This window comes from Acomys russatus, chromosome 10 (genome assembly GCF_903995435.1).
Source record: "Acomys russatus chromosome 10, mAcoRus1.1, whole genome shotgun sequence".
NCBI classification, from domain to species: Eukaryota; Metazoa; Chordata; class Mammalia; order Rodentia; family Muridae; genus Acomys; species Acomys russatus.
In genome coordinates, this window is record NC_067146.1 from 33,916,347 (window position 1) to 34,039,169 (window position 122,823).

A 122,823-nucleotide genomic window follows, 5' to 3' on the forward strand; every position below is an offset into this window, starting at 1 on the left:
TTCACCACACAATAAGGACATTTGCTCACCTATGTTCATAGCAGCTTTATTCATAATAGCCAGAATCTGGAAACAACCTAGATGTCCCTCAACCAAAGAATGGATAAAGAAACTGGTACATTTATACAATGGAATACTACTCAGTTATTAAAAACAAGGAAATCTTGAAGTTTGAAGACAAATGGATGGAACTAGAAACAATTATCCTGCATGAGGAAATCCAGATTCAGAAATACACGCATGGTATATACTCACTTATAAGTGGATATTAGCCACATAATACAGGATAACCACACTATAATACACAAACCTAAAGAAGCTAAATAACAAGGAAGACCTTATGGATGATGCTTAATTCTCATTTAGGAGGGTAAATAGAATAGACACCGGAGGCAGTTGAAGAGAAGGAACAAAAAGGGAGCCCACCAGAGAGGTCCTCTGAAAGACTCTACCCAGCAGAGGATATAAGCAGATGCTGAGAGACACAACAAAATTTCAGGATGGAGCGCAGGGAGTCTGATGGAAGAGTGGGGGAATATATTCCATTTTGTAATTTGGTCATTTGTTTTCCTCCTATCTAGATTTTAGTTCTTTATATATTTTGAATATTAGCCCACTAACTGATGGGTAGTATGTAAAAATCTTTTCCTATTCTTTAGACTCCTGCTTTTTCCAAGTCCTTTGAAATGCAGAAGCTTCTCTATTTTATGAGGTATCATTTATTAATTGTTTGATCTTTGTTGTTGTTGTTGTTGCTTTGAGACAGGATTTCTCTGTATAGCCTTGGCTATCCTGGACTCGTTATGTAGACCAGACTGGTTTCCAGCTCACAGAGATCCGCATGCCTCTGCCTCCTCCAGTGCTGAGATTTCAGGTGTGCACCACTTCGCCCAGTTTAATTAATTGTTCCTGATTCCTGTGGTAATGGTGGTCTGTTCAGAAGGTATTTTCCTGTGCCATTAAATTTAAAAATATTCCCTACTTGCTATTTGATCAGATTCGGGGTTGACGTTGAGTTTTGTGCAAGGTGATAAATATGGATCTATTTGGATTATCCTACATACAGACATCCATTTTGTCCAACACCATTTGTCAAAGGTGCTGCCCTTTTCCAGTGCTTATTTCTGGCTTCCTTATTAGAAATCAGGTATCTATATGTGTGTGGATTTATGTCTTGAGTCTTCAATTCAATTCCATATCTGGCCCATGGTTTTGTGCCAACACCATGCTGTTTTTATTACTATCTCTAGTACAAGCAGACATCAGGGATACTGATATCTGCAGCAGATTTTCTATAATTCAGGATTGTCTTAACTATCCTATTTTGTTTTGTTTTGGGGTGTGTATGTGTGTGTGTTTATATGAAGTTGAAAATTGTTTAAAGAGCTATGAAAATTTGTATTGAAATTCAGATGAGAATTGCACTGTGACTGTGATTGTTTTGGGTAGGATGGCCATTTTTACTGTGCTAATCACGCTGATTCATGAGAGTAGAAGATCTTTCTATCTTCTGATAGTTTCTTCAGTTTCTCCAGTGTCTTAAAGTTTTTAATCATACAGATCTCTCTTTCATTTGCTGGGTTAGAATTACCCCGAAGATATTTTATATTATTTGAGGCCAGTGTGAAAGGTGTTATACCCCTGACTCCTTTCTCAGTTGATTTGTCATTTTTTATAGGATGGCTGTTAATTTTTGTGAGCCACTTTATTGAAAGTGTTTATCAACTGGAAGAATCCCCTGTGAAAATCTTAGGGTCACTTATGTATACTATTCACATCATCTGCAAGTAAAGATACGTTGACTTCTTAATTTCCAATGTAACCTGCCTTTGTTGGGGGAAGGAGAACTATAATCATAATATATTGTATGAAAATCTATTTTCAATAAAAGAAAAATGGAAAAAATACCAAGGTGGAAAGGTACAGAGGGAGACACTTACGCTCTGTCTCTGGCCTCCACATGCACGCACGCACACACACACACACACACACACACACACACACACACACACATATAAGAAAGGACATAAAAAGACAGCCACCTATCTATATTAAATTGATAAAAAAAATCAATATAACGTATGCAGTAAAAAAACTAAAAACTACTCTGAGAGAAAATAAAGATGAGGTAACTCCATGGAGAGATGTATCTGTCACAAAATGGAGGCTTACAGATCAAAATACTTATTTTTTAAAGAAGTCAATTCTGTGTGCTTCAAGTTGTTGTTTAGATTCATTGCAATCCTAATCAGAATCTCAGTAGGCTTTTCACTGGTAATTGGCTGACTCACTCTACAGTTCTTACAGAAATGTGATTGAGCTAGAAGAGCCAAAACAAACTTGAGAAAGGAAGACGCAAAAGGAGAATATGTGTCTGTCTTCAACACTTGTAATGAAGCTGTAGTAATCAGGACTTTGTGTAGTCACGACAGACCAAAAGATAAAATCAATTGGTGAGAATGGAGAGTTCAGAAATAAACCCACGAGCGTATGGACAATTGATTTCTGACAAAGGTGCCAAAGAAATCCAACGGAGAAGGGGTAGTGTTTTTGGGACATGAGCTAGTATGATTGAACTTCCATGTACAAAACAGTGAAGTTCAATCACAGAAATAAAGAAAATGGATTAAGGACCTAAACTAAGCCCAGATGATAAAACTTCTAGAAGAAAAAGTGGAAGAATAACTTTGTCTTTAAGTTAGAAAAGATTTCTCAAGCATTTCAAGAAAGAGTAGCCTCTTGGTCATAGGCATGGGGACACATAAAACCATAAGCTTCTTCTCTTTCAAAGCAACTGAAAAAAATAAAAATATAGATTATAAGATGGAAAAAATAGTTGTCTATTATATATCTGATAAAGGATTTATACACAAAATAAATGAAAAACTCTCCAGTTATCATAAGGGAGAAATCATACTATCCAATAAAGAAAAATTTGGGCAAATTTTTGGTTCATTGTTTATTCACTGGAGACATGTGGATGGCAAGTATGAGATTTGCTCATAAGCACCATTCATAGGGGAATTATCAACTCAGTATTTGAAATTTCCCTACCTTTATAATAACAAAACACTTTAAATGTCTCTCTACCGCTTACTCTCTTAGAAGTGCAACAACAGAAACTCTCATCTGCTATTGGAAGGACAGCAGAAACATTGAGACAAAAAGCATTTGGCAATTTCTTTAAAGACCAAATAGATATCTGGAGTGTGCAGCAGCTTTCCCCTGATATTCAAAGGAAGAAAAGAAGGTAAGTCTACCCAAAGAGTGTAGGTGAAATAGTACTCAGCCATATCAGGAAATGAAGAGTTGATAGGCAATACATAACCTCACCTCTGATGAGTGAAGAGATTGCAACAAAGGCACACGTGCTGGGGTAGCAGGAGGTCAAACCCTCACCTTCAATGGGAGAAAGCTGGTCAGTGTCTGCTGAGGCGGTAGGAGGCATGGTAGAGAGACTTGACTATGAAATACTTTAAAAGGTTTTGGAAGGCAACAGAAATCTCTATTTTCTTTGTAGCTGTGGCATGTTTTTGTGACTATATCAAACCTGTGCTTTAAATACATATACAGTTTACTTGGTCTGTCATTAAATGTATGTTCCACAAACCTTTTCAAAAGAGCTTGGAGAGTGACTGAGAAAAGCCAAGCAATCCCTGGGGTTCTGACTCCTACTCAATGCTGAATGTTGGAGGCTTTTCTGAAAAAAAGAAAAATCAGAGGTTTCCTTTTGCGTGGTGTAACAGGATATTTTAGGTGCAGAGCAAAGCAGTGAGCATGCTTTAACAAAACAGTGACAGATGTAGATTTTCTGAGAGATTGAAGTTGAGAATGAAACTTGGGGAGATTGGAAGACCAGCTGCAACGTTACAGAGTTGTGTTGTTTGTTTGTTTGTTTGTTTTCATGAAGCATGTGAGACACCTCAGAAGAGATACTTGAAGGTAGCCCAACACCTGTTAAAATTATCCAGTGAAGAACTGTTCAGTTTGTGAGGCGAGTGTCCCCAAACTTACAGCAGAACTTGAAAAAGACAGGCAAAGAATGCTACTGTCATGGAGGGTGAGGATTTTGAAGGTTATGGTGTGTGAGATGATGGACCATTGTGCATTGAGGATGGCTAGTGGAAAGAGAGGGATACAGGACTCGTTCCTATATTTCCATCACTGCCTGGGGATGACTCTCCTGATGTTTGTACCTGGAGATGAAGAGTAGAGGCAAAGGTTTGGATTGCTCTTTTATTCTCTTGTGATCCACGTGCAGGATGGCTGTGTTGGTTGCTGGCAAGCCTGGTCACCTCAGTCTCCACAGGTGACAGTAACATTTGGGGATCCAGGATTCCTCATATAAGAGTTTGTAGAGAGTCATTGCAGGATGGAGAGCAGACTGGTGCCTCGCCATATGCCCAAGGACTCTCAGAGATGCAAAGGAGGAGGGGGAAATGGTGATGAAGCTTTTACACTCAGAAAAATGAAAAAAATATGCAGTGTAGAGACAAGTGCTAGGCAGTATAATCCCAAACGAGGAATGGAGAAAGGGAAGTGGACTGCATGCGCTGCTTAGAGTCAAGAGGAGAGCTTCTTAGAAGGAAAAAGAATCTGTAGCAGCTTTTAAAGAAATTTAGATTCTAAGAGAGAAAGATATGAGCAGAAAGAACAGAACATGTTAAGCACCATTCCAGGGTATTCCTATGAGCTTAGGTACATATTTATATGGAACCCCACACATGGTAGTCTTCATGGAGATAGAGAGAGATGATCAGGTTATGATGAAGCTTATTGCAGAGAAAAGTAAGTTAAGCTAAGATAGAAAAGTCGGTGATAACCAAGGGTCTAGAAGAGCATAAGAGTGACCTGACACACAGTAAAGAACCAGTATTGATTATCATTAAGAAGCTGAATGATCCAAGGAGTGTTTTAGAAAAATTAGAAATACAGTTATGAGCCTGCTAGGCTGGAGAGGAAGCAGGCAGGTTCACAGCTCTGTGCAAGCACGCTAAAAAGCCAAAACATTTTTTTTAAATGCCTGTGATTGAAGAAGTCCCTACAAAGCATCATTTTCCTCTTTCCTCTCAAAAGAACATTAATGTGATAGATAAAATGATTTCAGTATGCCTTTCCACTCTCTCAAAGAGTGTGGAAGAATCATTCCGCCGTTTTAATCTGAGGAACACAGGGCTTTGGGGTTTCTATATAAAGACTGGATAGCACTTATTTTCAGCTGATGGCTTAAAAAATCATTTCCATTTTTTTTATGACTTAAGTTTTAGCATGGAGAAGTTGAGGCAGCATCATTTACCAAGAAGTCAAATGGGTGAGAGTTGAAAGCCAAGACCTTTACGATTAGAGGAGCTCATGTTACTCAGTGCAGACAGAGGAATGACTTAAAATCTTTCCCCCAGGACATCGCCTTACCTCAGAATTATCTTGCCATGGAGTTTTTCTCCCTAACAGAGGTGATGCATAAGTGAACATGTCATCACAGTAAAAAATATATTCTCTTTCCAAGCCTCTCCCTGCACTACACACATAGTTTTGATCTGTGATTTCAAGGGGTGCCCCTCCAAAATAATTGTTTTACTTTAGGTGGTATACTGAGGCAGCTTATTATAAAATAGAATTCCATTTCCCAAAAGCATTTTTTCCTAAGTCTATGAAGGTACAATTCGAGTTTAGGTGATTCTTAGCCAGGTCCTACAGAGGAAAGCTGAGGTCTAGGGAATGTTGGATTATAAATTTAGGTTTTATTATTTTTACTTTAATTGACAATTAAAAATTATATATAGAATGAATAATATATGCATATATGAATGCTGTGAAATAATTAAATTATCACACCCATTGTCTAACTTATTCTTTCTGGTGGAAAGTTTTAAAACTGTCCTCTTAGCAGATAGCAGGCATGCAACACATCATTACAATAGTTGCTAAGCTGGAGAGAACTCCAGAACCTCTCCTGTCCAAAGGAAACTTCACTGTCTGAACAACATCTCCCCATGCTCTGCCCCATCCTGACACTGAGAACTCACTGTTCTATTTATTGCTACTCTGTGTGCATCTGTTTTAGATTCCACATGTGCTGTGCAATCACGTACTATCTGTGCTGTCTGTGCTTGGCTTTTCCCACTTTGCGCAGTGTGTTATTTGTCTGTATTGCTGCAAAGCGTAGACCTGGTTGGTGTCCTTTCTATAGAAGAATTGTGTTCTGTAGTGTATCCACATTATATTTTCTTCCATTTATCCATTGATCACTTGTCAGGAAATTCCGTAATTTGTCTTTCTGAGTAATGCTTCAATTCCTGTTGAAGTGAAAATATCTCCTCAGCAGTCTGATTTCATTTTCTTTGACCACATTGTTGGAAGGAGAATTGCTGGTTCAGATGGTAGTTCTTTGTTCATTTTTTTGAGGATCTTCTAATAGGGTTTTCCATAATGAGTTTCCTAATTTACATTTTTACCAACCATGTTTATACAAGAGTTCACTTTTATCTATATCCTTGGAGCATTCGTAATCTTTTTGATAAAAGTCATTCTTAAAGGTGTGATGTCTGATTGTGATTTTAATTTTACTTTTTGATGATTAGTAGCACAGCCACATGTAATTTGTGTAATTACGGACATGTGGCATGCATCTCTCAGCTAGAGGGATGTCCACTTGGCTCATCTCTAACTGGGTGGTTTATTTTCTTACTGATTTGAATACTTCATGTACTATAGATGTCTATTTCGTGTCTGACACACACTTTCCATCTTTGCTGGGCCTCTGGGTGGGCTCTCTTGACTCTGTTTCTTTGCTGTTGTTTGTTGTGTCTGGGCTGAAGCTTTTTAGTTTGTTATAATCTCATTTGTCTATTTTTCTCTGTGAGTGTGTGTGAGCATGCATGCATCATGCCACTTCCAAATAATTTTTGCTAAGACATGCTTCTATATGTTTTCTTCTGGCAGGTTCACAGTTTCCGGTCTTATGTTTAGCTCTTTAACCCACTTTTAGTTGATTTTTGCTCATGGACTAAAATGACTACCTTGTGTACACTTAAGGAGCTTTGCCACCACCAATCACTGAGATGATTTTCCTTTATTTACCCTGTCATCTTGTGACTTCTGTTGAAGACCAGCTGACGAAAATAGACGAGTTTATCTCTGGACCTCCTCTTCAGTTCCATTAGTCCGCTTGTTCACTTTCTTTTTCTGCCATGCCATTCTATTTTGTCAACCCTAGCTTTGTAGTGTATTTTGAAGTTAAATTGTCTGGTGCCCCCAACTTTGTTATTTTGGCTCAGGGCTGCTTATTCTTCAGGATCTTTGTATTTCTATACAGATTCTCAGATTACCTTTTCTGTTTCTGAAAAAAAAAAAAAAAAGTCAAAGAAACTGCCATTTCTTTGAGGGTATAGATTGCTTTAAGTGATGGAGCCATTTTTACAATATGCCTATTGATTTTCACACTTAAGACACAGAGTGTACCATGGAGTGACTGACAGTCTGATGAGGCACACATCAGGGACTCACTCTGCTGCATGAGCCAAGGACAGAAGGCAGGACCCACATCAAGGAGAAGGCAGTTTTAAAACTGAGTAGCAGGGCATGGTGCATGCCTTTAATCCCAGCACTCGGGAGTCAGAGGCAGGGGAATCATTGTAAATTCTTGGCCAGCCTGGTCTATGAAGTGAGTCCAGGACAGCCAGGACTATCACACAGAGAAACCCTGTCTACAAAAACAAAAATTTGAGTAGCAGTTGAACTTTGTCATTCAGGTTTGTCTCCTCGTTCAGTATTCCCCACTGAACTGACTCTTAAAAGGTAAATGGCTTTTAAAATATCCTTCTGTTTTCAGCATGGAAGTAGTTATATGGCTTTTAAATTGCCTGTGAGGGTCTTCCTCCACTGTGCCAATGGCCAGGAGAACCCCAAAAAGCAGTGCGCAAGGGGCTGGAGAGATGGCTCAGTGGTTAAGAGCACCACCTGCTCCTCCAAAGGTCCTGAGTTCAATTCCCAGCAACTACATGGTGGCTCACAACCATCTATAATATGATCTGATACCTTCTTCTGCAGATAAAGCACTCATATACAATAAATAAATAAATTTTTATAAAGCAATGCACAAATTAAGGTGCTTAAATATCAGAAAGACGCAGCCTCAAGTTCCTTAAAGTTGAGGTCCCAAATGAAGCACCAGAAAACTTGATTCCTTCCGAGCTGTAGGGAGAAACCATTCCAGGCCTCTCAGTCTCACCTTGGCAGTGCTCCTAGGCTCCAGGCCTTTCCACTTCCAAAGATGCTGTGCTCCTCCACTCCAGGCAAAGATGCTGTGCTCCTCCACTCCAGGCAAAGATGCTGTGCTCCTCCACTCCAGGCTTCCACTGCCCCTGTTTTCACTCCGTCTTCTCCTTCTAGCTCTAGGTCCAAAACTCCCCTCTCTAAGGACACAGTAATGTTAGAATTAATGACCTTATCTTAACGTGATCATGAACAAAGACCTAATTGGAAAGAAGGTGACAATCACAGCAACAGCTGGGTGTGACAGGACCTCAATTTCTTTGAGAGGAACACAATTGAATGCAAAATATCAACCTTGACCAAGCTTGCCACTCATCCTGGCCCCAAAAATGTTTTGTGCTCTAGGGTGGAACAAGCCAATTTGAAAGCACGAAAAATGCAGAATGGGGAGAAATACAACTCATCTTTTAAAAAGACATGGCATGGGGCACACGAAGCCCTTTGTTCAGAGCCATCACCCCCTCCACAAAATACACTGGCTGGATCGAGCCAGGTTGACAGTGGAGTACTAGACCCCCTCACTGGAAGAGTCTGCATAAAGCTGCTGGACCAAAAATCTGTCTATAAGAAATTCTGTTGCTTCACTAGTGATGATCCCACTTTCCTCCCAAGCCCCAGATGTGGCTTTCCTTTGACATCTTGAGTTGAAGAGAGATGGCTCTGGGTAAGGTATTTGCTATAAAGGCCTGAGGGCCTGAGTTAGGGTCTCCAGCACCCACATAAAAAAGATAGGCTCACTGCATTGCCTTTTCCTCCTGCACTGAGGTGGTGATGGGGAAATAAAACGAACCCTGGGGTTCCATGAACATCAAATATAACCAGTGAACCAACTGGTGAGCTTTAGCTTCAGAGAGAGACTCCATCTCAGGGAAAAGAAAAAAAAAAAGATGCAGGCCCATAGAAATGGCTCAGCGGCCAAGATGGCACATGATGATCCAGAGGACCTGAGTGTGTTTCACAGGCATGTATCACTTCATCTCTGGGGACAGTGAGAAGGTGACCCAAAGCCTCTGTCCCCCATGTGCTCCTGCATCCACATTCACATGTCCATACTCAGTCGCATATTGTTCACAGACTAGAAACAACCAAAGCAAACCTAAAAAAAAAAAAAAAAAAAAATAACACAAAGTATGTCAGAAGAAGACACCTGATGTTGACCTCTGACCTCTGTTTGCACAAATACATACTTAGAGGAGTACTCACATGCACATGTGCTCACACAAGTGGTACATATACCTGGCTTGTCCTTGGTTTTGACACTTCCTCCTTTCAAGCAGGGCACTCATACCACCAGGCATACTGCTAGAGTTGAGGGTAAAAGAAGAGCTCAGGAGCCAGCAAGCCCTATTCTTTCATCCCTGTGTTTTTTAAGCAAGACTTTACATAAGCCCAGTTAATCCATTTTTGGTCAAATTTCACACACACACACACACACACACACACACACACACACACACACACAAATTATAAACAAGAAACACTGAATATATGGCAAAAGGAAATGAGTATGGGCCATGGCCTAAAAGATTCCATTATGCTGTACTTGAGACAGCAAACTGCTTCAAACTAAGCCATATTGTTAGAATTATTTCAACATGAAGTTTACCATGTGTAGTTTTAAAGGGTTTGATTATTTAACTACTTATGCAATTAATCATTCTTGATTTTTCATGAGAAAAATCAATATCTATATACTACTAATGGGTCATCTTGAGTAACTGGTGACCAGAATCATGACCTTTGCTTTTTCATGCAACTTTAGTCACAGCCAAATAAGAGTGCTAAGTGGGCTTTCCCTATTAACAATATTATTAGTGGAGAAATTGCCATCTGTATTGTAAACACAAATGTCCCCTAAGGACAGAGCACCCTTTAAATATTTAAGTGGGTTTCCACATATCTTTTATTTATTTACTTGTATGTTTCTGTATGCATCATCTAACACTCTAGCGATCCTCCCCAACTCCTGAGAAGCAAAGGGCAGACGCCCTCACTCACACCACGGCAGCAACACTCATCTCCAGGGAATGCGGAAAACCACAGTTTGTTAACAGAACAAATCTGAGAAGCTGGAGAAGGCAAGATGCCAATGGGGAGACTGTTGGCCCTGGGGACAGTCATAATGGTGACCCTTTCCTCATCCAGTGACCTGACCTTAGTCACACGGCTTCTCACTTGTTTCTTGCCCTCTTATCCCCTCCCCTGTGTATCTCCCTCTGGGCAGGGGCTCCACATAGCAGCATGTGTGCCTAAGGATGACTTAAGGTTCCTTTCCCAGGAGTACAGACTAAGACAACACTTCTGCATAGGTCATTCCTTCCACACCAGGTGTTCCTTCTGGACCAGCCCATAACCAGCTTGTCTCAGAGCAGCCCTCTCTCTCTGTAGCAGCCTGGCTCCCCTGTCATTGAGTAACTTACCACACTCAGGCTTTGGTTTCCTGCATAATTTTGTGACTCTATTCACTTACACTACTCTTATATTGTTTTGCACAAAAGTAATTTCTCCCCTTCCTCAAGGCTAGGTAAGACTAGGTTTATTGTTAACACTGCTAATTTAATCCCCACCCCCCAGTGTGTGTGTGTGGAGACCTATGAGCCATTTAGAGGTCAAAGGACAATGTTCTGGAATCAGCTCTCACCTTCCACCCTGTTGAAGCAAGCTTTCTTTTGTTTTTGTTATTTTTCTAGGTACTCCAGGCTACCCGGCCTTTAAGCTTCTAGGTGATTCTCTGGTTTCTGCCTCCAACCATGCCCTATGAATCATGAGACAATTGGCTTTTTGTGTGAATTCCAGGAATCAAGTTTGGGTCTTCAAGTGTGCTCAGCCTCCTAAGCCATCTCTGAGAGTCGTGTTTTGTGGTTGTGGTGTTTGGTTGGTTTTGCTTTGCTTCTCTTTGGCTTATGAAATGTTTTCTCAGCTGCCCTTCATATAGGGCTCTCAAATAAAACAATGCCCACTGTGGGTGCAGTGTCGGAGGTCAAGGCCAAGTCTACTCTCTGGCCCTAGTCTTGGCTCAACCAGCATTTCTCCCAAACCCATCCTGCCTTCCTGAGGCATCCCAATCAATCAATCCATCCGCCTCCCTCCCTGGATCCTGCCTCCCAGTTGCAATAGCCCTTCCCCTTACGTGAAGATTTCCTTCCTCTGTCCCTACCTAAAAAAGAAAAGCACAAGGCATGGGCATGGGAAGCTTTTCTTGAGTCCATTCATATCTATTTGGCGGACTAGTGGCTTAGACCACGTTATCGGGGAACAGCAGGAGAGCATCTACCCATCCAAAATAGCCCATAAGTATTTGCCTTAAACCAAAGTTGGCTTTACTCTTAAAATCAATTAAACAACCATAATAGTTAATAGAGGGAAACTTGCTGAGCAAAATGGGCTTAGTGATTGCAGCCTCAATTTCCAGCCAACTGGAACGCCAATATTCTTGCTGTTGTTACCTACTCTTTCAAAAGCCACTGCCCCACCCCCAGTCCAACACCATTATTTCAGTATTTAAAGAACTTGTGGTCTGAATTATTTAGAGAATTGCTGCTAGGTAGCCATACTTTGAGAAGGGCCCAGAAAGTTAAATCCAACATTAAACCTAGGCCTCAGGAATCTCTCATAGACTCAATGCTGGTAAGTTGAGAAAACTGAGCCACTAACCCAGATCCCACAGCAGGGACCCACCGACACCCGGGTTCTGTGTTCCATGAATATATAAGTAGATCTTTCCTGAAAGAGAGGTACAGAGAACAAGGACTCAGCCTCAGGACAAGGCTTCTTTCCAATTCAGTCAGGTTGACAGTGAAGTCAAGCCTCATTTAGAGATAGAAACTCCTTATCTGCCTGATGGATTTGTTTTGTTTGTTTGAACAAAGGACCCGATTCAGAGGAGCTGCTGAGTGCTCAGCATCTAGCCAGTTGACCGCTGAGCCTTAAGCAACAAAAGCTCCAGCTGCCAATAAAAACACAGAGGCCTGTAACAAAAATACAAGATTTTCCAAGGCTATTCTATTCTCTGACAAACAGATAACAGTTTTGTAAATAAGGATCCAGAAGTCGATGTTAGGATTTAGGGTTTCCGAGTTCTTACATGTAAACTTTTTCTGGTGCTTGGATTTATCCCCAAACTCAGCTCACTGTTAAAAGGCAACATTATGTATTTCTCCATTCCTAGGCTCATACTTAAAAATCTAAGCATTTAGTTTATTTCCAGGTCCTGGGTTGATTTTCTTGACTTTATATAAGATTTGTTTTATATGTTTATTCTTATTGCTTGTTCTCATAGTAATTAAAATCAGAATGAGTGTAACACCTACAGTTTTGAAACCTTGCATTCAATGCTAGATGTTCAAACACCATCCACTCCTCCTTTTCTCAAGCTCTTCAGCGTTTTCCTTAACCAGGTAGGAAGTGATGCTGGATGCCCTGTGTGGTCCCTCTATCCCTCAAGAACAGGGAGGTCAAAGAACGAAACTATCTAGAGCAGCAGGAGGAATGCTGGGAACCCTGGAGTAAAGCATCCCCCTTCACAAGGTGAAATGAAAACTCAGGGAGAGCATTTTACACTTTCCCCTAAACCAAATCAACAAGTAGAGCATCTTTCTTCACCTCAGTAAAGACTATATGTATATTGTCTAATAATCTATCCTCTTTGGGTGTCTAGTGATAGCATCCGACACTGGCACGCCTAGCCTGTTTGCCAAACTCTCTTCAGTCTTTTGCAGCTTATTGGATTCTGTTCCCTTAATGGTTTTCAGACCTGCTGGGATTTTATTTGCCTCTAATCCCAGTCTTAATGAATTCCACAGAATCTCTCCTTACCAAGATTCTTTGGCACATCCAGCAGGTCTCAGCTCCATGGTCTTTGGGATTGTAAAGATATAATTCTAGAGCCCTCAGCTTTAGTTTTTGAGCCAGTATAAAGGTCTACCGCCCACACTGGGCCCAGTGACAGGAATGGGAAGCTTCTCTGGACACCCCATCCCCCATTCCCTTTGTTTTCTGTTTCTCTTTCTCTGTGGAGGTCATGGACAGAAGACATATATAAGGGTATGATGTGTTTTGCTTACCAGTGGTTGGTATGCCCTCAGTCCTTGGCCAGTTGGGCTTCCAAATGCTGCATCTCCTGGGAGACTCCCGGTGATCCTCTGCCTCTTCACTGTATGGCCACCCAGCATAGAACTTCAATCCCGAGTGCCTCTCACAACCTCCCTTAGTGCCCATTCCGATGTAGTCTAGCCTGAAGATGGCTGCTGCTGGCTGGGTCTCTGCTCTTGGTGACTCTTGGGGAGGATCTGCTTCCGCCATTCTGGTTCAAGTTTAGTACCCTCCGTGGCATCCACTTGCCCTACAGATGACTCTTGTGCCATTTTTCTGCCAGACAGGACAATGAGCTGCCTTCTCTGGCTGTCCGTTTTCTACACCCCAAGTTTGCTTCTTAAATTTCTTTCCCACTGCTCAAGGAGGCAAAAAGAACAAAAGCTAGATTCCAGACTCAACTTCTTACACACAATCGTAATCTCCACAGAACTTCCTCTTGGACCTTGTCGTTGGCTTCTTGTTGGAAGGAGCTGAAGAAGAAGACACACAACTCTTTCTGCAGCTGTGACTTACAGTTCAACAGGTCTTTCAAGATTATGGTCAGAGCGTGATGGCTGGAGTAGAGTGGACTTGCCTTTTGGTAAAGCCCAGTTGTGGTCCTGTCCTCCACGTCTCTTATTTGTGACTAACTTTAGAACCAAGTGGCCAAATCTTAAGCAATAGGAAAAATCTCCACACACACAATGAATTTTTCTATAGAAAATCGGGGACTTGCAAAATGGCTCAACAGGTAAAGACTGACAAAACTTGACAACCTGAGTTCAATCCCTGGGAACCACATGGGAAATGGAGAGACCCAACTCCCACAAGTTGTCTTCTGACCTCCATACACATGATGTGTCACATAGGCAACCACACATACATATACATACACACATGTACATATGTACATATATAGAATTAATGTAATAGAAATCTAAAGAAATGTTGGTATTTATAGTAACATGGGAAGGACATTTACTCAATGAAATAAACCAGGCACAGGAAAAAAAACTGCTACCATCCTCACAGTCATGTGTGGCCTCGAAAACAATGGCACTAGAAAAGGAGTCTAGAAAAGTGTTTTGTGGGGACTTTCTTATTTATTCATTCCATGTGCCTACATGTTATCATCTCACTTTACATATAACATGAACAGAGAGTCAAGAAAGCTACAGTGGAGCCTGCACTACAGGAATGAGTACAGACACCATACGAAGGCAGGGCAATTCCATAACCCCTCATCATGTTTGGTATGTGGCCGAGCTCATAATTATGTCTTTTTTGCTCATAACTATTTATTAGATAACCCAACTATGGAAATGAATAGCTCAAGGTCATGCTTAGGAAATGGTGAGCTGGAATTTAAATTCATTGCCTTCGTGTGGTCAGTGAAATCCTCACACTAAAGCTGATGATTCCATTATCCACCAGTTATACCTGTCAGAGCAGCACCTCATTTATCTCCCCGTATTGGAATCTAGCCACATGATGGCTGCCTTCCCACACATGTGAAAGCAATTAGCAGGTCCCAGGCCCAGCATGAGTGTGTCCTGCCCGGGCTTGGCTTTCCGTATTTTGCATTTTTCTCTCTTGCCTGAGTCACTTATGTTCACCAGCATCGTTCTCTCCTAAGCATTTCCATTTACAGTTGTTTGATAAGTGATAAGTATATATGACCATTTTCATTTTATAATTGCCATAGATTTTTACATGATTTCTTCCTCCATCATATAAGAGGTAGTCTGTCATACTCAGCTGCTAAACACATAGAATATACTTGATACTATGGATGGATAGATGATGGATGGATGGATAAATAAAAAGATGGATGTAAATGAGATGAATTTTTAACCTCAAATAGTTGACACCATGTAGATGCATCTTGGTTAATGATAGTTTTAAAAATTTTTTTAAAAAGTGACTGAGTCTTAGAAACTCCGTTTAACGACTATGAAACAAGGAGCTATGTCTTACATAAGCACAAGCAACATATGAAAGGCTCGTTTTACAAATATTTCTTTTAAAAGTAAAAGGAAACAGTGCTGGATTTTATGTGCCCCAATTTAAAGCAATCAATGCGGATAGATTGGGATTGTAGCTGAGCCAAAGTGATGCCCTGAGAAAACCGGGTTCTCAGGGAAGGGGAGGAGGTGTGTGCAGAGTCTGACATCAAAGCCAGCTTTTCCTCAGCTTTGCTGATACTGGCTGAGTTGGGTGTCCTTTGCCTTCTTTTCCACCGCTAGACCAAAGAGTCTTGGCTGCGCGGACTCTCCATTTTCACTCATGGCAGGGGTGGGAGGGAGGGAGAGGTGATCAATGGTTCGTCTACCCTGGCTTCACTCCAAAGTTCCACGGTCTGAGTTTCTGAGACACAAACTAAAAGAAAGTAGCAAGAACCTACTGACTTGTGGCCCTGGAGAGCAAGAGTACAGTTACCCAGAGGTTTACTGGCCTCCAGTAGTCATTGGAAGATGAACCAAGGATTGCGAAGTGTAGAAGAGCTGTGGACACAGTTAGTGTGGGAGGCCAGAGGAGAAAAGAGGGGCGTGGCCTCCCAGCACCACACAATGTCCCTGTCTGAGCAGAAAGCAGCCCGGGTGTTTGTTCTCGGCATTGATCTAACGCTCTCATGAGTTCCTGGCTACTTCCCAGACAGAACAACATGTTCCCTGTGTGGAGTGCCTAAAGGACTTACAAATATGTTTGCTTGTGCAACCAGCAAACGAAGTTGCTCCTTGTCACAAACTACCTCTCTGCGGTGTCAGGAGGAGGCCTCTTGCTTAAGTCCCACCCATCTCCTTACCCAAGGCACATCAGTGGTATGGTCGTGACATTCAATATAATTTGGGCAAAAATAAAATTTTACGGAGTCTAAATGTTCCTGTAAAACGTGGTTCAGAAATACTCATTTGCAAGGAGTAAATATAGATATGGTCTCAGCTAGCCTCCTGTGCCCTCACAGAGGCAGCTTTTAGAGGCTTGCACCTGTTTTCCCCTGAGCTCCCCTGGCTGGGCGTGATTACTCACCCTGTGGGAGCTAAGATAACACAGATTAACACCAGTTTGCCGATGCCAGCATGTGGGCACTGGCTCAACATCTCATTCTTCCTTGTCTGGAGGGTGAATTTCCAGCAGAGATGAGAGTTGGGGGTGGGAGTGAAGGCTGGGGATGTTAATCAGCCAGCCTGAGCGGGGGTTCTGGATGGGTCTCACAAACCTAGCTCCCAGTGAACAGAAAAGTGGTCATTGGGATTACTGTTTACCCAGGCCCACTGGGTAAACAACCTAGGTTCATGTACTTGAATTCTAAGAACAAACAAGCAGCCACAGTATTGTAGAGTATTTTAGAGAGAGACCACTGGACACTGCACCACACACCATCCACCCCACCCCACCCCACTTCTTATGAACAAGGGGAACCAGAAAAAGTGGAGTCACCAATAGAACTTTCTTTCCTCAAAGCTGGCTGTTTCCCAACTTCCCAATACATGCCACACATTGTAGATTTTTTTTTCAGGGTGAAAGAAAGTTTTCTTTCTTGCCCTGTGGAGATTGACTGTGCACCCTTTCTATAACTGCTCTTCTGACATGCAATTTTTCTCCTAAGTGTCATAGCTCTACTGGAAATTTTCATCCTTATCCACAAACCCCTCCACAGTATTATCATAAGGTTGGAGTAAAAAGAAGTCTGACAAACCATATGTTCTGTCAGCATCAATATGCCTATTTATTTATAGCTTAAAAAGGAAGTAACAGATGATCCAGTATTTAATTCATTGACCTACTAACACATAGAACCCGAAGCATACAACAAAGGATTTGAGAATTCCGGATGTGACCAGCACACTAGACATTATGACTCAAGGATCTTGATAAAGTCTAGAAATGACAGGGAAGCAACACCCATGAAATTTCAATACTATAGCTGCCTAAACACAACTTTGACAATGATAGCATCAGTGGATGTGCCAGCCTGTATTTGAAAAATCTCATGGAGCCCTAAGCCTAGATGAAGAGCTAAAGCAATTAAGAACTCCAGGAAGAGGGAGAACTTCCTCAAGGATGAGCTTCTTAACTGGTTCTCCAATGCCAAGCAGTCACCTCTGAAATCATGTACACAAAAGCAACAGTAAGCCAGCTCAATAAACTCTCTTATTTCCAAGAAAAAAAAAAAAATAAAAGCATGCCCACAAAATCACATAAGCAAGAATATTTAGATCAGATTTATCCACTGTATTCAGTCAAGACTTTCTAGATAAATATCCAATGGGCTGGATATATAGCTGTGTTGCTTAATGCGGGAGATATGCTCTAGTGACTATAGTCATTGTGTGAACATGATGGTGTTTGCTTACAGAAACCTACATGGCACAGCCCTGTATTAGTCATGTTTCTGCTACCGTGATAAAATACCATGACTAGAAACAATTTAAGGAGGAAAGGGTTTATTTCAGAGGGATGTGGTCCATCATTGTAGAAGGCTTGGCATGGCAACGGGGAAAGGAAGATGTCTGATCTGATCACATCTTTATTCTTTCAGAGGAAGCAGAGAGGGGGTGAAGGAGAGAGACAGACAGAGAAAAACAGGGTGGAAAGTGAGGCTATAAACCTACATCTTGTAATGAACTTCCTCCAGCAAGGCTTCCAGTCCCAAACACATGAGCTTATTGGAGACATTTCTCATTCAAACCTCTACAACCCCCAGCTTTTTATCCTGTAGGTCACAACCCCATATGGGAACATGTTGTAGAATGTGGAAGTGGTGACAATTTTGCAACAGTAAAACTTTTCTGAACAAAAACAACGACAACAAGAACCACCACAACTCATTCAAAATGAAGCATACGGTGAATCTGCAGTGTCTAAGTAGCTCCCATCTCTGGTGTAGCACATGTCTTCACTGCAGCCCAGGTTCTGAACAGACATATGTACCTTTCTCTGTATGTGCCAACCCCAGGTAACCCCCTCCCCACGCAAGCCCACTATTGTGTGTTAGAAATTCCTCTGGTTTTACTATACAAAGCTTTCTTCTCTTGTAGACATATATACATTTAAATATTTTTAAAAAACTTGATGTTTTCCTGAGCCTATATATATCTTGAGTTGTGTGTTTGAGAATGGTCTATATTTAAATATTTTAGTTTGGGTTGTTAAGTTTTCATTTTAAAAAATTAAATGAATTTTGACCTGGCTGTAGGACAAACTTTCTAACAAATTCTTATATGCTTCTTATGATCCATAGAGACCCACAATGCTGTAACTATTGTCCTAGCGCACTTCCAAGGCCTTCTAGGTTTGTAATACTGACCATGAGCCTCAGAGAGCATCGAACCTAGAACCCAGAAATGATGAATCTATTTCATCTTGCCCATCAATTCCAAGCAAATAGGAGAGGGGGCCTAGATACGGCATGAGGAGGCTTCTGCAGTTAGGTCAAGACTCAATAAGACAGAGAGATTGTCCACGGTCAACACTGCCTGCAGTGCTTCGCATAATGTGTGCTATGCCTTTGCCGCCTCAGAGCAGCGTGAGTTTAAGCAGCACATAATACTCAAGTAAGTAAGGCAAACTGTGAGGAAGTACATGTTGAGTGAATTAGATAGCTCTGTTTCAATGCAGGAAAAAAAAAAAAAGATATAAAGATTGGCTGAAAAACTGGCTCAAATATCGGCATGTTGAGGGGGGCCCCCTTCTGAGCTGATGGAACTATGTTGCCTGTCTCCCCTCTGCTACCAGGCAGGTTTCCTTCCTGCCAACTGCTGGGTGTGGAGTAACCTCACAGACACAGTCAAGCATTCCACTCACTTATGGTTGTTACATAAGTGTTTCTAGCCCTTGATGACTTGCTTGTTGGCTACACATCATCTGCTTATATACAATTAGCAGAAAAAAAAACAAGTATAAATAATAATTGTAATTCCTCAAAAAGTTGGGCTGGTGGTGTAATTCAGTGTTTGTGGTAGAATATTTTCTTGGCATGCTTGAGGCCTTGGATCAGGCAGGAGGAGTTAGAGAAAAAAGAGAATGATAACTGGGTACCGCAGCGCACGCCTGTAATCCCAGCACTTGGGAGGCAGAGGCAGATGGATCTCTATGAGTTCGAGGTTAGCCTGGTCTACAAAGCAAGTCCAGGACAGTCAGGGCTACACAGGAAAACTGTGTGTGTGTGTGTGTGTGTGTGTGTGTGTGTGTGTGTGTGTGTGTGTGAGAGAGAGAGAGACAGAGACAGAGACAGAGACAGAGACAAACAGAGAGACAGACAGAGACAGAGAGAATGAAGAGGAAAAGAAGAATGGAGAAGAAGGGGGAGAAGGAGGAAGAGAAACGGATTTTGTTTCACTGTCCCATCAACTACCATGAAAGACAAACACTCTTAGTGCCCAAAGGTAGACACTGCCTCTGAGCTAGGCAGTGGCCAGCTGTTTTGATGTCGCTGGGAAATAATTAGTTTGTGATTCCCCAACGAAAGCACTTTTATGACCTTTACGCCTGCCCGTGATGAGCTTCTCCGACACCGTGAGCACCAACATATAAGGTAGGATGACGCAGATCAGATACTTGGTCCTCTTCTCTGACGTCATAGGGAAACAGGCGGAAACCTGAAGGCCATTTAGGAAGCCTTTCTTGCAAGATATCTGATAGTTTTTGTTTTTAGCTTGGCCAAAACCACTCAATCTGTTGCTAGAAAGAAAAGATCTTTTCTACATTTGGGGCTTCCAATTTGGGATCAAAGATACAGAATTAAGGACCGGGGGGGGGGGGGGGGTGGGGAGGGGCAATTTTTCTACTTTGTGCATGGCTTAAGGATAAACTAAATGCATCCCATAACTTACAGAATACACTAATCACTTGTTAAGGAGATCACAATATGCTTTCTAGATGCCCACACTGAAATCCTACCCCGGAGGTGGCAAGAAGCTTAGCTCAGAAAGCAGATGAAAGACAGAAGGAGGGAAAAGGGGGAAGAGAAAGAGGGAGGAAGAAAGGGAGAGAGGGAGGGAGGAGAGGAGGGAGGGAGAGAGGAAGGAAAAGACAGAAAGCTAAATTAACAGAACTATGTGAGTGGAATTGCCTATTTCTGGGCTGCACACAGAAACACTAACCCTATGTGAGCTCTTGTTATAGAACTGGTTGCTGCCTACTTCAGCCCAGTTCAGAAGTACGGCAGAAGGAAGTTCTCCCACAGTGCCCCCTTCAGACAACACTTCCAAAAGCCAAGAGCCATTAGTAGGTCAGCTCTGGCTGCTGCACCATGGAGGGTTACTAGGCAATGTGGGAAATAGTTGCATGGAAGAGCAATAAGCTGGTCAGAAGTTGTGTCTCAGCCTCACAAGCCCTGGCATGCCATCCAGCACTACAGTGTAGGTGTCTCCAAATAGTGGGACACCTTCCAGCATTGATAGGAGATTAAGGACATCCACGAGCCTTACATGTATGGTGTGTGTCATTTCATTTCATTCCCCAAAGGGTCATGTGTAAAGGGTATTTAATCGCGATTATCCAAATTTAAAAAAAAAATGAGATCTGGGTTTGTGGCTGCATGGGCCAGTGCCTTCCTAGTCCTTGTAACGACTTGGGTTTTAAGTCCCAGCACTGCAAAAATAAATAAGTGAAAGGAGGGAGGGAGGAGAGAGGGAGGGAAGGAGGGAGGGAGGGAGGGAGGGAGGGAGGGAGGGAGGGAGGGGGATCCACACTTCAGATAAGAAGTTGACTGAACTCATGTAGATAATTATTGGGACCGTCCTCTACCATCTTGGGGAGTTAAACAGTGCTCCCTTTCAAAAGGAATGTATTGGAGGGGTGAGAAGTTCACAACACCCTCACCTGAATATCTAGCTGCTCCCCTCCACCTTGCCTTAATTGCACATGGCCTATGGAGGAGCTGGAGTGTGCAGACCAGGGAAAGACCAGGGCGAGGTTATATGCTACAAAGACAGCCCTCATCCCTGCTAGGCAAAGGCTTTCTAGGTGTAGCTTGCTGCAGGATGGGAGCACTCATAGGCCCATAGGTAACCTTTGACCTGTGTTCTGTAAGGAAGCTCAGTAAACCCACTGGCTCTCCAGAGTGGACTTTGGTGGGATCCTGCCTCAGTTTCAGGGGGACCTTCAGAGAAGGGGTAGCTATTCTTCACATCTCCCTCTGAGAAAGAATCTTTTTTATTAATTTATTCATATTACATCTCAATTGTTATCCCATCCCTTGTACCCTCCCATTCCTCCCTCCCTCCCTCCTGCTTTCCCCCTACTCCCCTCCCCTCTGTCTGTGACTGAGGGGGACCTCCTCCCCCATATATGCTCATAGGGTACCGATTCTCTTCTTGGTGACCTGTTATCCTTCCTCTGAGTGCCACCAAGCCTCCCTATCAAGGAGACGTGGTCAGAAATGGGGCACCAGAGTTTGTATGAAAGTCAGATCTCACTCTCCACTCAGTGGTGGAGAATGTCCTGTCCATCGGCTAGATCTGGGTAGGGGTTCGAAGTTTACTGCCTATATTTTCCTTGGCTGGTGCCATACTTTGATCAGGACCCCAGGATCCAGATCTGCCCATCATAATGTTCTTCTTGTAGGTTTCCAGGACCCTCTGGATCCTTCTATTTCCCCATTCTCCCATGCTTCTCTCACCTAAAGTCCCAATAGGATGTCCTCCCCTCTGACCCACTTTCCTGGTAAGTAAAGTCAAGAAAGAATCTTAGTAATGGTACTAAATGGCACCATCAAGGTACTTGTCTTATACCTTAGTACAGTCCTAGCTTGGGGTGAACATTTCATTTCTGGATGACTTCACTGCATAGTGAACAGCAATTACTTAAGACACAATTTGCTGACACCTAATTTTTCCCTCCTGGGTTGTCCCCAGAGCATCTCATGGTCCATCCAACATTGGTCCTGAGATGTCCCTGACCTGAAAGACTGTAATCATCCTCTGCCTCTGTAAACAGTCTAACCATGAGTCCTGCTGTGCTGCGAATGGCAGGAACCCTGAAGCTCCACAGACTGCATCCAGTCTTCCAGGTCACTTTCCTTCATAGACCTTTTAAGTAGTTGTGTTTAAATATTTTAATATGTAAGAATACTTTAAAATGTAATCCCTCTCCTATTCAGGAATAAATCAGGCTGTAAGACTGGAGTATTTTATAGGAAAAGAGAAAGCATTACTGTCTTGAATGCATAATTTTTCAACACTGTGTATTTATCATTTGATTGTTAGTTTGAAGAATTAAGGGCAGTGGAGAGCTGGAGAGGATGGTGATAACATGATTCTCCAGGACCTTTTTTGTGATTCAAGATATTTTATCAAGTGACTCTAGCAATTTCTGTCTTCCTTCTGCCCTTTTGTGGAAAATGGTCATCTCTCCCTCCAATCGTGACTATAAGTTTGGTGTTGGTGACTATCAATTTCAGTGCCAACCATTTCTCTAATCTTAATGGCTCCCCAACACTCTTCTTAGCTCAATCCCAAACTGTCTTGCATCATAAATCTAGTCCACCTGTCTGTTGTCTGCCTTCCCTGGCCACAGTGACCTCCTGGTCACCACAAATACCAAGGCTACCCCATGCTTTCATCGCCCAGGCAATGCTTTATGTTTTTGCACCTATCAGGATCCCTAGAGGACCTGAAAGGAAGACTGAAGAGAGTTTAGTCAAAGCTCATTCACATGGAAAAAAGCAAGGCACCCTGAAATGCCCCTGGTAATGGCAGTTTAGTGGAAGCTTTGCCTTCTCCTAGGGCTGAAGGAACAAGGGGAATGAGTGTTGGGGGATGGTCTGATGTATTTTGATGTTAATTACTGCTTTCTATCTGTGACCTACCTTTTGTTTAATAAAAAGCCATCCCACCTAGAGCAGAGGAGATCGGTGGGACTTAGAGACAGAGGAATTCTGGGAAGAAGAAGGAGACAACCTGAAGTGAAAAGAGAATAGCTGCCATGGGTTAGCTGGAGAAGCACGTGGCCTGCAGCGTGGATGGAGAATCCAGCCCAGATGAAGAACATGAACAAGTATTTGGGATTATGGACAAGAGGTAGCCTGATAGAAGTTATTAGAAGTAGAGGGCATGGGATTGAGACAGGGATCCCATGCCTGTCCCACTATGGGAGGCAACTTAGAGGATTGATATCTGCCCTGCCCCAGGTTAACTAAGGCTATCTTAAAATATAGCAAGTGTCTGTGTCTTGGTTGATTGCCAGCCGGGCCTACAGATAATACTGATAATACAGATATAATTTAAAAACAATAGGGAGCAAGCCAATCCAATAACCCAGGGAGAGTGGAAATGTAGGAGGAAAGTCTCTCCCAGGAGGCGTGGCCATGTCAAGAAGCCCATCCCCTAGCAAGCATCTCAGCAAGAGGGAGCCAGGTCTTCCCATTGACCGGACACAAGGAGCAGGGATTCCAGTTGAGGCTAGCCTGGAAGACAGAAGCAGAGGGACAGCCTCTCTGCCCACATGGCAAAGGTTCAGGTGACCGGCTGACCAACCAGATAGTAAAAGGAGCCATTGCCTCCCATGTAGACGTACTCATAAAAGAGCAATGCTTCAGAAAGGTGTCCTTTTGCCTGTTGGCTAAGATCCCACAGCAATGCTTTTTCCTCTCCCATCCTTCACCCCAGAGAGCCCAAGGAGTTCCCAGACCTGATCTGCCTTGTCCTCATTGGTCCCCCATCCCCAAAGAAACTTGCCTCCCAAGTGAACAGGAATCTCCTAAGCTTCTGCTACAGTGATAGTTTTACTCAAAGGATACCTCACCCCACTGGTAAAAACCTACTTTTACACCACAGAGACTATAGTAGCATCATTGATGGTGACTATAATAAAATGCCTACTGTGTGCCATGTTCTGTATTGATTTAACGCTCAAAGTAATCCTGTAAAACTTTTGTGAGGTAACATGCTTAGTCCCGTGTTGCAGATGTGGAAATTAAGGCAGGGAGCAGATATAATATCACTTTTCACAGATTTGTGGTGAGATGAGGGTGAAAAACAGTATATGAACAATACATCTGCCTAGCATCCTATTGAAATAGCTGTCGAGTCTTTCTTGGGTCATAGCTATGATGCTTGTGTTTCAAACAGAACTAATGAATGGCTATGACTATCTTTAAAAGTTTTGAAAAATGTTTGAATTTGTTACAATCAACCAGACGAGGAACCAAGATTGATGGTGCAATGCATTGCAAGTGGTTTGTTGCTTTTCTTATCCCCCGCCTCTGCACCCATCTTCTTCTGACTACTGTATTGTTATCAGAACCTACTGGGCTCCAAATGGAAGGACAAGTGGGGATGTAACATTGGGCTATTAAAAACTAGAACACGGGTCTGTGTGGATGCAGAGAAGGACAGAAGGCTGGAGAGGAGGGCTCTTCCTCTCATCAAAGCTGCCACCTCTCATGGAACATTATGAAGAGGGCTGTTTTTTCTCTGGAACATTAGATGTCTGTTTACAGAAAGCTTTCGCAGAAAGCAGAAAAGCATTATGGGGGTACAATTTCCTCTGTTGCTTTGTCCAGGGTTAAGTAAATAGTGAGAATTAAGGAAAATGAAAAGCCCAGGATGCCAGAGATGGCAAGAAGTGGACCAGAAGCATTCAGTTCAATTTTCTACTTATCATTAAAGTACACTTACTAAAACTGCAATGGCCTCCATTTTATTTTGTTCCGGCCACATTCTCCCCTTTACTTTCTCCTGACAGCATAGTTTGCTGACAGGCACAATTCTTCATTCCAGCACTCTTCCTTAATGCTGAAGAAAGCAGTGAAACAAGTTTTGTTGTTGTTTTTTGTTTGTTTGTTTGTTTGTTTGTTTGTTTTGTTGTTTTTTTTTTTGGTCTGTGTCTCTATGCAAGAGTCAATATTGTGTGAGGAAGATGAGTCTTGTTGATAAGTAACTCACAACGACTAGTGGGAACACCACAGCTTTATTGAAGATCTCTATTTGAGCTTTATTAAAGGTTAAAGTACAGAAGAAATCACGTTAAGTCCGCATGCAAGTGATGCAAACAAGTAGCCATGTGTTCTCTGCGAGACAGAGGCAAGCATTCCGACCCACCAACACCGTGACGAGCGCTCCTATCTCCCTATGTGAGGAACACCATTTCCGCTGGTTCTCAGTCCCTCTTAACCTGTTATAAGTCAACCTATCACAGACTTTTCTGCCAGAATGTTCCTGATGAAGGAGAGAAGCTCCCAACCCTTTGAATATTCTATGTGCTAAATAACGTTCGGCTACACAAACTATTTTGTATGTGTAATCTGTACAAATTCAACATGCTGTCCCATGATAGAGATGTTGTTTTTAACACAGAATCTGCTTTTTCTGAAGTTAGTTGAGCTAAATACTTCAAAAACACGATCACGTCCACCTAAACAACACTGGGAGTTGGGGAGGGGGGGTTGAAAACACAGCTAAAGGGAGGGGGGAACTACTGGAATATTTGACATCATCTCTAGACAACACAACAGGGAAGTGTCCAACAGCAAACAAGAAGCAAGACCACACACACACACACTGAAGAAGTCTGCTGACTACAACAAGTACACTGTCTACACTTCACTGCTGCTTTAACTACCACAAACACTGTGCCCAGAGGTGACTAGCTAGCCCAATAATGATTAGTGAGAGCCAAATTAGCAAAGCAAAGTTCTCCAGGAGGCCTTCCAGCATGGTTCCACTAACAGACACTAAATAAGTCTTATAACATACTTCATTCAATGCTTCCCAGGTTTTCATCACTTCCATGTCTGTCATTGAGTCTGAAGGGAGCCACTGATAAAACGCAGGCTCCTTACCTATCAGCTAAAATGCTCTAAACTATCAATGCGTTCCATGAGAAGACCAAGCAAATCAACTAAGTTCTTCCCTTTACAACTGCTTTTGCCCACGTCCCTAAACTTCCTTCCTTCCTTCTCATAGAGTGTAGCCTATTTTTCTCGGATCTATGACAAAACATAACATGATCTGGATTGTTTGAAGAAACTCAAAGACACTTACTCTCCTAGTAGCAGGTCCCTCTACACAATTATGCATGATTTGTCTTTATGTTTAAAAAAAAAAAAAATCACACGCTTCCAGTCAGAAGCACACTTCGGAGAGGTAAGCACCAAACATGAGTCTGCTCCTATACCCTCACCCCATTGCTTCATACGGCAGTCGTCTGCTTGCATGTCTGGATCCTCTGGAGGACAGCCGTCCTCACTGACCTCATCCATGGTCTCCAGTGTCTGGCTCAGTGAGCGTGTTGAAATGTCTAATCCTGGACTCCTAAATGAACTGCTCTCTCCTTCTTGTTTCTATCTTGACCACTCAAAGATCTTGTTCCCACTGCACTCCACACATTGATCACCAAAATGAATGGATGACGTTGGTTTGGGGAGGAGGCACTTCTAAAGCTAGTAAGGGAAGTCTGCTCAATAGTCACAGGCGGGGAGACACCAAGCTTAGGAGGCCGCTCACAAAACCTGCTACCTTGCGAGCTAAACAGTCATGTAAACTTATTACTGATAATATGGAGAGATGAGATTGGTTGTAAGAAATGTGGGTCCCTTTTCAGATGAAATCGTATGTGAAAGTTTTACAAAATACCTCAGGTAACTAATAAAAGATGTCACTATTTGAGCTACTACTGCTGTGTCAGTGTCTGCCTTCTAAATGCACTCGTGGCTTTCAAAATTCTTTTAACTTTACTTGCTTGTTGCCCCTCACCGTGCTACTCTAAGATTAATGATATGGTGTTTGCAAAGCGTTTTTGAAATCCCCAAAGTGTTATAATCAACCCAAGTATCATTTTATATACGCAAACTTCGTCTACCCAGCGAGCCCACTGAAATATCTAGCACTGGGAACTGCTGTCTCCTAAGACTTAATAAATGATTCCCTCTGGCTCCAAAAGCAAGTACTTCTTCAATGACAATGGGAGGGACAGCAGAGGGATCGCTTTGTGGCATCTGTTGTGTAACGCTTTGCGAATGGCACACCTCGACAAGTGCATGAGGGTCCTGGGAGTGTTGCAGCACACCTTGAAGAGAGAGTGGTAAAAATCCCAGTGTTTCTGGAAAGCAAGACAAGACAGGTTAATTGGAGGGAGGCTCCACAGTTTGCACAGATAAAATCTACCCTGATGCATTTATCCCTACTTTACATATAAGGAGAGCTTTGTGGCGTCACTGATAGTGAACAATTTTGAGCACAAAATTAAAGTGGGAAGGTCAGGAAGTGGAGCATGAAAAGACTGAGAAGAGAAGACAAGAAGCACATTCACAATCCAGGACATGATATAACCTACCATGCCTGAACTGCCTGGACCAGTTCAACCTAAAACGGCAATTTTAATTTAACTCAGAATTGCAGTGTGCTCTTTATGCACCTGGTAAAATGTGCTTGCAGTGGCCAGCAGGCAAGTAACTTTAAAAGGTAAAAGAGCTAATGATTAGCAGGATAAATCTAGTTGTAGTTGTCTAATCATACAACTACACCAGTGGCCTCTGAAGCCCAGGGGACCTGGTGCCTGGTACCTCTCATATATTAGACACACCCTTGACTCTGAAATCAAGAACAGGCGGCTCTGTGGGTAGGGCTGGCTTACAGGTGGAGCAAAGTCTTTAAGCTCGCAAGTGAGGGCACGCATGGCTCTACTATGAGCTTTGGGTATGGTTCACTGAAGACGTTAAAATAGCAGAAGGTAGACAGATAGCTAGACAGACAGACAGACAGACAGACAGACAGATAGAGAGAGATATATGGTTAGTCATAAGCATTCAGAGATAGTTAAAAGCAAGTGAAATAGCTACATACACTTTTCCGGGAAAAAATGCTGAGTGAGCAGTCCCAGATATTATCACTTAATGCATGTAAATGGAAGGAAAATAAAACTGCCACCTTCATGTATTTACTCAAACTTCTATCACAGAAATCCCTCAAGAGATTCCCTAATATCTCATCTTTGACAGACAGACATAGAGTTTTACACTCTCATATTTGTATTGTATAGTCCTTTGTTTCATTTTATTTGAAAAGGCTTTGAAAGTATCCTCAAAACCAATGTTTTAAATGAGAAGGCTGAGTACTCATATGGAGGTCTGGGGGCCCTCACTAGGGAAAACCATAACGAATGAATTATTTACCTCCAGGTCATCGTCGGGAATAGCTCTTCTCCACTTGATGTTCCATCTGATGTGCTCATAGGCGTTGACCACCACTTCAATCGCTTTGGGGCAAGCATGGCAAGCCTGGATCACCTGCAGAGCAAACAGAGAGCTCCGTCACTTTGGTGTGTGTGCCCGTGATTCACAATTCTCACAGACACCAAGAATCCCTAGGCACAGTTAGGTGTGGCTTCATGCACCTGGAGTCCCCCCTGTTCAATATGCTTTGGGATCACTGGGACTCTGGTCCGAGACCCACTCAGGCAGTACACCCTAACCACACCTCTAGGAAGAATTCCCATGCCTGTTATACTATCTGGAGCACTAAGCTTACATGGCAAAGCCAACCTGGGACCCAGAGTGTACCCTGTCCCACAAATATGCCAAAATGAAAACTTTAAAAAATAACACTGAAAAAAGTTAAACATAAAAAGTATATTATTCCAAGCCAGAGAGCTGTATAGACTGGGCCTAGTCAGCACAGATCTCTTGAAGAAGCAGAGGTCAGCTCTCAGTGCTGGACAGTAGAAAGGGATTTTAGGCCCCATAAGTACTATTTCCTTATGAATAAAGATCATATTAAAAATAAGATGAGAATAACAAGCAGTTGGAGGTCAGAAAGCCTTAGTTACTGTGGGAAACTCATTACATATCCTGTTTAACTACCGGTCATGCACAACTTCTGAAATTCTACTGTGAAGTGAATTCTCTGCCCTCTGACTCCAGGTCTTTCTCTAGGAGCCAAGCTTGTTTCCAGAGCTTGCCACTTTAAAGAGCAAAGAACTCACGCATTCTCCAAGGCCAAGGTTCCATAAGCTAACCCAGTCCCCCTCCAACTCTTAGTCAGCTGAGTGGAATAGCAAACTCATTCGCTAGGGGCTGAGGTGGTATTTTACCAGAATTTGCCTCATGAAAACATGAGACAATGGGCATGAGAGTCCTCTGCTAAATAGCTTGCAATGAAGCCTTGTAGGCTCAATTTTCTTAACAAATATATTTTATTATGAACTTATTAACCGAGAGTACCTCACTTATAACCCAACTAACCAAAACAATAGGAAAAGAGGATTAAAGAATACAATAATGGAACCATAAGGATATAAGTTCCGAGGAACTATTCTCCCAGCAGAATCAGCGGGATTTCTTCTGCTGGAACCTGGAGTAACCAGAACCTGGAACCTCAGCAGGAGCCCGGAGCCCCAAAGCCTTCCCTGAGCAGTTCCCTCTAGAAGCATCTCAAAGTGGAGCAATGAACAGCCAAAACTATCCCAAGTCTCCAAAGACCCCGCCTCTTGTTTTTGGCTCACATTTATACCTCCTCTCAGAATTTGTTCAAGAATGTTTTTCAGCTGGTTAGCAACCAATCTCCTCCACATGGTGGGTGGTTCGACTTCTAAGGGGATAAATATCACCTGTTCTCTCATAAGTCTTTTTCTCAACCCACATTTGTGATCTAAACAAAAAACATGTTTATCTCTCCTTCAAAGCCTCGCTTCAGTGAGTTAAGGGCCAAGGAGACACTGTCAGATGGAGTAGGGCCATGTGTAATAGTACAGAAAGGAGAGGCAGGCTAGAAGGTAGTCACATCTATTATATCTTCCCTGTTGTCCCTGTATAGCCTGAACAAGCCCCGGTTGAAGTGTCTATACCACAGAAGTCAGCACATGCTATGGCTGTATCAAGAAAACATTTTTCCTACATCTAGATACCAATGAGGCAGTAAATCGATGTCTGCTTAGTATTATACAGTCTATACCACGCACACACACACACACACACATGCACACATGCACACATGCGCGAGCACGCACGTGCACGCGATAAAACAAATGAGTAAAAAATAAAGAGAAAAAATTAACAAGTAATGTAATTTAAATGTCTGCTTTGGTTTTAGTGTACTTTATCTGTCCTGAGCTTACATGATTTGGTATTTTATGAAGACTGCATTTAATCAGTACTCAATGTTGTTGATGATGTCACACTCTGGTCCTGTGGGCTACTGTGAGCTGATTTGGCACAAAACTGCTCTCAGTTTTCAGTATTTAAGAAGCAATGTTGCAAGCTACTACATATTAAATGAATATATTAAGCTCCAAATCAAGGAACGAAGGATTAGAACTAGTCTGTTCATTGGCTAGATGTCAATGAGCATTGACCCAAATGCATATTTAGTAATAGGATCCACTTATGGAAACATTCTAGCTACTCTCACAAAGTTTCTCAGCTTGCTCTATAAAAGCAAAGAGCAACCCTGGCCTACTGGCCTACAGTGGGGTAAGCAAGCAACTGGAGCCAGTCACCAGTCACCTGGTGCTGATGGGACTTCTCAAGAGGCAAAGATTCTTGTTTGTTTTTCAAGGCAGGGTTTCTCTGCATAGCCCTGGCTGTCCCAGAGCTTGCTCTATAGACCAGGCTGGCCTCGAACTCACAGAGATCCACCTCTGCATCCTGAGTGCTGGGATTAAAGGTGTGCCTGCACCACCAGCAAGTTAAAGATTCTGAACCTTGAAAAAATAACTTTCACTAGGGTTGTGGCTGTTAGGTTGGGGTTCTATCCCAACACTGAGAAAATAGATCTTTATTAAGTCTCAAACTAGACGGCCTCGTCATGGGAGACAAGCTGGTTATGCTAAAATGGGAGGTGTCCATACAGTAACCCAGCTCATTCATCTCTGGGTCTTCCTCACCCACCTCCTTGTGAAGGCTGAGAAAGTGGGAATGGAGGCAAGATGAAGTTGCCTTATAAATTATTCTTCTCATACTACACATTGCTGACTTACTGGAGTTGCCAGTCTTCATAATATGGTGTCATGGTTAAGGATGAATTTTCGTATAGACTTTTCATATAGTTCCCAAATATTGCTTGAAAGGGGCTTATACTAAAGTTTGCTTGTTATTTATCCTATTCATAGACCCTCTTCAGAAAAGGCTCAAGCAAAGATGTGCATACAGGAGTGTAGTTATAAATGGTTTGAAGCCAAACATTATACATCTGGTGCTATTTGCACGTGACATCTTCCGGTGTATAACAAAACGATGACATCTCAGCATTCGTTAGGGTGAAAATTGGGTGGTTCCAAATCCTGACCTTCTGCCATCTTCAGATGCCACAGGCCCAATGCCTCCACTGGTGGCATTAGTTTTGCTGACATTCTATCTTAGGGTTTCTATTGCTCTAAAGAGACACCATGACCACAGCAACTCTTATAAAGAAAAACGTGTAATTGGGGCTGGCTACAGTGTCAAAGGCTTAGCCCATTATGATCGGGGCACTGTGCCTGCAGACATGGCGCTACAGAAGGAGCAGTCTGCATCTTGATAGGAAAGTAGCAGAAGGGACCTGACCCACTAAGCCTAGCTTGATCATATGAGACCTTTAAGCCCAGCTCCACAGTGACACACTTCCTCCAACGAGGCCACACCTCCTAATAGTGCCACTCCCTGTGGGCCAAGCATTCAACACACAACAGTGTATGGGGTCATTTTTATTCAAAACACCATACACTCTCTGCTGACAGAACACTTGATTCTCAAACCATGAAAGGCTTCTTTTTAGCCTGAAAGCTTCCTAGCTATTATTACAGGCACTTCAGGCTTCAGGAGCTAATACAACTGGACTCATTTTCTAAGCCCTCAGTAACTATTTCACCCAGGCAGTAACTAGATAGATAGATGATGATTGATGGATACAGAGATAGACAGATAGGTAGATAGATAGATGATAAACAGATTAGTAGATAAATAATAAATAGATACATAGATAGATGATAGATTAGTAGATAAATGAATAGATACATATATACATAGATAGATTATAGATAAATCATACATAGGTATATAAATAGATGATAGATAGATAGATAGATAGACAGACAGACAGACAGACAGACAGATAGATAGATAGTAGATAGATACAGAGAGAGAGAGAGATATGGATTAAAGACATCCCCCCAGCTTTTTCCAAAAGCTACCTGGAACCTTACATAGTGTTATATTTTTGTACACACACAGACACACACACACACACACACACACACACTTATTATCAAGGGAACTGCTTGAGCAATGGGCTTCACCCACTGCATTGTTCAACGGCAGAAATACCTCTGGCCTCCCCCAAATTCTCACATTATCATTCCCGTACCTAGAAAAAAAATGCCTTTCTTGCCCTACAAGAAATCTCGATTTTGTCTCCCCAGGGTGTCGCTTCCTTCTGAATTATGCTAGCAGAGGAAAAAAAAAAAATCAAATGTCCTTCAGTACCCTGGAAAGCAATTGTGGACCCTTTCTTTCTCCTCAACACCATCTTGCTTTATGTAATTTATACATTGGATCTCTGTGAAGTGCAGCGCCTCCCCATTCGCTCTGCATTGTGAAGACAGCGTCCGCAGCTCTGACCTTGGTCCTTGCAAATAAGGAAACTGAATTCCCCATCCAGGAGAGAGCAAATCACTTTATCTTCTGGATAAATGAGTCAGTCATTTGCCTGTTGTAAGGCCGAGGTTCTCTTAGCGAAGTCGGCCTGGGGAGCAGCTGCTCCCAATCACTTTGAAGCATCTGCATGGCAAATTGAAGGTTTTCTCCTGCTTTCCCACTCTCACACACTTCTGAGAGGCAGCACCAATACTGTTGACAGTAGCAGGCCGGCACCAGTAGCCATGTCTGTGCTAAATCTCCTTAGCAATCAGCCAAACCACAGGTAGTTAAAGGAACAAACAAAACCAAGTAGGAAAACACTGCTGTGCCTTGGGACACAAGACAGGTGTGCTTATGTTAAAGGCTATTGGAGCACTGAGCAGCCTCCCCAGACCAGTGGGCACGCCACACCCACTCTCACTTTATATGCACCCAACATGGGTGCTGGGAACTGAGCCTGAGTCCTCTACAAGAGCAGTAAGTGCTCTTCACTGCTCCCTAGCCCAGCAAATTAATACCTTCTAAAGTGAGTTGTGCTAAGCAGACAGCTTGCTTGACTTTTGGAGTTCCACTGTAAATCATAAGGAGAGCCTGGTAAGATGGGAGTGGAATATAAGGAGGGAGAGAAACAGGCAACCGGAGAAATGTGTACAGAAGCAAAATGACAGTGAGGCTAAGAAATGCCGGGCCAGCCTGCAGGCACTGAAAGTACCTTAAGAAAAAGTGTAAGAAATGTGTGGTCCCATCCTCTAAGTATGTGTTTGATACACTATGAACAGGCATAACTTCCTCCTCATGAAGGGCTGTGCTCACATACTGATGCCAAAGGGTCTAAGCCAAGAATACCCATTTCACAGGTGGGGAAAACCGAGGCCTAGAGAAGCTAGTTGTTCATTGAATCACTCCCTTATGGAAATAGAGGAGCAAAAGTTGATCTCAAGTTCCTCTTTCTGTATTATTTTGTTCCAGTTATGAATAGAAAATCTAAGTCTAAGATGAATTATAGATGACAAAGTAGAGATTAAAATTAAAAGCAAGAAAGGAGAAGTTTGCAGGATGTATATGCGCTATCGTGGCCCATCCATTAGAAGTAGGTGGTCCTCTTTGTGTAAATGACACAGGTAGTGCTCAGAGACAATTACCCAAGCAAAAGAGTGCCATGCGCTCAGCCATCATAGAAGGTTACAATTAGGACCAGACTCTTTTTTTTTTTCCCCCCCCACCCCCCCCACTTATTTTTGCTCTTATTTCTGGAGAGTGAAAGCCAGAAACCCAGATTCTCCTCCTTCGGGCATCTCTCCCTTTGACTGTGTGAGACAAAGTGGAAGAGGCAGCTGGGGCTTTTCCTGCTCTTGGGGTCCTGAGGCAGACTTCAGTGGGGAGGTAGCACACAATCACCGAGGAGCCACTTGCTACTGACCATGAAAATGTTATTCTGGGGTGCCCTCGGCTTTAACACATAAGTTTAAGGGAAGAAAATTAATCCTCGGTTAAGACACGGGCAAGCAAGTGTAAAGTCCCTGCTGAGTTCAGTGCCGCTTGCTCTGGGCCTGTCGTAACTGAAGAACTGAACGCTCTTTGGATTTTTACCTGTGGTTTTTCCTCATTGAACTAATTATTCCACTTTTTCTTTAGCTTTTTTTGTTTTTTGTTTGTTTCGTTGTTTGTTTGTTTGTTTGTTTGTTTAACTTGAATTTTGTGAGACAATGACTTAATTAATAGCCCAGGCTGGCCTCAAACTTACGATTCTCTTCCCTCTACTTTTCAATGCTGGACCAGGACCAACAGGAGCACATCCACCACCACTTGTGACTTTTGACTGCCTTCCCATCTTTAGAACTTTCCCCTAAGTTGTCTTAGGGGAACTGCATATACACATATAGATGAAATTATATTATGAAGCGTGATCACCGTCCAATTAAATGGACTAGTCTCCAACTTTCTCAGCTTCTTTAAGGTTTTAGAATTGCAATGTCATCTGGCTTGCTTTAATTATGAAATGCATTTTGACTACCAAATTAATGATATCATTAACCTGATGCTTGCACCTCCTGCATCCCTCTACTTCATCATGTACTGTGCATATTAAAAGGACCTCTCTGCGTGATTTCCTTTCCCAATAGACTCCAAGCTACTTGAATAGGTACCATGTCTTGGTCATACCAACATCATTAGCATCTGCTCCCTGCCAGTCCATTACAGATTATTAATTAGTATTGTTCAGAAAAGAGACTGTGTCATATGATATTATGTGAATAAATTCTTGAATCAAATTATGTGAGGTCGGGTCCTAATCCCACCACTGCAGGAGCTCAGACGTGACTACATGCCACAGTTTCCTCTGCTTGCAGATCAGGGACAATACATCCTCCATAGACCTCTTGAAGGCATCGAGTTAGCAAATACAAAATGTTTACAACAATGTGCTGAATTCATTACAAGTCATTACTGGTCCCCGTGTGTTAGCTGACATTGTTGCTAGCTTTTGTTAAATTGGAAACATGCGTAGCTCTTCCCTGGCTGAAAGCTAGCTCATTCCAAAACAGGTTCTGTGGTCTTTAGATCAGACATGGGGTAGGAGCAATTGCCTGGTCCCTCGTGCACTGACTTTCTAACTCTCGCCCAAAGTTCTAACGTACAGAGGATGGGGAGGTCTAATGGAGGTCAGACATAGTTAACTCGTGCTCAAATCTTGAACAAGTTGGGATCACCGGGAGACTGGAGGGCACATCTCCCTTTGAGCTAAGATGTGGGACTGCAGCCTCACCTTGTGGAACTGTGGGGGGTAGATGCGCGCAGCCCCGTGGTTCAGCAGCAGCTGGTAGCAGACCTCAGGCTGTGCGGCGGGACGCACGGAGGTGACCTTCAACACGTACTGGATGGCTGCGCAGCCGTTGATATCCATGAGGTTGGCCTCAGCGCCCGCCTCCAGCATCATGTGCATAAGCACCTGGTCGCAATTCCAGGCAGCCTTGTGCAGAGGGGACTTGAAGTCATCATCACGGGCGTTGACCTCAGCGTTGTTGTCCAGCAGCATGCGGCAGATGAGGTGGTGTTCCCTGCTGTATTCCTGCTCCTTGAAGCGCAGGGCCCAGTACGTGGCAATGGCCAGTGGGGTCTCCATGTGGGCATTCATGCTGTCTACGATGGCCCCGTGCTGCACGTAGAAGGCCGCTAGCTCAGAGAGGCCGAAGTGGGCAGCAGTGTGCAGGGGCGTCTCCTCATCCTGGTTGTTGGTTTTCATGTTCACATTTGCACCTACGAAGGGAAATGGAAGCAGACAGATAAACATGTGTCTATATTTATGGTTCCTTCATATGTATGACTTGCCTCGTAAGGGTCACTGGGCAAAACTCTTCCTCTTGGGTTCTTTTTAACCTCTGCCTGCCATGCATGACTCCCATCAAGCCACAAAGGGTCATTTCTGGCCCCAGTGTAAATCACTCCTTAAGGACTGCTAATAAATGCACTCCAGAAGAGGAGCTGACGGTCTCTCCCAAACTTGGTCACTGCTCTTCATTCTCAGGTGGGTTCCAAAGTAAGTGATGTTTCATTTTTGTTTTTCTTTTTAATGGTTTATAGCATGAAAATGCCAAACATATTTTTAAAACATAATTGTGTGTGTGTGTGTTGTGTGTGTGTGTGTGTGTGTGTGTGTGTGTGTGTGTGTAATGTTAAAGGTTGGAACTAGATAAAAGAGCTTGCCACCAAAGCCTGTCTACTTGAGTTTGCTATCTGGGATGCACATGGTAGAATGGGAGAACCAACTTCCACACAGGTGGTCCTGTGAGTTCCATGCATATATGCACACACACACACACACACACACACACACACACACACACACACAGGAATAGACAAATAAATATAATTTTAAATCAAAAGTAATGATTATATTAAAACAACTGTAGCTTGTGCAAGAGGCTTTAACATTTGTAGGCTTCTTAGTTTAAATGTTTACTTATTTGTGTGTGTGTGTGTGTGTGTGTGTGTGTGTGTGTACATGCTTCTGTCTATGTGCACCATATGCATGCAGATGCCCCTTGAACTAGAGTTACACGTGGTTGTGAGCAATCCAGTGTGCGTTCAGGGTGCTGAACACATGTCCTCTGCAAAAGTGGCAAGTGTTCTTAGCCACTGAACCATCTCTGAAGGCCCTGAAAATAGTTATAAGTGTTTTATGAACTAGTGTCTTTGTTCTCTTTCAAAGCAGGTGGATCAAAAGTTTGTTGCAAACAAGATTATGATGACATGAAAATCTCCCACTACTTTGGCTGAAGTCATAGCATCATGGGAGCTAAATCTTGGTCAAATGATGAACACACAGACACATGCACACACAGACACATACACACACACACACACACACACACACACACACACACACACACACACAAATGTTCTATCACCAAAACAGCCTAAAAGTCATAGATGGCATTGAAATGTGTAGAAGTTAGTATTATAGAAATAGTCACCAAAGGAAAGGAAACAGATTAGTTGAGGAAAAGATTTGCTAGACGATTGTCTGTGTTCGGATAGTGCCTTAGGAATGATTTTTCTGAAACCTACTTACTCAACAGACCATGAAACCAGTGTGAGTTTTATTTTATGATAAGAAATGTTAAGTATTAGAATGATCAACCTGAGAAGCTAGAAATTTCCTTCTCTGCCTAAGTTAAAGGGGTGAACTAAGTGCCCCTCAAAGCACCAGTATCATAAGCAATTTTACTGAAATGTTTCACAGGTACTTCAAATATGAGTCCAAGGAGACTGTTTCTATTGCTACTGTTAGCACGATCAGTGGCAGTAGTATTATTGTTATTGCTATAACTAATATTAATTTTAAACTCAACCATGTGCAGCATTTTACTCTTATTTTTCAGCTGGGGAAAGTCATCCTTGGATCAACAATTTGCAAAAAGGACACCAAGCTAGTGAGCTTGCAAGCAGAAATTTGCAATCAGACAGGCTGGTTTGAAAAATCCCTTATTATTATGCTATTTGACCTCATTATTATTTTTTTTCTGCAGGAAACTTTATATTTCTTGTTATATGAAAACCAGATGTAGCAGAAATGCCATTGCATTTTATAAATTTAAAAATAGCTTTCCCGCATGGATAGCTCCTTCTCAGCCTTATTTACAGCATCCCCTGATTATTCAGAACATGTTTAAAAAAGAAAACTCTCCCATAAGAAGTGTCCGATTAAGAAATCAACTTCCAGTGATATTTCTCCAAACTATGGCCTCTTCTCACTTGCAGGAGACAGAACTATAGTCAACTCATCCGGTTCATGAGTATTCTGACCCAGAAGGACTCTGGCCCGGAAGGGCTCTGACCCAGAAGGGTTCTAAGTGAGATCTGTTTCTAGTCAAATCTTTGCTCCTGGATAAAATGGAATGAATGTAAACATCTTCCAGAAGCCCTGTGCAGGGTCACTTCAGCACCTGGAGAATTTCCAGTAAGAAAGAGAATCAAAGAGTCAGGATGAATTTTTAAAAGCCAACTAAAGAGCAAACCACAGCCTTTGGCTTTGTTTGTTTGTTTGTTTTGTTTTGTTTTGTTTTTGTTTTGTTTTGTTTTTAATGGACTTGGATGTTTACTTTTGGTCTTTGACCTCTTAGGATAGCTAAATGCATGGTAGAGTCACCTTTTCTTAGCTGGAACTTCTCATTTTTATACTTGAATTGTGTCTATGGCAAGAAGTTTCAAAAATATATATATAATGCTTTTTTATTTTAGATTCTTGTGATTTCATCAAGAAATGTTGGGGGAACTTTTACAACTACTTTTTAACAGGAAGGTACAAAGTATTAGTTTTCAGTTACTTCCATAATAAAACTTAAAACAAGAGAAGGAAATATGCCTGTAGGAATGGAGATGACATTCTGAAATCAGGGGGTCTGCAAGGCTAGTTTTCACTGGAGGCTCTAAAAGAGAATCCATCTTAGCTTCTGGTGCTGGCTGGTGAGCCTTGATGGCCTTTTGCCTGTAGTAGTGTCACGTCAGTCTTGGCCTCTGCCTCCGCATGGCATTTGTGTGTGTGTGTGTGTGTGTGTGTGTGTGTGTGTGTGTGTGTGTGTGTTCATGAGGAAGAACACTACACATAGAGCAACAGGCTCACCCCACTCCAGAATGGCTTCATTGTTATCCCAGTGGTGCTATGTGTGGTAACTCTGTTTCCAAGCACATTCACAGGCTGACATGTTAAAAATCGGGGCTTCTACACACCCCTTTTTAAAATTTGGGGTGTAAAGGAGGAATGTAACTCAAGCTCATAAAATAACAAATGTGACATGATACACAAAAATATAATCACACAGATTCAACGTTATTGTAATCATATCACGGTTTAACAAGGCAAACACCCCTCCCTCCTCCTCCTCCTTTCTCTCTCTCTCTCTCTCTCTCTCTCTCTCTCTCTCTCTCTCTCTCTCTCTCTTTCTCTCTCTCTCTCCCCCTTATCCAGGGTATCACTAATATAGCCCATCTTGCCTCTAACTCACAAAGAACAGCCTATCTCTCCGTCCTGGGTACTGGGATTAAAGGCAAGCATTACCATGCCCTGATATGAAAAGAAAACATTTTTTTTCTTGATGTAAAATTGCTCCCTGCCCTCCTACTCTCTTCCCAATTAGAAGCTCATTCAGCCATAGGTAACTCTAGCTGCTTCATAAACCTGTTCAGATAGGCAAGTCTTTTCATTTTTCAGTCTTGCCACTTGTGTGCAGAACTCTGAACCAGACAGTTTGGTCTCCTAAGTATGAACAGAAGAGCCATAAGAAAATGTTGCTTCGTTTTACTTCCTTCCCTAAACATTTGACTATGATGTTTGCTGCTCTGTTCTTTTGTCTGACTCTGGCTCTCAGTAAAGTATTCACAGTTTGTCCTCTCTATCAGTGATATGCATTTCCCATGCAATGTCTACCTCAAGGGATTCCCAGCTTTCCTAAGCACTGCTGCTCCTGACATCCTTGCATGTTCTTGCACACCAGTGATCATGTGCCGGAGTTTTGTGTAAGATAGAGTTTTACAAAAACACCCAACTGAGCTCTCTTTTCCTTTTCTTTGTTTACTGAGATAGCTTTCATTCTAAAGTTGATGGTGTTTTAATCATTTTTACTATTACCTTTGATTGAATTATCATTCAATGAAATAAAATTATTTTAATTTATTTCTATGAGCTTACATGTTTTCCCTGCTCTAAACAGTTACCATATTCAAAGCAGCCAAGGCAATCCCCAGGAGGGCAGAAGCATCCTATCTTCTGCCTTTCTCTCCCACCGCCCTGTGGCTTTGTGAATGGAGGATGGCCAAAGGGCAGAGATTGTGCAGCCCTCTCTATGGAATAAGCTTCTGGTGGAAAGCAAATAAGCCACAGCCAGGAAGAGAGAAGGAGAGGAGTCCAATTTTAAATCAAAGTTGAGTTCTTAATCAGCCGTGGATATCCAACTTTTGAATTGCAACTGAAATTTTTTCTTATATGGGCAACTTTTTGTTATCCAAGATTTAGCGGAAAGGTCAGGAATTTGCCTCAGCTTTCATTCCAGAACAGGGAAGAAATTAGATCTCCTAGATAATTACTAATTTAAGGAGACAGCAGAATAAAAACCAGAAATATTTCATGACAATTTTACATGTATCACGTATGACCTAATTATAGTTGCCCATACCCAGTAAAATGTTTAAGTAGGATATCTCCTGGCACATATTTTAAGAATTCAAGACTCTGTGGACATGTATTTGTTAGCTTCATATATTTAAAATAGCAGTTAAAGGTGAACCTAGTGGCATAGCCTATAACAGCAACTCTTCAGAGCCTGAGGCAAGATTAAGGTTAGCTTGAGTGACAGGGTGAATTCAAGTCCAGATTGGGCAGCTTGGGCCTTAATATAAAATAAATAAAGTAAAAAGACTGCCCAGAATGCATGTGGTCCTAGTCTCAACTCCATAGAGGTCTGCATTTATTAAGCTTTTTAAATTTCTGAATATTATAGAAAAATGGAAGTACACCAGGTTTTGTTCCTTAACAAATAATCCACTTTTTACTTGTTCAGTTGTTTTATGATTTACTATTTTTATTGTTGAAACTTCTTATATTATAAAGGTATGACTACATTTATATTTTTCATTAATTTTTCTAAGGACAAAACCTGTCCATGTCATCTCTAAATGAATTTGTGTTTTAATACTCTATCCTTTTATAATAATGGTCATAGTTTTAAATAAAATATTCACCTATATGTTGGCAACTATAAAACCTTCCTTTTAAAAAAGTTCTTATTATTGTGTTGGGTAATTTGACACAAAATAGGGTTATGTTGGAAGAGGGAACCTCAATTGAGAAAATACCCCCACAAGATTGACCTGTGGGAGAGCCTGTGGTACATTTTCTTCATTGCTATGGATGAGTCCAGCCTACTGTGGGCAGTGTCATTGTGCCTATTTGTCCTGGGTAGAAAACAGGCAGAGTAAGCCATGGGAGCAAGCCAGTGAGCCACACTCCTCCATGACCTCTGCTTTAGTTCCTGCCTGCAGGTTCCTGCCTCGAGTTCCTGTTCTCACTTCCCTCAGCAGTGGAGTGGGATTCCTAAGCTGAAACAAACCTTTCCTCCTAAAGTTGCTTTTGGTCATATTTCAACACAGCAATAGGATCCCTAACTCAGATGCTATCTATTCATCATCAAGATACCAGCATTGATTTTTTTTTTTTAAATCCCTTCTCACCGCTTTTTAGCTGCAATCTTCAAGAATACAAATGAAAACATGGCAATTTGTCATGACTTCCTCTTCACATCATCATGAAAAGCTATACTTTTCTTAGAAAAGGTAACTGGGATGGAACATTTATGGTGTCATGGATTACAGTGACTTGTGACATATGTGAATACAAAGGAAATATTAAAACATATGGGTAGTAAAGATATCTGGAAGAAATTGATTGAATTTACTAACTTCAGGAAGAAGTTGAGTTCTCAGTCAGCTGTCTGCTTTACTGGAGTTGTTTCATCTTTCTTCTTCCCTTTCGGTCTCACTGGCTTGAACTACACCTGCCTTGGTGTGAAGGGTGGCAGTAGACTTCTATGCAGGTAAATCACAGCACGTTTGTTCAGTGCTCCCTTACAAACATATTAATAAAATCTATTTTGGAGCATTCTGCAGGAGTTTTGCATACTGTGTCTCACTTATTAACACTAGTATTATCTTCAAGACATCTATTACTCAAAGGTTAGACCTAGTATTTTTCCTGTTCAGAGCACTTCATTGTCCATGAGTTCTGTGATTATTTCCCAAATCTGCTTCTTTGTCAAGGATGTAATTTTGCACAGTGTCAAGTTTGTTATTAACTGTCACGAAAGCACATTTTCAGTTGCCTGCTTTTTTCTTGTTTCAATTTTGTCCTTTCCGTCTACTGTCTAGAGCAAATGTATTTCCTTGTAGCTTCCGTAGTCTTGTCTTAAGTGAAATCTCAAATGGAAGGCCATTGTCCTTAAGGTCCCATTCCTCTGGAACTTGCATGGCCCGTGGTATCAGCAGAACCAGCCCCTGTAGGTTGGCCTTTAAAGTTTATGTCACAAAGTCAGGATTTTTTTTTTTTTTATTCTTGCTTTCAGTAATCTCACCAACCCTAATGACTCCTCTATTTTCATGGAAGATGGATGTTTCTGGTTCATCCTCTCTTTTCTCTTTATCCTGACACCGGTCTGCAATTATGTGTGCGTAGACCATCCAGCATCCTCACAGTCACAGTTCTTTATTCTTCTGGGGATAATTTCATCACCATTATCAAATACCTGGGTGGACCTGCCTGTTGTGGATTCTCTGATAAATGCTTACCCCTGTCGACACTGTTAGGCTTACTTTGAGTCCCTGGTTTAAGTTTTCCAGGTGCCCTTGGCTAAGTCAGTCAGCCTTTCCTTAATTCCAACATATGCTAATTTTTCCTCAGGATACAATTTAATCAGTGTAAGTTAAGTGTGCTTCTGTGAGAATATTCCAATGCCTGAAGCTTAGAGCAATGGAAGGCCTTCACTCATAGCCCCTGGGTACTAGATGCAGGTGGCAAACCTGAGAATCAAATGCCCTCTATTTGCTCCCTTAGAAAGCCCAGTCTAACCAGTGTGGTGGCTTTTTCATCAGGATATGGAGGATCCTCAACCGAGTGGCACATGGTTATTTCTCAGATAGAAAAAAAACTTGAAATCCCCATATGAATTTTTCACTGCACAATGCCGAGAGCGCCTCTGTCTCTTCCATACAATGGAATACCTTTCTTTGACAAAAAAGACAATGAGCTGTTGATGTATTCTTGCTTCGTCCCATTGTTTCAAGAAACATCATGCTGAGTGAAAGAAGCCAGTTACAGAGGATCACTGACTGTGAGTCTGTTCATATGTCAAGTCCAAAGTGGACAAGAAAGTAGAGACAGAAAGCAGGTCAGTGGTTGCCTATGAGAAGAAACCTGGGGGAAATTGAGGGTGATTGCTGAGGAATACTGCATGGGTTTCTGGTTGGGTGATGATGACGTGTTCCAAAATTGACCATGGTCATGGCTACACAACTGCGCACAAGTTCCAGCTCTAGCTTCTGTGAATACATTTTACTATAGTAAATAAGAAAGACTTCATTGAGTTGTTATGTTAAGGAAGAAATGGCCTAAATGTTTACTGTACTCGGTATGACAAAAAAAAAAGAATAAAACTGAGTAAGTGATGGCGAGAGTAGTGAGGAGGGCAATGGTAGGTGGTTTTGTTATTGTTGTTGTTTTGTTTTGTTTTGTTTTCTGTCATGGGTATCTGGGGATGTGTCATGGTGGGGAAGAGAAAATGTAAGTTCATGGCAAAAGGCACTGCAGACAGAGGAAGCCGCAAAGCTGAAGATTCTGAGTTGGAACAAGGTTTTCGTGTCCACAGAACATAAAGAAGGCCAGCACTGAAGAGACAAGTAAAGGGAGAGTAGAAAGTAGCAGGAGGGAAAGTGGTCAAGAACCAGGAAACACACAGAGATGAACCAACCACAAACACCTCTGTCACTGCTTGGCCAGGTGGAGGGGACCATGAAAGCAAAGACATTCCTGGAGCTCTAAGATCACCGTCAGGAATAACCACTGTTCTTGGAGTCAGCTGGCCATGACGGGTGTAACCTGAAGTGGTCCTTGTGGGGAGAGATTTTGGCGGCACTGGCAGGGGTAATTGTGGGATGTAAGACACAGTAAAAGCTGGCAAACAAAGATGTCTACCACCTTTTCCCTGTGACAACTGCAAGAAGAGGACTGTTATTTACTGAGACAGGGTAGCTGCGGGGGCGGGAACAGCTCCTTTCTTGGTGTTAACTTGGACGTTATTATTAATTCTCCTGGGGCGATGAGTTTTACAGAGTGGCATAGAGGGTTCTGGATGTCCGGCAAGAGGGCCAGGCTGGAAAATCTCAAGTGAACACTATTGCATGATATTGAAGCCCCAGGACTGGGTGCGATGGGCTCAGCCATATTTGAGTTTGGACAGGAAAACTTGTAGAGGCACCCAACACGTCACTGCAGAAAAAACGAGTTGAAGACAGCGCCCAAGGAAACTGCAAATCAGCTCAATGCTGTCCACGTAACTGAGCGCGCTCTTCATTTGCCTATTCTCAAAGAAGGCTCCTACCGAAGGCTCACTGCTGTGTGGTCTCTTTAGCCATACCGGAAACAGAAAGCGGAGATGACAAATTCATTTCCTGCATCCACCGGAAGCAAATCTTTTTCACATCAAGGCTTATCTGCCAACTCCCCGTGCTACTGCTTCTCATCCCCGTGGGGGCAGATGCTTTTCAAACAGCCCGTGTTTTTGTTTGTTTGTTTGTTTTGTTTTGTTTTGTTTTGTTTTTGTTTTTGTTTTTGTTTATTTTAAAGTTACCGAACCTGAAAGGATAGATATCTTTCTAGCTGCACGGCTGGAAAACAAGACGCGGGCACTGACTGCATTCAGCCATCTTATGTTTACTTCATTTTCATTTATCTTTTTTAATTTGAAAATTTGCTGATTAAAATGTAGCAAAGTAACCACAGATAAGGGTAAATAGCACAGACTTCATGGAGAATGGACTGTTAGTATACAGTCTTGCAGGACATGTGAAGTGAGACCATATCCTGCAAAAGACAAAAGAATAAAGCCTTCTTCCATTACCCAGGGACACAATCCTGCTCTGTTTGCTTTCAGAGTAAGAGGAGGCCTGGTCCAGTTCCAGAGACAGAGGTGAGTGGCCATGTCTGCACTGATATGGGGCAGGGTCCTGATAGGTGAGGGGCATCACGTGACAAGGAATCGGCTGAGTGACCATGGATTTCCTTCTCAGGGGCAGCAACAGAAGTAAAATCCTGGATGAAACTTCTGTCTCTGGTGGAGCCAATGTCCTTGACAATGAACAAGGGGTCCATTAGTCCAAAGGCAGTAAGTGATGGTGTCCTTCGGCAACCAGGGCCTTACAGAAAATCTGCTTATCAAGTCTCTTGGGGGGATGAAGGGCAAGAAAGGAGCCCATGTCTGTCCAGATCTCTCTCTCTCTCTCTCTCTCTCTCTCTCTCTCTCTCTCTCTCTCTCTCTCTCTCTCTCTCTCTGTGTGTGTGTGTGTGTGTGTGTGTGTGTGTGTGTGTGTGTGTTTTACTGGAGCTGAACCTAGGGTATCATGCTAGCAACCCTTTTTTTTTACCTTTTATTTTGAGACAAGGTTTTGCTGTGTTGCCCCAACTGAGCTTAAATTCATGATCATGAATTTGCAGCCCTCCTGCTCCAGCCTGCTAGCTGGGATTACAGGCATGTGACACCAGGCTCAACTAAGAAGGGGACCTTGGAGAAAGACCTTCTACTAATACAGTTTGGGTGGTCACCACCTGTTATGTCCAGGGCTCCCTATGTGTCATGGGGAAAAACTGAGACTGATAACCAAGTCCTCAGAAAAAGCCGATGGGGCAGGGGTGATTCTTAGGCAAAATAGTTGGTGGTAGTTAGCTTCCTATTACTGTTGTAGCACACTATCACAAATGAAGTGGCTTGTCAAGGCACAAGTACAGTTCCAAAGGCCAGAGATTGGACACAGCAGAAGTGGTAGTTAATTTTATCTATCAACTTGTCTGGACCATATGGCCAAATATTTTATTGGATAGTTCTCTAGATGTTTCTGTGAAGGTGTTTGGTTTTTATTGTTAATTTGTTTAGTTATGATATAAAATACTGGATTTCATTATAATGCATATATATGTATGCATATACACACACACACACACACACACACTTATACACGTTGATCCACTTGCTCCCTCACTAAACAGTCCCCCTTCTGCTTTCATTTCCTGTACATATATGAAACACATGCATATATTTTAAACACATGAAAAAAGGTCAACATTTTGTCTTGCTCCCTGCCCTCACGGCTCCCTTGTTTCCATTTGTGGAAGTGAGTTTTGGGTGAAATTCTTGCTTGAATCAGTAGACTCTAAATAAAGGCAGATTGTCTTTCCAACCTGCAAGAAAGATCCTGGTCACTGGCCGCTGCTCTTCCCTGGGCCTGCCTCGGATGGGAAGCAGGAAGGCAGACTGACTTATGCAAGGCCTCATAGGCTCACTGCACTCAATGTGAGTTTCTTTTCTAGCTACGAGGATCATTATTCCAGACTAGTATTTCACAAATTCTATTCTGTGACATATTAGTACTGGGTGGCATGTTTTAAAAAAAACAAAAAACCTCTATGATTAGGTGTGTGTGTGTGTGTGTGTGTGTGTGTGTGTGTGTGTGTGTGTGTATTCTGTGCAGCTTTGTATGGGTATAGCCCATGTTAGCATGCACAAAATCTGAGGGAAGCTGTCTTCTTTAACAAGAGCTCCCCCAGGATTATTTCATCAGCGAGCCTTCTGTACCACACCTGTTAACCATGTAAAACTGTGGCCTTCGGTGAATGAGTTCCTAGGCAGAAGCAAAGATACTACACAGATCCAACATGAAAGGACTTGATGCAGGTATGGGGGCCTCGGGGTCTTGTTTGGTTTAACCATTACCCCAAATGCTGAGTCACTTGGCCTATTCACAGTGTCTCCATTTAGTAGGTGAGAGATAAGATTCATTCTGGCTCTGTTCTACAAAAGTAGTGAATAAAAGCCAGGACTTCAACTCAGGAAACGTTACAGCAAAACTGATACTCTTAGGAATGACTTTTGAATTTACTTTTTTCACAAGCAAGACAGATGTGTGCCCAATCCCCGCCGTGATCCGACCTATAATGTTAGCAAAGAAGGAAGTGCTATAAAACTGTGATTTTTCCCTTAACAGAAGCACCAGAGAATTCAGGTTCACTGGCTGATGTTCAGGTTATAGTGGAGACAAACTTTATCTGAACAGGGCAACAGGAAAGAAAGTCCAGGACGGTCCCAGGACTTACCTTACCAGTAACTCTCACTAGCAAAGATGAGACAGCACCACCTGGTGGGCAGCTTGGGTACTCTGTATTGAGGTCAGTTTATAGCTACAAGCTGGATTTACTAGTTAAACCCTTTGCCCACCGCTCTGTTTTAAGTTTGTAAATGGAGATGATATAGCTAACCTCATGAGATAGTCATGAAAGTTAAGGAGAGCATGGATAAAATTTCAGATGTGTAATAAATCACTGTGCATGCATTTTTTTATTCCTTTTCCCTCCCAAAACTGGAATCTATAGCTCAGCCTGCATAGAATTTGCCATCCTCATGCCTCAGTCCCCCATACCTGCAGTGCCATCATACCTGGAGTTTTTACAATTATTATTACGTCCATCCTTCCTTTTTCCCGAGCTTCTTTTGACCTCATCTACATTAATTCAACTTTGCTTACAAAGAACAAATTCACTTCTACCATGCCACTTCTTAGCTGAGTCTGGTCCTGTTCACTGGGGAAAGGTTTAAGGTGCTACCAAACTCCTAAAACCTTAGTGAACAAGGGCCAGGGATGCCGTGTGTCTTCGGGGTGTCTCTCAGTATATTAGCGAAGACTTCTTCTCTCTTCTGGGGCGGTGTTTTGTCTCAGAAAAGACAAGTGTCTGCTGTTCTCCAGTTCCCACAGGCTTTCCAATGACTGGAGATATACTAGGAGCTGGCATTTGCCTGACACTTTTGCCATTTTCCCGCATTGTGAGTTTTCTCACTTAGATTAATAGAAGGCTGAGATGAGAGCCTCAGGATCTTGTTGATTTAACCATTGCCTCCAAATATGAGCCCTTGATCCTCTGATGAAATTGTTTAGATTATCTTCTGTAAGTTATTGCTTACAAAGAAAACACTGCCTTTCAGTTTCCTAATCTGATGTCTTTTTTTTTTTCTAAATGGTGTTTAAAATGTTCACAGGATAATGAGATCAGGCTCTTCTAAGCAAGGAAGATATTATAGAAGTGTTGTTGGGGAAAAAAATAAAGTAGTTCAGGCCCAAGGAAATGTCATCCTTTAATTTCTGGTTCTAGGTGCTTTGAAAGGAAGCTGCAATGGCTCCTGAAGGGGGGACTTAAAGCTGACAAAGCTGACTGGGGAAGGGAACTGAATGTGCCCACAGAAGGATTCTAAAAATGCTGGATGCTGGGGCCTCCTGTGAACAGCAACGTCTCACAATTCTGTGTTTGAGAAAAATAGATTGCAATAGTGTTGTGGGTAAGGACAAAGTAATTGGTGATTAGATTTTTAAAGAATTAAAACTTTAAAAAACAGCAAGGTGGTCACAGGTGCGTTTAGGGGCAGAAGGTTTACGTTGCACCAGGCTGTTTCTGTTATCTGGTGTCTTGCAGCATCTCCTTGCAGAAGGCCAGAGCTTTGCATTGCACCCAGCCAGCTGCTTCTGTTACTTAATTTCTTGCAATTCTCTTCTGGAGGCCAAAATTTAGAAATTGATGGAAGTGGTGCTTTTAATTGCAGGGTTTAATCTTAAGAAAAAATGAGTGGATTTTTAATATAACTTCTTCAATCACTCACCTCCACTTACCGTATCGTTACAGCAAATCAGAAAACCCAGTGAAGTCATCATCGTCCTATTCGAAAGGACAGAATTGTTCTCCCTTCTGAGTTTGCTTATAAAACTAGACCTTCTGCATGCTGGGAAATGATGCAGTGAAGACAAATGACCGTTCATAGGCAGGAGCCAAAGAAGTATCAACTATTTTTCATGTCTTTTAGTTAAGCATACTTACTATGCCCAGCTGCCTCCTCAAACTCTAGAAAAGCATTCCAAACACCTCGTGGTGGTTGACTTTTTTCAAGCTCATGGAACTTTGATATTTTCAAGCTAATGGGACAGTTAAGCGTCTCAGATCATGTCAAGAAAGCACAAAGCTTTTGTTGAATTCTTTAATTAGTCCACTCTCTCAGAAGGGAGCACAGTGTACAGTTTGCAGCAAGACCCAGTAGGACCCGCAAGGACTCCATGCAAACTGCACTGAGCCTGACACAAGCTGGACGAGCCTCCTTTAACTTCCCCAAGTTTCTGACTTCTCGTCTGTGAAATGAGGAAAATGATGTTCACTTCACACGCTTGTCAAAAGGATTGAACGAGACATTTTATTCTAAAGCACCTGACATGCCCAGACTGTACATGCCTTAATATACGCTATTTTCCTTTCCATTTTCCCCTTCGTGTGCATATATGCTGGAGACATCAATTTCTTTTATGCATAGAGCTGATGCTGTTAACTTTATTAAGCAAGCTTTTTCCATTAAGCATTTATCCTTATTCATTAGCTTGGAGGACTGGAGCACAAAGATATTAAATTATTTACTCAAGTTTAATGAATGAAATTGAAAACCTTTTTCCCCTGCTTAACATGAATGTGCCCTTTTCAGTATGCAGAGCCTTGTTGCATTTATTCAGAAGCTATTGCTAAGTGCTTAGTTTGGAACACAGGATTAATGAGCCCGGAGACATAGTGTTGGTCACCATGGCGACCAAACTAGCTTTCCTCTCCTCCGAGCTCAAACAACGGATGTAGGATGCTTAGCTCTGGCCTGCACTGTATAGCTGGGTGGTTTTTCATATATCTGACTCCCTGTTGCTGCTTCCAATTATTCCCTAATTCCCTTGGAAAAATAAATAAAAAGAACATCCCCGGTTCTTTGGGGGCTTTGCTTCTTCTGCTACTCCACCTATCCTCCTCCCTGAGGTCATTTATTTCCCCATCAGTTCTGTAGATTCGACACCTGAATCACATTTTCCTTCAGTCCGTAAATGCTTGCCATTCTTTTGGTTGTCTATCAAATTCACAGGCAGCTGACCCGATGCCCTTGTCTCTCAGATTCTGGATCTCATTCCTTCAGGTGACTTTCCCTCCCCCGTGACCCCCTACTCACAGTCAAGCCTGGACTGAGCCGTGGCTGACGTTAGTTGGTCTCTGACAGTCACTAACTCACACATCCAGTTCTCTGACAGACCTTCTAGCTTTACATCTCGCTTGCTTGCTATTCGCTGCAGACACTCTGGGGGACTTGTCCTTTCTTCCCTACAATCTCTTTGCCCATTAGGAGTTCCTTACTTTTGTCCCATGCCCTCCAGATAGTTCTATGTCCTACCAGTCCTCTCCCGCCAAAACTTGAAATTCTCTCCATTTCACCGCAGCAGCCACTTATGCTCAGATTGACAGTGAACCCTGAGGGACCGAGGCCCAGTGTCAGTGCCTGCTTCCAAACAGCTGGATGGCATGTGGCGAGAACCGCACCATTGCTGTCGTAGCTTCAGAAACACAACTGGCATCATCACGAAGGTCAGCAGAGAAGTTTAGCTGCCCCCTCCAGGCAGCCCAGCATTTGTCTTCCTAACTTACTCCCTGTGCCCTGTAATCATCATGCCAAATGTCTTTCTGCCAGTCTTTAAGCCTTGCCCTTCTCAGGACTCCTTATGACTTGATTTACTTAGAAAATACAATGCAAAAAAGAAAAAAAGAAAAAAGAAAAGAAAAGAAAAGAAAAAGAAAATACAATGCAAATGGAGACTTCTTCAAACCCTGATAGCCTGCCCTTAGTGCCCCAAGTCTTGATAGAAGTGGGGTTTTCCCCTCCAAGGGCAAATTTATTGCCTCCTGTGGACCTCATTCGCCACACTTCTCAGAAACCTCATACCATAAATTATTCCTCCTCTCTTCCTTGTCTTCAAACTTTGCACACAGAGTACAATTTCCATCACTTTGTATGTTCAGGTGATGTGATACACACACACACACACACACACACACACACACACACACACATCCTTCTTGCCTTCTCTGCACAATACTTTTAAAAGGTTTTGTCCACACTCATGGACAACCTCACTGTAGTCGTCAATATCCTCAGTTCTGTTTCTGTCTCTCAGATTCTAACAGCATCCATGACACCTGAGCAACAGAAATCTTTTAATCCCCAACTTACTATATGTCACAGGAACACTAAATATGTCTGAGTTCTCTCTTCTGGCAAGTTAATTCACATGGGAAAGGAGAAATGAATGCAATAACCCAAAGCTGAATACAGTTTTTCCGGTAGTGGTGATGGATGGCGGTAGCTCTTGTTCCGGGTTGAAGATTTAATATAGATTCAACAGTCAGCCAGCAAAATGTACTTTCATTTAGCTATGCTGGAAGAAAAGAGTGTCTGTCCCCATGACACTCACAAGTAGACATTAGTCAAGGAGTAAGGACCATAGATGTATATAACCATGATAAAAGGAAAAAGCACAGCGTCCAGCAAGAATATAGCAATGTCCTATGGAAATAGAGAGCGCAGCCTGCATTTTTAATGATGCTTGTGGGAAACGGACTTCAGAGTGGACAGCTATTTTCAAGACGCGAGTGGGAGCTTATTTTAGCTCTGCTAGAAGGAGAGGGTGATATGCCAGAGTGTAGGTTCGTGTGCTGTGTTTGCACTGCCTGCAGCCCACCAGCTAGGGTACTGGCAATTCGACCTTGAGTCTCTAGGGAGAGGCCAGTTAAATGTTTCCTTTAGAGAATCTAACCAGAAAAAAAAAAAAAAAAAAAAAAAAAGATCTCAATGACTAATCTAGCCAAATCCCCCAATGAGTGAGGCTAATAATTTACCACTTCACTTGGATTTCAGTCATTCCATCTTAGATGAAGGCAGACAGCTAACAATTGTAAGACAACCCAGACACTGTCTGTAGCAATCCTATCAGAAAGCGAGCATAAAGGTAAAACTGTGTAACACAGGAAAGTAGCCACAGGAGCAAAGCCAGGGGACTAATATTCAAATAATAGCAAAACATGAAGAAAAACATTCCAGAATATTTCTCAAAATGGGCAGAGAAGTATTGCAGGGGTTGGAAGAACCCAGGAAAGTAGATAAAAACAAATGCATCAAAGCAGACCCTTGTGAAATTTCAGAACAGGAGTGGAGGGCAGGGGGAGAGAAACCCCTAAACTCTCCAGGAACGAATATCATAGGTCATAAGCAAAGGCTGAAAAAGTAAATGGCTTCAGATTTTTCTGGCTGCATCTGGAAAGCCGAGGCTGTGGGGGAATGCTTTTATCGTGATAGAAGGAAGTGATTATGAAGCTGGGCTTCTCTGTCAATCAAGGAAGAGCAAACGCACAGCGGTGTTTATCATAAGCAGTACGGATTTTTCCAAGCTCTTGTTAAGGATATGGTCAGCTCAAAAAGCAACAAAGTAAGATTTCAAAAAGGCATGAGGTGGGGAGGGGACAATCTGACCTAAGGAAAGGAGAGAGGCTGGGATGGCAAGGAAAGGTCCCGGGGGTGGCAGTGGTTCCCAGAGCTGACAGGAACAAGAATGAAGGCTCTGCAAGGGGCTTTTCCCTCCCAGAAAATGAAGTTGGTCAAAATATTCCCTGAAGTTAAATATCTTTAAATGAAAGGTATAGGAAAAAAAAGGCTAAAATACCAATGAATACATGGAAATCTAAGCAAAAATATGATAAAATGATGATGATGAGGTAGGAACCATCCCGCCCCCGAATTTATGTCCATGCTCTCATTCAGTATAGGAGACAAGGTAAAGGAAAGCAGCACTCGGAAGACAAGGCAATTTAGAGATGTCCTCTGTCATCCTAACAGAGGTGGCCACAAATGGCATTGTCTATAATTTACTGTTTCTGTTTCTCTCTTTGTGCAATGAGAGATTTTTCCCTTTGGTTTTTATTTTTAATAGTGATATGTAATTTCCTTTTGAAGTGATTTTAACAAACCATGTCAACTTAAAGGAAAAAAATTAAATTCAAATTGCCTAGGTATACTCAAAATATGACCGAAGTGGTAAGCATCTTTGAAGTGGCCTGCAAATGAATGAAGTGGCCAGATTTGTGCTGTCACAGTGAACAGCGCAAGGGATGGGAAGGTGGACAGCAGTGAGGTGAGGAGGGACACATCTGTCCAGCAGGTGTCTGGCTGCTTCCTTATTAAAACGAAGGCATCATTGGTCAGAGACTTTCCTGAGTAGGTGGCTTGTGTTACTGTGGCACTCAGGAGCAGGGGGCAATTTTTTTAAGGCAGGGTCTTCTTTACATTGCCCCTCATGCTACATTTTGTTAGAAGCCATTTGAATTTTTATAGCCTTCCTCAGGTAACAAATTTTCCTCCTACTATCGGGATTTGCTTCATGCGTCGCAAAGCAAGCAGCATTCATTTTCCTCTTAGGAAAGGGGATGGATAGAAATAATGTAGTGCTTAGGAGCCAGCCAAACCTGACCTGACTCTCTTTATTCATAGGGAAATGCAGGAAGCAAAGAACAGACATTTTCGTGGAGGTAAATAAGCCCTCTCAACTGATGAACACCATTATACTAATACCAAAGGAAACAAAGGCCAGAAGATGGCGGCATTAAGTAGAAAGGCAAACAGAAAAATAGCAGGCAAAATCCAGCCTGGGACAAAGCCGGCTCTGCAACAGTGAAAAACAGGACAAAATCCTTCAAGAGAAAATTGCATGCAATTTTTTGGACTCAATTAGCCTTTTCCACAAAGAGCACTTTCCACAAAGAGCCCATTAAATAGCAAATGAAATTACGTCGGTTTTCAGTTGCCATGGCACTGGTCCCTTCCTCTAATGGACTTCTCTGGTCCCGGGTTTCATGTTAGCCTGGCTTATTTTCCTTGCCTGTGCACTGTCTCAATTCCCTCTGCCCTGCCATGAAGACATGTATGTGACTTCTTCCCCAAAACGCTTATCTCCGACATAATCCCGGGAAGACAGCTGAATTCCCTAGAGGCTGAGGGTGTGAAACCAAGCAGAATCTCCCTGTCATGAGCGGTGAACACGACAGTTTGCACTAATTTATGATAGAAGGTGCAGCCATGTACTCAGGGCTCCTGGAGCTGTCCGCTGACCAAGGACTGTTTAGCAAATGCTGCCCCCTGGGCTGAGGAAAGAAAGTTGCCCAGAAAGGCATGAAGGTTGCTCACACTCTTCTGGGCTCTCTAGACAAGAGAACTGGCCCACAGTCTGCTTTTCCTTCATCCAAAGAAATGAGGGGGGAGGCACAATTATTTCATTTGCAATTTTGTTTTTCTATTGATTCGTGTTAGCCAGATACCCTACTTCCAAATAGGTAGAGAGCGGGCACTTGAGCTTAGGTGCTAGAATGGTTGCCTGACATGCGTAGGATCCAGCATTGAATAAACCCACACCCCTGCAATCTCAGAACTTGAGTGGTAGAGGCAGGAGAAATGAAAGTCCCAGGTCATCCTAGATTTCATCCCAAGCCAACGGGCAGTCTGGGTTAAATGAGACCCTATCATTAAAAAAAACAAAAAACAAAAAACATCCTAAAACTTAAGGGTCCTAATTTATAGATGTGCCTTAAAAAAATTGCTTAGGAGCCAGAGAGAAGTGGTTCAACAGGCGCATGATAAACCCACATGATGGAAGGAGACAGCTGACTCCCAGAAGTTTCTTTCTCAACTCTATACAATAACAACAGAGCACATGTGCATGCTATAAACACACATGTGCTGTAAAACAATTGCAAAAAGTTATTTAGATACTGTTAAATATTATCTTCCATAATGTTTGATGAATAACTTAGCTATGATACACAGTTTATACCTTCCTATAAAAGGCGATTTTAAAACTTTTAAACATTAACCAAATCCGGTGCCTATTCCTGTACCCTAGCACTCAGGAGGCCAAGAAAAGAACATTTCTACAAGTTGGAGGCTACCTTAGATTGAATACCAGGCCAATCAGAGCTACAACTAAGACCCTATATAAATAGATAAGAAAGAAAGAAAGAAAGAAAGAAAGAAAGAAAGAAAGAAAGAAAGAAAGAAAGACTGTCCATATAAATGAACACTCTTATGCATCATTTAATGTGTCCATGGGATACAGACAGCATAACAAAATATTCTACTAAGAAAACAAGTATTTTTTACAATTTTCCGTTATATACATCAGTCTGTGGTGGTGAAAGTAAATCAGATATTCTTAAGATTGTACAACACACAAACGTACACAAACACACACATACATGTGGGTATGTATGTGTAATTTGGAAAGTTTGGAAATTCCAGCATGCAGTTTACAAATTGTATAGTTTATATACAAATTGGACAATTAAATCATCTTTTTACTCATCAAAACTTCCAACATGAAAGTAACAAGTGGATGTCTGATACCCACACTGTCCTGAAGAACCACAGGATGCAGCCCTGCCCAGTCCTAAACTCCGGCTGAATGTTTCTAGCTTGCCTTTTCTGTTCTCTCTGACTCTGAATAGCCTTGTTTGGTGGGAACAGCTAAAGCTTAAATTTGAGGCTGGGAATAAATAGGAGTCCCAGATCCAAAGTCCAGAATGAATCTCTAATCTCAGAGGTTGGGATCCCGGAGTGAAAGTCGATATGTGTTGTCAAGAGCCCCTGCAGCCTGCACACTCCTCACCCCTAGCTGAGGAGCTCTCAGCAGCCCAGCCAACCATGCGAAGAATCATTCTACTTGGCAATGCAGCCGCTGCTAGGCCGCCCAGCCTCCAGTAGGTGGCCCCACACCCACGCTTATATGGAAGGACTAATTGAACTTAGTGGATTATTTTGTAAAAGAAGGGGGGAGGTGAGAGAAGACATGAAGCTGAAGGCGAATATATTAGGGGTAATTGAGCGAGGTTTAAAAAGCGGAAACTAGATGGTGGGCATCATCACACTTCATTCCACACATGGGTAAAATTCTGAATGTTTAAAACTAGGAAATGAGAGTGTGAGGGCAGTCAGACTCTCTTGTCCCTGTGTGTCCTTATCACCCTTCTGTTTTTGCTAACAGAACAACTGATCTATAATTTCTTAGGATACAGAATATAAAGTTTAAGCTAATTAAAATATAAACAAACTTTAACTCAAACTAACTCAAGGAAGGAAGGAAATATAAAACATGGAGGTGTCCAGAACATAGGAACTGAGTGAGTTGATCGCATTGATCCATTCATTCCCAGTGTGGTGTGTGTGTGTGTGTGTGTGTGTGTGTGTGTGTGTGTGTGTGTGTGTGTGTGTGTGTGTGTGTGTGTGTGTGTGTGTGTCCCTCTGTCTCTCTGTGTCTCTCTGTCTCTTTCAATCTCTCTTTCTTTTGGTGTCTTCTTGTCTCTCCTTCTTGCTCTCTCTCTCTCTGTCTCTCTGTCTCTGTCTCTGTCTCTCTCTCTCTCTCTCTCTCTCTCTGTCTCTCTCTCTGTCTCTCTCTCTCTGTCTCTCTCTCTGTGTCTCTCTGTCTCTCTCTCTGTCTCTCTCTGTCTCTCTCTGTCTCTCTCTCTGTCTCTGTCTCTCTCTCTGTCTCTCTCTCTCTCTCTCTCTTGCTCTTCTCTCACTCTCAGTCTCCCCCTTGCCCTCTCTCTTTCTTCTTTCTCTTTCCCCCTCCCATCTCCCTTTCTTCTCAGGAAGCATCAGCCAAGCTGATGGGCCTTCTTCATTCCCAGGGTTTGAGAAGCATCTTTTAGGACCTCAGTAGTCCTACTGCACTTCCTGAGTGAATTATTCTTGCATTCTTCCCCACTCTCATGGAAACGTCTACCGTTCTTGCTCTCCCTCGCTTTCGGCTGATGGCTTTGCTTCAGCATTGTTGAGGGGACGCACATCAGACTTGAACAGCCTCACTTTACCATCATCAAATCCGCTCTGGCTCTGACAAGCATCTTTTATGATACACTTAATAAAAACGGAGGTTGTCTCATCATCTACAGCTCTGCTTTGGAAAACTGGATCTATGAAAGGTTACTAAGTAACGTCATTGTACCCATCCTCACAATATTCCTTCGGTGTCCCTGCTGTCACTTTTATCCCCGGCTATAGATGATGCCTCCTGTGGCCTCCCCCCCCCCCCCCCCCGTCATCACAACCAGACTATTGCACTGTTTCTCCAGTTCTTTCAACAGTTGTCAGCACATTTTCTTCCAAAGACCCATTTACACTCTCCCTAGCCTAACCTGGCTCCCACATCATGACATCAAACTGTGTTGTTGCTGCTGCTGTTGCTGTTGTTGTTGTTGTTGTTATTGTTTTGGTTTGTTTAGTTTTGCTGATTTGCTTTGTTGGTGTTAACCTGTCACCTGATTTAAGGAATATCTTATTTAACATTGATAACTTTCCCTGTAGCTGCCTAGTCTTTGCTTCTTCAACTCACTTCTCTCTTAATCCTGTGTTACCAAAAGCAGGTTCAGGTCCCTTCTTCCTCTGTCAGTCCATCCTGCCCTCCTACACTGGTTCCTGCTTAAGCTCTGGTTATTTAAATGTTAGCATTTATCGTGACTTTGCCTAGATTCATTCTTTGTAATTTGTGTTATTTCTTCTTGTGTTTTTCAAATAATTTCGCATTGATTTTGTAGTTTGAACTGGCCTGAAACCTGTCATGTTCCTGTCTCGGTCCCCAAAGTGATAGAATTCTTAAATTCCAGGACTACATAGACTAGATTGCTAGTTATGCCTTGTCACAAAAAAAAAAAAAAAAAAAGGAGAGAAAAGAAAGAGGAAGAAGGAATGAAACAGAGAAAGATGGGAAAAGTAGAGAGTGAGGAGGGGGTAGAAATAGGTGATATGATGGCATGCAAAGAAACTGCATGTATGGTAAAGGCAAACTATCTCGTATCCAGAATAACCAAGCAGTGAGCAGCTCATGCATTAAAAAGGAGCCAAAGACATAGACAGATATTTCTCCAAGGTGAATATCACCTGTCTAATAAACATAAGATGACATTTACAGCATCTGTAAAGAAAGTCAGACTAAAACCACAAGGAGACACTGCCACATACTTATTTTTTGTTGTTGTGGTGGTGGTGGTGGTGATGGTGGTGGTGGTGGTGGTGGTTTTGTTTTTCAAGACAGGGTTTCTCTGTGCAGTCTTGCCTGTCCTGGACTCACTTTGTAGACCAGGCTGGCCTTAAACTCACAGAAATCCACCTGCCTCTGCCTTTTGAGTACTGGGATTAAACAAACAGCTGTGCAGCCATGCCCGGCTCTGAACTTTACTCACCATAGATGATATTTTCTCCTGGACAGCACTTCCTTGCTTTTATAATTGAAATTTATTTTGTTAATATTATATCTTCTTCTACTGAAATATTACATATATACAGATATTCATGTATACACCTATACATACATATAAGTTGAGAGCAAGAACTGTTTTCTCTCTGTTAGCATATTACCTGATGCATAGGAAGGGCTCATAAGCATGTTAAGTAACTGCAAAAATGAATACATTTCTCATAAATATTCATACATATATTGATTTTCAGCCTGAATCACATTGAAGGTGCTGAAATGCCTACCACATTGCCTAAGGAAGGAAGGATGACCAAGTTCCCAAGCCACGTGTGTATCAACCCACATTACGATCCACGTGTGTATAACACAACACCAGCCACCCACCAAGTCTTACCTCGCCACACCAACTGCTTGGCACAGAGGATGGAGCTTGGCGTGGTGCAGAAGTGCAAAGCCGTGTGTCCGCTCAGGGAGTAGCAGTTGAGCTTCGCGCCACGATCACAGAGAACCTTCACGCAGTCGAGGTTGGCCATTTCGCAAGCCACGTGCAGAGGGGTCTTCCCGTTGGGCCGGCAGTTGATGGTAGCGTTGTGGTCCAGCAGTACCATCAGGCACTCCACGTGACCAAACAAGACTGAGAGGTGCAGACCTGTTGCCCAGGAAGACTTCAACTTGTAACTGGGCAACCAATAGCCTGAAAAAGGAAGAGAAGGAACGTTTACTTTTCGGTCCAGTGTTTCTCTGTTTTGTGAAGATTTTGACAGGATGTTTTACTTGTGTCACAATTATAAAATTGAATGGAAAACAGATCAGGAGTTTGTCACTGACAGTTGATGAGTCTCGCAGAGCTTTGCTCTGAGGACTGGCATGGTGAGGACTGGCATGGGGCAGGTTTTCTGCAACTCTTAAAGTCTGCTCCTACGCTCCTGTCCCTTCCCAGGTCTCAAATGCATGCTGGGTAAAATTGTGTATGGTTCAAGTCATTCTAAAGCTCTCAATTACGAGCTTATAATTTTTATTTGTACCCATTTTTCATCCCTGTACACACAATTGTCAGTCAGTGTGTGATTTGGTTGAATATTTTAATTTTTCACAGCAATATTTTGCCTGCCTATTGGTTTATCCAGTATTTCTTTCCAAAGAAAACCTTTAGGCAAATCACAAATTTGTATCCAAGATTCTTTTACTAATCTACAACATATGACAAAGCGGGAAAAGGGAAAGTAAGAGGGGGGTCTCAAAATATGAATTCTGCGCTTATACTAGAACAGGATTGTAAAGTTCTTTTTGAACTTCCTAGCAGGCAAAACAAACAAGGAACCCAGAAGTGTCACACGCACAACTGTGCCCACAGAGCAGGCACAAACAGTCAAGAGAAGGGTTCCTCAAACTAAGATCTTTAGACAAATTATTCTCACTACTTAAAATGTTCTGCCTCCTTTCTCCTGATCCAGGTTTTTGAAACAGAGCCTCACTGTGTAGCCCAGATGGGCCTTGAACTCACAGCAATCCTCCTGACTCAGTTTCTCTAGTACTGGGACTACGGGCATGCTCCACTGTGCTCAGCTCATCCTAACTTTCTGTAATCAGCATTCCTCAACAAGCATCTTATGATAGTTTCTCTATCTGCTTAGAAAGGTGTTAATTCTAAACCTGAAAAAACAAACCAAAGGGTATTTTGCCCGTGTTATATTGGCAAAGATCAGACTCTGTCTTGCTGCAACTGATTGAAAACTCATGCCTGCAACTGCATAGGATAAAAAAAAAAAAAAAGTGATTCTGGAAAAAACAGCAGAAAGCTAAGAAAATACCATTTCTGGGGGAATGGCCAACCAATGACTGGCCCAGCTTGAGACCCAGGCCACGAGATGGAGCCTACCCCTAACACTATTAATGATATTCTGCTATATACTTGCAGGCAGGAGCCTAGCATAACTTTCATCAGAGAGGCTTCACCCAGCAGCTGACGGAAGCAGATGAAGAGACCCAAGGTCAAATATTGGACGGAGCTTTAGGGAATCCTGTGGAAGAGGGGGAAAAAAGATTAAAGGCACCAGAGGGGTCAAGGACACCACAAGAAAACCCACAGCATTGTAGGAGCTTCATAGAAACGGAACCACCAACCAGAGAGCATGCGTGGGACTGACCTAGGCCCTCTGCATGTGTGTAACAGCTGTGCAGCTGGATCTTCATGTGGATCTCCTAAAGCAGGAGCAGTGGCTGTCTCTGACTACGTTGCCTGCCTTTGGATCCCTTTCCCCTAACTGGGCTGCCTTGTCTAGCCTCAGTCGCCGAGGATGCTCCTAGGCTTACCGCACCTTGATATGCCAAGGCTGGTGGGTATCCACGGGAGGCCTCCTCTTTTCTGAAGAGAAAGGGAGGAGGGGTGGATGAGGGTAGAGGAGATGAGAGGCATGGGTTGTGAGGAGAGGATGGAGGAGAAGCTGCAATCTGGACGTAAGGTAAATAAATAATTAATAATAATAATAATAATAATAATAATAATAATAATAATAATAATAAAAAAACAGAAGAAAAGACAAAACCATTTTGGGGTAAAAATCAAAAAAACCCAGAATGTTGGCACCGGAAGGAAGATGACCACGCTCAAGCTTACTGCCACCTTCTCAGCCTGCTAAAGCCATAAACCGCCTGCTTCAGTCTAATCTCGTGGACTGGGGCTATCTGTCACGTAAAGCTTCCTTGTATATTTGACTTTGTGGACGCAGGATAGGTTTAGCTCTTAGCCTGTGCTACAGATGACAGAGAAAGGAGCGTGTACCTGAATGCGTCTGTAGCATGCACATTACTGGCACAGAAAGGTGTTGTTTGTTTATGGTGCTTCTTCCTCCTAGATACCCAGCAGCACCAAAAGGGTTTTCTTTGCACATTTATTATATGGACCAGTCAATCATCCTTGGCTTTCAAAATGTCGGTTTCATCTGTGTGTCCAATAATCATGGCTGGTAACTGGGGTATCAGGCTCTTGCAGACTGCAGCATGCTGAAATTTCACCAGACACCTAACTGCTGCCCCTAAGGGACTGAGTAGGAAGTGTGGGAGCATGTGACTGGAGACTAGAGATATGCTTGTGTCTGCTTTGAACCTACATTTCAGAACATTGGTGGTAGAGTTGGAGGTGGACATGGGAGGGGCTGGATAACTCAGCTTGCAGCAAACCATGCAAGCCAGGTTCTCTAGTAAGTATGGAAAGAGGCAGACTTAGCCTCACACAGATCCAAGGTCATGTGAGCTCCTGAAGCCAAAGATGAGGGACACCAATTGGCTGTGCTATAATTAATATTGGTATGTCAAAATATCAGAGTTTCCCTGTGTGCTCAGACTGCACAGAGGGCAGGCTGGAGAGGAGGAAGGAAACAAAGCCCTTGTCTGGGCAGGTGGGGACGTGAAGAAGGTGCTGCCTCCCTCTGGGAAAAGCCACTCATATTCCATATTGGCATGTCTGCAAGCTACAGGCAGACACAGGTTCAGGAAAGCTTGCCTCAGCGAAGGGCTCAATTAAAGAGAGGCTGAGACAGAACCAAGGCTATTCCTATACATAAACCCCACTCTTGAACCCTCACTCCAACCCCCAGTACAAGCCATGCACCTGGGGATCTGTAGCACTTACTGTCATGGCTGCCCTTCCTCACACCATACGATACAATCTGCTCACTCTCACCTACAGTGTGTATCGCGTGCGTGCAGGGCACTCCGAGTTCTGCAGGGTCTCCATGAGCAGCACTTAGGGTAGGTAGAGACAAAATAGCAGAACACATCCACATTCGTATATCCACTAGTTGCAGAGGCCAAACCCTGCATTTGTTGTTTGACACCTACGTTGGCTCCCTAACTCTGCTGTAGCACATTGTGCTGTGATAAGCACGGCTCTGCAAGCGTCTCTGTGGCTTGTGCCAAAGGCAGGAGAATAGGGGAGGAAAGTGTGACAATGTTTTTAGGCACCATGGAGCTTTCCTTCAGTCATAAAAGGGAATCACGGTATATTATTTGCAGGAAATAGATGGGACTGAAAATGACCACGGTGATCCAGTCTCAGAAAGGTAATATGTTTCTGTTCCATTTGCGCTCCCTAGATGCCATATAGTAAACACACATATGTGCACAGACTAAGTGAAGCAGAAGCGAAATTGTTCAGGGGAACAAAAGAGATTGATGGGAAGAGAAGAGGGGGGAGGGGAGATAGGGAAGGTGGGGTGGGGCAGGGGAGAGTATGTTTAGCATATCATATATACCTGTAAGAAAGAAAGGACTTTAAAAGTTTTAAAGAAAAATGTTTTTCTTAACTCTCAAACTCTAATCCCCCCTAAATCTGTCAGAAGCTACCACACACAGCTAAAAAGTTTGAAAGATGCATTTACCAGTTTCACCCTTTCAAACCTTTGCAGGACTAATCCCTATGTGAGCACTTAATGAGTGTTTTCCTTTAAATCTGCAACTGAAGTCCTAAGCCTGCGAGGCTAGACAGAAAGCCCCCTTTTGCAAGAAACTTGGTGAGGAGAGAAAGTTCACAGTCGGCTCCAGAGCCTGGAAAGGATGCACACCTCAGGTTAAACTAAAGCTAAGCCCAGGCTTCGAGGCAGTTATCAGCGCTAACATTATCAACGGAAACCCAGCCCCACGCCGGAGAAGCCCCTGGCTGCCGCCAAAGCTTGCACACACTGCTCTGGCTGGATTAGCAGATATTTGCTCGGACCATGTCCACATATTTACACAGCCCTGAAAGGTTATAGACCCAAGCACAATTCTAGGCTACTGCTTTAATAGCTAACATTCTTAGGATTATTCTCAGAGGCACCTAGAGTGACTCAAGCTTGAAATGCATAGTTTTAAAAAAGAAATTTTCCCCAGCAGCTAGGAAAGGGGAAGAAGCCCTGCTCCCCCACCCTGACCAGTAATTAATTAAAAAAATAAAATACCAAGAAAATAAATTTTAAAAAATGGGAAAAAAATAGGTAAGGAAAAAGATCATTTGTTAGCAATAAAAAAATGTTCGTGAAACTTGGGCATTGGCAACTACCTAGGTACGTAGATAGAATTCCTGCCAGAAATTTTTCAAGTGAAGTCATTCATTGATTACTTGAATTAAAATTAATACGACCGTGCAAGGGCACCAGGAGCGGCTGTGGGCCATAAATGAAACACTTAAAGTGAATTACACTGATTAATATAGGGTGTTCGTTAACCTCGCTAACTAGGGAGCTTCATGCCAGAGACAGGTTTGATACTCTGCCTGACTGATACATCTGCAGGAGACCCAGGATGTGTAGTTGGGGAAAGCATTAAAAGCGGCCTCGATGGCAGCCGTCCATGGTTTCAGTGCACAGGGAACCAGCATGATAAAGAGCCTTGGAGATTTCTCCTTCGTTTGATGCTACCCTAAATATTTTCTACTTGCCTAAGAATAAACTGTGTCATGACATCCCTTAACCCTTGAATTGCTAGTTGCATCCAGCAACCAGTTAAAAACTCACTTGGGGACGGACTCACGGTTTCTTTGTGTCTTTGTATTTTAAAGTGACTGTCTGGGGCAGAGTTGGTGCTTGCTGCCAAGCACCTGAGTGTGAGCAGTAAAGGATGTCAAAAAATAAAAATAAAGTGACTGTCCAGTAGATTTTTTTTTTTTTTTTTTGCTTATTTTCCTATGCTTTTAGATCTCTTGCCTGCCATTCTCCGGGACTTGTCTCCAGAGCAAACCAGCATGTCTTGATTGTTCATTAGTGTTACAAAGGGGGAAAAGTGGACTTTTTACATTAACAAACTGGGATTTTATTGGAAGATTTTAGGGTAAAGCTAAAACTGATGGGGTCTGGGGAGAGAATGAGACCTAACTTGAGGAACTAGGTGACATGCTGCCAAACCCCTGGCACACACTGAGAATTACCGTCGATGGTGCTGTGACTGTCACCTTCACTGTTTCCCAAGGAGAAAGACCCAAATCAGCAAGTAGAAAGAGTGCTCTGACCAGTACCTCTGCCCCACACGCCTCACAAAACACACACCGGCTTAGGGGTACTCTTCTAATTATTGGTGCATGTCACACATCTTAGATTAGTCGGGGGGGGGGCGGTATTTACAGTCTAAGATGATTTCTTTGCCTGCAGAGTTCTGAGTTACTTTTCCAAACAGCCCCTCACGGGCTGATTCTGACATTAGATGGGACATGCTGTATTTCGTAACCAATTCAACCACTTTGGAAATCCTGTGGGAAAGGATGAAGTGTGTTTTTTTAGACCCTACATTGGATTGGATAAGGGTTGACTGAAGACCAGCTAAACCCCCTGAGGATAATCAACTGGAGAACACTGAATCCCGTTGCCAGTTACTTAAGAGAGTTTCAAGGTGGCCAATATCTGTTGCCTGCATCATATTCTGTTTTATTTATGACATGAAAATCAAGCAGAAGACCCCCATTCCTGGAGAGTAAACAGTTATGATCTCTTTCTGAAACTGGATGTGAGTGGTTCAGCTGCTTCGCTTCTTTTATTTAAAAAAGAATCAAACTGCAGAGGGGAGTTTCATGGACACTTCTAGTTCACTTTTAGGAGTACAGCCCTTCCATTTACTTAAAAAAAAAAATAAATCAAAGAGTACCATGTAATCTTTCAACATCCCCAAGATGTCAGCTTTTACCTAATTTTTTAAAAAAGTTCTCAGGAGCAGGAGTCCAGCCACACGTCCCTCAAGGCCACACGGAGGCTGTTCCTGTCCTTTAGACAAACTCCAGAAGGGCCTGAGTGAGTGACTAATTACCTAGCAAGTTGTAGACTGCTCCACCGCACACTGTTCTGAGAATTGCTTTGTGAGGTTAAGACACTGATATCACCGCTTAGGTCTACTTTACTGGGCCAGAAATAGGGTTCCGTTCACTGCTTCCATTCGCGCCCCTAACAGTGGGAAAGCTGGCGTTAAGCTGGAGGCATCTTAGAAAAGTTTCAGGTAACTTTCAGGAAGTGGGATGTCACCCGAGGCTCATCCTGACTCACGCAGTCATGGTGACTAGAGGGTAAAGTTATTTCTATACACACTGTGTGCACATGTGCACACTGATCTCCCGGACAGCCCTGAAAATACAAACCCTTCAAGTCCTGTTATTTCCAGACGGATACCTACTACATAAAACTGGGGCTCTTTCCTTTCTTTTGGGGACAGTTTAAATTTCTGCCCATAATTGAAAACGATATCTCATAGCCAAAAATGCTAGAAAGGGAGTCATCAGCATAATTAAAAAGTTAGCTCCATACAGACCATAGGATATTTTGACAAGAAGAATTTAAAACACAAGGATTTTGCCCTCCTCATTTGGGGGCTATGATATGAGAAGAAACAGAAATCAGTACCTGCTCACCAGGAGCCCACACACCCCACGTTTCTTTTCTTAGAACTTCTGAGCCCTTTAGCGATCTGCAGGGCTTACCTGCTCGGGAAATAAGAAAAGGTGGTCTTTGCCACTCAGTGTCAAATAGGTTAGCCTCTGGCTTGAATCCGAGTCCTATTGTATGTGAAACATTTAGAAGTATCTTTGCAATATGCTTAGGTTCCGGATGGTGACATTAAACAAAGTCACAAGGTGCAAGTCACCTAATTATATAGCATATAATTTTTTTCCTTCAACAGAATCCTTTCAACATTGTAAAAATAAATTAAGACACCTTCATTTTTTCCCAACAAAACAGCAATGACAATTTCTCACAAAGCACAAATCGAAAACAGAGTAACTAGCTTCAACTATTCTATACTTCCTTCAGAAGTAACAGGAAATTAGGTAGAAGTAAATGCTATTTATTTCTCAATAAAGAGCATTTGTATCTGAAAATGGGTGGTGCTAAGGATTTTATATGAGTAGAAATCAGATTTATATTTGGACATAAACAGCTACTCCCCGACTCTATTCGCAAGACAACTCCACCCCCCCACACACAATTTTCTTCAGAAAAAGGTGATGGTGGACAGGATATTTCTTTGCAGTATGCTCACCAGAGGGTCTAATTACTTAAGTTTTCCCATTAGCTAGTTGATTTGAGAAACTGGCACGAATGTGCTAACCTAGTTCTGATTTATTAAATAGTTTCAGGAAAAAAATTAAAGCCTTTTCTGTTGTAATTTTTGTTTTCTTTTTTTTTTTTTTTTTTTTTTTTTTGGACAAAGCAGAGACTCTGAACTTTAATTTTTTTAACCTGTAGCCCAGCAAAAGAGAAAAATAAAAGTTAACTTTGCAGTGATTTGAGTTCAGCTTTTGTTCCTGCACTAAAAACCATTAAAATGATGCAGAGCCTGAAAGTGCCTATGGCACAGCCTCCTCCACTCATTAACTCTCTAGATGGAGGAGACAGTCCCCTTCTTCACTGACACGGACATGGAGATGATATATCTGTAAGTGACTGTGAGCAAAGAATCAGCACCCTGGCCCGCACAGCCACGCTGTCACACATACAGCTCAGCAGTCGTCTGCCCGAGCCCGAGAGGTTTTCTTTATTCTATACCATCGCGGTCACAGGAGAAGTCCTAAACACCCCGTGCATGACAAATGCCACTACCCAGGACCCCAAATTCCAAGCACAAGAACGCAAAAGAGCAATAAGCAGAAATATACATAGACAAAAAGCTGTGTGCATAACATGTAAACCAGCCCAAAGGCACTCTAGTTTTCAAAAGGAAAGATTTTACAAATTAAAAGTAACATCTAAACAAACACTTAGACAATAAGAACGATTGCTTTAAAGACAAAAACTGACCTGCTGTCCTAAAAATCCATTTTATATCTATCAATTTCACAATTACACCTCTGCATATATATATTTTTTTTTACCTTGTTTGTAAGATGCCAAAACCATGTTCTCATCTTCGACTTCAAACACTGTGTCCACATCTATTTGCCTCTGGATTAAAATAGCCTCCAGTGTGGCGAAGTCATTTGATTTTAGAGCCTCCAGGAAATTTTTCTTAACTAACTTGGCAGCCCCAGCCTTGCTGAGAGGGGTGACGGCGCTGTCCATGCTCTGCGTCCTGTGGAAGCTGAGCACTGATTTATCAGGAGAGCAGCACCCAGCACACAGGCAAGGCTGGAGCGTCCACAAACTGCCGGCTAATTTTATCCCAAAGTTATGCTCATCCGTTCTATTTATATAGGGACCATTCCAAACTTGAAAATATCCTCCCAGGCTGTCACTGAGTCCTCAGGTCCTTTAAACTGCAGATACGTAAGCAAGTCCCTTCCGCTGTGCGTGGTGTCGATAAGGAAAGCTCCTGTGACACATTTCCCAGCATGAAGTGTCACAATTACTCCTTATAAGACCAAAGTGAAAGTGTAAGATTTAAAAAGCTCTTAATGGCCTTTATGTTTTCTCCTCAACAAAAACATCTGGCGCCTGGCTGGAGCTCCAGTGCCTTAGCCTGCCTAACTTAATAGCCCAAAATGAGAATTTGTTTCAGTTGTTGATACACGTGCTACTGAAAACCTTTAATGATTTTGTGAAATGAGCCTGTAAAATCGAGCCTAATTATGCACATCTAAAAACAAACAGAAGGCTTGCCAGTAACCTAGACTTGAAAATTTTTGATATTATGAAAAATCAGGAGGTGGATTGTGAAGGCGGGGGGGCAGGGGGGGGCACATCATAAAAAAAAAAAAAAAAAAAACCTGAAGAAACAAAACAGATATATGCAACAAGTGAATGAACTTTATTGAATCTTGTATTTTATTTCTCATATCAGTTAGGAAAAGCTGTGTTTAGACAAATTACAAAGACAAATACAGACATGATATTACTTTCTAATCTGAGATTGTTGATTTGAAAATGTGGGAGTCAGGTATTTGGGTTGTGTGAAAGAACAGTGTTTGCCCTCAAATAATGTGATGCATGCTGTCTAACACATCTTTTTACGTGTGTGTGTGTGTGTGTGTGTGTGTGTGTGTGTGTATGTGTGTGTGTGTCAAACCCAGGATCTCACACAGCCTGTGCTTTACTACTGAGCTGACTACATCTAATGTCTCTAAAAAATTTTGTTTTTAAAATAGTGCAGCTATGTAAATAGGACAGAGAGCAAGAGACAAAAGGCACAGGGACAGAGAGGACACAGGAATCAACTGTAACCCAAACCCATGCAGCTGGGAATTTTAATGACAGTGTGCACTTACCTACTAGTTTTTATTATTTTGTTTCCTCAATTTCTCTGTGTCAGTTTTTTCAACAGAAAAAGTTAGGGAGAAAAATAAAGACTCACTTTTATTTACTTATCACTATTAAAATTAAAAAACGCATGCAACCAGAATACAAATTAGCCACAATTTACATATTGTGTATAAGTTCAGAAAATGATATAAATCCCCTCCAGTATTTGCAGTGTGGATTTTTTTTATTTTAATTGGTACATAAATCTATAAACATGATTGCAAATGAGCATACCTTTCCATTTGATGTACTGATGTGCAAGTAAATCCATAAAATTGGCAAATCCTGAGTACATAATTTATCAAATCATAATGATTTGTATATGCAATACCCAGACCCACCACAGAGTAGTAGAAGCCCACCAGAAGCCCCCTTATACACACACACACACACACACACACACACACACACACACACACACTCCATCAATACCCATTACTATGACATCTAACATGGTAGATCAGCTTTACCTATATTTTTGCTTTTATTTCAATTCTTAAAGCTTTTTTAATTTAATGTTTTGTTACATATTTTAAAATGATGGCAGCAACAAAAGTGTGAGAGCAAGAGCAAGACACTTGAAAACAATAGAGAGTGGGAGACCCGGAACCAGAGCCGCTTGCCCAGCCTTGGGTTTAGTGCCCAGGGAAGTGTATGGGACTTTTTGCTTTTGTTGAACTTATATTGAGACTCTTATGAGAGGGTTGCCTGAACTTACCAGCAAATATCTTCTGAATACTTACTGTATGACAGTCACTTATCCAGTACACTGGAATAGTAAGGAAAAAAAAACAGACACAAATTGCCACTGAAATAAATGTGTGTGTGTGTGTCTGTGTGTGTGTCTGTGTGTGTGTATGTTAATAATTTGGGATCTTCCATATTTCTTGTCCAATGGATTTTGTTCACTAAGTTGCAACCTGTTTGAATTTCATACAGAATGTCTGTTTTATGACAATTTAATTGACCCGATCCCCTCTCACAGATATCCCCCGTTTTACTTGGCAGTAAAGCAAAGGACAATTTAACTTTATTCCATAAAGATATGTGTAATCTGCCCCAAATATGTAACAGTTTCTTTAGATAAATATTCACTATCCTGGGATTAACTGTGTCTTTGAGAGTTCAGTCTTTCCCTGTAAAAGGACTTCCAGGAGACGTGATAAGTGCAGAAGCAATATTCAAAACACGAATATTTCACAACCAGCAGAGAAGACACTCTGCCATAAGTTCCCAGTATGGGCAGACCCATGGAATGTGGGAAATAAGGAAGCCCTGAATGTGCTTGTCCGCTGGACCCTAACCCTGAACTCCACACGAGGCGGCAGAGTGTCTCCCACTCGCTCAGCCTTATTTGGCTTTATTCATTCTCGCTTCGGTTGGTCATAGAGTGTGTGGGTCCAGTCATTTGCCACTAGTCAGAAATTGTGTGGTTTCTCTCCAGAGACACCATTATGACTCGTGCCCACTCTTCCACCGCCCATCCCATATGTGGGGACCATGAAGAGCAAGGCTAGCACATTCCAAGGATGTGAGCAAGGATGAGACCCAGGGTCGTTAACCCCTGGATCAACTCCTATCTCAGTTCATAATCTAGCAAGACTCCAGGCTTCCTGGCTGGGAAGGTCCAATCTGGGATGTGCTAATTCCTCTGTAAGTTTGACATTTTCTCCCAGGGTTAACTAGGCCTTGATCTCCCTCCAAAGAGAGAGGCTTTATCATTGCATTGTGGAAGAAATGTTATCACTTAACCCCCTGGGTCCCTGTTTTGCTGTTTTTAAAGAGTTTCAAGTCCCTTTGGCAAAATAACTCATTTTCTTAAAAGGGGAGGAGGAGGAAGGGGAGGGGGAGGAGGAAGAGGAAGGGGAGGGGGAGGAGAAGGGGAGAAGTTTGATTGTTGCTTCTACTGTGGGTGCTACTGCACTCCTTTTGGTTCAGTTTGGTTTGCATTCTGAGGACTGAGCCCACAGTTTCATGCATGCTAGACCAGTGTACTCGGCTGGACTAGTCATACCTCAACCTCCAAAACCTCATTTTGTTAACACTGGATTTGTACAACTTTTGTCTTTCTACAAGTCTGGATATTGTATATATATTCTTTGTCAAACGTTTTGAGATAGTAAAGTTTCCATGAAGAAATACACAAAATTAAGGACATTATTTCTACCATTCTGCTAGAAGTGATGGATTTATCCAAGAACCAAAGAATAAAATTTAGAGATGACTTGAATTAAAAACAAAAAACAAAAAAAACCAAAAAATAGTGGTTTAATTAAATCTCCCATCAAAGTCATTCTACCGTATCTGGAATAGTGTGACTGATGAAAGAAGAAAAACCAATCTGAGCCCTGCTGTCATTACCTAGACTCAGCTTCAAATAGCCATCCATCCCTTAGGCCACAGGAGAGTACATTGTGACATGGCCGTGGTTCGTGCCATCTTGTCTGACCTGTCAGAACCCACCCCCACCCGCCCCTCTTTGGCTCTCAAAATGAAAACTCCATCCTAGGCAATGTGTTTTTCATTAGTGTTTCACAACACGTCTCGGACATGTCCCCTGATCTTGACGCTTTGAAGAATTTTCTGACAAGACAAGGATGTTGAGGCAAGAAGCCCCCAAACCCTCTTACACTCCCTGGGGATCTGAGGCAGCAGACACAAAGGCCTAGGTGCTTGCTTTCTCTATGCCCATGTACCACACAAAGCTACCCACTGTGTGTTGTCTTTGGAACACAAATGGTTTCTTGCTATATGACGTTTAAACATGAACTTAACACTCCTGGGCTACAATTGTTAAATGCAACTGTGGGGAAGAAATCCAGGGTGAGCTGATCCCCATTTCCAACTGACTTTGCCAGTCAACAAACAAGTTAATGCTGGCAACTCGGTTTCTATGCACACAGTCTCTCCAGGAGCCTGTTTGAATACCCTCCCAACATGGAGCTTGGGCTCGGGCTCCCAGAATGAATGAAAAGGGAAGTGGGAGAGTAAGCCTTGTTGGCTTTTTAGAGGCAGAGCTTTCCGGCCAAAGAAACAGGCTCTGAACCACTAAGCTCCAGACAAGAGGATGCAAAAAGGACCATCCTCAGTCACAGACCTCCATCTCTCCAAAGACATCTCTTTGTAGTAAAGTTTAAGACTGAGGCTGGTGAGGTAGCTTTTATTTCCTTTCTTCTGTTTCTTGAACCTAAGCTCAGTTCTCTCAAGGTTGCCTGGACCATCATCCTGAAAATTACTGTGTACCAGGCATGGGAACTGGTGATAGAACTTCCTTTTCCACAGAAAAGTAATAGGTTACAGAGGGAGGTTTGCCCCTAGATATTAGATATGAAAACAAAACAACAACAACAATAAAAAACAAAAATTTCAAACCGCTTTGGGATTTCAACGAGCTCTCTTCTGGGAGGCCAACTGGCCAAGGAAGCTGTCCCTGCATCTGGAGGCTAGGCAGCAGAGTTACAACTAAACTTTGTAACAATACCTATCAGTTCCCCCCACTGAACACACCAGCCCCTAAGAACGATTCCCAGACTTGTAAGAAGCAAATGACCCAATGAATAAAATGCGCTTTGTACAGGACAAGCACTACCAAAAGGGTTGTCCTGGTCTCCAAGATCACAGAACACCATGACTCTCCTGAAAAAGATAGGTAGTCTTAATTGTCAAGGATGATGAGAAAGGGGCTCCAGATAATGTCCTTGGCTTTTGTGCTTCAAATATTCAAGACACAAATTTCAAAAGTGTTTCTCTTCACTATGCTTTGAAATACTCACTGGGCATAGTATCTTGAACGTTGGCAGAGGTTGGTATTATTTTACAAAGGCAGGAAGCCTTGCTTTGGGTTGCTGAAAAACCAAGGAAGCACCTTTAGAGCCCAGACTTGTCCACTAACAGGGGGCAGGTTCCTCCTTCCGCCAGCTGGGGGCGCTAGAAGAACTTCTTAGCCTCTACCAGCTCTCGAGTTCAACGCATTTCTAGGGTCTAAATTACAAACTGGAAGCCTGTGTGTTTCTCATAAAAGTCTATTAACCGGTTCCCACAAATGACTGAAATGGTTGTTTTGTAAACGGCAGGATCTGAAGTCCCACTCGCGCGCCTTTTCTCTTAGAACTCTCTGTTTGTGGACTGGCGGTCCTCTGTCTGTTCGGAACACTGAAGTGATCACTTAGCTGAGGCCGCCTGCTTCCCGGAACTGGTACCAAGATCATCTGCCTTTCATACCAGGGCACTCAAACTGCATTTGTAACTAATTTCCTTGAGCGTTTCCGGAGGCTCTTGGTTCCTGGCATAAAGCTATATTTTCCCTCCAAACCCCATCTTTAATGGATGATGGATGTCAGACTAGCTAGATTGACATAAGCAATAACCAAGCATTGGACCACCTGAATTTTTCCTCCACCTAAACTTTGACGGACTATACATTTAATGTCATCTTTGACTGTGAAAGGCTGGGGTTCTTGAGACAAAGCATGCCTGAGCCCGCAGTGGGGGCATCAGCTGTGTGCGGGGTCTCCTAGCAACTGCCCTTCCAGCCTCGTTTAAACACTAGCACTGGCTTGTATTTCCACCCTTACACCGGCACACACTTCACAAAATCAACTCATGGGAATAATTCGCCATAATTTTGTCTCAATCAGAACACTGACCCCACAATTGTACTCCAGGCGGCGTTTGCATTCTCTCTTTACTTCTGACAAATTTTTGAAGCCAGAAAATAGCTAAGGAAGAAAATTGCCCTTCTTTTTCATGTGGTTTTTAAAGAAATCGGACTGGCTTCTAAGCTGCCTTTTCTAAGATCCCAGGACGCCCTTTTGCACCCAGAGCTCAAGAAACCAAGAAGCTCTTTGCCAGTTGCAAAGGTCCATCAATTTGACTTTACATTTTGAGAGGATACTTTACGTATTTCTCTAAATATCATGTAAAATCTGCAATGTTGCAGGGGGGGGGTGTTTGTTTGTTTGTTTTTGAGTGGGTCATGCAAATGAAGCTGGGAGGTTGGGGGAAGGGTGGAGCGAAGGGAGGCATATTTTCTGTCTACTTAGACATAATCTTGCTATAGAACGGCTGGCTTCGAGCTGAAAAAAACAGTTTGATTCAAACCTTGTCCATTAGGAAAGTACAGAGCCCACACATCATGTGCTTGTTGTTTGTTTGTTTGTTTGTTTGTTTGTTCGAACATGGTAATTACTAAGAAGAGCCCAGTTTCACTTCTTTATGAGTTTTCAGCAGCACAACATTCCTCCTTCCACGTCTCATTTTGTTCTCGATACTGCAGCTGATTGACATGTGTCCTGAAAAAAGAGGCAGCTACACAAATATGCAGGGTAAAAGCACTCTGCCGGCTTTAAAGTGGGTGCATTTATGAGGACCTTCCAAGTTTATATGATCAGGGATCGATTTTGCACGACTTGGTATGATATGGTAACCAGATAATTGCATCAAAGATGAGTCCAGAGTTCGTCCCTTGGCAAGTAGTGCAAGAACTCATCTTTCTAAAGGATTCCACAGATAGAGCTTCAAGCCCCAAAGCCCCTTTCAAAGCCACAGACAATTCCTCTGGAGGGAACCAGGCCGCATGATGGCAGTATTCCTTGAAAAATGAACCTGGAACGCCAGCTGCAATCTCTCTCCAAAAGGGGGAAAAATGAGCCAATGCAGATAAAAAACATGGTCTACATTAAACCACAAATGCAGATAAAAATATTTTAATCCATACGAACCATATCTTTGCTGATCAAATTTTCCTTCAAGAATGAATTTCTCTTCTGAAATTTCACCACAGATTTGCTACAGAATAGTTTCAAGATGTTTGTCTAACAAATACATTAAAATTAAAGTAATTAAGCCTTGCGGAGGAGGAGGGGGGGAGCTGTCTAATCATTGTCTACTCGTATGTCGTTGGCATTAAGAAGTGTGCTGTAAGCACACTAGGTGTGTTTTCTATATGTCTTTAGATATTTTCCAGACTTGCTGTCTTGTAAGTCTGCTTTGGGCTGTGGGAAAGCAAAACAAGCTGCTTCTCATGCTCAGAATTTTCCTCGTAGGTTGATAATATCCCCCATAACACCAGAGCGAGATTTCCTGAGTCCCTTCTAAAGAGGCGTGAAGCCACAGACGGAGGTTAAAACAGCAGCTACTGTCAGTCAAGGCCCCCAGGCAAGACTGTGAAATCAAAGATTTGTCTGGTTTCCCTGCCCTGGCCCTGTCTAATGTCTATAGCTGGCCCTCGATAGCTCCAGGGTATGAAAGAGCCAGTGCCTGTTCTCCAGATATTCCCCGTGTTTCTCCATTCCTCCTGGGCGGGTTTCTTTTTTAAACATGACTATGGGTTTTCTATAAAAGTCAAAAGGATGTCCATCGGTTACCTGCAAAGGCGGGCTTAAGAACTAACACAAGAGCATAGCAAATCACCTTGGCGGAAGCCTATCCAAATGATGGCTGGCTTGGCTGGCAGCCCTGACTGAGTTGTTTCTGTGTGCTATTGGGATCCACAAGGCAGGATCCAAAGGACAGTAAGACATGGCCAGGATCTCAATGCTTAGAGGCAAACCAAAGAAAGCACAAAACAACTTAAAAAATGGAAGTGTGATCTACAGAAATCTGAACCATAAGAGGTGGGGAGATGGGGCATTATAGAAGGGGGAAGAGGCTAGATGAAGGATGCCTGTGTTTCCAGAGATGCTCATCCTCTTCAAGACTCTTTCTAGCCTTCACAGGGATGCCATGATGTCTTCCCCTCACACACTAAGGGGAAGTGTGTGATCCACCTTCACAAAAATACATTAGTTAGTTAATTAACAATCAACAGGGGAAGTGGAAGATCGCATTGAAGACAGGATAAATACTGTAGTTGCATCCAGCTAGAGTACCCCCTACTGCCAACCACGTGAAATGGGGCATCAGTGCCTCCTCTGTCTTGTCCCTTTATGTGTAAAGTCTGTATCAGGTGGGCACAGTGAGGGACTGTGTAAGGAATGAGTCCTTAGCGATAATGTATGACCACACACTGTCCTATTGACAGCCTGCCTTACAATAGGTAGTTCTCAAGTGTTGATGTGAAGGTACTGGGACGGTGTCCACCAGGCCATCCCTGATTGAGTCTGGTACCTATACCTTGTTAAATGTCAATGTTGCTGGTCCAGAAACCCACACTTGATGTTCATAGACTCCACAGAGTGTTATAGAGCTATCCTGGGGAATAGTCCATGTTGCAGAAAGCCAACCCCAAGAATCATTTATAGAAGTGCCTTCTGAGCCCCACCTTCTTTATCATTTCTATAGTTCAGCGAGTGGCCACCAACTTCATGTTGCTGTTCTTTATCTTAGCCAAATGCCTCTGACATAAAACCATTTTACTGCTGAAAATACAGTGTCCTCGATGACACATGAATCAAGTTTTAAAAATTTGTTCGTTACCATTACAGACTTTATCAGCTCTAAATGGTACATTCAGCTCAGCAGGCCCAATCTGTTATTGATGTTTAGAATAACTTGAAGTGTTTAAACAAATAAGCATATGTAATAGATTGTCCTGCATGAACGCTCCAGCACTAGGGAGTCTCAGACAGAAACATCATCGATAGAATTCAAGGCTAGTCTGGACTACATACATTACCCAGGAAAAGCCTGGCCTACATAGTGAGACTGCCTCAAAAGCTAAATAATTCAAGTGGCAGTGGCTCATGCCTTTAATCCTAGCACTCAGGATGCAGAGGCAGGCAGATCTCTGAGTTGGAGGCCAGACTGGTCTACAGAGTGAGTTCCAGGAAAGCCAAGGCTATATAGAGAAACCCTGTCTCGAAAAACCAAACCAAACCAACCAACAAATAAATGATAAATAATGTTTAAAACACATACCAGGACAAAGACAAGAAAAAAGAATGATAATAAATAAGATATCTGGTTATCCCATTTGGTAAGCTTGTTCCTTTGGGGAAAAAAATCAAATCGGTGGAGTTACTAAGTTCTGTAGCTCATGTATACAATAATTTAGTCTTTAGGCACACAAATGGAAATACAAATAACTAAGAGATATTAGTAATGACATAATGTTGCTTGTATCATTATTAGATTAATTGCCAAGCAAAGGAGAGATGAAAGCTGGCACCTGTATGCACTTGGGAGCTTACAAGGGTCAAGACACTGTATCAGTTTGACCACATGAGCTGTTGTCTGGCCATATCCATTATGAGTATGTCTAACTTTTAATAAATAGCACCCATAAACATCGTACTTGCATAAAAGGACAAGACTCATATGTTAAAGCTGGAAAACATCTTGAAGATAATTTATGGCTTCATTTTTTCAGCTCAGGAAAGTAAAGTCTGAAGGTTAGGAAATGCATTCAGTGCCATCCACTTTCTCCCTTCCACGCTGCTCCCAGCAGCAGCCAGTGCCTGCCTTCCTCTGGTTCCCACACCATTCCCAGGCAGACTGCAGTGCTGTTTGCTTACACCAGGCCTGGAGTCTCTCCCCCATTGTTCCCCATCTGTTGGCTCTGTCTAGCCAACAATGACTGCAAATGCCTCAAAAACAGAAGCGGCTTCTTCATCCCTTTCCTGAATTCCCTATGGATACATTAAGAAGTTGATTATTCTATTTACTTTTTTTTTTTTAAGTGGGAGGGGCCTCCCACATTACAAAAGCGTTCACAATAGCATCTGTATTCTATAGGCTCTTTCAGGTTGCCAAAGCAAGGAAGCCCAATCGGGCTTCCCTCATTAATGGGGGCTTATTGTGAGGACAAACGGGATGACGGCTCTGCAGCTGCACACCCAGCCTGGCCCCACCAGGAACTCATCAGCGCTTGTTATTGTCCGGGATAAACCTGTAGCTCCCGCAGCCAGGCAGCTGCTCTCCTGACTTAGCCGCTTACCCTCTCTCTGTGCTGCCCACCCTTCACCTTTAAGACAGAGATCATAATGATATGTACCTCATTGAGCCGTGGTGAGGATTAGCTAAACCGACATGTGTAAAGAAAGCCCTTACAAGAGTGTCTGGGGGGGCACAGTAAATGCTGGAGGACGTTAGCCATCATGATTAATTCAGTGTACCCGGGCCGCTCACTTTGAATGTGGAGGCTCTGATTCTCCTGGCTTACAGAAAGGTGCAAAACTCTCAGTCTTCTCTGAGAACTTGGCCTTCCCTTCCCCCTCCCCCACCACAGAGTTTCTGCTCACTGGTGTCATTGCTGGGCTGGCGCGGACACTGTGCCCACTACCTCTCACTTCAGAGAGAGCCGAACTGCGGCAGCGAGTGACTCCAGGCAAACTGCCCACCTGCGAGCTGTCATTTATCCTCGTGCCAAGTTTCTGAGGAAACCAAGCGCTTATCAGCGTGGTTTCTTGTACTGTGACAGTGTTGTTTTCTCTACAAGTTTTGGTAAATCTTGACTTTACTACGGGCATGCCTAAATTATGCAAACACTGCCGGATTAGAAGTGTGAGCTGCAGAGCGGGGAGGGGGGGGGGTGAGGGGGTGGGGGTGGGGGACAAAACTGAAGGTTTGTGCATGGTCCTGAGTTATTCGGCAGAGTGTTGCATGGGGCCAGCTGTAAATCTAACTGAGGTTAACTGTGTTTTATCATTCTGCAAAAGGCTCCCTCTGTGGTTAACACTGCTGTTGAAGTCAAAGCTCTTCCTGAGCCTTTTACCTCGAGGCTGTGCACATGGACTCTGGCAGAGAGCATCATTAAAACCCCTATTAGCGAGTGCGGACTGCTTTCTCCTGTGAGGAAAAGTATTACATTGCAGCAAAATGCAAATCGACTCCCGGCCAACCGCAGATTCATAGCTTCGCAGTTCGGAAGGAAGGAATGACAAGGAAACAGAACCCTGTTCTTCTTGCAGCATCTGTGGGCTGCCCAGCATCTCCAACAACACTGGCTGCATCATTGGTGGAACATGCTGGAAAATGAAAATGGACTGTCCCTGGTTCAAAGAATTAAGACTTTCAAGGTGGCAACAGCAAGTCATTAATCTGAGTGTTGGGTTGTTCTCAGCACAGGGCTCTGTGCACCTTCCCAGGCTCTCTGTATCACAGAGCAATGGTACTTTCCATTGTGGCTTTGACACATTCTGTCACAGATATAAACGTCATGGACCTAATTCCCTCAGCCCTGGGGAGAACCCAGAGACTGCTAAGTGTCACATAACTTACGACTGACCCCAGCATACCTGCTTTCTGGGGAAGTTTTCATCTACCCTCCAGTTCTTGTGCTGCATGTTGGGTAAGAAACAGAATGTTCTAGAACTCAGGAGCACAGGCTCAAGAATACTGTGCAGCCTTCGTGGCTTCAGTTTCTCATCTATAAAAATGTGGTCCCTGTCTCATAAAGCAGACCACGTCAACATAGTTAAAACACCCAGAACTGACCCCGGTACACATGAATACTCCAAAATCAGCAACCACTACTCACCTGCCATCCATGCCTCCGCTGCAATCATCTTTACTATTTTTTTTTCCCCTAACACAAGGTTCTCTGAACTCCTTGAGGTTCTCTGGGTAGGATACTTCTCTGCTGAAGCAGAAGTCTGCTGAGCTAGGATCTCAACACGTAAACATGTAAACATTCACCATTATTCCCAAACAAGTTCTAAGGTACGCAGGGTCATGAGCTAATCTTGGCTATGAACACCTGTAACTCCAGCACTTGAGAGGCAGAGGTAGGAGGATCTCTGTAGGTTCCAAACAAGCCTGGTCTACATAGTGAGTTCTAGGACAGCTAGGGCTGCATAGAGAGACCTTGTCTAAAATAATAATAATAATAATAATAATAATAATAATAATAATAATAATAATAATAATAATAATAATAATAGAGGAGGAGGGGGAGAAGAAGGAGGGAAGGAAAGAGAGAGAGAGAGAAAAAAAAAGCAAAATAGATAGGTTCACTCAAGGTGTCAGGAGAAAAGCTTACATTCCTCCCAGAGGTATCACTGCTCCATTTTAAGTCCAGTAGGACCTTGGTTGTGCATTTCAATTTCAAATATGCCTGGAGACTGGGCATATGAAAAAGACCTGCTCATCTTTCTCCTCTTTCTTATGAGTTAGAAAAGCAAGCAGAAATTCACACTGTTTTGCAAAGGAGAGTCTATATATTTTTTTTAAAGTGGGACAATAACTTTGTCCCTGATGCTCTGACAAGCTAGAGCTGATGCAACACCATGCCTGACTTCTGTGGAACAAGCAGAGCAATTGAAGGGACCGTGTGCTTCCTTTTGCCCTTATAGACCACAGTGAACAACGTGGAACCTTCCTCAGCCACAGGCTACCAGAGGTCGAAAGGATGCGCACACAGACAACACTAGGAAGTGAGCCAAGGAGGAAAGGCTCTATGGTATGATCTAGGCCGTATCCAAAACCATACCAAGGATGCTGAAAATGCAAACCTGAATAAAATGAGTTAAATCTTAAATAAATAACCCTAAGAGCTAAGCTTATTTTGTAAAGAGGCTGCCTCCTTGGCAATTAAAAAGAATTTTCAACAAAATATGCAAGTATCTTTCCTAATATGGAAAAGGAGAAATGCACCCTTGAGTTTCAAGTAAATTAGTAGATGGAGTAGGGCCTTGGAAATCCTATTTCCTAGGTGATGGCCCAGCATTGCCAGCTTTTCTTTTCCTATTCAGTCACACAGCTGGAAGGCCTGTCCAAACAGCAAGCAGGGCGGCCTGTCACAGCAACCTCACATGTAGTCACTGGTTAAGGGTCTCCTGGTTAAGGGACTGAGGTAGGTTTCTGTTGTCTCTGGTTTACTGGTTCAAGAAAACACCACTGCACAATGTTTTTGAATGCAGGGCTTGTAACAAGTGTTCATTCTTTTTGTTAAAGGTGTTATTTAAAAACCTGCATTTTTTGGCTTATATCTGTGGATTTTAGAAGTGTCTTAAAAATAAACATAAAAGTTCTCATAGCAACATAAAGATGGAAAAAGCTAATTTCCTCCAATGGCCAGCCCTTCACATGCTTTGTATTCTGAAAGGTTATTTTCTTCTTTTCAAATTGGTACCAGAATGAAAAAGCAATCTCTATTTAAATTTTTATATTCTGTTTCCTTTGTTATTCAGGAAATTGTGTGTGCCCAGGCATCTAGTAGTTACATTACACCTATGAGAAAACTAGAACAAATAGTCAGAGATTGCAGAGCTGTGATTTGGGAGAGTGTGTTAAAACTAAAAAATAAATAAATAAAACTTTTTCCAGGAAGAAGCTCTATGCAGAGTATTAGGATGGGCTACTTCATTCAGAATCTGTTGCCATGGTGACCGACCTGGGAGCCTTGTGAGCGCCATACAGGAGGCATGTGTGGTAATTATATAAGTTGAAGTGCTGTTGAATAACCCCAGGAAGGCAGGACTACCACAGTGCAATTTCTCAGAAACCACTATTTTAAAATTCATACATCATAATGTCCTCTTCTTTTATATGGAAATCCACCATTTAGGTATTTTTTCATACAGAAATCTGATAAGACTGACATAATGGGAAGTAAAACTTACTAAATTCTAAGCATCCGAAGTGTATCAAGTGAGCCATGTTACATACTGGTGAATTTATTTCCATAGATTCTAGGGGAGTTTGCATGAGCAATGAACCGGCTAAAATCCTATACTGTTTCTCATAATTAGCCATGTGTGACTGAGTCCTTTTCTTTAATATGTAAAGAAAATGTAGTGAGCATAAAAGTCTAAGTAAACAACTAATTTGGCATAATACACCAATGCTACTTTTTAACTAAGTAAGCAAGCTAAAACCAGACACAATCATCTCAGTCAGGGGCATCAAGAGTTGATGGTTGGAAGTCAGACCAGGCTACAGGAGGTCCTGTCTCAAAACAAACAAACAAACAAACACACACACACACACACACACACACACACACACACACAAAGTGAGCTAAATTGAAGGATAAAGTTCAACCACATTTTCCAACAGAAGACTCTATTTCAAATGAGGAATTCCTCACACAAATCGTCTCATTTCTTTCCACTTTTACCATTTTCTATAGTCACGTGTAGATCACGGGTGGCATTTACAAGGAGTAGATGGCTACTTAACACACAGGAAATTGTTTCTGGTGATGATGAAGGTTCTCATTCCTCCAGTCAACAAATGGCCAATGAATGAAGAAACAAGGCAGATCTTGGCCATGCCTTTTTCCTCTACAAGCCTCCATCTTCATAACCTGAGGATCTCTCCCTCTCTAAGAACTTACCATTCGAGAACTCACAAGAGAACACCATATAGGCATTGGTCACTCCTACTCTGACCTTGACCCAAGGAAATGACTGCTTAGTACTGGCCAGATCCAAACACCACTCTGGGTATTCAACTTAGAGCATAGCGGTGCTGTATGGAAGGCTTGGATTTCCCAAGTCATATGTGACGAGACAGACAATAGAACCGAGAACATTCTGCTCCACATACAGGGGCTGGTGTGTTGCTTCCTACTGCCCAAACCTACTCAAGATCTGTAAGCAATCGTCCTACAGAGGAGTTAGTTTCTGTGATGATAGAAGAATGGCAAGAGGCTAGGGAGATGTTAAAATGTTTGTCACACAAGCACAAGGACCTGAGTTCAATTCCAGAACACGCATTGAAAAGGAAAAAAACTTTGGCAAGGCATGTCACCGCTGAGGAGGCAGGGTTAGGCAGGTCCTGGATTTTGCTTTCAAGCTGCATAGTTTAACTGGGGAGTTTTTGACAGGTAAGAGAATTCAAAAATGCAAGGACAATGCCTGAAGAACGACAACAGAGACAACAGAGATTGGCCTCTGGCCTCCACACTAAACCCATGTACATGTAGACGCAACTATAAACACGCATGAAACCCTCGCCCCCACACAAGAAAATATCTATGAAACATGATTACATGGCAAATTGAAATGCCAAGGGCTCTGATTCTCTAACGTTATTAGAGAACTCTGAAATGAGAGTAACAGAAGACTCTCTTTGAACCGACCTAAATGGTGACTCCCAGCATCCTCTATAGGCAATGGGAGGCGGCAAGTGGACAGCACTCATCGCAAGGACAGTAGTGGAAATGGGACTTGGACATCCACTTACCTCTCATCAGAATCCATTTGTGCCTCGACTTATTCAAGTGATTAACCATGGCTCTGGGTCTGATCAATTGGATTCTGTACAAAATTAAATGCCAGTTAAAAATAATCATTGCTGCGAGCACTTAAAAAGAGCCCTGACTTAGTGCAGGCTCTCTTCATTAACCTGAGTGCTTTTCCTGCTACTCTGAAAGCTTTCCCTTCCTGTACTTGAAGATGGGGCTGATAATGATGTTCTCATTCAGGTATCCACATTTATTGATGAAAAGACCATGCTGGACACACGCTCCCTCCATTACAGCAGTGTTCTTCTGTTCCGTACTTTTTATATACTTTTGAGTGAAAAGCATCTGGCCCTTTCCTGTCCACTACATAAAAGATGCCCTCTACTCCCCACCCTCCACCCCTGCTCTCTGGCTTTCTACGTCAATGAATGCAATTCTGCCTCTTTATCTTGGAGGTTTTTTTTTTCCGGCCTGCAGTCCTAATGTTAGACCCCATCTTGGTTTGTGTTGAGTGAAAAGGTGGTCTGATGACAGATTTCATTTCCCAGAATTTATTACCCATTGTGTATATTGCAGTTCATTCACAGTGACCTCATCTGCATTTCGGTTGAATGGGAGCCCCACCCTCACCCAATTTAATAAAAAAATAATGAGGCCACTCAAGGCTCACAGACGTGTCAGCACTCTGAAAAGGGTCCATAAGCAATGCAAATGGGATGTTTTCTCGCTTTATGGAACACAGAGGGTTGACATCCATCCATTCCTGGATCAAGTCAGCCTCTCTCTGCTTTGAGAGTCTAATAAAAGATATGGACCCTCTTCCTCTCTCAAAAACAAAAACAAAATGCACGTGGCTGGATAATTTATTGAAATGTTAATTGGTGACTTGCTTCATGCTCTATTTTTTCCTCCCCTCCTGTTCCAAGAATGTGGTCAAGCCTCTTGAGATGCAAATGGTGCCCCTGAGGTTGGGAGGAATACAACCTGCCAATCCAATTACGGGAGCAGCCCCACCACTACTACCTCCTGAGGGTTGGCCTGCACGAGGATCAGTCATAACTGACTCTGAACTTCCAGTCGTATAAGACAGGATGAGGGTTTGCGGTCAAATTTGATTTGACTTACAGTGTATTAAATAGCATGACTTTTGGGCGTGAGTAGTTGTGGGTGTAAGTTCCCATCCTGGTGGTAGGTTCTATGCACGCTCAAGAATACACACAATTTTGGAGTGTTTCTAAGCATGTGTGATCAGTATTCCCTAACCACCCATTCTCACGTCCTCAAGTCAATAGTTGCTTTAATGTGTAGTAAGTGTATGTTGTGTCCTAGCAAGAAGTCGGGTCATTTCTACAGAGTAAGAGTTGAGATGTTAACTAACTTTCTCTAGCTCACACTTGCTGTTGGTAAAGTCAGGATAACCTATACTGTTGCCATAGGAAAGCACAACCAGCCAGAACTAAACTTTGTTTATTTCATCTGCCTGAGCCTGAGTGCACAGCAGGACCTGGATAAGTTGCACTTATTCTAACAGTTAGACCACACTGCTCTGTTGTGAAGACATCTCTCCATTGCTAACTATGTGAAGGCCCTAGGACTGGGAAATCGCCTTAAGACTTGTGAGCTCTTCCTTTGCACTAGCACAGGGTTCTTAACATGTTTTATTTTTGTATTTTTGTTTCGTTTTGTTTTGTTTTTTTCATGAAAAATACGCTTCCATGTGACTATTCTCCTAAGCCAGACTGAGAACATCCTACTGAACTATGACACCTCAGTATCTGGCCTGGGGGAAAACACAGGAGCCAAGGGTTCCAGTGGGCACTCTTTATATTGTTTAACTGAGAAAGGCCCTCTTGACACCCCACTGTGCTTGCTGAGCTCCAAGTATGCCCAGAATAAAATATGACTATAATAAGAGTGATTATATTAGTTGAAAAATTAGGTATAATGTTAGCTTTGTAAAAGAATGGGGGAATATCAAGTGCTGCTGTATTTCAAAGTACTTTTCTGCCAAACATTAATATTTCTCTAATTTTTCTAAAGCATATCCTTTAATTTTTCTGCTATAGCAGATAATTTAAAATGTGGAACTATTCCTAAAGGTAACACATACCTAGCTGTAAATTGAGCTGAGAATCAGTCTATATAATTCATATGGAATTTAATTTAGAATCTAATATTGAAAAAAATAACTTATCATTGACAATAAGCTTAAAATGTCTTATCTTCCCCTGTTTATATAAATTGAAATGATTATAAGCCAAGATTGGTAACATAAAATATCTTCAAAGCTGGAGTAGAGACTTCTTGCCCCAATCATTGAAATTAGCTCTCAGAAGGAGGAAAAAAAGGCGAGAACTCGGATTCTCTCAGTTTACTGAGGACCCATCTGGTGAAAAAAAAAAAAGGTCAACTATTAAAAAAATAGACTTGATCGGAGGTTTTAGAAGAAAGGTGCTGCCATTTAAGAGAGAGGCAGGGCGCAGTGTAATCCCAGTACTCAGGGAGCCAGAGACAAGTGGATCTCTGTGAGTTCAAGGCCAGCCTGGTCTACAAAGTGAGTCCAAGACAGCCAAGGTTACACAGAGAAACCCTGTCTCAGAAAACAAAAACAAAAACAAAACAAAAAACCTCAAAACGAACAAAACAAAAATAAACAACCTTTAGTTTTATAAAGAATACAGTGTGTTCAAGGTTAATTTCAATTTTAAGATAATCTCATCAAATGCACTGAAACTGCCTTGATCCAGTCTGGGTAGGAGTAGCTTGCTGATTAATAATTACAGACCATGGGAGGTGCTTAAGGCACTGTTTGCTGCAGAATAGGATTGTCCTTTGCTCACTAGCTCTTAGCTGTCGCCTTTATACATCCCAATCCAACCCACTTGTCTAGTTATGCTTTCCTAGTCAGTGATGCCACAGAGATGACAGTTCACTGGCGGTGGAGAACTTATCTAACCCATCTAATCTATCTAATGGGAGAGTAATTTACTTCCTGCTATAACTCTTTAATTGCAAGATTTATTTTAAGTATGCTCATGTTAATTACAATGGTAAATAGTAAATAAAGGCAATTACTAAAATAAGTAATCCACCCAGTATTACCTTTCAAAAATGACCTTATTTTCAACTATCTGCATTATGGTGGATGTCATTGTTCTTTAGGCTTCTGACTGGTTACTTTAGAAGCCGTTTCTCTTTTTCCCAGGGTTTTTTTTGTTCTCACCCAATCTCTTCTTGTTCTTCTTGTTCTTGTTCTTGTTCTTGCTCTCTTTCTTCTTCTTCTTCTTCTTCTTCTTCTTCTTCTTCTTCTTCTTCTTCTTTTTCTTCTTCTTCTTTTTCTTCTTCTTCTTCTTCTCTTCTTCTTCTTCTTCTTCTCCTTCTTCTTCTTCTTCTTCTTCTTCTTCTTCTTCTTCTTCTTCTTCTTCTTCATGTATACAGTGCTCTGTTTACATCAGATCACATTATAGATGGTTGTGAGCCACCATGTGGTTGTTGGAAATTGAACTCAGGACCTCGGAAAGAGCAGTCAGTGGTCTTAACTGCTGGGCCATCTCTCCAGCCCCTTCTTTTCTTTCTTAATTTGACTTTGATATCACTATGAAGTCAATGAAGCCCATCATAATAACTAGTCCTAAAAAGGTTACTGTTGCACTCTCACAAGTCATTGAATCCAATCCCGAGTCAGTGGAACTCAGGCACCTTCTCAGAGTTCTTATTCTTTTTAATAATTCTTAAAAAATACTACTGAACTCAAACTGAAGTATAAATACAATGTTCCAAAAAAAAAAAAAAGCAAAAACAATAATGAAATCAAGGGAAACAGCCAGTTAAGATGGCATGGGCTAAACACATGGAAGATCCGAAGCCATATGGCAGGCAAAGAGGCTTCAGAAAAAGACTAAGGAAGCCCAGAACACTGGGGAAATTCAAAGTGTTAAGGAAAAACGTAATTAGAAAACAGAAAGAAGAAAAGGAGGAAGAAAAGAAGTTATGCTTTTCTGAGTTGCCTGGAAAGCTGTTGTACCAGGGGCAAGAATTCTGGGAAGGAAAAGTGTATTATCTCATCAAAGGACTCATTATCACACCTATTGTGTTAGCATAGCTTAAGGTGAACCCAGTTTCTAGGGCTGGTACCTTGGCCAAATGATCGACTTTGCTCAACTGATCTCAGTCCAGGCCAAAGAATCTACCCTCTTGGCCTGAAGAAGATTTAGGGTTTTTTATTTGTTCTTTAACTCTGACAATACCTTAATTTGATTTTTTAAATCTTCCTTCACATAGGTAAAACAAAAATAATCCTGGAAAACGTGTTCAAATGCTATATGAACTGATATACATATTTTTGTTAAAATTTCTTTACATATCATTTTGGTTGTTAATAAGCATAATTTTTAAATGAGTCTTAAACAATTTTATCTAAATATTTTGTAAGATTTCTACACATAAATAAGTGTACGGGGGGAAAGTTTATTGGCTTCTCCGAAGTTCACGTGTAGACCGGCTTCCTTAACACTGAAATAATAAAAGTCGCAGATAAAATATGTATTACTGAAAAATCGACTGTCACAGGTGAAAGTATACATGTGTACTCTGAGAAGAACCCTAGAAAGACAACACTGCCTTCAAAAGTAAGTAGAGCAGGAAAACACCTGAGCAAACAAAAGTAGAAACAACAAAGCCCATGATGCTGGCTCCCAGGGGAGGCTGCGGCATGACAATTTTAATTTCAAGGCTATCTGGATGAAAAACAAAACCTAGTCTCAATAAACTAACTTACTAACTAACTAACCAACCAACCAACCAATAATAGTGGGAACAAGCAATTACAAAGAATGGAACTCGAGACTTCTGAACAAGTTAACCACCTGACCACAGTTCATTCTATTTCTCTCTTACACACACACACACACACACACACACACACACACACACACACACACACACCTACAAACTCTACATAAAGACAATAAAAATAATAAAGACTGAACAGAAGATGGAAAAATGTAGAGTACTTTGGGGGACAATCTATTTTGGGGGACAGTGAGTTTCCAGAATTTTGGCTGCCTCATGAGAGCCTTATCCTTATTGTTACGGGCTATGATCTAGAAATAGCAACAGTCACAAACAAAAAATGGCCTCAATAAAAGTCTGCTTTCTAGATGTGCGATATGGCTCATTAAGTTTAAATGCTTGCTGCCAGGTTTGATGATCTAATAGAATTCCCAGAATCCATATGGTGGAGGAGAGAGTGAGTTCCTGAGTGAAGTTCTCTGAATTCCACATCTGCCTCCTTCATAGAGTGTGTGTGTGTGTGTGTGTGTATGTGTGTGTGTGTGTGTGTGTGTGTGTGTGTATATGCTTTTTAAACATCTGCATCCTCCGACCTTTCAGTGACAACAGATAAGGAACCCCTTGATGCTGAGATCTAAGCTTATACTTCAGTCATTTCCATACATATTTTCACCAATAAATAATGGATCTCTGGCCCCTGGCCCCTGAGCCCCTGGACAACACTGTGACTCAGCCAACAAACTCCGATACACAGATCCCAGTGCAGACACAAAACCAAGAAAAGCCAAGACAATTTAGGTCCTAAAGTTACTAATCTCATAATAGTGACCTCTGAGAAGAGTGTCCTGGAAGAACTTCCAAAGAATTCGAAATACTGATTAGAACTATGTTAAAACAACTCAAACAAGATGTGAATACAGTCCAAAGGAACTAAAATAGAGGAAAATGAAAAAGTCAATACAAGTTACGGAAGTTGAGTTGACTAAAGAAATAGAATTACTGAAGAAAAGGCAAATTGAAATGATCCTTTGAATGAAAAGTTCAATAAGCCAAATAAAAAGGCTTCTGTGCAAAGTTTCAGCAGCAGAATGTGTCATTTGGGAAATACAGGATATTAGGGCTGAAAGACAAGGTAGAGGAAGTGGATTAGTCAGTAAAGGGCAATGATACATCTAAAACAAATATATGAACAGAACATGGGGGACCTTCGGGACACTATGAAATGTGTCCTAAACCTTCAGATTCTAGGCGTGGAACAAGGAGAAAAGTACCATATATCTAAATCTAGAGACATAGATGTCCCACCAGATACAAGTGGTCTTCAAAGCACCAAATAGACAGCATCAGGACATAACTCTACAATGACATAGTATAGTCAAAGTATTGGAAACAAAATTTTTTAAAAACGACATTGAGAGTTACAAGAGAGAAAAGTCAAGTCATTTGTAAAGATAAATCTATCAGAATAACAGCTGATTGTTTGAAGGGGACATATAAAGCCAGAGCACTTGGAAAGATGTATTCCAAGTTCTGAAAGATCACAACCGTCAGCTGAAATTATTATATCCTGTGAAATTATCTATTAAAATTAAAGGGGAAACCAAAACTTTCAATGCTAAGAACAAATTTAAAAAATTTATGGCCACTAAGTCAGCTCTACAGAGGATAAGAAAGATTTTAGTCTAAGAAGAATAAACATTCTCAAGAGGTCACAGGAAAAAAGTAAACAAAATCATAACAGTTGGCCAAAAGAGGTCTGAGAAAACAGCACAAAATCAACAAATGACAGATGTTAAAAACCTACCATTCAATAATAAATTTGGATCTTAGCAGTCTCAACTCCTCAATGAAAAAATACAGACTAGCAGACTGGATTAGGAAACAGGATCTATCGTTTTGTTGCCTCCAAGAAAGATGTCTTACCAGGAATGATAGAAATAACCTCAGGGTAAAAAGATGAACAAAAATTATTCAAACAAATGACACTCGGGAACAGTGAGCAGACAGGATAGATTTTCAAAACAAAATTAGTCAGAAGAGATATGGGACTTCTCATACTCAAAAGTGCAGCACACTAAGAAAATACCATAATTCTGGACATATGTGTGTCAAACAAGTGTGTACACCATGAAAGCAATACTACTAGGTCTAAAACCGCTGCTCAACTTCAACCAAGTGAGAGCAGATGACTGCCACATCCCACTCTCACCAATAGAGAGGTCATCTGGTCAAAATTTGAGTGAGGAACCTTGGAGTTAAATGACAAACAATCATTTGGACCTAACAGACATCGACAGAACATTCCATCTAAATACTTCTCCATCCATGAAATAATCTCAAAACCTGGTCCAAAATATTAGAATAAAAAGCAAGTCTCAAGAAAGATGGGAAAACTGAAGTAGCATCCTGTGTGCTCTCTTACCACGGTGGAATAAAGCAGTCACACACTAACAGCAAGAGGCTCTAGAGAAACTATACAAAGTTATAGAGACTAAGCAACACACTCTTGCATAATAACTAGGTCAAAAAATTAATTTCCTAGAATGCAATGAAAAGACAGTATACCAGAATCTATGTGACACAATAAAGGCAGTTAAGAGGAAAAGTTACAGCTATAGTGCTAATGCTTCATTAAAAACATCTTGGGAGGACCTGGGGCTGGAAAGGTGACCCCCGCAGTTAAGAACACTTGCTGTTTTTCTAGAGGACCACAGTTAGATCTCAGCTCACAACCATCTGTAACTCCAGCCCCAGGGGATCTGATGCCCTCTTATGGCCTTCTGGCATCATACATACAGACAAAACACCCATATACACATAGTAAATAAATTGAATTTATTTTTTAATTAAAGAGATCTCAAATTAATAACTTAAAGGTTTTGGAAAAACAAGGACAAACCAAATCCAAAAGTAGTAGATAGAAAGAGATAATCAATATAAAGGATGAAAATAAAAATTTATGAAAACAAATTAAAAAATAATCAAGAGCGCTTTTTGTACTTTCATGGTGTCCCGTCCAGCAGGATCAGTAATTACGGGGTCGCGAGGGGAGCCATACTTGAGAGATGGGATGGAAAAGAAAGAGGCGAGACCAAGTAGTGTTCCTGTCAAGGTCCGTTTATTGAATCAAAACCAGAAGCTTATATGGGGTGGAGGCAGGAACTAAGCAATGGAGGGGGGGGCACAAGAATGTCTCCAGGTAATACCATCAGGGGAACATCCTGTGGGTTTTCTTGGAGCAGTTTCTATCTTATCTTAGCTAAGTATCTCTCGGAAAGTCCCAAGCTAACCTGCTAAATAACATCTGCAAGGGGTGAAGGTAGGAAGTTATGCAGAGGCTGAAAGGAGGAAGTTAGCTTTGGAACAGGGCATCAGTATCTTTTAGCCTTGAATTACCCCGGGCTGGCTCAGAACATCATGGCATCCATAACGTCCTGTAATTCCAGTTCCAGGGGATCTGATATACTCCGTTGGCTTCCATGGGCACTGCATTGGCATGCAAAAGCCACCCACACATATACATTAAATATATATATATATTAGAGATAAAAGATAAACAAGATAGAAAACTCTAAGTAAATTAAGTAAAAGAGAGAAGACCTAAACTAATACAATTAGAAGTGAATAGAGAGGCTGGAGGCTATGTTGAGTTGTGGTCAGCGCCCCAGCCAGAAGCCATGTGGGAGTCCATGATCCATGGGGCCGCCCACTGGCTGCTCCTGGAAAGGAAGCCTCGTTTGCCTTGGTTCCTATAACTGCAGACTGAATACTGAGAATGAGAGACTCTGAAGACCTCTGTGACAACCTCTCCTCTGCCCGTGTCCCCACACCCCACCCAGGCAAAAGAAACAATCCAGACAGGAAGCTACTGAAGAGAGATCTTAAAAACTGTGATAAAGATGCTGAAGTGTAGCTCTTCACAGTTGACAGATTCTGGTGGCTGTGGGTGGGTGAGGTGGGGGTGGACTCAGCGGTCTTTAAGGGGCAGCCACTGGGAGTTTGACGATGCTCTAATGTGTATATGGGCAACAAAAATTGGACTTGGTGTATTTTTATTGTGGGAGGGAGGGAGGGTATAAGGGTGGGAGGATGGACCTGGGAGAATTGGGAATTGAGTGTGATTGCGGTATATTGTATGAAATTCTCAAATAAGTAATAAAAAAGTATTATTTAGAAAAATGTGTTGAAGAAAAAGGAAATGAAAAGAGAGACATTAAAACAGATATCAGTGAAATTCAGAAAAATATAAGGACATATTTTTAAAATCTCTATTCCAAGCCAGGCGTGGTGGTGTACACCTTTAATCCCAGCACTCAGAGGCAGAAGCAGGCAGATCGCTGTAAGTCTGAGGCCAGCCTGGTCTAAAAATCGAATCTAGGACAGCCAAGGCTATGCAGAAAAACCTTGTCTTGAAAACAAAAACAAAAACAAAACAAAACAAAAAACAACAAAAAAGACAAACAACAAAAACCTCTATTCCATGAAATTGGAAAATCAGAAAGAAAAAAAAAAAAGGATGAATTCCTATACATATACAACACACAAAAGTTGAACCATGGTGGAATAAATAATTTTGAATGACCCATAAACAGAAATTAACGTAGTAATTAAAACGTTTTTCACCAAACAAAAGGCCAGACCAATTGGAAGAAATCACTGGCAGAATTCTATTAGAATCTGAAAACTAACACCAAAACTACTCAAATTATTCCATGAAACAGGAAATGAAGACTTGCAAAGTCTTTGTATGAAGCCAGCATTTCCTTTTCTGCTCTTTGAATGGTGAATGCCTCCTACAAGCACACATATCTGAACCCTCGGTCTGTAACCGATGATGCTGCTTGGGAAGGTTATAGACACTGTAGGACGCAGAGCCTCTCCAGATGACGTGCATTGCCACAGACGGGCTGTGAGAGCATACCTTCACCCCATAGACAGGATTCTCGGCTTCCTGTTCCTGCTGCTTGCTGCCGTGCCTCCCTGTTACGACAAATTTTATCCCCATGCAATATAAGCAAATAAATACTTTGCCTATAGGTTGCTTTTGGTATTTTGCCACAGCAAAAGAAAAGAAACAAATATAACCTGATATCAAAACCAAATAAAGATTAAAGAGATATAGGCCAATCTTCTTGATGAACACAGAGGTAAACATTCTCCATAAAATGCTGGCAAACCAAGTTCAAACACTTACCAAGTGCCAGGCATGGTGGTGCACGCCTGTAATCCCAGCACTCTGGGAGGCAGAAGCAGGTGGATCTCTGTGGTTTGAGGCCAGCCTGGTCTACAGAGCGAGCCAGGACAGCCAAGGCTACACAGAGAAACCCTGTCTAAAAGAACAAAACAAAACAAACAAACAAAAAACAAGTTATCAAAAAGATTATTCATCACCACCAAACTAATTTTGTTCTATCACGATCAAATTGATTTATTCCAGAGATGCATAGATGGTTTTATATACAGCCTTCAATGAGTGTTATTCATCATATAAATATATTTTGAGACAGAAACCACAAATCATCTCATCACACACAGCAAAGGTCGTTGTAAAAACTCCAGTATGCTTTCCTGTTGAACATCATGGATAGGCTAGAGATGAGGGTAGGGGAGAGCATTCCTCACTGTATTAGAGGTTATATGTGATAAAACTATAGTCAACATAATGCTAAGTGGAGGGAAAACTCAAAGCATTCCCACCAAGATTGAGAAGACAAAGGTATCCAATGTCTCCACCCCTGTTTAATATAGTACTTGAAGTCTTAGCTACAAGAGAAGAAAATGAAAGAGATACAAATAATAAGTGAAGATGTAAAAGTATTTATTTTTGCAGATGATTCTATACATGAGAGACCTTAAACGTTCCATTAAAAAAAAAAAAAAACAGAAACAAAAACAAAATAAAAATCACTCACAGATGATAAATGAAATACTTCAGCAAAGTGGCAGGATACAAAATTAACAAACAAAACCAACAGCCTTCCTATGCCTTTTTCACAGCAGGCCCCCAATCCCCTAAAATACCTGAAAATAAACCTAACCACAGAAGCTAAAGAACTCTATAATTAAAAGTTTAACACACACACACACACACACAAGGTGGGTGAAGGGGAGGAAGGGAAAAGAAAGGAAAGAAAAGACTAGAAGAATTAAGTTGAGAAAGATACCAGAAGATGAAAAGACCTCCCATGCTCATGGATTGGAAGAGTTAATATTATAAAAATGAGCATCCTACAAAAAACAAAACAAAACAAAACAAACAAAAAAACAAAAAAATCTTACAGATTCAATGCAATGCCAATTTAAAAAACCATAGCATTTATTTACAGACAAAAAAAAAATCAATATCAAAATTTAGATAGAGGCATAAAAGATTAAGGATGGCAACGGCATCATTAGCAAAATGAAGGCATTGAGAGATAACATATACTACATAATCATAATAATAAACTGTGACAATGGTACAGATATAAACATACAGATCAATGGAAGATAATAGAAGACCCATATATAAGTCCACAGGACTATATTACCTAATCTTTAAAAGGAATCCTAACAAAATTCATTCTAGAATAGACAACATCTTCAACAAGGTGCCAGGAAAACTGTATTTCAACATGCAGAAAAATAAAACCAGATCCTCACCTCTCAACCTGCACAAAATTCAATTCCAAGTGGATCAAGGTGCCCATTGTTAATATTTGTGTTAGTTACTTTTCTGTTGCTGTGATAAAACCTGACCAAAAGCAACTTAAGGATGAAATTTTATTTGAGCTTATGGTTACAGGGAGATAGGAGTTCCTCATGGTGAGGAAGCATGGCATCAAGCAACAGGCCTCGTGGCGGGAGCAGGAAACAGAGGAATTGTATCTTCAAACACACACAGGAAGCAGAAAATAAATTGGATGTAGGATGCAACTTTAAACTGTTAAGTTCTTCCTCCAACAAGGTTGCACCTTTCCATAAACGTCAGCTACCAGTGCCACTGGCTGAGGACAGAGTGCTTGAATGGCGAGTACAAAAGGGGCATTTCTCATTCAAGCCACCACAGTGAGGGTCTAACAGTCATGGTGCCCAAGTGCCTTCTAAATGTTCATGCTTCTGTCTCCATACGTGTGCTACTTTCAACCTTGGTCGGAGGCGCTGTGTATTTCCGAGGGTGGTGGTATGCGGAGACACATCACCACTCAGTGAATGGGCCCATACCTAAGTCCATAGTGGCACCACTAACTGGTTTCATCAGGTTATGGAGGGAAAAAAAAGATCATGTGAAGTTGCTGAGGAGATGTATGGAAGGGAAGGTTCGAGAGAGGAAGTTGGGGGTTTGGACATGACCAAGATACAGTGTACAGGTTTGAATTTTTTTTTTTTTTTTTTTTTTTTTTTTAAGGGAAAAAGGACAGAACTCTGAGAGTGAGCAAAATGCCACTCAAAAACACAAGACTCATTAATCCTTCCTGGGTGGTCTTGGAGTGAGGGCCAGGCAAAAGACTACAACATCAGGCCCATAACCAAGGGCACTGGCAAGGCAGACCCAGCAGAGAGAGCCCTGGCTTCTCCCTCCACTGTAACAGTAGGCTCTACAGACTCTGCCTCCAAGAACTCTTGAAGCAAGCATCAGTTTCCCTCCTTCTGAGGCTTCCTGCAAAACTTCAACTTTCACCTCTTTCCTGCAACAAAATAAAGTTGCCTCTGCCCATGCAGCCTGGCTCCAGACCTCCAACTCAGAACAGCATTTCAGTAACCGGGAATTGTTCAGGTCTGCTAAAGTCACAACTTTGTCTCTACCAAGTTAGGCTTACAAAAAAATCTGGCACCTTGCTATCCACCCAGCTGGGGCTGTCAGAGGCAGAGCCGTGACCTGTGTACCATAAAGGAGAAGACAACTGGAATGCTCTAGATGTTTCTCAAACGACCTGCATTTGAACCACACCGCACAGAAAGATGTCAATGCACACATTCAGAACCCCGATAGTCTGTTAATATAGAAGATCTAATAGGAATTCAATTCTTAGGTCACACTACAAAATCAGCATATACTAAAAATGAGAACAGTCTCAATTTAAATGAGAAAAGATGACAGATACTAACAAGAAAGATGACACAAGAACTTCAATAGCCTGAGTATTTGTCAAAATACTTTATCAGCAACCATGAACACTTAGAAGCTGCAGAAAAGCTGAACATTTTAGTACATGGCTGTTATTGTTAATTGATCAGTATGGCTTAAATATGTTTATTATTAGGCCTGTAAGTATTATTGCTGCAGTATTTTTTAGCCTGCTAGCAATCAATCAAGACACAGACACCTGTTATATTTTAAAATAGCCTTAGTTATCCCGGGGCAGTTAATCCTCTAAACTACTTCCCATAGTGGGGCAGATAGGGGATCCCTGCCCCAGTCCCATGCCATCTGCTTCTAATAATTTCTATCAAGCTACCTCCCATCCATAATCCCAAATACTTGCTAATTATCATCATCTGGGCCAAATCTCAATCCACACCAGCCATGTGCTTCTCCTCCACCTAACCCAGGACACAGCCTTCTTCCTCCTCTCCTTTCTTCCAGTCTCTCCTACTCCCAAGATTCATTCTGTCTCTCCAAGCCCAGATACCTTATCCACATCTGCCCCATTTGCTGTGCCCAGGTGTGATGGCCAAACAGGTTAGGCTCTTAGGCAAGGTACAGGTGGGTAGAGACAGCAAGCAGTACTTAGCATCAAAATACATCAGACCAATCTCCAACCTCCAATACATGGCTATCAGACAAGGGGATTATAAACCTGTGGTCAGCCTTGGCTACGTCATGAGAAAATGTCTCAAAAAACAAACGCGAAATGACAGCAAGAAGAGGAAAAATATAGAAGATGTAAAGGAGAACAGCAAGGAAATTCTGAAGCTGAAAAGTGTCATCATGTAAAGAGACCTCACTGGATAGACTGTGACTAGAACGGAAAGGACAAGGAAGGGATCAGGGAGCTTTAAAAGAGATCAGGAAAAATGCTTGGATCTAAGAAACCAAAATAAAATACTTCTAAAATAAACTGAGCATTAGGCAAATATGAGATAATAACAAAAGGTCTAGTATTTTGTGTCATCGTTGTTCCAGAAGAGGAGGGGAAAAAAATGAATGCAGATTTGAAAGATATTTGTGAGTATAATGATTCAGTCTTGCCTAAATTGTATGAAGGAAATAAGTGAATGCATTCAAGATGCTGAGAAGAGACCCTGAGAGATAGCTCAGTGGTTAAGAATATTTAATGCTTTTCCAGAGGACCAGAGTTCAATTCTCAGGATGCACATTAGGTGGTTCACAACTACCTGTAATTCTAGCTGCAGGGTATCTAATGATCTGCTCTGGTCTCCCTGGGTGGTGTACACACACACACACACACTTTTTTTTTAAAGCAGAGGAAACTGCAAATAGAATAAACTCACAAAGGCAATGTCCAAAATGAGTAAAATATTCCGAAAATTTAAGCCACGTGAGGTGGCACATGCTGATAAACCCAGTTCTTATGAAGATTATAAGTTTGAGGCCAACCTGGGCTACACTGTGAGAGTTGGTAAAAATCCACCCAGTCCATGAATACTTACATTATTTTTATGCATAGTCTATTAAAATTTACGACAAAGTTTTTTTTTTTTTTTAATTCTGAAAGATAAAGCAAAAGAAAATTATCTTGGAAGGGCCAATGTGGAGATACTTCTGAGGTTATGATTACAAACTAGTCTTGCAGAGGATGAAATTTAGCTCCCAGAGCCCACCCCTGGCAGCTCACAACTACTGTAACTCTGGAAATCCAATACCTCTGTCTTGCAAAGGACATTATATGTACACACAGACACCTCTCCCCACCATACATCCAGCTAAAATAATAAAAACAAACTGTAATTTTAAAAGAAAGAAAAACTTCTGGGCTGGAGATATAAAGACTGGGCATGGTAGAACATGCCTTTAATCCTAACACTGGAAAGGAAGGTGGAGCTCTGAGAGTTGTGGGCCAGCCTAGGCTATCCTGAGTCCCAGGCTAGCCACCAGGGACACATAGTGAGATCCTGTCTCAAAAACAAAAACAAATAAACAACAACAAATTTCAAGCCAAACCAAACAACCAACCAACCAACCAAACAAACAAACAAAAACCAGTGTGAAAGTAAAAAGGAAAATGAAAACCCTTAACAGTAGCAGACTTTAATTAGCTACTATCCTATTTTGTCTGGCGCAGACTAAAGAGGCACAACAGTCTTAAAGGCTATATTGCAAGCAAACAAACATGGAACACACACACACACACACACACACACACACATACAGACATACATTTACACACACAATCCACTGTCCTGTAAGAAGAGGAGGGGAAAACACAGGCGTACTAAATGGAGATATCAAGTAAAGCAAGTATCATAATAGACAAGATCTCTGAAGTAGCAATGAACACCTTAAGTATAACCAAAAGGACACATCAATTAAAAAAAAAAAAAAAAGAAAACAGAAAGACAACCTAATCTACTCTTTGCTGTCTACTAACCTTATGATGCGTTAAAATTGTAAGAACACAGAAGTATGGGAAACTGTCAAAAAAACAAAACAAAACAAAAAAAACTGTGTCAGTATTAGATGAAGCAGAGCACACAACAAACAATTTATAGGGAAGAAAACCAAAATATTAAATAATGATAAAACAAGTTCACCAGGAAGCCATAACCATGTGTGTGTACAGACAACATAGATGTCAGAGGAAGAATCAGAGCAGGAGGGAAAGAATAAAAAAGAATAAACAGACACACCCACAGCCTTGGTTGCAAATGCCAGTACTCCTTCATTTGAAACTGGTAGGAATACTAAACACAATGTCAGCAAAAATTTAAAAGACTTGGGTGTATTATCAATCAAAGTGAAGTGATGAGTTAGACATGCTAATGCATTGCTGTAATGCCAGCTCTGGGGAGGCGGAGGCAGGAGAATTGCAGCAAGATCAAGGCCAGCCACAGTTACACAGCAAGCCTCTGTCCCATCGAAGGGGCTGGGTTGGGGAAGGGAGAAGGCAAAGGAAGCAAGGACTGATTCTTCTCAGCGGTGTGTAGTAGGGGAGAGAGTACATTTTCTTTAGAAGTATGTCCACTTCCATTGCCCCAGTCTTGTCCCCAGGTTTCTAGGATACATTCTGCTTTGGCCTTTCCTAAAGACGGCCAGATGTACACATTGCCAAATTTCAAAGTTCATTCTTAATTATAGTAGTTTTGTTTTGTTTTCTGTCTTTTTTTCCTTTGTTTGTTTGTTTGTTTTTTGATGTACTTAAACTTATTTTTGTTATGCTAAACATAGAACCAAGGACCTCAAGTGTGTTTGCAAGTATTCTACTGCCAAGGTGTGTCCCCAGACCTTCCAGAGACTTCAAATATTTGTTTTTGTTTTGTTTTGTTTAAAAACAAATTTGCATTAATTTTTCTTAGATGGGGCCACGGGACAACCTCCCTGACCTAGTTCTGGGTAATCATGAGTCACTTATTTTTCTCTGTCTCGGTCTTGTTTTCACTTTCTTGCAGTGACTGGTGTTGATTTGGACTAACTTTTCAGCCACGGGGATGCTTGCATTTATATTGTAATGGGCAGAGAAGAATGAATAATTCAGTGTCTGTGGTAATGATGAAGACAGTAATGACGTGAGGGTGGAATTTAAAACCCTGCAAGCTTATGGACTGGTCAGGATTCTACCCAGTACTGTGCGCATGAGTATAGGGAACGGATTACTTGGTTATTGGAATCTGATTATATGTGGTTTATTTGGTAATGTAATGATTAGTTTAACCTTTTAAAAAAGCAAGATCAACACCCTTTCCTACAATTCCTTAATGATACACTCTTTAAGGAGTTCATCATTAAAAATGATCTGTATTAATTTCAGTGGAACACAAGTCCACCGATCTAGTTGAAATATGCAGATCTTCTACAGACTTCTAATCCCTTTGTCTCAGCCGCCAATTCCCAGAGGTACTCCCTAAAGACCCACCTACCATGCTGGGCAAGGAATCACTCTTGACTCTCTGTCCTTTCCCCAGTTCTAAACCCCAAGTCTTACCCCCAGCTTTGTAGCAGACCACCAGCTGCAGCCTCTCTTTCCACTCTGCCCATGCCCAGTGGTCTATGCAGATTCTAGGGGTCACAGCCAGCTTTCTTCCTTCTTGTGAACCTTCTCAATACCCCCGACCCATTTCTAGCCCACCCTCGTTTCACAATGTCAGCCCCAAATCCCTATAAACAGCTTCTCCCTGGGATCCCTCCCCCAGCAGCCATATCTGGCAGGATTTCAGAAGTATCCTCTACCAGGTAACCCACAGAAACCACACCCTCCTAAAAACAAGAGATGGCAACAGAAACCAAGGAACAAATCACCTGCCTAACAAAGACAAAACCAGGTATTAGTGCTTACAACAACAATATCCCCAAACACAAATGCTTAACACCAGTATAAAAACACAACCAACAGCAGTCAAGACAGTATCTTTCTAATACAATAGACCCTGAGAAATGCAGTGTAGCTGAAGCAAAAGACAAGAACTTCAAAACAGCAATTATGAACATGCTCAAGGGACTTAAAGAAGATATGAATAAATATTAATGAAATATATAAACACACACATACACCCAAAATGAAAACAGTGGAATTAAATGAAGAAAATTCTCTCAAAACATGAAAATAGAAATGGAATTCATAAAGAAAACCTCAACTGAGGAAAAAGTGGAAGGGAGAAATTTAGGAACTTGAACCGAAACCTCAGCGGCAAGGCTCAACAAGAGATGAAAGAGATAAAAGAGACAATCTCAGACAATGAAGACACAGTAGAAGAAATGGAGGCTTCTGGCACAAAACATCCAGGAAATCTGAGACAATATAAATAGACCAAATCTAAGAATGATTGGAATAGAGAAAGAAGAAGAAACAGCATCAAAGGTACGGAAATAGTTTATAACAAAATCATAAAAGGAAATTTCTCTAACCTAAACAAAACTGTGACTATCAGGTACAAGAAGCATGTAGAACACCAAATAAACTGGATCAGAAAAGGAAGTCCCCATGACACATAATAATAAAAATACTAAATATTGAGGAGAAAATAAAGAATATTAAAAGCTGCAAGGAAAAAAAAGACCAAATAATGTATAAGACATAGAATAACACCTGGCTTTTCAGTGGAGACTCTAGAAGCAAAAAGGGCCAGAACAGGTAGTCTACAAACTCTATGGGACCACAGATACCTGTCCAGAAGACTATACTCAACAAAAATTCAATCACAGTAGATGAAGAAAGACATTTCATGATAAAACCAAATTTAAGCAAGTTTCATCTATAAATCCAGATCTACAGAACATAAAGAAGTTAACCACACCCAAAAAATATAAGGAATAAATATTATCAGACTAGCAATCAAAATGGGGGAAGAAAAAACCCATATCACAACAACAAAATAACAGGAATAAAAAAAAAATATTCATTGCTAACCATTAACATTAAGGGTCTCAATTCTTAAATAAAAAGATACAGATTAAGAGACTGGATTTGAATAAAGGATCTTTCCTTTTGCTGCAACTGAAAATTATGCTTTAACATCAAGGGCAACTGTTGCCTCGGGATAAAAGGATGGAAAAAGACAATCCAAGCAAAAGGACTGAAGAAAAAAAGCTGACGTAGTCATTTTAATATCTGACAAAATAAACTTCAAGCCAAATCTAATTAGAAGAGATATGGAAGGAAACTACATACTCACAAAAGGAAATATCAACCAAGAGGACATTGCAATTCTTAGCACCTATGCACCAAACACACAAGCATCCACTTTTGTAAGAGAAACACTAGTACAGCTTAAATCACATATTATTTTTACACAGTAACAGTGGGAGACTTCAGTAGCCAAGTCTCACAGATAGATATGTCATCTAGACAAAAATTAAACAAAAAATTCTGGGGCTAATTGATGTCATAAACCAAATGGACCTTACATATTTACATAACATTTCACCCAAAAACAAAAGAATAGACATTCTTCTCAGCAGCTCATAGAACTTCCTTTAAAATTCACCACATATTAGAACACAAAGCAAGTCTCAACAGATACAAGAAAATTAAATTAACACCCTGTATCCTACCTGACCACCACAAATTAAAGCTGGATACTCACAATAGAAACAATAGAGAATTTATACAGATTCATGAAAACTGAACAACTCTCTACTGAGTGAAAAATCTGTCAAGACAGAAATTAGGAAAGAAATTGAAGTATTTCTAGAATTTAATGAAAATGAATACTGGCATATCTAAATATACGGGATACAATGAAGGCAGTTCTAAGAGGCAAGTTCATAGCACCAGGTGCCTATATTGAAACAAAACTGGAGAGATCTCATACCTGCAATTTAAAAGCTCTAGAACAAAAAGAAAAGGAAATAATATCCAAAAAAAAGTAGATGGCATGAAAAAAATCAAACTCAGGGCTGAAATCAGTAAAATAGAAACAATCACAAAAAGAATTAAAAAGAAAAAAATCAACGAAATAGTTGGTTCCTTGCACGGGTGGCAGTGGGGCAGTGGGGGGTGGGGGAGTGGGTAGGGGAGGGGGTGGGGGTGAGTAGGGGAGGGGGGTGGTAAAGAATGGCAAACCTGAAACCTGTATCCAAGTTAACTGAAAGGTGGAGAGAGAGGATCCAGACTAACAAAACTAGGGAAGAGAAGGGGATGGAAAACAGACACTGGTAAAATCAGAGAATCATAAGCCATACTTTAAAAACCTGTACTGCACCAAATTGGAAAATCTTAAAGAAACGAATAATTTTCTTGATACATACCACCTACCAATGTCAAATAAGGTTCAGATAAACAATTTAAAGAGACATATAAACCTTGGTGAAATCAAACCCATAATTAAAACACTCTCAACCAAAAAACCCAAGGGTAGATACTTTTAGAGAAAAATTCTTCCTGAATTTCAAAGAAAAATTAATGCCAATACTCCTCAAATTATTCCACAAAACAGAAACAGAGAAACACTGTCCAATTCAGTTTATAAAACCATGGCTACCTTGCTATCTAAGCCACACAAAGATCCAAAAAAGAAAGAGAATTTCAGAACAATTTTCCTTATGAACATAGATGCAAAAAGTCTCAATAAATACTTGTAAACTGAATCCAAGAACAAGTCAAAAAAGATCACTCACCACGATCAGGTATACCTATAACTTGCTCTATTCCAGGTTGGCCTTGAACTCAGAGATCTGCCTGCTTCTGCTTTCTGGGATTAAAGGCGGGTCTGTATTCCTGCCAGATCACACAGACCAAGAAGGTCTTTGGATGTGACCTCTTGCCAGAGCAGCAATGCTCTGAATTAAAATTCCTCTACAACTTGAAGATATTTAGAGAATACAAATAAGAAGGGAAGAAATCAAAGTATCTTTATTCATAGATGATACGATTGTATACAGAAATGACCCTAAAAATTTTTCTACTAGGGAACTTCTAAAGTTGTTAAACATTTTCAGTATAGTAGCAGGATACAAGATTAATACATATAAGTCAGTCGCCATCCTATATACAAAAGACAAATGGACTAAGAATGAAATCAGGGAACAACACCTTTCACAATTAGCCTCTAAGAAATAAAATAAAAATAAATTTTTTTTGCATGATAAAAGCCTTAAGGTATTGAAGAAAGAAATAGAAAGAACTCCAATGTTCATAGGTCAGTAGGAATAATATGGTAAAGAAAAAAAGTCATTGTACCAAATTCAATCTACAGATTCAAAGCAACCCCCATCAAAATTCCAACATCACTCTTCACAGAACTGGAAAGTATAATTTTTAGCTTCATATTGGAAACAAACAAACAAAAAACCGAGCATAGTAAAACAATCCTGACTAATAAAGGTAATGCTGGAGGTATCACCATCCCTAATTTCAAATTGTATTAAAAAGATATAGCACTAAAAACAACACTGTATTGGCACAAAAACAGGCATGTTAATAAATGGAATTGAAGACTCAGACATAAATTGAAACACTCATGGTCATCTGATTTTTTTTTTTTTTTCTGTAAAGAAGCCAGAAAGACACACTGGAAAAATAACAGCATCTTCAACAAATGGTGTTGGTCAAACTGGATGGCTGCATGTAGAAAAATCTAAATAGATCCTTACTGATCCCCCTGTGCAAAATTCAACAGCTCTCAGCGTCCAGACACATAGAATCTAATGGGAGAAAAATGAGGAATAGTCTTGAATTCATGACAGAGGAAGACTTTCTGAGCAGAACACTGTTACCACAGGCATTAAGATTAACAATTAGTGCTGGAGAGATGGCTCAGAGGTTAAGAGCACCATCTGCTCTTCCAGAGGACCAGAGTTCAATTCCCAGCAACCACATGGTGGCTCACAACCATCTATAATGAGATTTCGTGTCCTTTTCTGGCCTCCAGGTATAAAGCAGTTATATACATTAAATAAATTAATTAATTTTAAAAAAATCAACAATTAATAAATGGCACCTCATGAAAGTGAAAATCTCCTGCATGGCAAAGGACACCATCATTCAGACAAACCTGAAGCCTACAAGGATGCTTTATCCTACTATAGAGACACTTGCTCAACCATGTTCATTGCTGTTATATTCATAATAGCCAGAAACTGGAAGCAACCCAGATGTCTCTCAAAAAAAGAATAGAATTTTTAATATGGTAATTTACACAGTGGAATATTACTTAACTGTTAAAAATGAAATCAGGCAAATGCAGGGAGCTAGGAACAAAAATCATCTCGCGTGAGGCAATGCAGACCCAGAAAAACAATATGGTATGAACTCACCTATAGGTGGATTTTAGCTGCTAAGTCTTAGATGATTATATACATAGAAGCTAGGTCCAGAATAAGGAAATGTGGGGTGGGGGGGGTTGTACCTCTCTAGGAAGGGGAAATGTAGGCATAATGTTATTGTGTAATTTAAATTCTGATTTCCTGTCTAAATGTTGTGTAAACTCTGCTTCCCAATTACCCTCCCTGCACTGGGACGCTGAGGCAGAAGAATTGCTGAGAACTGAAATCAGCCTGAGCTCCATAGCAAACACCAGGCCAAATAGAGCTACCTGATACCATCCCATGTCCAAAACAAAAACAAAGACAAAAAACCCTAACAGCAGCAAAGGCATAAAGTGATGAACTCTTGTGCAACACTCCCTTTAGAATAGTTCAGAATTACCCACAGAGCCAAGCATTGGAGGGGACAGGAAGAAACCTGACCTCCAACTGGAAACGCTATGGCAAACAGTTTTGTTGTTTTTGGAAGACCCAGACATTTACCAAACACTTGACAATTACACAGTTCTCCCCAGGGTTTATCTCGCAGAACTGAAAAAAAAAAAAAAAAAAAAAAAAACTATACAGAGACCAGTAAAGGAACATGTTCTTGCAGCTCGTTTTGTAACCATTAAAAACTGGCACCTATCCCAGTGCCCTTCGTTGGGTGAATAGACAAACAGCAATATGCCCATGCTGTGGAATGCTTCTCAATAGCAAATAGAAACAAATTTCCAATTCACGCATCACTCTTAGATGGATCTCAAGACTATAACTGAGAATGAAAGTTTATCTCAGAGGGGTTAGCATGTCAAAGTGGCAAACTATTTGATAGTGAACAGCTCAGTGGCTGGTGGAGTTAGCCTGTGGGAAATGAAGTGACTATTCAGGGGCAGATGAACACTTTATTTGTGGGGTGTGATAGCCCTGTATCACAGTGGCAGGGAACTGAATCTAAGCTGAAGCATGAGCCATTTTATAACTGTCCCTCTATAAAAGTGTACCCAGGATCATTCAAAATAGCTGTGAAGTAGAAGCAGCACAGCTACCCACACACCCACCCAGCAATGGGAGGACGTACCATGATTTGCATGAGATACAACAACATATACTTGACAATGAAAGGAATGGAGTATTAGTGTGTGCTTTACCATGGATAAAAAGACAGGAAAATTCGTAAGGACATAAATAAAACCCTGTTTGCCAGTATTGACAGGGTAGAAAAAATGTTACCACAAGTGAGTGGCACTTTTCTTTGGGGAAGTGTCAAAATGGACTCAAAAATCTGTTAACAAACAACTCTGTAAATGCACTAAAAGTCATTGCCTGTACTCTTTAATTCATCAGTTTATGGTCTATGAGTTGTATATCATAGTCATATGCTATATGAATTCTATCTCAATAAGGCCATCTTAAAATTGAAAGAGTACATATAAATAGTGGTAGTGTCTGTGTGAGTCTGTACCCAGGTTTACAGTGTTGGACCACCATGGTTTACATAGAGAGTACATAGGAATTCTCTGTGGTACTATTTTGTGACTTTTTGAGACTCTTAAGCTACTACCAAAAAAAATAAAATCATTTATTAAATTATTTTAAGAAAACAACACTGTTTCATGTACACAGATGAGAGATATCTAAAGTAAAAATTCTATATAAAGGTGCAATGCAGTTAAAATAATATCAATATTTCGTAAGTAGGAGCATCCTTGGGGCAAAACAATAAGGAGAACCATCAGGCTAATCTTGCAGTGGGAACAAACAAGTAGGTCAAGCATCCAAGCACACACGACAGCCATCTAGCAGCAGTACATTCAGAGGTCTCTATTGGAAAGTACTGGGGCCTTAGAGTATTGGTCACTGTCAAGACAAATGAGATATGCCCATCCCAGTGACCAGCATTTGGGAGACTCCATCCAGGACCCTACTCTGCCTCTTCCCCAAAGCCAGTTAGCTTCCAGCATCCCTCTGGCCTCAGAAGGTTCAGGGAAATAGATAGAGCTTTCATAGGTTTACCTACCAAACCAACCCTCAGATGAGGTACCCTAAGACAGCAGGAAGCAATCTGAGAAAACACTGCCCCACTCCTCAAAAATGGGGTAGGTGGGTTTTGGTCATTTAGTAGGTGATGGATATTTGTCATTGTTAAAGGTGGGTTGGTTACAAGTTGCTAGTGGTCTTGGTCAGTGAAGAGAAAAAACAAAGAAGGATGGATTCAGGGATTTATTCATTTGTTTATTTTTCTTCCCTGTATCTTTCTTTCTCTTCTATCTAATGTTAAGGGGGAAAGGTGGGGAGAAGGGATAAAATGAAAAAATGGATGATGTAGAAAAAGACAGGATAAAATGGTAGACTATTGAATCTACTTTTAAGCTAAAGAGCAAATACTCCTCTCAAATATTTTTATATTGGTATAGATAATGGTATATTAATACAAATTTAAGGCAATTTTCTTATAATATTATATATATATATATATATATATATATATATATATATATATATATTTCAACTCTTGTATTAGATATTGTACCCATGCAAATCATTTAAAAATGCAATGTGAGTTTCTAGTCCTTTTGAAAGCTGCTATTACAAACTGTTTAGGATAATTTAAAAATGGAAGTTAGACAGAGGGGAGGACATCCTATTGGGACTCTAGGTGAGAGAAGCACCGGAGAATGGGGAAATAGAAAGATCCAGAGGGTCCTAGAAACCTACAAGAAGAACATTATGATGAATGGATCTGGGCCAAGAGGTCCTGCTCAAACTATGGCACCAGCCAAGGACAATACATGCAGTAAACTTAAAACCCCTACCCAGATCCAGCCAATGGACAGGACATTCTCCACAGTTGACTTTCACACGAACTCTGGTGCCCGTATTTGACCACGTCCCCTGGATGGGGAGGCCTGGTGGCACTCAGAGGAAGGATAGTAGGCTACCAAGAAGAGACTTGATACCCTATGAGCATACACAGGGGGAGGAGGTCCCCCTCAGTCACAATCATAGGGGAGTAAGGGGAAAATGGGAGGAAGGGAGGAATGGGAGGATACAAGGGATGGGATAACAATTGAGGTATAATATGAATAAATTAATAAAATATATTTTTTTAAAAAGTGGAAGTTAGTAATCAGTCAATCAAACTTTTGGTCATGTTTAGTTACTAGCTTAGTTAATTACCAGGAAGGACAGGCCAAGGAAATGGAGGAATTATATGTTTAGAAGATCAAAAATGTTGGCAATAGCAGAGACACCAAAATATTTGGAGCAGAATGGGTGGGGAAAAGTATCAAGAATCCACTGGAGCCTTTGTCATCTTGGACAGTATAGGAGGATACGAGAACAATTTTGGGGGTTCTTGAGACAGGATCTAATTCTGTCCCCAGGCTATCGGTCTTGAATTTGCAGGAAACCTTCTGCCTTAGCTTCATGGCTGATCAGATTGCAGGTATAAGCCATGCAAGCCTGGCAAAAACTTGTTTTGGTTGTGTGTCTTGAGAGTATGTTCTAAGAGATGCATACATGTGCTCTGCAAAAGCCAGACAGCAACCACATGAGCCAAAGGCTCCATCCTTGAAAACCCTCATTTTCGTAAACACAGGATACACAATATAAAGACAAAAGAAGTATGGTGAGGGAGAAGACTTTCATGACCGGCTTGGAAGATTCAAATTCTGTTTAACACAAGTATTGGAACGGATTATTAAAAGGCCTCTTAGGTAAAATAAGGATGACACAGCAACATTCAAAACAACGTATGGATAACTACATACTTGAATCATTCCATTCACATCTTTAATTTATAGGAAAGAAAAAAAAACTCTGCACTTAATAAAAACATAAACGTGTATCAAATAACAACGAGCTGTATCAGAAATTGATCCCTGTCATCACACACAGAAATCCCCAAATTCCAGAGGATGGGGACTGCGGATGGCAGAGCCCAGCTTTAGTAATCAAGGTCTGAATTCAAGGCCATCATCACAAAAGAAAAGTGTTCTTTCTCAGAGACCAGCCGTGATGCTGATGATGTTCTCTGTCTACATCACTATAAAAGTTTCAAGGATGCTGGAAAGAAGGATCACTAGGAAAAAGCATCCTCTGCTCTTTTATTGGACCCGATGTGATTCCCAACCTCTACTTAGTGCTCGCAACCATATGTATCTCCTCTGGCCTCTCTGGACACCAGCACTTATTTGTATACACCTCTATATACCTACACACACACACACACACACACACACACACACACTTATAATTTAGAACACAAAAATAGATTTTTAAATGTTTTAAAACTTCAGTTGCTTTTAAAAACATATTTATAAATTAAGCTATATTTTATGAGTTAAATTAGTTGCACTTACACCTATCAGAGGGGGAGAGAAAAAGCAACAATGACGGTGTTAGTGAATCCAGAGGGTAATGTGAACATACATGTGCTAATAAGAATGTGATTCTAGAAGTAGAATTTGTGGGAAGTCATGCTAAATTCAGCCATGTTAGAAATCCTGTGCTCCGGCTGCATGCTGTGACCTTCCAGTTGCTGACCTTTACTGAAGGAGGCCTTGTGTTCAGGCTACGTTTGGATTGTTTACCTTTGAAAAGAAATGAGGAAGTTCTTACAGGGAGCTACCTAGAGGATTAAGGAAATTCTTGGAGGGAACTACTCAGAGGATTGTATTTTTGCCTGGGGGCTAGGGGAAGTGAGATTGTAATAGCGCATGTGGCGTCCATGTTATATAAACTGTACTCACTTTTTAATAAAGTGGGCCTTGATCAGAATCCATCTTCGCCTCATACCCCATGTGTCTCTGTCTCTTCCAATAAGCACCCCCTCTTTCAGGTGAACCCAGGTTTGATATGTCCTGCAGACCAGGACAAGAGTTGAAGATAATAACTATTTGCCATAAAGCTCATTACTTTTATTTCTATTGAAAATATTTTTCATATAATATAAGTTGACCATGGTTCTTCCTCGCTCATCTCCAACCTCCTCCCCACTCACCCAATCCCGTGCTTCATTTCTTTCCATCTTTAGAAAACAATTTTTTAAAAATCTGAATTTTAAAAATGTTTTGAAGTACAAGAAACACACACACGTAATACCATCAAAATACAAAACCAAAACCCATAATATCAGCAATAGACCTATAAAGTTTTTTAAAAAATAGCCCAAACAAAACAGTATGAGAGAGAGAGAAAAAAAAATACCACGTAGTTCATTTTGTGCTAGCCATCTACTGCTGAGCATGAGGCCTGCACTAACTGTGGTTTGTATACTTGGTGAGACTCGACTGGAAAAAATTAATTTTTTTTTTGAGAACAGTTGTTAATTGGGGATAAGTTCTGTGCTAGGGATGGAGGCTCCTGCCAACTTCCTCCTAACTGCTGGAACTTCATTGGCTTGGACCTGTGCAGGCCCTGTGCCTGCCACCACAGTCTCTGTGAGTTGATAGGTAGATCAGTCCTGTTGCATCTGGAAGGCAAAGCTTTCTTGGAGCCCTCCATCCCCTCTGGCTCTTAGAATCTTTCTGCCTCCTTTACTGCCTAGCTCCCTGAGGGGATTGATGAAGACACACCATTTAGGACTGGGTGTTTTCGGCTTATTCTTAAGTAAACTGCCTAAAAAGTTCTGCCAAATAAGCAAGAACAAAATAGAATAAGAATATTCATTAAGACCTTGTTTTAAACAGCCATAGAATCTGCTTAGGGGTGAGTCAGTACCTGAGAAGATCATAAGATAATAAGTTTATAGAATTCAATCTTCTATGGCTGCATTTATTGACTCAAAAAAAAAAAAAAAATCCAATGTCACAAAAAATAAACTAGACCAGCATTTACTTAGAGTTTATAAAAATGCAAAGCCATTTGTGAATTGCTTGTGAGTATTCTAGGAATGATACACATAAGTTCTAAATAGCAGCTTGTTTGAGAAGGAGAACAAATGGAATTAGGCAGCTCCTAAGGAACTTCTATGAATAGTATGTATTTAAGCACAAGTGTATAAACAAAGACTTTGCAACCTAAGCTTCCTGCAAGGCCCTTAGCTGGGTAGCTCAGGTTGCCTTGATGAAGACCTCATTGCTGGCATCAGGATAACCATCATCACCACGAGGATGCTTGTCTCTCTCTCCCTTCTGATTCAAACATAGGGGGAAAAAAAAAAACCACAAAAATAAAAACACCTTCTGATTCAAACATAGGGGGGAAAACCCACAAAAAATAAAAACAAAAGCTTGGGCTGGAGAGATGGCTCAGTGGGCCGAGCACTTGCTGTGCAAGTGTGAGCACCTGAGTTTGAATCCCAAGAATCCACCTAAAAGACATGACTGTAACCCCAGTGCTCCTGTGTGGAGACAAGAGACAGACAGGAGAACCCACCATCTTTTAGGTTGGCTAGCCTGGAATGCACAGTGGAAAACAACAACAAGAGACACTGGCTCAAACAAGCCGGAAAGCAAGGACTCATACCCAGTGTTACTCTAGCCTGTACAGATGTGCCATGGTGCATGCTTGCACTCACTCACATGCATGAATTCTAGCACACGTATATACACTCATCATACACACAAAAGGGGGAGAGGTCCTGGAGGACTTTTGATACATTTTGTATAGCTAAAATTAATTCTAAACTTTCGTGGGTAGCTAGAAGCCATGAGTCCCATCTTCAGCAACCAATTAAGAAATTTCCCTAGGTACAAATTGGGAGCACAAGAAAAATTACAAAGATGTTTAGAATCATGAGACATTTTGGAGCTGGAAAGATGAAGTGAAGCAAAGTGCTTCACGTGTAAGCATATACATTTGGGTGTAATTCACAGTATTCAGGTGAAAGCAAAGTAAAGTCAAACCAGGTGTGGTGGCATGTGCTTGAAATCCCAGCAAAAGGGAGGCAGAGACAGCCTTATCTCCTGGGCTTAATAACTGGTAATCCCAGCCATATTGGTGGTCCCCAGGCTGACAGTAAACCTTGTCTCAATAAAAAACAAGGTGAATCACTCCTAAGATACAATACCTAAGATGATGGCATGCACACACATAGGCATACAAGTGTGCATGCACCTTCACACACACCCCCCCACACACATAAGCACACACACACACACTACTAAACACATATATGTACTTGCACACATGTGAATATACATACATACACAAACACAAAGGATATCTGAAACTACGGGTATCAAATTTAGGGAAAGCAACTAAAGTGTATTGATAAAATTTAGAGCACAAGAAAAGGAAAGTTAGTGCATCAGGAATTCTAGTCAAAAAGCTAAAGAAAATAGCCAATGAATTCAAAGAAGTAAGAAAGCAGTCTAAGAAATAAGAAAGAAAGCTTAAGACTAAGAGGACCACTTCTTTGGAAAGAAGACTTTATATATATACATATATATATATATACACACACACACACACACACTAATGGACTTCATTATAACATTTTCATACATGAACATAATACAAAATGAATATATTCATATATATTTTGATCACATTCAGGCTTTCCTGCCCCCACATTCAGTGATCCCCTTCATTTTTAAAACTAGTTTCCTGTATTCCTGTATTGGTTTGTTTGTTTGTTTGTTTGTTTGTTTGGGTGGGTGGCCCAATCTAATAAGGGTTGCTTACATGAGCATGTGTAAAGAAATGGGGAAAAAAATCACAGTGGCTACACCACTGAGGAAAACATCTCTCCTTCCCCGGGAACCACACTAGCTTTCTCAGGGAAGAGTAAGCCCTTATTCACAATGGAATGGTGATGGGCCAAATCTTGGGCAAATCTTGTGCAGGTCTCCATAGCTGCTAGAGTTTGTGAGTGCACCAGCCACATCATGTCTGGAAGACAGTGTCACAACACTCTACCCTTTCCTCTGGCTTTTACATTCTTTCTGACCTCTCTCCCACAATCTTTTCTGTGCCCTGGAAGAGGTGACATAGATGTCCCATTTATAGCTGAGCACTGAACAGCTCAGCTCAACTTCTTATCTCCACATTCTGCAGCCAGAGCTTGTGATATATTTAGTATTAAGGTCAAGCCATCTAGGTCTGATCAGCAATCACTAGCTGTGGCAATAGACTACATTGTTTTAGGAACCTTAAGGCTCTATCTAATAACATTGCGTAAAGGTAGTTTACCCTTCGTGCCAATGCTCTCATTTGCTAGTCTCTAGCTTCTAAGAGTGATTTGTTCTTCCATAGAGGCTTATTTCCATACAAACTCTTTTAACAAGTAGCTTTTTGTTTTTGTTTTTATTTTCTTGTTGTTGGTGGTGGTATTTTTGGGTTTTGTTTGTTTATTTTTTGGGACAGGGTTTCTCTGTGTTAGCCTTGGCTGTCTTGGACTCGCTTTGTGGACCAAGCTGGCCTCCAACTCTTCCTGCTTCTGCCTCCTGAGTGCTGGGATTACAGGTGTGCACCACCACGCCCAGCTATAATAAGTACTTTTAAATTTGATTACAAAACAGCAGATTTACTTTACAGCTTCCACACACATCCTTAGTGTTAGCTGACCCTTTTCCCAAGCCACTCCTTTCCTCATCCCCTCACTCATAGCTCCACTAAAACTTTTCTACCCCTCAGTTTTGCCACTTCAACTTTCATATCACCTATGTTCTCTTATGTGACCCAACACCCCACCACAAACCTATTTTCCTTCCACCCATGGCCCCTTTCTTCTTGTCTCTATTCACTATATGCACTCTTACTCCTATATAAATGCACATATATAAAAATTAGAACCTAAGAGCTACATATGATAAAGCAATCTTCTGACCTCCTCATGTACACACTGACATGCAAGCACCCATAGTCACACATATTGTGCACACACTGATGATGATGATGATGATGATGATGATGATGATGATGATAGGTGGGCAGAGCACTCCAGGGATGACCCCTACCTGGCTCTAAGCCATGTGGAAGACACCTGCAGGACCCGGGTTTACTAAGATGACCAAGTAAGTAGTGGAGCTAGAGAAACAGAACGGTGTGTACACAATGAAGAGAGAGGCTGAGCTGGATAGTGAGGAACTTGAGCCTGGGACCATGGTGAGGTCCTCCCATGAGGCCATGTCTTGGCTTGTGGCCCTTCATCAGGTGAGGTCTAATGTTGATGTCCATGGCCCGTGTGACCACCAAAGGCCATGTGGACATTCCTGGTCTGAGCTGCCGGCACCTGGGGCCACGTTGACGTCCAAGAGCTGTGTAGAGCTAGCCCTGCCCCTCACTAGGAGAGCAGCCCACATCTTCCCTAGGCAGCACAATAGACCTGACCTTGGTGGTGTGAGCACAGGTGTACTGGCCCTCAGGGCATGAGAGGAGAGAGCTGGCTTGGCCCCTCACCAGCTGTAGCATTTGAGAGACCTGGACTCTCTCCTTGCCTAGATAGTATTGGAAACCTGGCCCATGTGGCATGGGTAAGGGAGAGCTGTCAGGCTGACAACTCAGCTACCACCTTGGCCCATTGCTGGGGACGGGCTATATAGCCAATGTTCAGCCATCTTGTCAGAGCCTAGGTTCGTAGGCTCTCCAGCAGTCTGCCATTTATCATACACCCGCTGACCCTGTCGTGGTTCAGCAGTTAGACTAAAGGTAAGATTTAGACAGAGCCACCCTGTTATAGTTTGACAGTTAGATTAGATAAAGATAGCAAAATATTCGGTGTGGTAGGATGTTGTGATCTGCTTGGAATTCCTCGAGTCTTGAGATAGCCTATAGCTGGGTTGCCATAATATGCTTCCCTGTCCCCTGCCTTATAAAAACTCTGTGAAATTTATCAATAAACGAGGTTTGATCAGAATCCAGACTTGCCCCCTTCTTCGTGTCATGTGTTCTGTCCCTATACAGGAAAATTTTCCTCCCGAGCGTTAGTCGAACCCCGGAGGGCCAGGGCAGCCCATATCCAGGGCTTTGAATTGGCCCATCCTAACGTCTGCCCCATCCATGACCTGCTAAAGCATCTGAAGGGGCTGGACTTCCAGATCCAAAGCTGCAGGATGCCCAGGACACAGGACAACCACAGGACATCTGAGAGGAGTCCCAGTGAGGATCCAGTATTGATAGCGCAGCAGAAGCTAAGAGGCCTCCAACCAGACCAGTGACTCACTGCAGTGAACATTTTCAAGAAAAGCTGTTTGGGCAAAGGGTATACTGCGCAACACACCATGACACACAGCAACTTCCGTAGGGAGATTTGTTGTTGTTTGTTTGCTTATTTGTCTGTTTTCTTTTAGGGGAAGGTCGCAAGAGCAGAGGGTGGATATGGAGGGACAGGAAGATGAATGAGATTGTCTAGGGACATCACATGAAATTCATAATCAATAAAAAGTTGTTGTTTTTAACTTAAGTGCAGGGGGGAAAAAAGATCCAAAGATCCAAGTGTTTCCCAAGCATAACAAAATAAGCTAAAAAAAAAAAAATCAAGTGATGATCTAATTTTCATTAGTCAGCATTAAACTCCAAGAAAACCTGAAATAAGTATATGTGTATCAAGATACATAAATTGTATTATTAATAATTTTATCTTCAAAATGTGCACATCTGCGTCTGGAGATGGCTCAGTGATTAAGGGAACACACTACTCTTCCAATCCCTGGGTTCTATTCCCAGCACCCACATCAAGCAGCTCACAGCTGCCTGTAACTCCAGCTCCAGGGGCTTTGACACCCTTTTCCTGAACTCCAAAGGCATCTGCATTTATGTACACAAATCTGTAGACAGATATATAATAACTATTTTTTTAAACTAGACACTTGTATGTTATATACCAGTAGTTGGTATAATCTGGTATCATGGAATGCTACCTTACCTGAATAATGATTTTTTTGGTTTTAATTTTTAATATATGAGCATATATTTTATTGAGGTCAGTGATTTTAAATTAGTATGTTTGTTCCATAAACATCACAGAAATATTGAGAGAATTTAAGAATCATATGGTTAATAAATGTAATGTATCTAATATATGAACTACCTAAATACGCAGGAAAATAATGTTTGCTAAGTGTAGAATTTAAAAAATAGATATTGGTTTTATGAACACAATTTAACATGAAGTAGTCTAGATAACTGTGCTTATGAATTAGGGCTAACATTAACTAAAAATGTTTACACACAATTGTTAAAGTTTTAATACTCTTATAAACAGAATTATAAGATTGTTAGTTTTACATTAAATATAAAAACTAAGTTTTATCATCTATAATAGTCACAAAATATTTTTAAATCAAAGATTTTTACATATATGTAAGCATAATTATATGATGATAATTACATAAAACCTAAATGATTATAACAAAATAAAAGGTAACATAAGAAAATAATACATGTGGAATTGAGTTTGGGGCATATGCCCATAATCCCAATACTTGGTAGGTTGTGGCTAGAAGACAAAGAGTTCAGGGCATCCTCAGCAGTGCCAGATCAGCCTGGGCCACATATGACAAAAAAACAAAACAAACAAACTAACAAAAAAACTGTGATAGTGGTTTGTCCTAGAAAAGTTTAAGAGACTTTAATTTTATCAGTAGACTTTAAATTTCTTACAACGTCAAAGTATTTGTGTATTACTTGTATAAGTAACAATGAAAAGAATCCTTTCTCGTCTTGTGTGCCCATTTTACAATCAATCAGAGGGTCAGCATCTCTCTCTCTCTCTCTCTCTCTCTCTCTCTCTCTCTCTCTCTCTCTCTCTCTCTCCACAAAACACATGTGTAACAGAGGCAGTTAACCTTGGCCCTGCCATGCCTATCCACTGTCCTGCTTGAGATTTTCATATAAAGCATAAAAGTAAAAGATACACACAAGGTTCAGAATGTAGTTTTGGCACTAATGGTGAGTTATTTGTGTTTGACAGTATTACCATGACAAAGACTGAAATATTTTACAGTGGTTTAAGGAATAACAATGAGGGAAGAGAGAGGGTTCAAAGGGGGCGCTGGGGTGAAGAGCTATTGTAATACCATACCAAATTTCCCAAGGACCATCAGAAGCAAAGACGCTATTCTTGAAGAACTAAAGACTGAGCTCCTCTCGAGAAACTAAGCTCATGCTTGTTTGCAGGGAGACCCTGTAGGCAGATTGGTTGTGAAATGCAGGCTTTGGACATGGTCCAGAAGAGGAGGCTGAACGGAAGGCCAAGGAAGATTATCTGAGAGCCAAATTAGGATGGTTCTTTAAACATGTGTGATTGGAGCAAGACCTTGTGCTTGGAAAAACAAATCAAAATAGAGCATAAACACTTGTGCTAGACGCTTTATTTTCTTATGAAATAAAAGAGTGAAGTGCATTGTTTTCCCTGATAAGCAACATCTACAGGGTATCCCAGATTCTGTGCTGCAAATTCCTGTTAAAAAACAAAACTTGCTCTGCACAAGAGATACTGCTTAGCTGGAAATCAGGAACTTGCTGGTACTGGCTTTACCACTGAAACACAAAACTCAGCCTGAAAAAGAAGGTATCTTCTCCCACATAGTCACAAGGGACTTAGTCAAGGGAAGGCCAGTGGAATTTTCTAGAGGTAAATGTTGGGGGATGGTCTGATGTATTTTGATGCTAATTACTGCTTGCTGTCTCTGTGACTCACCTTTTGCTTAATAAAAAGCCATCCCACCTGGGCAAGACAAAGGAGATAGATAGATAGGGCTAGGAGAAAGAGGAATTCTGGGAAGAAGAAAGAAGGCCACGAGGAGGAAGGAGAAAGATCTGAGGAAGAGAGGAAGGCTGCCTTGGGTTTGATGGAGGAGAAGCACATGGCTAGCGTGGATGGGGAATTCAGCCCAGATGAAGAACATTAGCAAGTATTTGGGATTATGGATGGGAGGTAGCTTGATAGAAGTTATTGAAAGCAGATGGTATGGGATTGAGGTACGGATCTCATACCTGCCCCACTATGGGAGATAGTTTAGAGGATTGATATCTGCCCTGCCCCAGGTTAACTAAGGCTATTTTAAAATATGACAAATGTCTGTGCCTTGATTGATTGCTAGCCGGGCCTACAGACAATACAGATAATTTAAAAAACAATAGGTAAACATCTCTAAACATGAAGAAAATGAAGAGAATTTCAGTTTTTCACATGGTGAGTTACACAGGCTAGCCAGGGATACATAGCGAGACTCTGCCTCCAAATAAACAAACTAACAAAACAAAAACAAATGAGAGAAGAGGGCAAGGTAGGAGGGGAGACAGGAGAAGGAAGAGAAGGGAAGAGATGAGAAGATGTGGGACCACTAAACCCCATTTAGAGAATCCTTGAATAAATTCAGAATGGTAATTCTGCGCAACCAGAGAGATGGGCTTGAGTAAATTTAAATGCACACATTAAAGAGAAGGAGAACCTCAGAGCTTCAGGATCTGGGTAATATGCCAGAAGCTGCCTTGGGAATTATACCATCATCCACAGAGAGCAAAAAGCCAGAGCATGGCTCTGTGTTACCCATGAGTGCTAACGCATGTAAAAGGCCATTCTCTTTAATGGAGAAGTATTTTTTCTTTTAATATTCTTTATATTTTACATATCCATTTATATTATTACATATATATAAAATAAACTACATACAGCAAGAAGAACCACAAAACAATCAGGTATTATATTAATGGAAGTATAAGTCAACATGCTTGGAAAGGACTTTGTGTGTTGTAGATAAGAAAAAGGCCTACTCATAAGTCGTGGGAAGAGTGATCTCACCTTCCCATTAAGGCTGTTAGGCAATCCAAGCCCCATAGCTTCTGTGAAATACAAATAAAGAATAACAACAACAAAAAAGAACCTACCAGGCTTCAAAATGAGATAGTAAATAGTAAAACACTTCTGCCAGAAAAAGCAAATGGAAGGCAGAAATGAACTCTCCAAAAACAGCATTTCAAGTCTTGTAAAGTCCCACCCATCAAACACACCAGAATTCCCATCTGGGCTGTCTACAGATAGCTCATTAGCAAAGAGGATGTGGACCCAGAAACCAAAGCAGGAACGGAAAGAGTAGCTTCCTGTCTTCTCATCATAGTCCTTATCAAAGAAAGAGTCTCTGCTGGCTTGAATCCTCTGACGACCACTGCCCCTCCTATGAGCCCAGGACAGAGCTCGGCTTCTAGGCTACAGACTCCAGTTGGCCCAAATACTGTCCCCAAGCCCAGCCCCTGCTTCTCTTACCTATTTCTCAGCTGTTTCCTTGTGAGTTTTAGCTCAATCCTCCAACCCTGATATGCAGAGGGTGGGGGAGGGGTGGGGCTGAGAGGTGGGGCCGGCGTGGGGAAGGGTCCTTTTATGTGTGGCAAGCTGGGAACAGTCAAGTAGTCTGTGTGAGGCAGTTGCTTATCAGAACAAACAGATGTTATGCTTGGTATCCAAAGGAGGAGTGAACGCATCTTTTAGACCATGCAGCTACTTAAAGAAAAGACCAGGTTCTTTAGGTAAGAGTGAATCACAGAGTGTAAGGCAAATGAATGTACTGACAATGCTCTGTGGGCCTCACACACAGCTGGCCCTCTGTATCTGCGGCTTCTACCTGGAGGAATCCAATCAGGTATGGATACTAGATATCTGAAGAAAAAACAAAACCAAACCACTGTGTATATTTAACACAAACAGATGTTTGTTTGTTTGTTTGTTTGTTTGTTTTTTCATCATTATCCCCTAAGCAATACAGTGCTGTTATTTGTATCGCATTCTCGTTGTGCTGGGTGTTATCAGTAATGTGCAGATGGTTGAAAGGCACACAGAAGGATGTGTACATGACGCACCATTTTATGAAAGGGAAATTGACTTTCATCAGACGCAGGGTTGGGTGTGTACAGAGGAGGGGTCCTGGATCCAATGGCCCAGATACACAAAGGGACAACGTAGATATAAAATGTCTTACTGTAGTGTAGTCCTTTGCACTGGGACACAAAAGCCTGGAACTGGGTGCCCTCTGGCCTAGACCTGAAGCGCAGCATGCCTAGCCAGGCTTTTCCTGACCCTTTTGGTCTTTTCACAATTCTTCTGGCCTCCATGACTAAATTTAAAGGCATGGGTTTTTTGTTTGTTTGTTTGTTTGTTTGTTTGTTTTTTCTCTCCATCTCCCTTCTTCCTGGTGGCTAGTGGGATTTCCAGCTTGCCTGTCCTGTTTTGGGGGTTGGCTTTTGGGGTTTTTTTCCTTGTTCATTTGTTTTGTTTTGTTTTCCCTTCTAACTTTAGTAAATATTGTTCTTGAGTTTCCTTCTGAGTCCATTTTTAAGTTATTTCTTTTAATGGGACCCAAAGAGAACTTGAGTCTTCCAGAATGATCCACAGGAAGCAAAGCAGAGGCTAGGTCAAATGAGGGAAGGACACTGAACTGAGGAGGAACAGGAGGACAACTGCTAAATGGCAGATGTGTGCCTGCCAAAGCCACTGAGAAAAGTGTTAGCATGATGTAAGTGGGACCATCATATCAGCTAGGACCTAGAACCTTCCAGGACAAATGGGACACACGTTGGGTGGTAATACAAAAAGCAGAAGAGAATATTGAGAGATGTTAAACAGATAGGGGATTTCAGTATGGCTGGGATGTCCAGGGGTGAAAGGAGTTGTGAAAGCTGGGAAGGATTAAAGTAGGAGATGTGGGAAATCTGTTCAAGAAAATAACATAGGAAGATACAGCTTAGTGGCAGAGCTTACCTAGCATGCCAGTGGGCCTCGGTTCAATTCCCAGCACCAGAAAAAGGAAAAGAAAGGAAGAAGGAAGGAAAGAAAGAAAAAAAGAAAAAGAAAGAAAGAAAGAACAGACAGATGAAACTCTCCTCTGGTGGACAAGATCCTGCTGTGATTAAAGAAGCCTGCCTTTGTGTCTGACAGGCTGGGTTCAGGCCTCAGGACCACATGGGAGAAGAAGAGAACAGACTCCTACAAGTTATCTTCTGACTTCCACACCTTTATGCACCCTCAACCTCCCCGCCCCCAACACACACAAATGATCACACAAAATTAGTAAATAAAACACTGCAACTATCAGGTGGGTGACTATTGTTTTAGACTCACTTCCTGCACTAGGACTCCAACAGACAGGGCTAAACCTCTGAGTGGAGTCACAGGCCACATCTCTTAAGCCCTCAAGCTGAAACAGTGGTGTTATCAAACACTCCCAGATAAATCAGCATTAGAGATAACAAATCTTCTAACTGACAATGAAGTTCCCCCAGCCTTTCATCTCTCCCCCCCTCTCAGACAGCATCTCACTATTGCAAAGACCAAGCTGACCTCAAACACATAATCAGCCTGGGGATCACTGGAATTACAGATGCTACATACTACTGCACCCAGCCAGCTGCCTTAAATATCACAGTATGGAAGAAACCGTGACATTGCTTTGCTCTGTGTTAACAGATCAACTATTTTTCTTATGGAGAAAGTAACTCTGAAATGACTCTTTTCTTTTTTTTTTTTTTTTAGGATATCTTCGGCCTGTTTTCTGTCCATAAATTAAAATTAACTTTGTTGTAAAAGATGATAAAAACAAATACCACAGCAGTCTGTCCACATAGGAAGCTGAGAGAACATTCAATGAGGTTTATTATAACGAAAGAACTTCAACACCATGCACCATGACAGGACCTGAGAGAGAGAGAGAGAGAGAGAGAGAGAGAGAGAGAGAGAGAGAGAGAGAGAGAGAGAGAGAGAGACACTAGTTAGAAACAGTATAGTAGTATTAGGTGATCTAAACATCAGGGGGCCTGAGATGCTTCCTGCTAAAACCTGGGGTTTCATTAAGAAGGAGAGAGAGAGAGACAGACAGACAGACAGACACAGAGAGACACACAGAGACACACAGAGACACACAGAGAGACAAAGACAAAGGCACAGAGAGAGAGGGGGAAAGAGAGATAGATAGATAGATAGATAGATAGATAGATAGATAGATAGATAGATAGATAGAATATGCTGCCATGAAAGGGATAACTTCAGAGGCCAGGTAGAAGATCTTCTTTAGCGAGCAACCCCTAGGTCCAGGTGAACCGCTCCCCCCTTGAAGCAAAGGAGAGTCGCTGACTCTTCACAGTCTTTCAGGAGTGGCAGGAAGTCTTGCAACTTGTGGTTTAGTTTAACTACAGCATACACGACAAGGACTGTGAGGAAGTCAGACACCGGCAATTGAGATCTGTCAAGTCATAGCACAAAGTGCTTCTTAACTCTGTCCCAGAGAAAGCTGCAGGGAGGCATAACCAGATTCAAGATATGGAATCAGGCCTATCAACATATGTTCTAACCAATTTTTTGATGGTTCGATAAGCCATTACTTTAAGAAATTTTTTTTTACACTGTCCCATAGAGATGTAATAATTGTATGTTAACGAGGTGCAGGTGGCTTTCTGGTATGTGCATACGTCTGTAACATTCACTTTAGAGTCGAGATAATCAGCTCTGGACAAGCTCACATTTCCTTAAATGTTCTGACTCCTACAGTATGTAGTTGTTATCTGTACTCACCCTATTGTGTAATTACACAGCAGAACATCTTGCTCCTGACCAACTGTACCTTAGGACCCACGGATCAACCTTTCCCCTGGTTTCCCTCCTCTTTTCCCCAGCTGCTTCTGATAACCTCCATTCTACCCTCTACAGTCAACTGCTGTAGATGTCACATCTAGCTGAGATCATGCAGAATTGGTTGTCTAGCTGTAAGCTCTCTCAAGATACGCGGACATGAGATCGTGTTCTGCAGCTCTCATTTCTTGCTCATTCTTGTCTGTTTTTACTATGGATAACAATATACACACACACACATATATATATGTATATATATATGTATATATGAATGTGGTCTGAAAATTAATTTCCTTATTGTGCTGGTTAGTATTGTGTCAATTTGACAAAAACCAGAGTCATCAGAGAGGAGGAAATGTCTCCACAAGATTGGGCTGTAGGCAAGTCTGTAGGGCATTTTCTTAATTAGTGATTAATGGAGGGGAGAGCGCACTGTGTGTTGTGCCACCCCTGGGCTGGTGCTCTTGAGTTATTTACGAAAGCAGGCCAAGCATTCCTTCAATGCTCAACAGTAATTGGGAGGACAAACATGCCCTTTGCTTCCCAAGTTGCTTCTGGTCACGGTGTTTCATCCCAGACATAGGAAGCTTGACTAAGATGTTTGTTTATATTTGACCCATCACTTTCTGACTGTATAACCCCAGTCACAACTCTTCATCTTGGGCCCCATTTCTATCACTTAGAAATGAGGGTCAGTAATAATATCTAATTAAATGAGGTAGTAAATGAGTTAGGAACTGCTCAGCAAATAATTCTACGGCTGTTACTTTAGCTGGCCTGTCCCTGCATCCTCTCCATTAAAGATTGTGAACGACACTGTCCATATGTGTTTGAAAGGTCATGAACAACACAGTCCTCAACAATAGAAACTGTCTTCCCTAGAATGCGTGAAAACATATCTATATTTTCCTCCTAGAATGCAAGGCTATGAAGTCTACCTCGGGTGGAGTTTGTACGTTTGAGGAGTTGAAAATCTTGGAAAGAGAAAAAAGGTAAAGACAGACATGAAGAAATTGGCTTGAACCTCGGGAGACAGATGTACTTTCTGGCCTAAGCTTCAAGCTCTCAAAAACCTTAAAGGCT

The 122,823-nt window shown here is 41.6% G+C and overlaps 1 protein-coding gene across 2 annotated transcripts; it reads right to left on the reverse strand.

The window, feature by feature from the left end:
* Positions 1-27,011: 27,011 nt before the first annotated feature.
* Positions 27,012-82,672, reverse strand: Asb4 (ankyrin repeat and SOCS box containing 4). 2 transcript variants are annotated; one of them, XM_051151964.1, is made up of 5 exons: positions 82,603-82,672; positions 58,740-59,039; positions 35,670-36,160; positions 28,466-28,579; positions 27,012-27,393 (listed from the first exon to the last, which is right to left on the reverse strand). In XM_051151964.1, exons 1-5 carry the CDS (start codon positions 82,649-82,651, stop codon positions 27,205-27,207), a joined length of 1,143 nt encoding a protein of 380 aa, XP_051007921.1. In that variant the 5' UTR covers positions 82,652-82,672; the 3' UTR covers positions 27,012-27,204. The 2 variants fall into 2 exon arrangements, with proteins under 2 accessions (XP_051007921.1, XP_051007920.1); XM_051151963.1 differs by lacking the exon at positions 82,603-82,672 and adding an exon at positions 67,173-67,572.
* Between the last annotated feature and the right edge of the window lie 40,151 nt (positions 82,673-122,823).

What these genes read in the sequence shown, in the direction of transcription:
- Asb4 (XM_051151963.1), bottom strand. Translation starts at nt 67,359, where the DNA reads ATGGACAGCGCCGTCACCCCTCTCAGCAAGGCTGGGGCTGCCAAGTTA. An exon ending in TTTGGCATCTTACAAACAAG is followed by an intron (nt 59,040 to 67,172) that starts GTAAAAAAAAAT and finishes TTCCTTTTTCAG; the next exon opens with GCTATTGGTTGCCCAGTTAC. An exon ending in ACCCCCCACAGTTCCACAAG is followed by an intron (nt 28,580 to 35,669) that starts GTGAGGCTGCAG and finishes TTTGCTCTGCAG; the next exon opens with GTGATCCAGGCTTGCCATGC.